Raw genomic sequence first — 144,179 nt, forward strand, 5'->3', positions numbered from 1 at the left:
ACACATACAACATATTATATGGTGCTAACTTTCAATGTTAGCTAGAGCAATGAGTTCATGTATTTATTCTGTATTCCTATTTTGAATTCAGAACAAAATTTCATTGTCACTGCCTTAAGCATGATCTATTTAATTCATTATGGGAATGGGAGGAACAGTTTTTCTAAAGAATTTGTGATGAGAATAAAGATGAGGTTTAGTGTCAAAGCAACAAATAATTGAGAAAGATGCAATGAGGTTTTTCCACAAGGACAGTTTCAATTTTTTAAATAGAATCAATGTGTTGGCAGAATTTACTGGAAGAGAAGTGTTTATTAGAATTGACTACACAATCACACTGAGATATACTTTCATAATAGATGTCACAGTGCACATGGAACCTGTATCCTAGATTATTTTATAGATAGATTCAGGAGCATGCCCCCAACAATTGACAGGACTTCAGCTGATGATGGAAACCTCTTCTTTACAGAAAAATGCTCTTTCCCAGTCAGATGCTTTTCATTCAGAGAATTAAATTTTAGGGAATAAGGGGTGAACTGTCAAAAGCAATAAGTGGGAAAAGAATGTCTTTTGGAAGCAAAATGTCAGCTTGAATCAAGGCCTACCTCTTATTGCACTAAACAGTTTGGGCAAGTAACTTGAAATCTGCAAACCTCAGTTTACCTACCAGTAAAATGGAAATAAAACTACCTATATGAGGCTACAGTAAAGATTAAACAATGTAAATTTCATGGCCTGAAATTGGCACCCTTAAAGGAAATTAAAAGTGTTGATTCTTCTTCATTGTTATTTATGTAGCATTTTGAAATATGTTATTGCTTTAATATTTGTACTTTTTAAAATCTGTTTTATAAATTTATCTTTTTAAGCCAGAAGTTTTCATTGCCTCAGAGAAATTTAGTATCTTTACAGCTGGGATGGAAACATAACCAAAATATTTTTATTCATTTCTAGACTGCCAAAACAGGCACTAGAATCCCATCTTTGAAACAACAGTCCTAAAATCCAGGCTTTTGATTATAACTTTTGGGCCTTTGTGATTTAAGACAAAAAAAAAGGCGTTTTACATCCCAAAGTCTTATCACTAAATATCAGGGAACAAACCTGACCCTCATAGCGTAATGTGCTGTAAGCCGCAGACCAGAAAGATGCAGCACAAGCGCCTACACTATAGCAAAAGGAGATATTAATAGCTGAACCACATGCATTTTGTATTCCAAGGACTTTAGACACTTTGATTCCCTCATCCTCGTGACAACCTCCTGTACAGATAAGGAAACTGATGCTCAGAGAGGTTAAGTAACTTATCCAAGCTGACACAGCTTGCAACGGATGGCTCTAGTATTTGATCCTGGGCAACCTGGCTGTTCTCTTTACTATGGCGCCATGGTGCTATAAAAGCAGATCCTGGGCTTGGGAGACGGTGCTTGGAGATGACTGGTAAAACAAATCTGAAATCCAAACACTTTGAGGAAGCAGATTTTAAAATCTCCAGTTATGTTTCAAAATTCAGAAACAAAGCAGGCTGTGTAAAGATAACCTCACAGAGGGTCCTCGTGCCCCATCTCCACCCCCACCCCTGCCACACACACCGATCCTGGAGCAGTAGGTACACTGACATGGAGCATTTGTTCAGAAACAGGACTTGCAGTAGTATGCCCTCTGCTTCACAAGGCCTACATGTCCCTGCATGCCAGTAGAGTATTCCAAATGTCAGGGGGGACCCCAAATGTCACTGGGGCATTAAATGCTCCTAGCACTCAGAAATGGGGTGAGGTGTGCTGAAATGCATGCGCTCAGGAAACACAGGCCTAGAAGACAGCTGCAATCTGGACAATGAGAACACAGAGTCACTGCATAGGGGCCGGAATCCAAGCCCCCACACACAGCAATGTTTACCGCGCAAAGGACAGAAGGAAAGCTGAATAGGGTTCATGGTGCATGAAGTTTGCCTACAAGCTTTGGGGATCCCTGTGAGGAAAAAATAATATAACATGATAAATATAATGTTAAGAATGAAAGTAAATGTTTCTTTAAATATTTGAGAAAAGAAAAAACAAATATGTAAAAGCTAACAGATATATCATAAAATCTAGATAATAAAAATGGTTTTATAAATTTATAATTATAATTTAATTATAATTAACAAATTATAAATTCTCCATAAAACATTTTTCATACATTTGTGGCTACATACTTTTTGACCACTTATTCATATGATAACTATTTTGTAATAGTTTCTACAGAAAGAATAAAAAGGTACATAATTGAGGCTTTCTCAAGGATCACTGACATTTTTATAACTGGTAGTTGGAAGGCATAAATCATGTGGCCTCACACGTGGATGCACCTGCTGTCTGTGCCCGTACCTCACAAACAGGAATTCTAAGTTCTACTTTGCATAATTTCTGTCCAAAAAAAATAGATGTAACATTTATAATTGCACATGCTGCATTATTGAATGTATTCCTAACCTAAAAAGAAAAATCTCTATGTCAAGCTGTCAATGAGAACTAAATTTTCTGCTTACGATGTTACCCCTCTGGTAACTGGAAGAATCTTCCATAGGCCTTTTCCCAAGTTTTTTCTCCTCCATTTTCCCACATACTTCTAATGCCAGGCATCGTAGGCGCTATATCCCCATATGACCCCAGCCTTCTATGGTTTTGAATTGGCACAGCAGGTGACAGGAGTATTTCTATTAGAGAAGCCATTTCTAGCCAAGATTGACCAGTCCATAACTTAACTATTCACGGAAGTGACTGTAAACCACATGAATCTATCACACTAAATACAAACTGAATATACCCCATCTCAACTTCCCCATAATCAGACCCCCAAAATTCTTACAGCTATCCCAAAGCTATTTTATAAAAGGTGAAATTTTGGTGGAGTGAAAATCAGGTGGCAAACAACACTTGTCTTAATCAGTTGCTGTAAAAGTTATAAAATCTAGGACTATATGAACCCATCACTGCTGCCCCTTCCAAGGGTTCAGAAAAAGCCCTGAAGTTTAAGCTTCATTAACAGTATAGTACATTCAGCTCCAGGTATGAGATACTTCAGGCAAGACCAAGGAGGACAGGATGATACAGCAAGGACCAATGGCCTCTCCCGGAGACCTAGGGCTTACCCTGGGGGTTTGACTTATTCTGGAAAATAAGATTTTTAAACTGAAAGTGACTAAGAAAACTTGAGTGAGCAATTTATAGTTCTTCCCCATTCCTGACCATAGTTGGGGTCTCACGGACCAGTTGAGTTCAGTTATAGAAAATAAATTACATCTCTGCACATCTAAAGGGTGACTTGAAATATAAACCCCACTACATATGAAAAGAAAATGACTGAAACACAAAAGTCAAGGAATTTAACCCTCTGTCCTCAAAAGATTGAGTTAATGTGAAATGCTAAAAAAAGGTACAGATAGCAGTTTGGATAGCTTTAAATAGCTTTCTGTGGTAACCTCTAAATCCCCATGGTTCTGGATGATTTTGACAGAGAATTGGACCCAGAATGGGTTTCTCTTGCTTTGGTTTGAATGTGACACTGGTCATTCAGCCACGTTTGGAAACACCAGGGGGTGACTGGCAATAAAGTTTACTGCTTTTTTAACCCTTCTCTCACCAAAAAGAGTAATGGATACAGTTGGAATAAACGACTCCATCAAAAGATGATGCAAAAAATAAATTTAGTTAGCCTTGTTATAAACTGAATTGTATCCCCCAAGTTCACAAGTTGAAGACCCACTGCCAGAACCTTATAATGTGACTGCATTTGAAGACAGGGCCTTTAAAGAGGTTGAAATGAAGGCATACGGGTGGGCCCTAATGTAATATGGCTGGTGTCCTTAGGCGAGAAGGGCACAGACAACGTAGACAGAGGGAAGAACGTGAAGACACAGTAAGAAGGCTTCTGTCTGTAAACCAAGGGAAAAGGCCTCAGGAGAAACCAACACTGCCAATACTTTGCTTTGGGACTTCCAGCCTCCAGAAATGTGAGGGAATGAAGTCCTGTTGATTCAGTCACCTTGTCTGTGTTACATTGTTATGGCAGCCTTTGCAAACTAATACAACTCAAATTGGAGTCTTGGTGGGGTGGAAGGTTCCTTTTATGCTCAAGAATGAACATGACAGTCAATAAAAAGTTTTAATAGCTTCACACCTATATCTACCACCTCTAAGAATTTTCTCCTATATATGCCAATTCCTTCCAGGCACTGAAGAGGCTTTTTAAAGGGGAAATATATTAAAATTAATGTTTTACCCCTTAAGACCTCTGTTGGGTGTCTTAAGCATACATTGTGGATCCTAGGGACCCACGGCAATTTCTGTGTAAAAATTATTCTTTCCCTGTGATTTCTCTCCCTTTATCTGGCAATTGAATATTTCTCTGGGAATTTAATATTTTTACCTTTGAACTAAATTGCTAAGCCTATATATGATATGGGTTTATCCTCTATTATTTTGTAAAAAATATCTCTGCGTGTGTGTATCTGTTTGCTATTTAAACTATCAACACTTCCTTTTAGTGCCAAAAAAGAGTTGTCAGTTTTTGAGGATATGCACATGTTTCATGCTTCCCTGGTGGCTCAAATAGTAAAAAATCTGCCTGCAATGCAGGAGACCCAAGTTTGATCCCTGGTTCAGGAAGATCCCCTGGAGAAGGGAATGGCAACCCACTCCAGTATTCTTGCCTGGAGAATCCCATAGACAGAGGAGCCTGGTGGGCTACAGTCCATGGATTTGCATAGAGTCAGACATGACTGAGCAACTAACACACACACATACACACACACGTGTGTTTTACACACCAAACACTGGGAAAAGAGTTTACTCGTTTTTTTAATATTTTGCAAGCTTTTGTGTAACATGAAGTAGCAAGTCCTTTTCCAGTAGCAACTCATCATCCAGACACAGAGAGAGATTCGGAAAGGCTACACTGCTGACTGTGAAGGTGGAGGAAAGGGCCAGTAGCCAGAGAACACAGCTGGAAAAGGCATGGAAGTGGATTTTCCCTAGAGCCTCCAGAAGGAACACAGTCCTGCTGACCATTTTAGATTTCTGACCTCCTGAACTTTCAGATGACAAATCTGTGTTGTTTGAAGCCACTAAACTTGTGGCAATCTGTTATAGCAGTTATGGGAAGCTAAGCTGCCGTCTATGCGGTCGCACAGAGTCGGACACGACTGAAGCAACTTAGCAGCAGCAGCAGCAGCAATACTCAGTGTATACTGCAGTGTACCCTAAAAGTCCAAGCCTTTCCTGGTCCTGAAAACCTCACGAGAAGGCCAGGAAAGGTATCAAACTCAAAGTTCCACTCTCCATTGGAGCATGAAATAAACAGTGCCCTCAATTTGACCCAACAAACAACTCACTCGGGAGCTAGGTGGTGATTTCATAGCCCTTGAATCCGCATCGCTTCCTGTCCACTCCTTCTTCCCCAATCTGTGTGGACTTCTTTTGGACACTGAGCTCCTATCTGGACCCTCACTGGTCCTATGTTGACTAAGGCCTCAGAGTTTCAGAACCACAGCTATTCATAATGGGTGTAAATCCAGCCGCACTGGGAATGAGGGACCCACACTGACACAGACCAGGGTCTCAGCAAAGCAGAACAGAGAAGCAAAACCTTTTTATGAAAGAAATCAACATCCTAAGCCACAAGTCTGAGAGCAACTTCTTAAGATGTAGACTAGCTGCTGCTGCTGCTGCTAAGTCACTTCAGCCATGTCCGACTCCTAGCGACCCCATGGACTGCAGCCTACCAGGCTCCTCCATCCATGGGATTTTCCAGGCAAGAGTACTGGAGTGGGGGTGCCATTGCCTTCTCCATTTAGACTAGCGGAAGGACATAAATAATAGCTAACATTTCCCCGGTTTGTGCCATGGACTTCACACGCATTATCTTATTTAATCCTGAGTGCCTACGAGGAGGTATTTTATTACCCTCATTTTACAAATGAGAAAACCAAGAATTCACAAACATCATTACTTTGACTAATGTTACGCAGCTGGGGCTTGAGCCCAGGCAATCTGACTCAGAACACCTACAAAGACTTCTGGCCAGCAATGCAGTGAGGTTTTGGGCAATGTGTTTTCAAGCTACAAGTAAAGCCTGTCAGCAGCACCACTTCCTAAGGGAAGGAAGCTTTAAGAAGCCAAGTGGGGAGGGGGCAAGAATTTTAGGGACCCAGGTAAAGAGAGTGGAATTCAGGACAGGGCTCCAATCTCAGAGATGCAAAGAACAAAAAGGCAGGAGAAACACCAGAAAGGCCAGCCCCACCCCCATATGGACCTGGAGCAGAGTGAAGCCACGGCCCCACCTGGCAATCAGATAACTAAGTTTCTCCAATGAGACTTGGGCGGGGAAGGAGGTTAGGCAAGCAGCAAACTTTTTCAGACTTCACTGACAAGAGAGAACAAGGTTCCCGTTCATCTTCAGTGCTGGTTTTCCTTGATTTGGGGCACAAGAGGAGCTGTGACTTTGGGTGTTTATCCTTTCTGGCTGACCACAGGAAAGGGCTGGACTAGGGCAAGGTGTTGAAGTAGGTCATATAGTGGTGATGAGGTGGGCAGTGGAGGCCCTCTTTCGGGGCTCACATCCACCCTGCTGTTCGCTAGCTATAGACCTCCAGCAAGTTACTAGACCACATACAAATGAATGCACACATACTCTGCATCTTGATTTCTTGTAAACAAGTATCAACCAAGAAATTCTTAGTGGGCATCTAGTTGTAGACCCAGTACAGGGTTATTGGACAGATAAAACAGTGAATAAGAAACATATCTTGCCATCATGGAGCTTGCAGAGACTCCTACTTATCAGTAGTAGTTAGCCCTCTATAAGAAAAAGGGGATTGAGAAGAGAAATATATAGGTTCAAAACCATATCCATTTGGGCTAATTAAACGAAACTTGATTTAATGATGAACAGCAAGGAAAGAACATCTTGGAAGGATGCAAATTTCATGTTGGCAGTGTTGCTAGTCTGACCTCAATTTGCCTTCGGTTTATGTTAAATTAAAGTTAACTTCAAACAGCATTGATATATTTAAAACTATCGGAGTTTTCCTTAGAGCTGAATCGATAAAGAGGCCTAATGGCTTTAGAACAAATTGATCAAAATTTCATTTCAAGCCTGACATTTAAAGTAGGACATTACAAGCAGCTTACTTGCCCTCAAGGAAAACTTAGATATAGAAGTGCTATAATTTATACTGTTCTTCAAACACTGAGAAAGCTCGCGTTTATTGAAATAATGATAAGGATGATAACAATAGCTGTCATCCATTAAGCATCACCCAACTACCAGACATGCTGGTAGATCCTCCACATTTATTATCTCTGTGCGTGTATGCCAAGTCGCTTCAGTCCTGTCCGACTCTTTGCAACCTTATGGACTGTAGCCCTCCAAGTTCCTCTGTCCATGGAATTCTACAGTCAAGAACACTGAAGTGGGTTACCATGCCCTTCTCCAGGGAATCTTCCCAACCCAGGGATTGAACCCGCATCTCTTACATCTTCTGCATTGGCAGGCGGGTTCTTACCACTAGCACCACCTGGGAAGCCTGGTATTATCTCTAGTGCCTGCAACAACTTGGCAAAGTAAGGACTATTACTTTTGAATATGAGAAAATTGAGATTAAGTAATGTGCTTAAAATTAAAAGTCATTTTGATTTACTCACATATTTTGTATCATGCATTATAGAAAGGCCACCTATTTCTGTTTTCTCTTACTCTTGCAACTTATATTTTTATTTAAATCTCTAGGTAGTATTTTCCTAAAATTCTGAGAAATAATGGTAGACATATGTTGCTTTTACTTAGTATTCACACCCCTTCAAATAATAGAACCTCTATCCACTTTCAATCCATGTGATTTCATGGGCCTGACCCCATCACCTGGCTCCAGAGCTAGGCATGTGAGTCATCTCTAGACAATCAAAGCACCAAATTATCCTAACTACAGGGTGTTTGCTTTTAAGGTGAATATGACAAAACAGGGTAAATGAGAATTTTCTGCCAAACATTTGTTGGAATTCTTGAAAAATAAAACCTTTCCTTTGACTGGTGTTGCTAGAACAATAAGGCAAAAACCTAGATACAAAGAAGCAACCTGCCTGAATTTGAAATGAGCACAGAGAAGTGGAGTGGCATGTGAGGAAGAAAGGCAAATTCCTGGATCAATCTGTGCCTGAAACTGCTTGAACTTCCCCATTTAATAATGTAATGAATAACTCCCACCCCCCATATTGATTTCTTACTTCTATCAAAGTCATCTAATGCAGAGCATGATTTCAGTTTGTGACTTTCCATTAAATGCTAGTCATGTATTTTGGAAATACTGACACACAAAGAATTAATGAGCAGGTTCTTTGGTATGCAAAATAATGATAGCCACCACCACCCCCAAGGATATGCACACCCTAATCCCCAGGATATTATCTTACAAGGAAAAATTTCTTTACAGATGTGATTAAGGATAAGGACCTTGAGATTAGATGGCCCAATCTAATCATGTAAATTCTTAAAAGCAGATCTGGGAAGCAGAATAAAAGGTCAAGAAATGAGGTGGAAGAAGAATAAGGAAAGAATCTAAAAAAAAGAGGGACTCCTCCTGCCATTATTAGCTCGGAAGTTGGAGGAGGCAGGCCAGGAGCAAAAGAATGTGGTGTACTCTAGAAGCTGGAAATGACCCTCTGGAGGCAGCAAGAAAACAAGAACCTCAGTCCTACAATTATAAGAAACTGAATTTTGCCAACAACCTAAATAAGTAGGAAACGTAATCTCCCCATAGCCTGCAGCCACCTTAATTTTAGTTTGATGGACACACACCAGGCTTCTGACCTACAAACTATAAGATAATAAATCTGTATCGCTTTAAGTCACCACATTTGCGGTCATTTGCTACAGCAGGAGTAGAAAACTCATACAGACTCTGTTCACTGTATTTGCCTTGGAGAGTCTGGGAAATCAGACCATAACACTAAAAGTTCTATTAGCAGAATTTCCTGGGTTTGAGGGGAAGAAACTTTGGGCCTAATCTTAGCACAGCCACACAAAGAAGACAAGTAGGAGGAGAGGCCTCAGAAACAACATTAGAGAAGGCAGAAATCTTAGGTTGATAAAATGTGTGCCTCAGTTTGCGTTACTCAGCAATCACTGAGGAGAAATATATTTGCTGTGCTAACCTAGGGCTTTGGTAATCATATCCAAAATTCCTAACAGGGTATTAGTAAGTAAAAAGCAGCCAGGTGGAGCCTTGGAAAACTAGAAAGCACCTACCAGTGATAAAGAAACTTTTCTCCATCATTGTTAGGACTGATGTCAGAAGTTTTGACAAGGGAAAGTAAAATTAGGAAAAGAAAGCAACAAGAGTATTGAATGGGAGCAGCAACAGCAGCAACACTGACACGGTTGGCATGATCTAGGCTGTGGCAGCAGCAAAGTTGCAGCAGCCACTGAGAAAGAATATGAAGTCCCCAGAACCCTGGAGGTGAGAGAGGAAAGGAAAGCAAGGGTGGGGGTTCCCATGAGAATTCTGGGGATGGGGGAGGGAAATCAAGGAAACACAACTGCAATTATTGTACAAAACCTCAGTGACCCCAGGGCCCCACAGTCTGGCATCACATGGGTTATCGTGCTCACAAGTTTATATTTCAAAACTTTCTCAGAATATTCTAAATGAGCTTATGACTGCTTTTTGAAGAATGGTGCTGCCTTTGGGATGATGCCCTGGAGGCTCTCTCAAGGTCGTCGTTCAAGGTTCACTAGTCTGTTTGTAGTGATTTTACACCACTGTGGCAGAGCACAGAGCTTCCAGACTTATGACTCTCTTGAGCTGATGGGACGCAATGAAGAGAAGGCCTGGGTACTTAAAGCAGGATGATTTTTCCACTTTCCAGTTTACCTGCCTCCTGATGTCTTCTGAAGGGAATTAATCAGAGAGCTCCTTGGTCATAAATCTCTGGAGATAGTACTCAAGAGGGAAAAAAAAGGAAAGAAAGCTTAGAAAGTGAAGATCTTAAGTAACATATTCTTTTCTCCAGTCAAGGAAAGTAGTATTTATAACTAAAGCATCAAAGCCAGGTTTTTCTCTTTCATAAATCACTATTTTATTTTCTCTCTTTTTTGTGGCACTAGAATTATACTCTTAAAAATACAGTGTTATGTCATATGAAAAAATTTGCCTATATTAAAAAAAAACTAAATATTTTAATTATTTAATTTTTCAAAAATGCCCAAGCATTATTTAAACACACCTTTAGCTCTTTGGGTATTTGATAGCACCTTGGTCAAGAAATAAAGAACCAAGGAAATAATAGTAATAGCAAGAATTCATTAGGGTCTATGCTTACTTTTTACTGAGGAATCAAGGAATAAATACTGTATTTTTTAAAGTTGCAGCTAGAACTTTCATCTATGTATTCTTTTACTTCCTCACTCATACATAGCTACAAAGCCTTATTCGTTAATGACAATTGTTTTTGTTAGGTAGTTAGAATAGGAAACAGAATGGCAGTGGCTAACAGACAAGGAAGGGAAAAGCCCTCAAAAATAGAACAAAGGAAGGTCAAAGGAAGGTCCGAGGACCTGAGTGAGGACCTCAGGTGGAACAAACAGCACTCCTGGCTGGCCCAGTTTACACAGGGCAGGCCCAGGGGGAGGAAAAACATATAAAAAGAGGAGCCAGAAGATGCTCTCTCTCTCTCCCCTGCACGCTGGTTAGCGTCTTTGGGTCAGCATGCCCTCACACCTAGAGGATAGATTCCCCTGCTATTTTCTAAATAAAATAGAGCTGGAACACTGATTTGTCTAAGAGCTATAACACGGTCTGTTTGAGACCTAAGAGCTATAACACAGTCTGTCCAAGACCCAAGAGCTGTGACGTGCTGAGGGCTTTAATGTCCGTCACCTCAAATCTTTGTTGTGACGAGACAGAACCGAGGAGCGTACACTGCCTGACATTTTGAGCCTAGCTGATCTGTAAAATGGGGGCCACTGACTTCTCAACATACACAACCTGGAAGAAAAGGTTCCAGTTCATACTTCTTATAGTCATCTGAGCTTGGGAAATTTTAAAGAAGACAACCAGAAAGAGTTTTCTCTGCAACACTATATTTAGTCTTATTTGTTTATCTTTCATGTTGCTTAATTGAAATGTAAACATAAAATAATCTGATTTCTGGCTTACCAATCTACAACTGCTGAGCAGTAAATAATGGCATGTCCTTTCTAACCTCCAGAAATCTCAGAGTTGGGAAGGGCAGTTAATTGCCATCTTAGAAGTTAACCAGTGGTGAAGAGCAATGCACTGCCTTTCTTTGATCATTAAGGTTAATTGTTCTTTGTAATTCTCAGAGATGGCAATCTGTAAGGTTAATAATATAGAATGGCACAATATAGATTTTTCTGCCCCTGTTTTTCTTAACAAATAAGGGCAAGAGTTTAACATTAAGTAATTATCACTCATTAACTCATGCTCTTAACACAAACAAAAAACAGTTTTGTGAAATTCTGTTTTTCTAAAAACTTTTTGTCCCTGGGTTTATGAGAAATACTTCTATGTATCAGGAGACTGGATTTTAAAATTATTTTTAAGAATTGCTTTCTTCTCCTTACTCATCAGTCTTTCCACCTGCCAAAAAAAGAAAACTAACATTAAAAAAAAACAGGAATTTAGATTTCATGAATCCTCTAATTTTAGCTTTACTTGAGTAATGGTGGACAAAGTGTCTAAGATGAATCTAAGAGGTGGAAAGACCCTTGACCTCACCTGCTCCATGTTCTCTTTCCCACACCCACAACTCTGGTCCCTGGGCAAAAAACATGCCTGGTTTGTTCTTCACTGAACCCCATTACAGAAGACGAAGTTGAGGTCCAGAGAGTAGAGACTGTTCTCACTCCACCAGTCATTAAGGGAGCAGGGCTCCTAATTTCCTGTCCAACTTTTATTTCCTGCATCCAGGGTCCCTGGAGAATGTGAAAATTCAGAACAGTAATCAAAATAATGATGTTGATACGATATTAGAACTAAAGGAATGTAGTCATCTAGTCCAATTCCCATGTTTTCTAGATGAAAAATACAAGACCCAGATAGATTATAATTTGTCTGAGGTCATATGGTTTGTCAGAGGAAAAGCAGAACCCAATGATTTTGCTGCATGGCCCCCATTACCATCAGAAATCAACACATTCCTTGTAGTGGGACCTGGAAAAGAGAGGCCAATTCCTGGAATTTGATAGCTCTTTCATGTCTTTGTTTCTCATAGATAAGTCCTGTATAGGTGACTTTCTCCAAATCGAGCACATAAAACTACTTCAGAGGCCAAAATGATGAAGATCTTCAAGACATTCTTAAATTTCTTGGGTTAATGATGTCATACAACTGGCCTTTGAAAGGAAACACGTTAACTTGCCTCCTCTCGTCTTGTTGTACATCAAGAACAGGGCCATCTTCTGCCCTAATTTGGGGCTGAACATCACAATTACATTCTAAACACTCCAATAGTAAGTGAAAGTTCCCAGGTGCCATTGGAGCATATATCCAATATGTCACTTTTTAGCTTAAAGAGAAAACATGTCTTAGGGGAGGGGTAGTGTTTAATGGATTGGAGGAAGACTATTGCTTTTAACTGTACTTTTTTACTTAACTTATCTCAATGCTCTGAATATGTGTTTCCCCTCATGATACATACACTGAAATCCTAACCCACAACGTCATGGTATTAAGAAATGGTGCCTTTATAAACTATTTGGTTGAAACATACACATTATGATATGTAAAATAGAAAGCCAGTGCAAATTTGCTGTATGATTCAGGGAGCTCAACCTAGTACTCTGTGACAATCTAGAGGGGGGGGATGGAGTTGGGGGAGGGGTGGTTCAAGAGGGAGGGGTCATAAGTATACCTGTGGCTGATTCATGTTGATGGTAGAAACCAACACAACACTGTAAAGCAATTATCCTCCAGTTAAAAATAAAAAACAATGGGAAAAAAAGGGAAAATATTTGGGTCATGGGGGTAGATCCTCACAAATGGGATATACAAAGAACCCCAGAGAGCTCTCTTGCTCCCTTTCCATCATGTGAAGATACGTCAAAGATGACTGTCTGTGAACCAGGAAGCAGGGTCTCACTAGACATCAAATCTGCTGTAGTCCTTAATCTTGGACTTCCCAGCCTCAGAACAATGAGAAAGAAATGCTTGTTGTCTATGGGAGTCTTAGATATGGTACAAAACTTTTCCTACTTATGATGGAGTTGGAAATATCACAATTCCAAAATGAAGTTAATACACCTAGAGCCTACCTAAAATGGGCTCAGAACACTTACATGAATGAGCCTACTCTGGAGCAAAATAATCTAATACAAAGCCTATTTTATAATAAGCTGTTGAACAGCTCATGCAACTTATTGCATTCTATACTGAAAAATGAAGAACAGAATGGTTATAAGTGTATTGGTTGTTCACCCCCATAATCTCGTGACTGGCCGAGAGCTGTGGTTTGCTGCCACTGCCGAGCATCATGCGAATATCATGCTGCATAATGCTACCCTGGGAAAGGTCAACATTCAACATTCAGAGAACAGTTTCTAATAAATTCATAGTGCTTTCACACCATCATTAAGTCAAAAAATTCTAATTTGAACTACTTTAAGTCAGGGACAGGCTGTATTTTTGTTACAACAGCCCAAATTAAGATACCTATAGCCTACACTTTCAATAGGAAGAACAGTGAAATCTACCTTACTAGACCCTCAGACCTGGCAAGTCATTGGGGATCTTGGTGAGGGAAGCACTGAGTGGGTTTATGAGGGATGGCTTCTAAATGAGTGAAGACAAATCCTGGTAACAGTCAAGTCTTTTTGATTCCCTCTCACATTTATCTGATATTCCAGGATAAGGACGTGTTTGCCACCATGGCTCTGAAAATCTCAACTCATTCTTAATTTATTTACAAATCCTATTCTCCATGAAGTAAAGACTAGTAACAAAAGCTCCCATTAAATGAGTTCCTCTTATGTGTAGGTACTGTGCTTTAGATACATGATGCTCATTCTCATGATAAACTACTAGACCTTAGGAAGCTCCTTTTAGAGATGATATGTCTGAGAAGTCCAGAATTTGCCCCACAGGTAAGTTAAGGATAGAGATTACTTCCGCTTGTGTCTCAGCTGATTCAGGTGTTCTTTACAAATTTGTCTTCTCCTCTAACATAATTCTAGTTTACAGTCCTCATGCTTCTAGCTAAACTGAAGGGTTGGAAATGATGCCCAGCCTTGGAGAAACTGCCCCTGCTCTGGCTGGCTTGCCTTCCATTCTTACGGTCCCAATAACAAAGAAGAACTGAGGAAGCTCAAAATAAGACTGTTGTTTTCAGTTGTGATTTTTATTTAACCTATAGTCTACATTTTCAATAGGAAGAACAGTGAAATCCACATTACTAGACTCTAACTCAGCAGGGCACTCAGGGACCCTGGTGAGGTAAGATTTGAGTGGGTTTAAGGAGGTGTTTGAGCAAAGGAAAATTTGGAGATTGAAGCTTGACACTTCTTAATCAGAATAATATTCAAATCCAAGAAGTGGAGCAAAAATAAGTACTAACTATGGTATAGAGTGGGAGAAGGAAACAATAAGATTAAAAACGTTTTAGAAATACTAAGTATGATAGAGGGAATGTAGGAGGTGATGAGGGTGATAGTGTGGTTGGCAGGGGTGGAGTTTTGGCATAATTTTCAGTGTATACCTAATAAGACTTAAACGTGAGCTGTCAGAAGAGTAGTTTCTAGGTTAGAACAAGGTATATACAAAGACATGAAGGATCAGAGGTTTATTACTGTCTTGAAACTTTTGTAAAATATTACATAATTATGTTGACTCCACCAGCAATAAAAATTGACCTACCCTTCACATAGAAGTTAAATCTCATCCACGGTTATTCAATAATCTTGTATCATCTAGATACAGCCTAAGCAGACAGGCTTTATGTTTTCAGTAAGACTAAGGATTGAGTTGGTTTGTATATTAAATGTGTGCAAAACTAATTTTCCTGAATCCAGAAGCTTTCTCCTATCCTAGTGATAAATGAGTCACTCATCTGGACCTTAGTGGAGGCTTAGTCGCTAAGTCGTGTCCAACTCTTGTGATCCCATGGACTGGAGCCCACCAGGCTCCTCTGCCCATGGGATTCTCCAGGCGAGAGTACTGGAGTGGGTTGCCATCTCCTTCTCCCTGTACCCTGGGAGTGGCATTTTTATTCTCAAAGGCAGTAGTGGACCACAAACGAGGAAAGGTAGAGAGTACATAACTGTAACCCATAAGTAAAAAATGTATTATCTCTGTTTCCTAGGACTCAGCTATTAAGCAACATAAAAAGAGGAAATCTTATTACTATTCACCCTAATTATACAGGTCTTATTGCTACTGTAGTTATATTGCCAACAACTTGTCCGAGCAACAGATATTGCTATGGAGCAATAGATAGAGGTAGGTAGGTAGGCAAAAAGATTGATAGATAGAGACATAGAAATGTATATGTCTGTGTCTCCATGTGATGTGTGTATACCTAATTATTTTGATCAAATTTGGTTAATTGAAATATTTCTAGAATTCAGAATTTTTAAATGCACATTACTAAACTCAAATATGCCTTTGTGGCCTTTGAGTTTCTTGTCATTAGAATATGTTATAAATTACAGAATTAGCCTATGGTGCCACAACCAGAGAAAAAGATACAAAAAGAAAGAAAACAAATACCCTTGCCCCGTAGCCTTCCTTTCCCAGAGACCATCCCTACGCTAGGGTAAACTTCATCGTCTTTTCACCTCTTTATGAGGTAGCGAGCTCAGGTTTGGGGTGAGTCCATTTATCTCAATGTACCTGAGAGGTTTTTTTATGCTATTTTGCAGCCACTAGGTGACAGAAAGGTGTGCCACATGTCCCCGGGTTTATGTTTCCGTGTGTGTGTGTGTGTGTGTGTGTGTGCTTTGTCCTTCAGTCATGTCCAGCTCTTTGCAACCCCATGGACTGTAGCCCGCCAGGTTCCTCTGTCCATGGGATTCTCTAGGCAAGAATACTGGAGTGGATTGCCACGCCCTCCTCCAGGGGATATTCCGAACCCAGGGATTGAACCGAGGTCTCCCGCATTGCAGGTGGATTCTTTACATCTGAGCCACCAGGGAAGCTCAAGAATACTAGAGTGGGTAGCCTATCCCTTCTCCAGAGGATCTTCCCGACCCAGGAATTGAACCCAGGTCTCCTGCATTGCAGGCAGATTCTTTACCAGCTGAGCTACCAGGGAAGCCCATGTGTATGCATAAAGTTCTGAAATTTAACATCGAAGAATTCCCTTTACACTTCAGGAAGGCCCATGAAAGCTCGGATTTCTCTGTCATGAGATGAGTGGAGTATCTAAGGAAATAGGTTAATCAATTTTAAGTATTCCTCCAACGACATTCTAGAGGTTGGGTGTCCAATCCTTCCCATGGCTAGAATCTGAGGAGAGTCCTAAAAAGAAACATTCTTAAATGTTTGATCTCATCCATCTCACATCTCAAACTCTATGAGTTAGGAATGTCACTCAGCCAGTCCAGAGTAAGACATGTCTTTCTCACCATTAGTAAGTACACTTCTGTACTAGTGGTTTATATATTTTTAATATTTTAGATAAAAAGATGGAACATAAAGTGCCACTTCATGCTATGTAGATCTTCCTTTTCTTATTATTGATTATTTTCTGGCTAGACAATATACTCTAAAATCATTAAAAGTTTGCTGTAGAAAGTCAGTGGGTATTTCATTCTTAATTCTTAATCTCTTTGCATACTTCTCTGTGTCTCCCATGATGCCATTTCTGGGCTTTTTGCCCACTCTGAAGATCCTCCTTTAATTAGCTCTGAAGCATCTACTTGTGCAGAAGCTGCAGTTAAGATACAGGTAAATATCTTTCAAAAAAAACCTTATGCTCTACATAAGACACCTACAACAAAGTCTAGAGATGATCATAAACAGTAAGACGTTTGCTCAGATATTTGGAGAACACACTCATATAAGCAATAGTTACTGAGTTCAATTAAGGATGCAGGAAAAATGTGCTGCAATTCCTGCCCTCCAGAGGTCACATCTATTATTCCCAGTTTACAAAGAGTTCAACAAGGTAGGCCTCGGTGTAGGTGGAGATTAAGAATGAGCTGTGGGAAAATCAGGGAGAAAAGTCCATATGTAAGAAAGCAATGTGAACAGAAATCTCTTCCATCGCAAGAGAGAACTTAGCTGGGGAATCTTCACCTAAGTCAGCAGCTGGCAAACACTGCAAAGGCCAAGATGGCAAACGTATCAAACTTCATGGTCTACACAGTCTTTTACAGCTACTTATCTCTGTCATGTTCCTGTTAAACTTTCAATTTACAAAAACAGGTGGCGGCCAGACTTGGCCTTAGGGCCATAGTTTGCTGACCCCTGATATAAATAATCACAGCTTCATATTGGTATCATTAATAGAGAAGGAAATAGAAGGGAAAGTAGATTACATGAGAAAAAAATATGAGATTGGTGTTAATAAACATTTTATTGAATATGACAAATATTCCCTGAGCACTTACTATATTCTAGATATGGTATTAGGTATTACAGTAGGAAATGGCTACCCACTGCAGTAATCTTTCCTAGAAAATCCCAGGGACAGAGTATACTGGAGGGCTACAGTCTACAGAGTTGCAGAGAGTTGGACACGACTGAGCATACATTAAGGTATTAGGTATAAGGGGTAAAGAATCATACAATGTGATTAGATCATATCATGGAGCCACAACTTGCATAAGCCAGCCATGCACATGGGCTCAATAAAGGCCCTCCATTCAAATTACTTTAGTCCCTAAAACATGCTTGTGGCTCAGTAAACTGGGCTAAAATGGGCAGACTGAAGAAGCTGCCAGTGAGTGTTGGCAAAGTGAAGACAGGACATTTGATGACTTTTGAATCAAGTGGATGGAAATGAAATTTAAAACTTCAGACAGACAAAGGCTAAATTGTTACTGGCAGCTGAAGTCATGCTTATTCCTTTAAGAGGAACAGTGGAAGTTGAAATGGAATGTGATAAAATATTGATATCATAAAGATACTGACTTGTGATAGATAAGCATATCAACTACTTTAAACTGGATGTGCTCTATGTACCAGAAACTACCACTATAAAAAGATAAAACATGCATCACTGATGTTACCATACACTGTGAGTATTCACTCAGAAGATTCGCCTATAGGTCAAGTTTGTGGTTATAATGGGGGAAAGGAATGAACCAATCCCACTCCTGGAGAAATTGAAATAAAAAAGGGAAATACCATTATGATTATCTAGTACAATGATTTTTAGCATTTGACAAGTTTATAGACCCTTAGAAAATGTAATGAAAAATAGATATAAGATTTCCCACACACAAAAAAAGTGTATTTATACATATAAACAAAATCTTGCATGTAAATCCAGAGGATCAAAAACTCACTGAATCCTATCTGTGGAGCCTCTGCAAGCCTGTGTACCAGAAGTTGAGAAACACTGCCTACAGTAAGCCAGACAATTTTCATGTTTATCTCAGGTAATCCACAGACAAAGAGAACAACAGTTGACAAAGGTCCTGTTAATATTATCACCATTTTACAGAGATAAAGGAATAAGGATCACAGCAGCTAAGGAATTTGCCCAAGATCACAAGCTAGAAAGTGGCAGAACTGAGTCTGTGAATACCCAGCTTACTAGTGAAATGGAATTCACATGTGCCTTGTTGTAGCATTCTACTTGCAAACTAGGAGAAAGTAAATGAAATCATTCTTTTATAAAAGCAACTTTCTTTTATAAAAACACACCAACGGAAGCATTCCCCAAAGAGAAATAAGTTCTTTGTTCTTAAATACTGAAAAAGTGTTTTAGGTGAAACTGACCCACTCCCACCCCTGAAGATATTCACACCCTAGCCCCAGAACCTGTGAATATGGTACCTTACATGCTAAAAGGAACTTTGCAGATATGATTACATAAATGATCTGGTGATGGTGAGATTATGATGGATAATGCTTGTAGGCCCAATAAAATCGTAAGTGTGCTAATAAAGAACATGGGCAGGTCAGACAAAGGAGAAGACTGTGATGATTGAAGCAGAGGGTGGACTGATTTGGCCACAAGCCAAGGAATGCCAGCAACCCCTATAAGCTGGAAGAGACAAGAAGACAGATTCTCCCCTAGAGCTTCCAGAGAGAACCAAGCCTGCCAACATCTTGCTCTTAGCCCTGTGCAGTCTTTTTGCAGACCTCTGACCTGCAGAACTTGAAGAGGATGAATTTCTGTGGTTTCAAGCCACTAAATTTGTGGAACTTTCTTAAAATGGAAACTGGAAACCAATACCAAAAGTAAAACCAATTTATTTATATTCAAATTTCATTTTTTTTCCTGAGCTCCATGAGAGCAGGGAGTTTTATATCCTAGCACCTAAAACAGTGCCAAAAACAGAGTATATGCCCAATAAAAAACACAAAGAAGCAGTGAATGTTCACTGTGGTACCATGACATTTTACAAATATAGGAGAAATAAAAGTGACAAGCACATTCCTACAGGGAGAAAAAAAATGTTTTAAAATGTTATATATATTAGTAGATCTAGAGTACAAAGACAAGTATATCTTTGTCATGTGTTTACACCCCAAAGATGCAAATACAAGAGAATTATTAAATAAATGTTAAGGTGAATTGATTGATTATTCAGTCAAATTCTCTAATGCACTAGTCCTTTCCTCATATAATCTTTTGTTATTTATGAATGAGGAGGTCCAAACTCAATTCTGCTTAGCAAATGACTATATTTTTCTTTTTCCTCACTTCTGATCACTCCTGCTATTCTTCTTGGAACTGGGCAGCGAAAGAATTAAGGAATAATGAATCATTTAGAGGTTGCTGTGGGGAGGAGGCTGAAGCTTATGACTCCTACAAACTGTGAAGTTCATGTCCATACCTCACAGCATCACTAAGACAAAAGATATGACTATCCCCCTTCTCTTTAAAACAAAAGGCTTCAAATTGATCTTCTATGGCCACTTTGCTTATATAAGGTTTTCCCTCCCAAGGGAAGCTGATGGGGTGATGTTTAGGGTAAAGGATTAAGAAAAGAAAAAGAACTCAAGTACCAAATTCAATAGATGCCTCTTTTCAAGTCTCACCTACTAAAAGCTTTATTAGTTAGGGTCAATGATTGCTGATGATACCTGGAATTACAGCCATCAGAGGCAGTACCATTAGACAGATATTATAAGCGTGAAAGATGTCCAAAGACAAGAGAGAAGAGGATGGAAGAGAAGAATTCTAAATCTTGTGGCTTAGCATAGTTGCTTGTATTTTGTTAAAGCAAATATTCCTAGTTAGTGAACAGGAATGTGCTTAGTTAGAGACCAGGACTGCCCAAGGTCTGAGTCCTCCATGAGATGGGAAATCAAAGAAATGAGAGAATTACACAGAACATTTACATGAATAAGACTGGGAGTAATATACAGCACTTATACCACATTCCAGGGGTCAGATCCCATTACTTCATGGCAAAGAGATGGGGAAACAATGGAAACAGTGAGAGACTTTATTTTGGGGGGCTCCAAGATCACTGAAGATGGTGACTGCAGGCCATGAAATTAAAAGATGCTTGCTCCTTGGAAGAAAAGCTATGACCAACCTAGAAAGCATATTAAAAAGCAGAGACATTACTTTGCCAACAAAGGTCCGTCTAGTCAAAGCTATGGTTTTTCCGGTAGTCACGTATGGATGTGAAGGTTGGACCATATAGAAAGCTGAGCGTCAAAGAATTGATGTTTTTGAACTGTGGTGTTGGAGAAGACTCTTGAGAGTCCCTTGGACTGCAAGGAGATCCAACCAGTCCATCCTAAAGGAGATCAGTCCTGAATATTCATTTAAAGGATTGATGCTGAAGCTGAAATTCCAACACTTTGGCCACCTGATGCGAAGAACTGACTCACTGAAAAGAACCTTGATGCTGGGAAAGATTAAAGGCAGGAGGAGGAGGGGACAATAAAGGATGAGATGGTTGGATGGCATCACTGACCTGATGGACATGAGTTTGAACAAACTCCGGGAGTTGGTGATAGACAGGGAAGCCTGGCATGCTGCAGTCCATGGGGTTGCAAATAGTCAGACACAACAGTGTGTCTGAACTGAACTGAGGGGTCAGAACTCTTTCATATGGCTACACACTCCCACCTGCAAAGAATTCCAGGCAATACAGTATGGCTTCAAAACTAGGAAGCAGAGAAAACAACTTCGGTAAAGATAAGTATTCCACATAAGCTGGCCTCTGGCCACCTCTATCAACTCATTTCCTATTGTTCTCCCCTCATTTACTGTGTTCCAGCCATTTTGGCCTCTTTGTTTATTTTTAAACCTATTAAACCAAAGTCCTATCTCAGAATCCTTGTACAGATTGTTCCTAACAACCTAAATGCAGTTCCCATTAGATACTCACACGACTTGCCCTCTAATTTCATTCTACTTAAACCACTTCTTCAGAGAGGAATTCCCTGACCCCCACCTCCATCTAAAAACAGAACGGTGTTGCTCTCTGGCCCCTCACTCTGATTTTTTGTTTTCCTTTCTGTAATTCATCACTACCTGGTATTATGCCTGCATGTGTGCTCAGTTGTGTGTGTGACCCCATGGACTGTAGTGCTCCAGGCTCCTCTGTCCATGGAATTTTCCATGAAAGAATACTGGCGTGGGTTGCCATTTCCTATTCCAAGAGATCTTCCCAATCCAGGGATCAAACCCATGTCTCTTGCATCTCCCACATTGCCAAGCAGATTCTTTACTACTGCACCATCTGGGAAGACCATCTGACGTTATAACATCTATTTATTTGTTCATTCCATTTTTATGTTTTTCTCACTAGAATGTAGACTCCTAAATGTCAGAAACTTTAGTATGTTTTCTTAATTGCTGTATTTACAGCACCTAGAACATTGCCCCATATATGATAAAACACTCAGGAAGCATTTTATTGACTGAAAGATGTTTCTTAATAAAGACTTCAAATATATAAATATGGCAGTGACTCTATTTTCTAGTGACCCATTTTGAGCACAACCCAGGTTACCTTCTTTCACAAATATCTCTTATTCATTCCACTTCTTCCCACTAACTCCTGTCCATCTTGAATTTAACTCGTCTCGAGGATCTTCTCTTTCCCCAAAGCCCCAGCTGCTCTGTGCTCCACAGCGCTTCACACGCAACTCCTTCCTGTATGGAAGTCAACTGATGATGTGTCTGTCTCCCCCACGGTACAACTAATTCTTCCTGGGCAGGGCCGTGTATTCTTTAACTTTGTGTCCTTATTGCTTAGTGTAATATCTGACATATGGTAGAATCTTAACAAATATCTGTTCATCAGAACTGTTCAGTAAGTTTGAAGACTTCTTGCTGCAGAAAAACTTATCAAGAGAAAAAAAATCAACCACTCAGACTTCCCTAAGCAGATTTAACAAGAATTTGGCAAAACATGATTCCTCCCAGCTCCTTCCAAACTGTTAGACTACAAACAAAATTGTTCCTTGAATCATATATAATTAATGCAATGGTTATTAGAGCTGGATTGTCTGTTTTAAATGTGTCATTATGATGCAGTAAAGTGGTAATAGTTTAGGGTTATAGATGTAATTTGTACATTGAGATCCATGAATAATTGATGCACACATCCTATTTATGTCATTTTATAAAATTTAGAACATAATCTTATTTTAAATGACTGTGAGATTTTAGTATTTGTTAGTTTTTAACTTTGGATCATTTTGCTGTTGAATTCATGATCAGAGAAGCCAGGCCTAATGGTAACATTATTGCTAGATGAAAAAAAGATCCATTTCACATTGATATGCTTTATGGTGTAACTTGCAGCAATGTCTTATAAAGAAATGCAGAGATTCCTTATAGGAAATGGATAATTGGAAAGACAAGTTAATCCTGGAACTAACAAGTAGAGAGCTTCCTTCCTGGGTGGCTAAGTGGGAAAGAACCCACTTGCCAATGCAGGAGATGCAGGAGACATGGGTTTGATCCCTGGGTCTGGAACCTCCCCTGGAGGAGGAAATTGCAAACCACTTCAGTATTCTTGCCAGGAGAATCCTATGGACAGAGGAGGCTGGTGGGCCCCAGTCCACGGGGTTGCAAAGAGTCAGACATGACTGAGCACACACACACAAGTAGATATAATAACCCACTAAGTGATTAGTAACATCAAGTGTTTTTTCTTAACTAGAGCAGTCTTTATTGCATTCATTTTCCATGTGTATAAAAGGTTTCTAGAAAATATGGTAACATTTGGACAAATGTAACTCTTGTCAGAGACACTTTCAATCTGTAAAAAACAAAACATATTATTTGTGTATCTAGACTCTGTGTATCCCCTACATACATATATATATTCTGTGATACAGACATATATTTATGTGTCTATATTTATGCATAAGGCATTTTCTTTCTCTCTCTATATATATACATATGTGTGTACATGAATATATACATATATATATACATATATATGTATATATTTAGTATGGTTAATAACCATGCCTCCCAGGGTAGAGAATCATGGCTTTTAGAAATCCTGTTCCACTGTGTTACTTACATTTCATGAACTGATTAGATGTTTGGTTCTGTCTTCACCCATGCCAAAAGAACAGGCTTAAGACACAGCAGCCAAACCAAATGTGAGTTTACAAAATGCATTTGCTCAATTTCTATTTGGATCTTTACTTAAAAATCAATAATGTCTCAGCCACCAACTCATGGTGAAGTTCACCAGAGAAAACTGAGTCAACTGGATATCATAATATTAACACAGATATCAATGCATATGAGTCTATAAGATCACTAAAACCAAATATAGCTTAAATTTCGCTGGGATCTTGGGTAGGTATCAATCCCATTGACTCATCAATAATGAGTACTGTAGTGACTTCAGGTTTCAGAAAGTAAAGTGAGATACCTGGTAAAATTCTGTTTGGGTGAAGGAAGAGGAAAGATAGGATATAAAGAAACAATTTTCCTTTGAGGTGCCAGGTTTTCCTACCATCCTATCAAATAAGTCAGATTTTCTATTTTGTTCAACTTTGGAAAACACCATGTATATAGAATACAAGTTGAGTTGTGCAATTTCATGATAATTAGATAAACTTAATCCATCTGGGGCAAATGAGATACATTCATCAGTCTACAAACAGTATACTTAGGATATAAGTTTATTCATTCATTAGCTCAGTTCTTATTGATTACTGATGTAGCAGTGATGCTGAAGGCCAAACCACTGTTCATTCTTGCCATGGTTTCACATCTATTACAGAAGACAAGATCAGTAACTATATATTATTTTCATTTATATTTGGTTTATTTTTCTTCTGTGATGTGATACTCTACATTTCCAACAGGAGTCTTTATAGTTTTGCATTGAAAAATAATATTCCATCTAATTTAATGTAGCTTAGACCTGTCAAGAAGAAAGAGCAAGAGGCCAACCTGCTGACTGACTAATAATTTTAGGCAGGGTCTCTTGGGGATTCAGTATCTGTATGTGGCTAATACAGGCCGGACATTTAGCTTTGCAGTTTGCTAAAATCAATTCCATCAGTTCATCTCAAGTGCGATCAAACTCTGGGGGAATTATTTGGACTGGAAAAATCACAAGAGATGGGCATGCAAACCAGAGTATCAATTTATTTGCATGGTTGATGTACTTGGCAGAGTAAGCATCATTGATCAGGGTAATGCACTAAAGAAACTGAATTAGAGATGAAAACCAGTTGCCTGCATGCTCAGCCTTAGAATGATGGGAGTTAAGGATTCTCAAAAAGTACTCCATCCAGCTAAATTAATTGTTAAGATAATATTTTTAAACAGCTTTACTGAGATATAGGTGTCCCTAATGCGAAGAGTTGACTCATTGGAAAAGACTTTGATGCTGGGAGGGATTGGGGGCAGAAGGAGAAGGGGACGACAGAGGATGAGATGGCTGGATGGCATCATGGACTCAATGGACGTGAGTCTGAGTGAACTCCGTGAGTCGGTGATGGACAGGGAAGCCTGGCGTGCTGCGATTCATGGGGTCGCAAAGAGTCAGACACGACTGAGCCACTGAACTTAACTGAACTGAATAGTTCAGTTGGTCAAGAATCCACCTTTAATGTAGGAGACCCTGGTTCAATTCCTGGGTTGAGACGAACCCCTGGAGAAGGGACAGGCTACCCACTCCAGTATTCTGGCCTGGAGAGTCCAGAATGTATAGTCCATGGGGTTGCAGAGAGTCGGACAAGACTGAGTGACTTTTACTTTCACTTCAGTTCAGTCACTCAGTCATGTCTGACTCTTTGCGATCCCATGAATTGCAGCACACCAGTCCTCCCTGTCCATCACTCAGACTCACGTCCATCGAGTCGGTGATGCCATCCAGCCATCTCATGCTCTGTCGTCCCCTTCTCTTCCTGCCCCCAGTCCCTTCCAGCATCAGAGTCTTTTCCAATGAGTCAACTCTTCACAAGAGGTGGCCAAAGTACTGGAGCTTCAGCTTTAGCATCATTCCTTCCAAAGAAATCCCAGGGCCGATCACTGAGATATAATTCACATGTCATACAATTCATCCTTTCAAAGTGTACAACTGAATATTTTTACTGTACTCACCTCTAATTTTAGAACATTTCCATCCCCTCAGAAAGAAATCCTATACCCGTTACCAGTTATTACCCATTCCCTCTTCCCCTCAACCCTACACCTCGAGGCAACAACTAACCTACTTTCTGTTTCTATTGATTTGTGTATCCTGGACATTTTATATTAGTGGCATCCTGCAATATCTGTTTCTTTGTGACTGGCTTCTTCACTCAGCATGTTCTATTGGTTTTCCTATGGTGTATCAAATATCAATACTTTGTTACTTTTTATTTCTTAATACAATCATATTTTATGAATATACTAAATTTTATTTATCTTTTCATGGCTGATGTATATTTGGGTTAATACTAATTTGGGGCCCCACGAACAATGCTGCCATGAACACTCACATACAAGTTTTTGGGTGAACATGTGTTTTAATTTCTCTTGGGTATATACTTAAGATGAAATTGCTGGTTCATGGGATAACTCTGGGCTTTCCTGGTAGCTCAGATGGTAAAGAATCTGCCTGCAATGCAGGAAATCCCAGTTTGATTCTTGGGTAGGGAAGTTCCTCTGAAGAAGTCATGGCAACCCAATCCAGTATTCTTACCTAGAGAGTCCCCATGGACAGAGGAGCCTGGCAGCTATAGTCCATGTGGTCACAAAGAGTCAGACATGACTGAGAGACTAAGCACAGCACAGCACAGCACAGGTTAACTTTATGTTTAAATTTGGGGGGGGGGCCTACCAAACTCTTTTTCAAAGAAATTGTACCGTATGTAATTCCTATCAGCAATTATAAGCATTCCAATTTCTCCCACATCCTCACCAGCACTTTTTATTTTCTATTGTTTGTTAGTAGACATCCTAATGGGTGTGTGGTAGTATCTCATTGTGGTTTTGATTTGCATTTCTCTAACTAAGATCATGGCATCCGATCCCATCACTTCATGGCAAACAGATGGGGAAACAGTGGAAACAGTGGCTGACTTTATTTTTCTGGGCTCCAAAATCACTGCAGATGGTGACTGCAGACATGAAATTAAAAGACGCTTACTCCTTGGAAGGAAAGCTATGACCAACCTACATAGCATATTCAAAAGCAGAGACATTACCTTGCCAACAAAGGTCCATCTAGTCAAGGCTATGATTTTTCCAGTAGTCATGCATGGATGTGAGAGTTGGACTATAAAGAAAGCTGAGTACCGAAGAATTGATGCTTTTGAACTGTGGTGTTGGAGAAGACTCTTGAGAGTCCCTTGGACTGCAAGGAGACACAACCAGTCCATTCTAAAAGAGATCAGCCCTGGGTGTTCATTGGAAGGACTGATGTTGAAGCTGAAACTCCAATACTTTGGCCACCTGATGTGAAGAGCTGACTTATTTGAAAAGACCCTGATGCTGGGAAAGATTGAGGGCAGGAGGAGAAGGGGACGACAGAGCATGAGATGGCTGGATGGCATCACCTACTCAATGGACATGGGTTTGGGTGGACTCCAGGAGTTGGTGATGGACAGGGAGGCCTGGTGTGCTGCGGTTCATGGGGTCGTGAACAGTGGGACATGACTGAGCGACTGAATTGAACTGAACTTTGGAGAAATAGCTCTTCAGATCTTTCATGCACTTTTTAATTGGAGCATGTATTAACATTTCATTTGTTTTATTGACAAACAATGTTATATTGTACAGATATACCACATTTTACGTATCCATTCATGAGTTGACAGATATTGTGGAATAATGTTTGTATTTCTATGGAGAATGTTGTGATGTCAGCAGGATGGAGAACCAGGGAAGTGTGTACTATAGAAATTAATTTGGTTTATGGGCCTAACTGCTGAAAGAAGTAATAGTCCCTGAAAGAAACCAGAAATTTTTATAATATACAGCTAACATATTTAATGTAGGGGGAAGGTGAAGCAGTCTTAGAAGCCTCTGCTCCCCTAAGAAGATGAAGCCATCTTAGGCAAGGCAGCCAGTCTCTAGATAGCAGTTATACTTGAAGCCATGTATTAGTTGCACTCTCTTTCTAGCTGTGTGCATGCTTAGTTGCTTCAGCCATGTCCAATTCTTTGTGAACCCATGGCCTACAGCCTGCCAGGCTCATCTGTCCATGGGGTTTTTCAACAAGAATACTGGAGTGGGTTGCCATGCCCTCCTCCAGGGGATCTTCCAGGAGGTGCATCTAATTTAAAGCCGAACTTCACCCAATTACTGGAGAAACAGCACCAAGGTACAATTAGCCTATTGCCCTTGGAGAAAAAGGATTGGCAAGGAAAAAGAACGGTCAGGGTCTTCAGCAAGCAAGCTGAAATGCCAGCAGATGGAGCATTACTGAGAAATCAGGCAGAAGTGGGACCATATGAACCAGGAAAAAATAGTAGATAACAGAGATGAAGGTGGATCATCATTGTAGGGACAGTAGCCCAGAGCCCACCTCAGTCATTTTATGTTCAATGCAGAAACTGAGTGATATTGTTTTCTATATTTTACCAGCTAGAGGGTGGAAGTCCACTACCTGTCTTGGTCAGACTTGGCTTTGGATCTGAAGTCTTGAGCATACATGGTAAAAAACCTATATTAATAGCAACATGGAACAAGAGAAAAGCAGTGACTTCCAAGCCTCTGTAACCAAAAGATACAATCAACACTAGTTCATCTATCTGTCTGTCAGTCTATCAATCATCCGTCAATTCTTTTCATTAGAAGAAAGTGGTAAATCCTCTTTTGGACCCTTTCTTTCAGCACTGGAACAGATTTCTGACCCTTTGGTCTAATACCAAAGCAAGTGGTTGCTAGTGTTTAGATGCCATATTTTATGAGGTCGGGGGAATGGACCTTTAAACATAAAAATCATCCCCAGTCTGTTAAGAAGATGCTACTATGAGAGTCTTACTGAGGGAACAGCAGGTTTTTGTCTCTTATCACATGCTAATCCCTGGTCACATACTAAATGGTAGAACGCCATGCCCAAATCCTGTATAAATTGCTATTGCTGTATTTCTTTTACCATCCCTCCCCAACACTATATATTTGTATTTACATAAGTTAAATGGGCATATAAACTTTCAACTCACTCTACAGTTTTCTTTACATAAGCTATATTTCAGTCCTTTTCCTGATGTTACACCTTGAATATATTGAGTGAACTAACTCTGGAGACCCCTTGCTGTTTTGGTCAATGGTATTTCTGATAGAGGCTTGGGATACACCCTAATCTCACTGTTGATTATTTTATTCAATAGTTAACCAAAATTATTTTTTATCTGTATTGTGCTTGATAGAAGTCAAGGAAAAAATCCTGTCCTCAAAGAAATTACTATCTAGGAGTGGTAGTGAAGAGGTGGACAAATAAATAGACAATGAAACGCCTAGTAATAAACAGGTAGATACTTTAGAAATACGGTTCAGTTCAGTTGCTCAGTCGTGTCCGACTCATTGCAACCCCATGAATCGCAGCACGCCAGTCCTCCCTGTCCACCACCAACTCCCAGAGTTCACTCAGACTCATGTCCATAGAGTCGGTGATGCCATCCAACCATCTCATCCTCTGTCGTCCCCTTTTCCTCCTGCCCCCAATCCCTCCCAGCATCAGGGTATTTTCCAATGAGTCAACTCTTCACATGAGGTGGCCAAAGTATTGGAGTTTCAGCTTTAGCATCAGTCCTTCCAAAGAACACCCAGGACTGATCTCCTTTAGAATGTCCTTGCAGTTCAAGGGACTCTCAAGAGTCTTCTCCAACACCACAGTTCAAAAGCATCAATTCTTTGGCACTCAGCTTTCTTTATAGTCCAACTCTCACATCCATACATGACCACTGGAAATACCATAGCCTTGACTAGATGGACTTTTGTTGGCAAAGTAATGTCTCTGCTTTTCAATATGCTATCTAGGTTGGTCATAGCTTTTCTTCCAAGGAGTAAGCGTCTTTTAATTTCATGGCTGCAATCACCATCTGCAGTGATTTGGGAGGCCCACTGTTTCAACTGTTTCCCCATCTATTTCCCATGAAGTGATCAGACCATATGCCATGATCTTCGTTTTCTGAATGTTGAGTTTTAAGCCAACTTTGTCACTCTCCTCTTTCACTTTCATCAAGAGGTTTTTAGTCTCTCTTCACTTTCTGCCGTAAGGGTGGTGTCATCTGCATAACTGAGGTTATTGATATTTCTCCCAGCAATCTTGATTCCAGCTTGTGCTTCTTCCAGCCCAGCGTTTCTCATGATGTACTCTGCATATAAATTAAATAAGCAGGGTGACAATATACAGCCTTGACGTACTCCTTTCCCTATTTGGAACCAATCTGTTGTTCCATGTCCAGTTCTAACTGTTGCTTCCTAACCTGTATATAGGTTTCTCAAGAGGCAGGTCAGGTGGTCTGGTATTCCCATCTCTTGAAGAATTTTCCACAATTTATTGCGATCCACACAGTCAAAGGCTTTGGCATAGTCAATAAAGCAGAAATAGATGTTTTTCTGGAACTCTCTTGCTTTTCCATGATCCAGCGGAGGTAATTTGATCTCTGGTTCCTCTGCCTTTTCTGAAACCAGCTTGAACATCTGGAAGTTCACGGTTCACGTATTGCTGAAGCCTGGCTTGGAGAATTTTGAGCATTACTTTACTAGTGTGTGAGATGAGTGCAATTATGCAGTAGTTTGAGCATTCTTTGGCATTGCCTTTCTTTGGGACTGGAATCAAAACAGACATTTTCTAGTCCTGTGGCCACTGCACAAAGAAATACTTAACCCAGTTCCAGAGTCTCAGATAGATTTTGTAGAGGAAATGTCTTTCCCTGAGACTTGAAAGATGCACAGGCATTAGCCAAAAAGAGGTTGGGGGGTGGGGGTGGGGAACCCTGGCACAAGAAAGCATGCCAAAGGGAACAACCTGTAAAAAAGCGCTTCATACATTTAAGGGACTGTATCAAACAGCCAATCAGATTCTCTTTCTTGGGAAGTTTGAATGCAGGTTGTGCAGAGAAAAAGAAGATTTCAAAGAACAGTGGTGTAAGCAGAGAAGCAGAAAGAAACACAGTTACAAGGTCATTTGCAGGCTTCAGAAAAAGAAGCAATAGCAGATGGCTGCTTCTAAAAGAATAGTGTGACCAAGTCACCAGAGACCTTCTTATTGGACCGCAAGCGTCACTGCCAAACACCAGGTGTGCTGCTCTATTCTGAGGGACATATGAAGTCTCTCTGTGCATCTGTTATGAGAGCCTACAAGAACTCTTTCCTTGCAGGAGACAAACCCACCTCGGAAATGACTGAGCAATGAAAATTTCAATAGTAGAACTTGAATCTGGGGATAGCTGAATGTAGTGGTTTAAATGATATCACCAGAAACAGAACTCATCTCTTTCTCTTCATCTGCCAGCCCTGCTTTCCTTCCTGTTGTCTTTATGTTTCCCTCATGCAAACTTCCTCCAAGCGGCCCCCACTAGTAGCCTCAGTTTTACATTTTACTAGCCAGGGGACCCCATTCTCCCAAGTTCCAGCAATAGTTTAGGTCTGTCTGTGAACAGACCACTGTGGCCTGGGACAGGTGAACCTTCTATTGCTCTATCCTAGGTCTTCTGTTCTCCTTAGAGCAAGGTCAGACCCACCTACTCACATGGACTGAAGTGTGGTTCCTCAGTGGAAAATTGATCAGCAAGGAGCAAATGGAAGCTCAGAAGACAGAAACAGCAGTTCCCTTCCATAAATTGTCCTTGTGTGTCTTTCCCTCCTTGTATCTTTCAAATAAGTTTGCAGTAGCTGTTGTCAACTCAGCACATTTTTGTGGGGTTATTTCTGTTTTTTTAATGTTTTATTAATTGTTTGCTCCTCATAGCCTGAAAACTCCTGGAAGAAAAATAATCATTTGAAACATGGTCCTGTATAAAATAGATTTTTACATGTACGACATACAATTTGTAAATAGAAGTGATGATTATTACCCTTAAGCACATATGGCTAAATTAGCCAAGTGTAAACCAAACACTGCCACACTGCATACCTATCAAGACAGCGTAGACACAACCAGTTTTCAGAGCCTAAAGTAATTTAGGACTCCTCGCTCATCTTAAAGTTAACTGTATACCTCTTGTTATAAAAGGATCATTCCATCATCTCTGACTTTAAATAGACTAATAAACTTTAAATTGTCTAGCACAACAACTAAAGCATAGTAAGACCCTTTAAAAATTAAGTTGGCCTGGAATTCAAAAATTGTTAACAATCAATAGGCAATGTGTCAAGTTTGATAACAGAAATAATATACCAAGATTTAATCCTTCTGGAATTCAGAGTCTATTAGAGGAGAAAAACAAATAAAAATACAAAATTATAGTACAATTTTTAACTACAACAAAGACTGGTACTAGGTGTGTCTACAGAGGAAGAAGTAATTAAATATGGGAATGGGTGGTCTGGGCAAGGATTCCGGGAGGTGATCGCTAAACTAGATAGATTCGGTAAGTGGCTCTGAAAAAAGGGCACTGAGGAGGTGGGTTGAGGGGGGCACAGATCAAAACAAAGTCATGGTGCTGTGTAAGAGTATACTTTCGTGTTTTGCAAACTACTAGGGCAGGAATGGAAAATATGAGTTTAGGGAGCCGCAAAACATCACACTGGTACGACTAGCAGTTACTTGAGTGTCTCTTAGCCAATCAGTTGAACAAGCCTATTGTGAGAATATTTCTGATGGTGAGAATCTAAACATTTGACAACAGGGCACTGACTAAATATACAGTAGAATACTAAATACGACCAAAAACGACACTGCAGAAAGCCGTTTAGTATTAGAGGCGGGGCGAGGGAAAGAGAGAGGGGGAAGGAAGGAAAGACTGAAGGAAGGAGGAACTGAAGGAAGGAAGGAGGGAAGGAAGGAGTGAAGGAGAAAAGGAAAGAGAAGAAAAGAAGAATGAGAAAGGGGAGAGGAAGGAAGCAGGCGAGAGAGAGAGGAGAAAGGGGGGAAACTAGGTAGGAGCCTGACTTAACATGACTTGCAGAAATCGAAAGACAGTCAGGTAACATCAAAATGGACCTTACAGTGAATCTTGAGTATTTCCATCCTGATTTCTCTGTGAAAGAACTGCTAAGGGCTGATCCTAGAGCTACCTTCTTTCTCTCTTAAAAAGAGAACCTCAGTTTCAATTGGGGCACCGGGACATCTAGCCTAGAAAAAACAAAGCAAGCCTGTACTTCCTGGCTACGTGCTCACTTTCACAAACTCCTTGAGTGATCTGGTGACTGGATTCTGGTCAATGACTTGGAAATAGGAGAGTAGGTTCTGGAAAATATTTTTTCCTCCATAAAAAGAATATGTTCCCTTTTCCAATGGAATCCTTTTCTTTCTATTACAGAGAAGAGAAAAGGCTTTTTTCCCTCTATCCTCCTAGGATTTCTAACTGGGGCCCTGCATATTAGACAGTGAAAATACATATTAATAAGAGAAAAAGAAATAGAGTTTATTAAAATGTATCAGGCATAGATGCAGAAAAAACTCAGTGATGAGTAACTCAAAGAGGCAGTTAGAACTTGGGCTTAGAGAGCATTTTCACAAAAACAATAAACTTGTATAGAAATGACAAGACAAAGGAAAAGGGGGTTTAAGGCTTTTAGGGGCAGCAAACTGTGGGAAGGCAAATATTAGGGGGAAACCTAATGAAAGGGAAGAATTACTTTAATAAGATTTGTTTGCAGACATCATGGTGCAAGGTTTCTGTCCTCTTCATGGCCTTACACTATCCCAGGAGAGAGGATTTAGGGTAATCCTCACTTCTCAGAAATTTCTGCTTTTAGTCATATAAGGGAAACTCTAAGAAGGCTTCTTTCTGGAACTGTTGGTTCTCATTTTCCTCTGGTTCAAAATAATTCTTATGCCTAAGCGGCATATTTTGCGGTGGCATATTTGAATCCCCTACACTGTCTTGAATGTGGTTTGTAAGGATATGGTTTTTAAGGCAATGGCAGCCATTTTGTAACCATGCAGTGATAAAATCTATTTAGAGTCCAGTACTGGGCAGAATAGGCTTCCCTAGTGGGTCAGTGGTAAAGAATCCACCTCCCAACACAGGAGACATGGGTTTGATCCTTGGATCGGGAAGATCCCCAGGAGGAGGATTTGGCAACCCACTCCAATATTCTTGCCCAGGAAATCCCATGGACAGAGGAGCCTGTTGAGCTACAATCCATGAAGTTGCAAAAGAATTGGACACAATTTAGCAACTAAAGAATAACAACTGGGCAGAATGCATGGATATAAAAAAAAGCTATAGTCCCTGAGCCAAAAAGTGTAATACAAAGTGTCAAGATATGTACATATGAATTAACTAGAGAACAATTACAAAACAACTTACAGTATGACTCAGCGCCACCTAATGCAGCACTGATGGGAGTCCTCCAGAACTGACCGTTGCTAACTTCCTCCTGTCAATACTTCTTGCCAATCCAGCTAAAATGATGAAGTTTTTAGGCAAGATGTGACAGTTAGAGAGATTCTCATCTCAAATTCTTTTCCTTTTAAAATACAGTACTGCCCCTGTTTAAATGCCCCTAAGATCTTTCAGTTAGAACTGGACATGGAACAACAGACTGGTTCCAAATAGGAAAAGGAGTATGTCAAGGCTGTATATTGTCACCCTGCTTATTTAACTTATATGCAGAGTACATCATGAGAAACACTGGGCTGGAAGAAGCACAAGCTGGAATCAAGATTGCCAGGAGAAATATCAATAACCTCAGATATGCAGATGACACCACCCTTATGGCAGAAAGTGAAGAGAAACTAAAAAGCCTCTTGATGAAAGTGGAAGAGGAGAGTGACAAACTTGGCTTAAAGCTCAACATTCAGAAAACTAAGATCATGGCATCTGGTCCCATCACTTCATGGCAAACAGGTGGGGAAACAGTGGAAACAGTGTCAGACTTTATTTTTGGGGGCTCCAAAATCACTGCAGATGGGGATTGTAGCCATGAAATGAAAAGATGCTTACTCCTTGGAAGGAAAGTTATGACCAACCCAGATAGCATATTAAAAAGCAGGGATATTACTTTGCCAACAAAGGTCAAGGCTTTGGTTTTTCCAGTGGTCATGTATGGATGTGAGAGTTGGACTGTGAAGGAAGCTGAGAGCTGAAGAATTGATGCTTTTGAACTGTGGTGTTGGAGAAGACTCTTGAGAGTCCCTTGGACTGCTAGGAGATCCAACCAGTCCATCCTAAAGGAGATCAGTTCTGGGTGTTCATTGGAAGGACTAATGCTGAAGCTGAAACTCCAATACTTTGGCCACCTCATGCGAAGAGTTGACTCATTGGAAAAGACTTTGATGCTGGGAGGGACTGGGGGCAAGAGGAGAAGGGGACGACAGAGGATGAGATGGCTGAATGGCATCACCAACTCGATGGTCATGAGTTTGGGTAACGCCAGGAGTTGGTGATGGACAGGGAGGCCTGGCGTGCTGCAATTCATGGGGTGGCAAAGAGTCAGACACAACTGAGCGACTGGACTGAACTGCACTGAACTGAAGACCTTTCACTCAGAAAGGAAACAGACTATCAAAAAAGCATTGGGCTGGACTCTGGGCTTTAGTCTTGGTAAAGGCTCTGAACAACTGTGGGACATCACAAAGTTTATTTAAATATTTGGCATTTTGATTCCTGATGTATAAATTAGAGTAATGATTCATTTAATTTACTGAGCCCTTAATAAATGAGTGTAGTTTTAGGTGACAGAGATTTAGCAGCAAAAAAAGAGATCAAGTCCCTGCCCTCAAAAACAATAGAGAGACAATAAACAAATATATACTCTATCAGAATGCAGTAGGAAGTCTGCTGGAAACACATAAAGTAGGCTAGGGAGGACAGGAAGAATGACAGGTAAAGGGGGAGGGAGCTGCTATTGCATACAGAGTGGATGAGAACACACCTTTGATAGGAAGGCTGTATTTCCTTCTCCTTGTGGCGTGAAGTGTATATGTGTTCATGTGTCTGTGAACGCATTGCCCTGCTTCTCCAGGGTCAGAGGAGAAGAAATCAAATAACTGAAAATATGTAAAAAGTACTTGGCAAATTACTGGGCATTATGTGGACATGCTGCTGCTGCTGCTGCAGCTAAGTCGCTTCAGTTGTGTCCGACTCTGTGCAACCCCATAGACGGCAGCCCACCAGGCTCCCCCGTCCCTGGGATTCTCCAGGCAAGAACGCTGGAGTGGGTTGCCATTTCCTTCTCCAATGCATGAAAGTGAAAAGTGAAAGTGAAGTTGCTCAGTCGTGTCCGACACTCAGCGACCCCATGGACTGCAGCCTACCGGGCTCCTCCATCCATGGGATTTTCCAGGCAAGAGTACTGGAGTCGGGTGCCATTGCCTTCTCCGTATGTGGACATAAGGTATCATTATTGTCATTATAATTTCAGGTTAAGTCTAAACTCCGTAACTTGACATTTAAGACGCTTTACAAAACAATTTTCTAATCTACCTTTCCAGCTTTATCTCCACTCCCCTGTATAAACCTAACTTCCAAATAAAATTTTCACTTTAATTCACTCGGCAATTAATCATGTACAGACTCACATTGCTTCTCCTATTGTTTCTTCTGTTCAAATCCTTGATTATTTTCATTTCCCACAAACCCTGTGTTCCTAATGATATTTTAAACTTGTGTATGTCAGTCTTTCCATAAATTCCTTGAGGTATTCAATAATATGATTTGGCTTTGCTTCATGTACTGGCATACTATTTATCATCACTCTGACAGTTATTATGCTTTGGAATTTGGTGTTATACTCAACTTTTTTATGGGTTTTGAATTGCTTTATTCATCATGGAACAACGTACCTTTGAGAAGCAGAATTTTTTTAAAAAAATTCTGTATTGCTAAAATGAGCCTGTAACTGTGCTTAGGACTTGCCTTAAGGATTACCTGAGTTCCACTCAGACCAACCAGAACCTCCTAATCCTCTGTGTCCACTTCATGACCACAGTCCTAGCCATCCTCTTGGCTTTTTCATGGCCTTGGGGTTTCTCTTGCTGGTATACATTTGCTATTGTCTCTTGAATGACTTTCAAGTGAATTTTTGCATTGAAAGAACTTCCCAGCAGTCTGAGAAATCAAGCAGAAGAGATGGATGAGTAAAATATAGTAGAAACTATAGGATAAGTACTAAGTGAAGCTTTGGTAGACATAATGATCCTACCAAAATAGCTAATCCCTGGAACCTCTGACTATCTTACCTTGCATCACAAAAGGGCCTTTGCAGATATGAATAAGTTAAGGATTTTGAGATGGGGATATTATTCTGGGTTATCTGGATTAACCCAAAGTAATCACAAGAGACTTTACAAAAGAGGGATGCAGGCGAGTCAGAGTCAGGGTAGAGGATAAAAGAGGTCTGAGTGATGTGGTCACAAGCCAAGAAAGGCAGGTGCCTCTAGAAACTGAGCAAAGAACAGGAAGGAACAGATTCTCCCCTTAGAGCTTTCAGAAGGAATCCATAGCCCTGATGAAACTTTTATTTTAGCCCCATAAAACCAATTTTCAGGCTTTGTACCTCAAAAACTATAAAATAATAAATTTATGTTGTATTAAGCCACTAAATTTGTGGCAATCTGTTATAGCAACAGGAGAAAACTACCCTGGGTTTGATCCTTGGATTGGGAAGACCCCTTGGAGAAGGGAACAGGAACCCACTCCAGTATTCTTGCCTGGAGAATCCATGGACAGAGGACCCTGGCAGGCTACAGTCCATGGGGTCACAAAGAGTCAGACATGACTAAGTGGCTAACAGGAAACTAATACAGTAGTTTAATAATTTAAAAAAAAAAAAAAAGCCTGAGCTAGGGATCTGTCACAATCTAGCCCCTATCACATGTTTTTAGTTGTGTAATATCGGGAAAATTGTTCTACCTCAGTTTCCTTTCCTGTAAAGTAAAATTATACCTGCCTTACAGAGTCATTATGAAGACAGATGAAATCATTCATATAAGCATTTTGTAAAGTACTTTGTGTTATGTAAATGTGAAGTGTAAAACCACAGAGTCGGACACGACTGAAGTGACTTAGCAGCAGCAGCAGCAGCAGCAACAACGGTTGGGTATGGAATGAAGACACCCATCCTTATATGTTGCATCATAATCATTCTCAATAACCAACAAGTTATTTTAAAAGTGGTAGAAGTAGCCTACTGCCAGGATGGCCACCCAGCACACTTTTCACAAACTTCCCTCTATTAACCAAACTGGATATGGCTAATGGGCTTCCCTGGTGGCTCAGATGGTAAAGAATCTGCCTGTAATGCAGGGGACCTGGATTCGATCCCTGGGTTGAGAAGATCCCCCGGAGAAAGGAATGGCCACCCACTCCAGTATTCTTGCCTGGAGAACTCCATGGAGGAGCCCAACAGGCTACAGTCCATGGGGTCACAAAGAGTCACATACAACTGAGCAACTAACACACACACACACAATGGACTGCAACATTCTTTGTGCAAGAGTCAAGACACAGCCTTAGAATCCTTCTTAACCTACCTTTAGGAAGTTACAACCAATCATCTAGGGCTGGCATAAAAGAAATTTATTAAAATCCCTCACTTAATGCTTTAGAAAGTTTGGTCCCTTGGCCAGGAGCACAAACACCCCCTGTGAACTTGTTAGTAACCACAGATCCACAGGTCCACCCCAGGCCTACTGAGTCAGAATCTACATTTTATCAAGATCCCCAGGTGATCCCCATGAGTGAGAGGATCTCTTTGGCAGTGTTTTGAATTCCAGTTATGCAGTTACTACTGTGTGACCTGAAGCAAAGTGTCTAAATCATTGAAGCTTTACTTTTCTCATCAGTCAAGCGGAGAGTATCACTCATTTCACTGGGTCCTTAAGAGAATTACAGAGGCTGTATATAACGCATTTTGCACAGTGCCTGCCAACAAATAGTCGGTGAACATTACTTCTTTTCAGTTTCATTTGCACCATCTGCAGCTGCTAACCATACTACACATCCATTCAGTGTTGCTGGAGCCACTTTGAGTGGACGCTTTCCAAAGCCATCTATGCCCAGGAGAGGGGAGTTGGGGCGGTAGGGGGCAGGGGGCAGGAACACTGTCCGCAATGCCATCTCCAAGTGCGCGGGGTATCGTACTTTTTGCAACACCGAGGAAACCTCGGGTGGTCTGCTCGGTTTCAGATCCCTGCACGTGGCTCTCCTGGAAACCGTGTGCTGGAGTCTGGCGGCCTGCGGGTGGGAGCGAGGGCCAGAATTCCTGCGGAGCTGCTCTGGGCCCCGGCCCTCTACCTTAACCTCCTGAACTTTCCGCCTGCCGCCGATCTCCTTGCAGCAGCACCGCAATCCGCCAGCGGGGGCCCGGTTGCCCCCTGGCCCGCAGCAGCCGCCGCCGCAACCCCTTCCCGCGGGACGGAAGGCTGGGCGGGGGCGCGGCGGGGGCGGAGCTCGGCGTCCTGCTGCTGCTGCTGCTGCTGCTGCTGCTGCCGCCGCCGCCGCCGCCGGTGCTGCCGGTGCTTCGGCCGCCGCTGTCTGCACTCCTGCCGCCCCTTCCTCGGATACTCCGGCAGGGCAGCACTGCCCGGCGAGGACAGATAGGTGCAGCCCGGGCCTGACGGACGAGCAGTCGGGGACGTGAACTCCCACCTCCAGTTTGGCTCAGTGCCGGGCGGCAGAGGCTGCAGTCCCGGAGTGTGGGGTGGCCCCCGCGGTCTCCGCCCGGTTCCTGCGCGCCGCCTCTGCTCTTTGCATAGTAATTTCAGTTCCTGCTAGCACCCGGCTCCCTCCCGGAACAGGTCTGTAAAGGACCGCTGCTCCCGAGCCCGCTGAGGCTTCGGTGTGGCTCCGGGAGCCGCTGCGTGTGATATGCGACGGGAAGCCCTCGCCAAAGCGCAGGCAGCGGCCCCGCCACGCCAGAGACAGCCAGGCAACAGCAGGTAGGTGACCGGCGGCCGCGGGAGGAGACGCCCCCCGCGCCACCTCTGCCCATCTGGCAACCCTGGGAGACCACAGCTTTGCGGTGTGGTCGGTACTGATGGGGGATGGATTCGGTCCCACATTTTGCCTGGTGATCCTTTTTGCCTGTTGCTCTGGTTCCCATCCCGTCCTGAGCTCCAAGAGGGGCAGCCTTTCTCGCAGGTGATGAATTTCTCGGCAAGGTCATTGCTCCCTTAGGCTCTGGCTTTGAAGGTAAACCGGCGAAGACGCCTGTTGTTCTTGTTCTTGGGAGAGGGGGATTTGCAATCAGGTCTGCATACTGTGAATATACAAATAGGGGTGTGTGTGTGTGTGTGTGTGTGTGTGTGTGTGTGTGTGTGTGTGTGTGTGTGTGTGTGTGTGTGTGTGTGTGTGTGTGTGTGTGTGTGTTGTGTGTTTGGCGATACTACACAGGCATTTTTCTCGTTTTCCTACACTTACTCCGTTTAAGGTCAGCATACTATCGTTCTATATAATATACATGCGTTTGTATGCGTGTGTATACACACATTACATATATAGTTTTTCTTGAGATAGGCAGAGAGAGAAGGGGAGTCAGAGGTTGATAAAGGGAAATCATTGTAGAGACCTGTTCAATATCTAGAGGTGAACTTTGGAATCACATTAAATCAGGGTAGACTAGAGGCTATAAAACAGTTCTTTGGAGATGGATTTTAGAAAAGAAATCACTGAAAAACACTGTCAACCAAAACACACAAAAGATCCCTACGCCATCCAGGCAGATAGAAAAATTTCAGACGCAACAATGGGCAGTGAAAGAGTAGGGGAAAAAAGAAGGGGGAAGAATTCAGACACTGGAAAGTGATTTTGGCTGGTAGGAAGGCAGCAAAGTCTGGTCAGGTTTAAAGTGCTTTTTAGAAAGGCCTAGGGAGAAATCTTGGCTTGGGGTGTAGGTAGTTCAAGGTTAAGATGAAGTAAATGTCTTGAGAGTAGCATAGGTAGTGGGGAAAAGGCAATGGTTTGGAGGGGGAGAGGAGAAAGGAGGCTCTGAAAGTCAAGAAGCAACCACCTTTATTAAGGTATACTCTTCTTCCTGTTAAGGCAATACCTTGGATATTCTCTATCTATTAATAAATATTTTTCACACCACATTTGTTAAAGATCCATTGGATCGTGTTTTCTTTTTGTTTTTGCAAAGAATCTGGGTCATGGTGGGACTGGAGGAAACTAAAGTGTTTACAACACCAGCAAGATTTGGAGAGAGAGTTGATTAAGGCTTTAGCTTCATGAAATATTTACACATCTCTTGCGTGGGCTTTTGTTTGCTCTTGTTGGTAATGCTGCATATTTTACTTTGATAATGATTTGAGTGTACTTCTTCTGAATGTGCTTATTTTCCAGTTATAAACTCTTCTTTCTTTTCCATTGTGTTCACCACTGGCCTGCCCTGAGTAGCAGCTGTGGGAATAAAGATACATGAGTCACAGCATAAAGAAGAAAATCTTCTCTGTTGCTATCTGGGAATGGCAGGAGTTTGTATTAGGGAATATTCTTTTCAAATAGGATCGCAAAGAACATTTTTCAAGAGCTTTGCTGCTTTTAGTTTGTTGGCAGGGTTGAGGGTAGGTTGTTGATTCATAAACAGAAAAAAAGCAGTAACTGCCATGGCAAGCCTAGAGGTTATATCATTGGAATTTATTCTGGAAATAGTGCAAATGAACTTATGAAGATCCATGCAGAATATGTGTGAGAGACTTCACCTAATACTAACTAGACTAATGAAAATGATGAGGACAAAACTGCAAGTGCATAGCTTCATGTGGGAAATGGAGATCTGAGGCATGGTCAGAACCCCCAACTGGAGGTCAGGGTGGGTTCCAACCAGCAGTTTTTTTTGTTGTTGTTGTTGTTGTTTAAGAGGCTAATTACTTTACAATATTGTATTGGTTTTGCCATACATTGACATGAATCCGCCATGGGTGTACATGTGTTCCCCATTCTGAACCCTCCTCCCAGCTCCCTCCCCATCCGATCCCTCTGGGTCATCCCAGTGCACCAGCCCGATCACCCTGTATCATGTATCGATCAGTTTTACATATGATAATATACATGTTTCAATGCCATTCTCCCAAACCATCCCACCCTCAACCTCTCCCACAGAGTTCAAAAGACTGTTCTGAACATCTGTGTCTCTTTTGCTGTCTCGCATACAGGGTTATCGTTACCATCTTTCTAAATTCCATATATATGTGTTAGTATACTGTATTGGTGGTTTTTGTTTTTGTTTTTGTTTTTGTTTTCCTGGCTTACTTCACTCTGTATAATAGGCTGCAGCAGTTTTAAAATCTGAAAAATTTTTTAAAATTGCCTTAGTACAAGTACCCAATATACTTAATTATTTGTCCCTTCAAAATGCCCTTGTTTGTGCCCTAAGTAAAGTTGAAAGAACGTATTAGACACAGCTATCCTTCACTGTATGAATTTCCAGTCACAAAATCTGCACCCTTCAGGGAAACACTAAAATCATGGTCATAGAATCATAAAGTCATGAATGATTGGCCTTGGAGGGTTAAGACACACAATTCCAGTCCCAGATCACACTCAAGCTTTTTCAGTGGCTGTTCTTTATGCGGTCACTTGTTGATTCATTTATGCCTTCTCCATATTTTTATCCTGAATTCAACATGGCCCTAGATTGTAGAATAGAAGTCTCAGCCTGTAAAACTCGGGAGGGAGGGAGGAAGAGCACAGGGTGCTATGACAGTCACATTGTGGGAGAGGAGAGGAGTAAGGACAGTTCCCAGGGATTTGAAGGATGAGGAACTAGCCTGGTAAAGAGGAAAAGAAGGGCATTCCTTGTATAGGGACCAAAATATACAGTGGCCAAAGAAGAACAAGTAGTTCTAGGTGGCTGAAAAACTGAGGAGATGAACATGGAAAGATGGGGATAGAGAAGGAAGTGGATCCATCTTCAAACTGAAGTCCAGAAGAGCTGTTAACTCATTTGATCCAGACGAGTTAGGTAAATACATTCATACCGAGGCTCTGTGTTGTTCACATTACCCAAGCTTATTTCTTTTAAATGTCTAGAAACCATATTTACCTGAATTTATAATAGCCTGATTAAAAGGGAGATGTGTCATTGAGAAAGTCAGAATTCTCTGTGCCTTAATTTCTTCATCCACGAAATGTCTACCACCTACTGTGCATATTGTGAAAATAAAAGAGAATAAGGGAATGGAGATTTGAGTTTTACAGAAATTCAAGGAATCTTATCTTTTGACCAGCAGTGCTCAGGGCAAAAGAATAGAAAATACTGTATAGGCCAAGCATTTAATTGTCCCAGATGACTCCAAAAGGCAAAAAAAATAAATAAACCAAAAATAAAAGTAATACAAGAAAAGTCAGAGGCCAATGGCCACAAATAATTATAATTTTTTTAAGTAAAGAAAATATATATAGCAGTCCCAGAGTAATCAACTCATCACAACCCACTGTGAGGTCATTTACTGGGTCTGACCTTGGCCTTGGAGGGTTAAGACACACAATTCCAGTCCCAGATCACACTCAAGCTTTTTCAGTGGCCATTCTTTATGCGGTCACTTGTTGATTCATTTATGCCTTCTCCGTATTTTTATCCTGAATTCAACATGGCCCTAGATTGTAGAATAGAAGTCTCAGCCTGTAAAACTCGGGAGGGAGGGAGGAAGAGCTGGGTCTGACCCAGCATTTTTATTTTCAAAGAACAAAACAGAATAAAACAACAGAAGGGTGAATAAATATTGTTCTTGTAACAATGTGTGTGTGTGTGTGTGTGTGTGTGTGTGTACACACACATTGGACTATGGTAAAATGGATATCATATCATGCATCATTTTAAAAAGTCTGAAAGCTACTGCTTTAAGTGATACAAAGAAGAGATGCTTCCAGTTTGGAAGTCACCTAGAGATCTACACAAGCATGTACACCATATTCTGAATAGCAATCCGAATATAGGGCTCCCCTTGTAGCTCAGTCAGTAATCTGCCTGCAATGCTGGAGCCCTGGGTTTGATCCCTAAGTTGGGTAGATCCTCTAGAGAAGAAAGTGGCAACCTACTTCGGTATTGTTGCCTGGGGAATCCCATGGACAGAGAAGCCTGGTGGACGACAGTCCATGGGATTGCAAGAGTCAGACCCAGCTTAGTGACTAAACCACTGAATAGCAAACTTATCTTGAGAAAGGCAGGTCATCATAATTTACCAGTAAACTCATGGCAGTAAAGTCAGAAGACAGGGAGATCCTTGGGAACTGAATTAATTTAGAAAAGTTCAAAGTGGAGGTAGATCTTAAGGTAGTTTATGAAAGATGGATGGATCCAGATGGGCAGTGAAGAAGATGGTGATATAGGAGAAGTAGAGAAGGAGGTGGGGATATGTGAGATTTATTTTAAAATCATTAAAAAAAAAAAGAAAAACAAATGAGTATCAAGGTGGGGGGAGAAAATAATAGCAGAATTTCTGTTTAGATTAAAATATGACTCGAAAATAGTTATTTATTTTCTAAGGTTTTTTTTCTCAGTCCTACTACTTTAAGAAAGCTAGACAGAAAGGCTATAACGTCGGTCACTTATCTGTTATTTTCTGCCATATTTTTTATTTCTTTTGCAATAATTTACTGGATAAGCCTTGCTTCAAATAAATTTAATAGTTGAACTACTGAAATTATATGAAAAACCACAATATTGCATGATTATTTCATTTCTCAGAACACAAAGTGTGATCAAGTGATTGTCTTACGTGGAGCAAACCTTGCTTGCACTATTCTCAACATCCTTCTTTCCTGAGCGCCTTATAGGTGCAGCCTCTCATGCTTGATGCTGGCAGCTCTGTGAGGATGAATCAGACCACCTGATACTCAGAATCCCAAAAGGAAGGGCAGAAACTGCCAGACTTTCTTTTACAGTTGCTCTGTGACTTGTCCATCATTTTAACTAAATCTGTAAATATATCTGTATGCATTTTGAGAAATTAACATCTACTGTAGCTAAACAGTTATTTTAAGTAGATAAAATCAGAGAAGAAAGTGCGTTATACGTGTTTCTGAAAACTTTTGGTGGGCTTCTCTCAGCTCTTGCTGTCTTTCCTAAGCAATAAAACAATCTTAGGAATTTGATATCCTCTTGAATAAACCTGTACCTTTAACCAAAAGAACCATTGCCAGTTAAAAATAGAGCCTCATGTGCTTCAATTAGTTGATTTGGAAGGCAATCAAATATGGAAATTCACTTTTTATAAATATGTCTCGGACTCCTTTTCATCTTTCTCCACTTCAGAATGTTTACATTAGTAATAATCTAACTTTTTTGCATGAGTCAAGTCTGGGATAATAAAAACATGTAGAGGCTGCATTTGAGTTGAAAAGGCATTTGTTAAATTTCATGGAGGAAGACATAAATACATACATATACATACATACTGTTACAATTCAAAGTACTCTCTTGAATGCCAGTGAGAAAAATTTTCACAGCTTTTGATCTGGGCATGTTACAGTTGGCAATACAATAGCAGCTTTCTAATTTTACATGCCTGTGATTAGACTGACAGCTTCATTTTGAAGCTAGCAGCATAACTGAGGGCCTGAATTATTATTTCCAGTCAGTAATAACTGACCCTTAGCTGGAGGCTTAGATGCTGTGACCTATGGAATCTGAATCTATAGGTAGGGCTTAGAAATCTATATTCTATAATAGTTAACAAAGGACTTTAACAGCCAGTTGTGGACACTCCTGTTTAGTGTCCAGCCTTTACTTATAAGGAAGAGGAAAGATTACAGATGAGTCCCAGAGAAGTTAATAAATTGTCCTAAACCACTGGGGCAAAACAACCTAGACCTCCGCTTTCTAGTTCACTGATTCTCTGCAAAGGGGAGGAGGAGCAGGACCTGAAGTAAGGGTCTGAAGGGCTCCTGAGTGTTAGGGGGAGGGAAACCCAATTACTCCTGCCTCCTTCTTCCTGGATTGTGAGTCAGTACAGTGATCTCTGTCTAAAGGGTCTAATGGGGCAGAAAAATTTTGTGGATCTACTCTGTGATCTGAGACCAGGCACTTTCTTGGCCTCACAAATCAGATTCCGTTTTAAAATGTTAATTCTTGGGTCCTAAACCTCATAGATCCCCAAGCCATCCCTAGGAAGATTGCTTTAGTCAGTAGTTGCAGCCGGTGATACTAGCAAAACCAAGAAAATCCTGAAAAAACTCAAGACTAGACAGTGAAAATCTATAAAGTCACAAGCACCTTGAGGGACCTCAGGACTGCTGCTAATTCAGTAATGGAAAGCTAGACAGAGACCTCCAGAGCTCCTTAAAAAATCACATTTGCATCTACTAATTTTCTGGAGGGAAAGGAGTTAGAATACCTTTTTTTGGTTTTAAGCCTGAATTGCGAATGGTCCAACAAAGTAAGAGATCTAGTTTAGGGGGTATTAATCAAGATGGTTTACGTGGATAGATTCTTGATTTTTTTTTTTTTTTTCAGAATATTGACTTCTAAATAGACTCAAATTAAGCTACCCATATTGTGTCTATGGGAGACTCTTTCTTTATAACATAAAACTTGGAGTAAATGAAATGCCTGAGGGAGTTAACTGTGTTCAGTATATTTTCTGAGTAATAAGAGCATCTTTTTGTTTGAATTCTTGTTGAAATTTTTTCTGAAATCTAATACCCTATGCTTGTGTGTCTGCCTTAATAAGGACAATATGGCAAATATTATCAGGATTCAGAATTTTGTATCGCCTCTGGGTTTTTATTCTGAATTATATCTGTGTAGGACAGGGCTGTGGAATAAAACAGGATTTTTGAACTGTTTTTTATTCATTCTGATGTAAATGTGTTTTCTCATCATGTACTTTAAAAATTTTTGTTGTTGTTCAAAAATGCAAAAAATATTTGATTCATTGTGGGTTTTACTTTGTTGGACTTTGATCTTTGCTTTTGTTGTTGCATCATTTTGGAATGTTTATTTCTTCATCTGAAATTAGTTTCTCAATCCCCTCAAAACATGGTTTAAAGCTCAATTAATTCAGCAAACTCTCCATGCTTCTTTAGACCTGTTTCTAACTACTGTTTTATACATGAATTGGTAATTTATCCTTACTTGTGTTATTGTCTAAGCCTCCCTTCCTTTGAATCCTATAAGTGATTTCTCCTCGAAATAGACAAGCAAAAAATGAAGTGACTAGAATTTTCATGCTAATGAGAATTTTAATCAGAGCTAAGGTTAATAAATCGATGTACATTTCCCCCTGCATCCTTGAAGGAGTAAAAATTGCTTATGACAGATGGGTGTGGAGGACTGGCCTTGTTTTCATGTTGAACAAGTTCTGAAAGCAGTCAGAGAACAGAGAGAAATCTGTCAGGGTCAGGGTCAGGGGCTAAGCTCTGACTGCGTGAAAACGCCTCTGCCTTTTCCTTTCGCCTGGGGGATGGTTTCTTGTCTGCACTTGTAGATTCTCAAAGCAGGAGAGTCCTTTGTCTTGAGCACCTGAGGGGCCGGGTGTGCCTCACTTAAACCTCTCCGACAGGGTTGAGGATGTGTGTGTGTGCTGTGAATGTGTGTGCTAAGTTGCTTCAATCAGATTCTTGAGTGCTGAGCCACCGGGAAGCCTGAGAATGTCAGTACTAGATCAGAAATTGAAAACTGGCCAGCAGGAAGATCATGTTCTATCTGATCTGCAGGTATTTCTTTTTAATTAAGCCAATATTTTAAAATAAGATCTATTATAAAAATGAGACACCAACCACATTCTCTAAGCCAGAGTTGAGTAACAGTATGTGCCTTTATTACACTTGTCTTTATTACACTTGAGACCCCACTTCTCCCTCTTGTCCCCCTGACACTGAAACTGTGTATAATCCCTTGTACTCAACAGCTTCCCTTAATTGTGCGAGCTATAGATACTGGGTTCTCAAAGCCTGAACTGGATGTTTTCTGAGTACCACTGAGCTCTCCAGTGCTCTGAGTGTGTTCATGAAATTGATGGGACTCTACAGAGTAGAGAGGTTATTGTGCAGTGTGTAGTTAATTACTATACACTCTCATGAGAATCTAAACAGTTCTCATCATCAAAATATATAAATTCTGTGAAAGGGTAATGAATGCAAACTGAGTTGACCTGCTCTGTTAAGAACAGACTAGTGGAAATTTTTATTTGCTCGCATGCTTTTTATGGTACCACATTGGAAAATATAAAACAAAGAAACAAAAAGTTTGATCAGTTATCAATTTTACATTGGATTGCTTTATGTATTGAAGTACAGTTGAATTATAATATTGTTATAGTGTTAGTTTAAGGTATACAGTAAAGTGATCCAGGTTTGTGTGTGTGTGTGTGTGTGTGTGTGTGTGTGTGTGTGTATTCCTTTTCAGATTCTTTTTCCTTCTGGGTTATTACAAAATATTCAGTATAATTCCCTGTACTATATAGTAGGTCCTTGTTGGTTAGCTTTATATATTTTTAATGTACCATATCTTTGTTTTATACACAACTCTTTCTGTAGACACTACACATGTGTAGCCTCCTGAAAGCCCAAAGCATATCTCAAGCTTTCAGTGGATGCTGTGTTCTGTTTCATAGACTGGGGAGTTGAGAATAAACTGTCAGGGGTGGTATTGACTTGTATCCCAGTTTGTGACTGTGTCTGTGCAACTGAGGAAGGGTCATCTAATGATGGTAGTTGGTAATGATTCCAACCCATGGCTATGGCAGCCCAAATCCCTGTGCAGTCTGACCACCACACTGTGTGGAACTGCTCTGTTAATATGGCTGAAAATGAAGTGACCCTGTCAGTGTTGATTTATTCAGGTTGCAAATAAAAGCAAATGCCCTTCGGAGACAACAGGCGGAAAACGCAGGCAGGTCCCTGAAGTCGAGAAAGCCCTTCCCAGCTCTCTGAAATCTCTCCTACTTTCTCAACTTCAGCTGCCACTCTCTTTCCTCGTGCACACTTCATGCCTGCCACCCCCTCATCGTGCCTCCCACTTTACTTCTAAAAACATCCTCGCACCTAATTATTAATCCCAAAGTGTCGGTGCTTCAGCAGCTTCACTCCAAGAAGACAATGCTGAGAATAGTATCAGTGGAAGCCAACAGAGGACACGGTGCCACATCAACTTTATGCCTCCTTGGGACAGAGTGTATTTCCTTCTTGAATATTATCTAAGTCTTAAGTAATAGGCATCATATCCCCTGAAGTATATTGATGATATATATAAAACCAGAGGTGTCCAGTGACTTAAATTGACTTACACTAAAACTTTTATATTCTCTTATGAAACTATCCTCCTTTTCCCCTGGTGGTTATTTTGACGTTTTAAATTGCAGCGATGGGCTTTTAAAGATCATCCCTCTGGGGGTTGTGGCTTTTGAGTGCTGGGTCCAGGTCTCAGGAGGGATGATAAAAGTTAGTAATCTGAATTGGACTGGGTTGAGGGTGTATCAGTACTTCCGTTTGGTAAATCAAATAAACATTCCTCAAACTGGAAATAGGAATTCAGTTAGGAGCTGAAGTACAGAATGTGAGAAGGGACTGGCAGAAGGCCCGGACTTAAGGAAGACGGACGTTTGGATCATTTAGTAAGTTGGATATTAAGTACTTTATAAGTAAGATCCTGTGCTATGTGCTAGGGATTCAGAGTCGAATACAACGTAGTCTGAATTCTCAAATAATTCCCAGACTACTGGATTGATAAATTTATTGATAAATGTGGCTCAGCAAAGTGACAGTGGGCTCTTTTTCTGGTCAGGATCTCCAGGAATTCCCCCAGTAGCCTAACAACCAGGCTCCTTTCTCAGTCCCAACCGCACACACCCGCATGCCTCCCTCTTCCTTACTTAGGCCGTAGTGATTCAGATCATTTTCCGTCCGTCTTCACAGCTTCACCACCTGTTCATCACACCTGGGTTCCTTTTTCCCCCAGCCAGGCCAGCATGAAAACTGGAAGTCTTTCCCCCACTGTACTTCCTTCATGAACTTGAAAATAAAAACGTAGACAAATGTATTGTCAACTTTATCCTGCTAAGAACAACTAAGAAACAGAGGATCACAAGAGTGACCAAGGTGGGTAAATAGAAGATCGAGAAATCTTCTGAGTTTCTGCTGGTGGCTGGTCTGAATACTGTAGGGAGTTTCCCCCCCATGAGTACATAAGAAATTCTGTGTAACTCCATCCCCTCTCTCTTTTCTCTATTCAGGAAAATATCTACAAATGCAAGTGAGGTGAATGAAAGTAACATTATTATAGAAGTGACTTTATTATCGAGATCAGCATAGTTGACATTAGAGAGAACTGCTTTAATTATTCTTTTAATAAATCATTTACTGTCATTGATACTTTATCTTTGCTCATAAACTATTTGTGATACACTAGTGAACTATTAGATGGTTTAAAGGTCATGGTTTTAGAGTATTGCTTAGATTCTCAGGGATCACGTCTACCCTGGGGGGATGACTTTGAGTTAGATCATTACTGGGTTGTGTACCCACTTCAGGGCACTGAAAATACCTGGCTGTTTTCATAGCTGTTTGGCAAAATGCCTCATACTCTCCTGCTGTCTTTTGTTTCTGAGGTGGTGCTCATCACTTTCCCCTGGTTTTCCTCTGTGGAGTTAGGGCCCTGGAGGTTCAGCTGGTGATCCATGTCTCTGCAGAGCCCTGGTGAATGAGCCCATCTCTGCGTGTTTGCCCCTACTTGCAGAACTTCCTAGCCTTGCTGCCTAGAAGGCAGTAGCTCAGGGAGAAGGGAGATGGTACCTGGATTACAGAACCAGTGATGGTGAGTGGAGAGAACAAAAGGCCAGCCAGACACGAGAGAGAAGAGGAGTTTAACTGGGATAAATAGGAGCAAGAGACCAAAGGACCCACTCAGGCCACTTTGCCATCTCGGTTCCGGCGCATGAGAGAATGGAATACGCTTCTTTTTATCTATTTGCTTTCCACTGTGAGGAAACTAAACAGGAGCAGATCATGCTATGCCTGGTCTCTCAGTTGTGTCCTACTCTTCATGTCCCCATGGACGGTATCCCACCAGACTCATCTAAAGGGATTCTCCAGGCAAGAATACTGGAGTAGGTTACCATGCCCTCCTCGAGGGGATCTTCCCAACCCAGGTTTCGAACCCAGGACTCCCACATGGCAGGTGGATTCTTTACCGTCTGAGCCACCAGGGAAGATTATAGGTTTGTATAATTAATGACCTCCAGCTCTTTCAAAACTTCATTCTTTAGGCCCGTCTGCCAATAGCATCTGCTAAACTCATTTCTCATTTAAACAAACCTATGAGGTTTGGGCTTCCCTGGTTGGGTCAGTGGTAAAGAACCCACCTGGCCTTGCAGGAGATGTGCGTTCAATCCTCGGGTCAGGAGTCCTCTGGAGAAGGAAATGGCAACCATTCCAGTATTCTTGCCTGGGAAAGCCCACAGACAAAGAGCCTGGCAGGTTACAGTTCATGGGTTTGCAGAGTTGGACAAGACTGGGCGACTACACAACAATAACATGAGGTTTGTATAATACTATTATCTCCCCCATTTTGGAGAGGAGGAAACAGGTTAAATAACATGGCCAGAGTCCCTCAGATACTAAGTGATGGAGCTTAGAATCCAGAGTTGTCTAACTTCACAGGCTACGCCCTTTACCACTATGTTATATACCTTGCAATATATTAATATGAACATTATTAATACTGTGGGTCAAAATATAAGGAATGGACAGGATCTTACAGACTGCTTTTTCCTATCTCAGATTTCATTTTGTGTTATTTAAAAAGAAAATGTGAAAGCTTCTAGATCAGTGATAAGTCATTCTTTGAGCAAACAGGGTGAGCTCACGGACAAACATTTTAAGTTAAAACTTCATGAGCCATAGTATGGGCAGAAAAAGTGCAGAACAAAATGTCTTATCAGAATATCCAGGTGACACATATGTCGTACACACAACGCCTTTGTTTCTTGAAAGAAAAACCAAATATATTTTATGCAGTCACATGTTTACACATGTGCACATACACACATATAAGAAGAAAGAAAACCGGGCAAGGCTGTGTTTAGCTTTACCTCTGGACTTTGGACCTAGAAACTATTTATAGAACTAGTGTTTCCGTGATTGAGGTTTTAATCACAGACAGTCATTTACTTATGAAAGTGAGCGATCCCTTCTTATAGCTTGCCGCTAACTGTTCTAGTTGCAGACTGAAGGATGAACAAAAGGTAGTCTGTGCACAAGAGGCCCGTTTAAACGAGTTTCTTCTTAAAACTCTATTTCTAATCAACTAATGGTACATGACAGGAGGATGAGTATACATAGATTGGTCTGTTTTGAACATGATAATTCACTCATTGGTTTAAAGTCATGATTTCTGCTTTCATTTTTTAAGTATTAATAATAAGCACTTGATTTTTTTCTACTTAAAAATAAAAACAAAACAGAAGTCCCCTACAGGCATTAGGCTTATTGCTGGACTCTTACCATCAATCTGGAATGTCTCTACTACTTGGTGTTATTTCAAAACCCAAACTCTTCGTTCCAGAGTGTGGCACAGTAGAATGCACTGCTTTCCAAAGTGCAAGAGATTTCTACCCTGACCTGTGAGATGATCTTAGGTAGTATACATATTTACTTTGTATTGAATAGTTACAAATTTATCTTAATAGAAAAATACTTAGAGTAAAATTTTAAATTATATATTTTTAAATATGCTATATGAAAAATATATCACTGACACAACAAACCTGTGACTTTACAGGTACCATTTCCTAAGGCTTGGCTAGTATTTTTAACTAGTGCACCAGTTACATTCAATTGAATGAAAAATATTAAGTAAAAAATCATTTAGAGAAGAGGGCTTCCCTGGTAGTTCAGTTGGTAAAGAATCCATCTGCAATGCAGGAGACCCTGGTTTGATTCCTGGGTTGGGAAGATGTGCTGGAGAAGAGATAGGCTACCTATTCCAGTTTTCCTGGGCTTCCCTTGTAGCTCAGCTGGTAAAGAATCTGCCTGCAATATGGGAGACTGGGGTTTGATCCCTGAGTTGGAAGATCCCCTGGAGAAGAGAAAGGCTACCCACTCAAGTATTCTGGCCTGAAGAATTCCATGGGGTCACAAAGAAAACTATTAAGTAAAATATTTTGTAAATGAAAATATTGTGAAAAATCATTTAGATAAGAAGTAGACAAGCCAGAAATCATGAGAGAGGTACACAAATGTCACAATCTGTGCAGGTGGTATATGAAACCATGTCATTGCCCTAGGCATCTCAGATTCTGTCTAGAAATGAGAAGACTGGTCCAGAAATCCCTAAGATCAACTCTAGCTCTAAAGTCCAATTATTTTTAACAGGCTTGCATTTTTTTTCTTTATCCTTGGGTCCATTTACTGAATTTTAAGTCTTTCAGCCTTTTGAAGATATCCTTCTTATCTGCCCCCTTCCTCTGTCAGCACCAAGCACTCATGCATTCATTCATTTATGCCAGGTACTCCTGGAACAAATATTCTATGGAGAACTTACGTACTAGGTAACATGGGCAAACAAGAAAGCCACACAATTTCTATACCCTTGACTTCATTCTTAAATGAGTATACATGTCTGTGGTTCCCACTAAAGTTAAAACCCTCAGAAACGCTGGACTTCCGTCATCAATCTATTCTTTGTACTTCCTGAATGACTAAGAGATCCTCAATGGAAAGTCCCTTCATTGATAAAAGCATATTATCAAGGCTCATATTACAAATTTAAAACATGTGCTGTGTAAATCCTGAGTAGGATTATACATGAGAATAGACAAAAAGGACTTTCTATATTTCATAGCTAGAATGGTCTAATGCTTGGGCCATTTTGAACATGAAGGGAAAAATACAGTACTTTTTCTGTAGAGGGTAATACAGTTCGTTGTCTAGACATTTTTACAGGTATGAGTGAAACAAGGAATTTTAACACATCAGGTGTTTTTTAATTCAGTGACACTGAGGGACGAATTGAGTGTCAGCAGTGTTTACTGTTTTTCTGTATAACTTACCTCCAAACACATGATGCTTAGTCACTTATTGTGTCAGACTCTGTGACCCCATGGACTATAACCCTCCATGCTGCTCTGTCCATGGAATTTTCCAGGCAAGAATACTGGAGTGGGTTGCCACATCCTACTCTAGGGGCTCTTATCAACCCAGGGATTGAACCTGCGTCTCCTGCATTGGTGGGCGGATTCTTCACCACTGAGCCACCTGGGAAGCCCAAATACATAGTTATGGTATAACTATTATTATCACTATTTTTCTTTGGGAATTTGTCCTTGAGAAACATTTAAGAAAGTATTGTAAAGCACCTTAGTGTGGTGAGTAGAAACTGTCACAAACATCTGTGTGATGTCAGTAGAGTTCTTTTATGCTTGCCAGCAATTCATAAGATTTTCCTGTACTGGTAAAAAGGATATAGCTGTGGTTTCCTGCTGGGGTTTCTATATAATAGTGAGAAAAGCATCAGAGGATCAGTTCGTTGTGGTCGTTCATGCACTGCTGCTCTTTTCTTTTTTGCAAAAAAACAGGAAGTTGAAGTTTACTCTTTACTCACTTCAATTATGTTTAATAAGGACTTATCCATGTCCTCCTCTATAGGAGGATATAAAGATGAAAAATGCCTTTGAAGACCATAAACTCTTAATATGAAGAAAAAGTAAAGAGGTTGATGCACATACATTGTGATTAAAAACTGTGAAATTGTTTTCAAAATTTTAATGTTTATGTTTTATCTTAGCATATGTAAGATTCCAAGTGTCACATTGAAACATATTTTGAAGAAACAGCTAGTTAAAAACAGGTGGTTTTTAATGCTAGTAATTATACCAATGTTCAAATTATAATAGTTTCTTAGTTCTGTATTCTCTAGTGATAGCCCAAAATCTTGATTTCCTAGCCCAGTAATTTTGAGGGGAATTGGGCAGAAGAGCATAGCCCAAGTCCTTTTCTCAAAAACAAAGTAAAATTATGTACTTAGATTTAATAAATCAGTATAATTACACTTAACACTACTATACATTTAAAAAGAAAGAAAGCCACGCACAAAAAGAACATTTGTAACCAAGTATGTATTCTGAATGGGGCTTCCCAGGTGGCTCAGTGGTAAAGAACCCGCCTTCCGATGCAGGAGAGGCAGGAAATGTGGGTTCGATCCCTGGGTTGGGGAGATCACCTGGAGGAGGGCACGGCAGCCCACTGCAGTGTTCCCGCCTGGAGAGTCCCCGGGACAGAGAAGCCTGGTGGCTACAGTCCATGGGGTCGCAAACAGTCAGACATGACTGAGCGACTGAGCGTGCATGCACATGTATTCTGAACAAAAATGATTTAATGGAAACTGTATCAGTTAGGAAAGCAGTACTATATGGTACTGAGCACACTGAAAAACTGATGCTTCTGAACTGTGGTGCTGGAGAAGACTCTTGAGAGTCCCTTGGACTGCAAGGAGATCCAACCAGTCCATCCCAAAGGAGATCAGTTCTGGGTGTTCATTGGCAGGACTGATGCTGAAGCTGAAACTCCAATACTTATGGCCATCTGATGCGAAGAGCTGACTCATTCGAAAAAGACCCTGATGCTGGGGAAAGATTGAAGGCGGGAGGAGAAGGGGATGACAGAGGATGAGATGGCTGGATGGCATCACCAAGTCAACGGACATGAGTTTGAGTGAACTCCAGCAGTTGGTGATAGACAAGGAGGCCTGGTGTGCTGCAGTCCCTGGGATCGCAGAGTCGGACATGAGTGAGCAACTGAACTGACTGACTACTATGGTGATATGGAATAATGGTTTTATTATAAATTTTAGACCTTGCACAATTGTGGGAGCTTATAGAAAAGTTATGAAAAGTAGTTCCTTTTGCATCTGGTATTGGGTCTGAAGTCATCATAGGTTAACAGAGCTGGTGTGTGTTGTGTGTGTGTTAGTCAGTCATGTCTGACTCTTTGTGACCCTGTGGATTGTAGCCCGCCAGGCTCCTCTGTCCACAAAATTCTCCAGGCAAGAATACTGGAGTGGGTAGCCATTTGCTTCTCCAGGGGATGTTCCTGATCCAGGGATGGAATCCGGGTCTCCTGAATTGCAGGCGGATGCTTTGGCATCTGAGCTACTAACAGAGCTGGCCACTAACAGAACCCCTAACAGCGCTGGTAGTGGGAAGAAAAGCTGGATGTTAAGTGAGGACGGGCAAAGGCAGACTGGAAGCTGTGTCGGACAACTGTCCCATCCAGCCCCAGTGATCTGGGAGAACTGTGGAAGGAGCTGGCACTCTGCATTGCAAAGCTGTTCATGCACCTGGCCCAGAAGGTGAAGATGGGGATCTGCGTGCCCAGTCATGTCCAGCTCTTTGCAACCCCATGGACTGTAGTCTGCCAGGCTCCTCTACCCATGGGATTTTCCAGGCAAGAATACTGAAGCAAGTTGCCATTTCCTTCTTCATGGGATGTGGATTTGGTGGGAGGCAAAGAACCACAACCTGGCTGCTTCTTGACTTCACCAAGGTGAACTGGAAGATCTGTGCCCAGCACCTGTTGCACCACATTGCCCTTCTGAGAGTAGTAATACTACTGCTTCACTTCTGTCTTCCAAAGCGCACCTAGATTTTCCTTGTAGCCAAGTGTAATGAAGAAACATTTAGAGAAGAGAATTCTGGAACTGGGTTTGCATCTAAGCTAAATTGCCAGCTGGTACAAAACCATCACGGAAACTAGTCAATAAATAGAAAGAGAAATGGCTAAGGTCAGACAGCCCCTTGTTTTTGAGTTCTGTGAGAATCCTTTAAACTGAAGGACTCAGGTTCCAGTCTGCTCATGGATTATGTTTAAGACATTTTCTTCTATTTATACAAATTTTATTCTGCATGCAACTATGAGTTGTTGGTTTACTTACACTCAAAGACTAAAGCTTCAAAAGTAGTATCTGTTAAAAAAAAAAAAAAGTTCCTGGATTCATGTCATTTAAGCCACTGAGCTCATCACTTCAAAATATATATCATCTTGCAATACAGAAGTTAATGAGATTAACTCAGCACATGGCTGAATGAGGTAATGATGAACATATTTTCTGCCACAATAGATTCCAAACTCCATTTTTAGATTTCCGTAGGTGCTACAGAAGGTTCATATAATATAATGTTACAGAAAAGAAAAGGCTCATTTAGAGATAAGCTGCCTTCTCCACCTCTTTGCGACCCCATGGACTATAGCCCACCTGGCTCTTCGGCCCATGGAATTCTCCAGGCAAGAATAATGGAGTGGATAGCCATTCCCTTCTCCAGGGTATCTTCCCCACCCAGCGATGAAACCTGGGTCTCCTGCACTGCAGGCAGATTACCATCTGAATCACCAGGGAAGCCCAACGCAGCATGTGTCATTTGCCTGTTGTTGCAAATCTCTGCACTTGGGTTAGGGTGACAGTGCACTCTATACACAAAGTGGTTACGATTTACTCCTTGTGCATGCTCAGTCCCTTCAGTCACGTCTGACTCTTTGAGACACTATGGACTGTAGCTCGCAGGCTCCCCTGTCCATGAGAGTCTCCAGGCAAGAATACTGGAGTGAGTTGCCATGCCCTCCTCCAGAGGATCTTCACAACCCAGAGGTCAAACCTACGTCTCCTGCATCTTCCGCACTGCAGGCAGATTCTTTACTGCTGAGCCACTGGGGAAGCCCAAGATTGACTTCTTACCAAGAATAAATCTGTAATCTAGTGAGAGAGATAATACAGAGATTCAAGTGAGGGAGAGGAGCAAGTATTTAATGTGGGCTTAATATGGAAGTGGAGATATTCTGGTTCTAAAAAGATGATGTTTTAAAATACTGTCCCACACTATGCATCTAGAATGACAAGGACAAAACAAAAACTTTACAATACCAAGTGTTGGCAAAGATGTGGTATAACTGGAACTCTCACATGTTCTGGAATACAAAAATAACTGGAATACATAACTGGAATACAAAATGGTACAGCGACTATGGAACGTATTTTGGCAGTTGCTTATAGAGTTAAACATTCAGTTACCCCATGATCTGGCACCTCTACTCCTATTAACTTAAGGGAAATTAAAACCTACAGTAACCCAAAGATCTATTTCTAGTGGCTTTATTCATAATTGCCAAAACAAGACATACTGAAAATATAGCTCAACTAGAGAATGTATAATCAAACAGTGGCACACTTGTGCAATGGAATACTATCCAGCAGTGAAAAGGAAGACATTATCGATACAACCAACAGCACAGATGAATTTCAAATATATTATGCCAAATAAAGAAGCCAGTCCGAAATAGCTCTGTACTTTTACTGTTATGTGACAGTCTGAAAAAAGCAAAGTCAGAAGTGGAAAACAAATGAGTGGTTAAGAGTGGGGGAGAATTTGACTACAGATGAATGGTCAATAGTCAAGGACTCTCTTTAGGGAATGACAGGATAGTTTTGTATCTTGACTGTAGTGGTGGTTATACAGCATTTATCAAAACTCATAGAATTGTACCCCCCAAAAGTAAATATTACTGTACATATTTTTTTTAATTCTTAAAAAAAATAAAGTCAGCTTTGAATCATGGTTGAGTTTAGCATCCTCTTTGTTCTAAGATCAGAAAATCAAGCCATATGGAGAAGATGCTAATCCTATTCTCTGTTTATTGACATAGAAAAATGTGCAGACTGAACAGATTTGTGCTCTGATGTCCAGAAATCTTGGGTTAGTTTCGATCTCAAAACTCTCTTTAGATGGATGGAGGCAGGGATCACGGGGCCCTGAATATCAGCTAAGGATTCTGTTGCCAAAAATGCTGTTACGTTAACCACATGGTGGATGTAGGTGAGGGTATTGTGCGCTTGCTGTGTCTTCTACTGGCCGTGTGTGAATGGGCTATGACCCCTTCTCTCAACAATCTCACGTTCACAGACCCTGAAGGTGACTGCTCACTCCAATCTTATTTATTAAGGTCTTATAATATGGGAAGTGCTAAACTACATGCTGTGAGCACTAATACCGAGCTACTTAGAGTCTGTATCAAAAATGGAGCTTACAACCTAGGGTGAGAGACAAGACATGATAAATCCTGTAATAAAGGTCTTCTCACTGGACTGTGGCTATTGAGAGACCGAAGTCACCACTTCCTGCCAGGAGCATCAGAAAGGTTTACTTTGAGGAGAGCATGGTGTTTGTCCTGAACTTTGAGATTCTTATTTTCTAAGGTCTTTGAGAAATGGGTCTTTTCTATCTTATTTACTAGTTTCCTCCATATTTCATCCAGTCCCTGATACACTATGTTTTATTGATACATCAATGTTTTATAATTAATAAATGAAATAAAAGACAGAGGTGGAGAACACACACCAGGGGGACATGGGCTGAGCACAGAAATTCAGGCAAATGCTTGAGAGATGCATGTTTGAGAAACAGACTTGTTCTGTCTGGCTGGAGTATAGGGGGCTTGTGGAAACCAATGTGGTGAAATCAAAATGGTGTTGAAATCAAACTAGAGGTATTCTTCAGTGCATGTTAAATAATATGAACATGTTTCAGTATAGGAAGCCTCTGAAGGATTCTGAGCTGAAAGTGAAGTGATCAGTCTTTTAAGATAATGTCATTTGACAGTGATTATAAGACAGTGACTATTACTGATTATATAAGCTATATTGAAGCAAAGGGAAAAAACCATACCTGAGGCACCTATACCAGCTCAAGCATGACTTGGAGAGCTCAAGGGTTGGAAGATCGAAACTGGAAAACAAGCATCAGAAGCCCTGGGTTCAAGTCCTAACTCTGCTTCTAAGCTATGGTATAAATCACAGAAGTTCCTGAAGCCTCAGTCTTTTTAATCTGTAAGGTTAATGTGGAAATTGTAAGAAAGAATATCTGTGGGAGCTTTGTATATTCAAAAGAGCTACATAAATGTGAGAAGTATTGTTATTTGAGTCTTGGTTATAGGAAGGAAAGTTGCAAATATTTCTGGCAGAGCTGTGACAGGAGCTGGGGACTGCATGATTATGGGGGATGAGGGATCTGAAGCTGTCAAAACCATTCCAGGATTTTAAGCCAGACCTGGCTGGGTGACCACTGGTGCTGTTAATAGGAACAGAGATGTCAAGAGGAAAAGTTCATTTTGGCAGAATGATGTCGAATATGGGATAGACAAATTCACCATTCAGTCGCTGTACCCTGCTGAATTTGGGATACTGGCATAACATGCAGGTCCACAGTTGTAAAATGTAGGAGGATGGGAGCGTGGGGGAAAGTGGTGCCTGTAAAGAAGTTACAGCTATTAGATCAGCACCATTAGATACCCTAAGTGTGAAAGAGATTTCCAAGGGCAGGAAAGAAGAGGACTAAAGAGAAGAATTCCTGATAAAACCCATGTTTAAGGGTCAGAAAAGGAAACAGTTTGATCTAAGGCTACAAAAGGACTGTCCAAAAGTGGAAATGAAAGTCACCTAGGAAGAGTGTCAGAGAGAAGGGTTCAGTGGTGAAAACCATGCCTGGAGTTCTCGGCAGATGAGGAATAAAATTCAGCTTCCTTATTTTAAAATTGATAAAGTAATACTTTCCTTGCTGGCTTGTTGTGGAAAATAAATAAGACAGAGCAATATCTTATACATAATAGTCTTCAAATAGGAGCTGTTACTACAGCATTTCTATTGCTATTAGAAATGAAGTCTCATTTTCAGTATCTTTCAGGAATTATAAAAAAAAAATTAATTACTCAGGCCTTGTGAATTTTGTGTGTGTCATGTTCATTTCTAAAACATAAATCATAGGCTAAATTTGCAGCATAATTAACATCTACCAACCTTTAAAGCATAAAACCTTGCTCCACTATCATTTAGGAAGAGCTCCATACTGTTCTGACAAAAGCATACTGTTTTTCAGTGACTCATGAAGGTGTCCTGCTTGAAAAAAATTTCTTCCATCCCTGCCAAAGTTAAATCAAAGCACAGATACACAGGTTAAGAACTTGCCTGTCTGCTTCCTGCTGCTGCCCTAATGTGAAATGTATTATTTATATGGAATTAATGCCATATTTCAATCCTGAAGGTGGACATGTAAACTTTGTTAACTCAGAAAATCACTAGTGAAGGGGAGAAAAATTAAAAGAATATCCGTTTGATATATACACTTTTACACTGTCTTATGTATAAGTGACCAGACAGCATAGAACAATCATAAAATCTATTTGTGCCATGCTGATTATTTTTTAGATTTTTATCTAAAAGACTGAGCATCTCTGCTTTGATTCAGGTAAAAACCAGTTTACTTTTAAAATAGGGTAAAAAATCTTCCAGGATCACATGTTGTGTCTCATCTCAAACCAGCCGCCTTGAAAATGTACGCTATTAAAGAAACAAGTGAGAAAGCACAAGAGGCTTGGGGACATCGGCAGTTACTCTGGGGAGCACTATCCAAGGCAAGGAGCAGGATACTGTATCTTTTAAGATCCTCAGGGCTCTGAAATTCACTGGCACGTTGAACATAAGTCCCTTGGTTTTCAAAGCCAGATGTTCTGGGGCTTGTTTTCCTGGTGTAGGACCCCAAGCTCAGCCCTTTGTAGGCTTGGACCCTTTGCTCCTTGGGGAGGACCTCTGTGATTGTGACATTCCTTCCATTTATGGCTCACCAGTCCAGGGGGATGCGTCCTGACTACACTGTGTGTCTGCTCCTCCTGCTCATATTGCTGATTTCTCCTCTGTGTCTTTAGTTGTGGAAATCTTTTCTGCACGTCTTCGGGTTGTTCTCATGGATAGTTGCTCTGTAAATAGCTGTAAGTTTGGTGTGTCTGCAGGAGGAGGTGAGCTCAGAGTCTTCCTACTCTGCCATCTTGGCCACTTTCCCTCTACAATTTTTGATTAATCGTTTAAACACATGGAGTAATGTGCCATTGAATTTCAGAGCCATGAGGATCTTGAAAGATCACAGCATAATAGCCCCTTATCAGCTTCTCTCTGAGTCCTGGCACAGGCAGCAGTTTGAAAGCAGCCAGGGTCAAACCTACTTGATGATCTTGGAGAGCCTCCTGGAAAAACAGGAGGCAACTGGGACTCCCCCTGGGAGCCTTCTTTGGGAACTCATTCTACCAAGATAACATCAGCGTTGGCAATCACTGTTTTGGAATTGTCTCTATAACCTATTTGTGCTAGGGACACAGCTTTGCCCACCAATAGCCAATGCCAACCCCCAAAAGACTGTGTAGCACTTTATTTATAATGAAAAAAATCTGTATATAGGTGGACCTGAGCAGCTCAAAACCACACTGTTCAAGAGTCAACTGAATACACAATGGAATATTAGTCAGCCATAAAAACGAAAGCTTGTTATTTTTGACCACGTTGATGGATCTAGAGATTACTGTGAAAGAAGTCAATAAAAAGGCAAATACTGTATGATCTTGCTTATATGTGGGAATCTAAAAAATGAAACAAACAAAATGAAATGAAACTAGACAAATAAACAGAAAACAAATGGGTGATTGCTAGAGGGAAGGGATGCAGGGGGCAGAATAGGTTAAGGAGATTAAGAGGTACAAATCTCCAGATATAAATAAGCCACTGGGATGTAATATACAGCATAACAAAGATGGTCAATAATATTGTAATGACTTTGTATAGTGCCAGATGGTTACTAACTTGTGGTAATCATTGCATGGTATATGCAAATGTTGAATCACTGTGTAGTATAATTCTAAAACTAATGTAATATTGTAGGTCAACTATATATCAGCTAAAAAAAACTATGGGACCTCCAAAAGAAATTGATAACAACTTTTTGTCATCATTTGATATGAGTTGCTGCCCCAACACTGAAACCAGGCACATTTTCTCCTAGATAGCAATTAGTAAAAATCAATCTTATCATGGAACCAGCTCATCAATATTCCTCTTCTTTTCTCTTTTTTGTTTTTTAAATTATGAAAGTATGATAACACATTTACAAGAGACTTGGAAAATACAGAATGAAGTTACATATAGTCCCACTATATATTACAATTATTTTTAAGTAGATAAATTAAGATCATCAATCTTTCTTAACTTTAGGATTTATTATGATTTGCTGAATTTTCAGAAACATCTCTAAATATACACATTTCTTTCTGTACTTTCATTCTACATTTTAGTTAGTGATTTATTTTTCACTTATTTCAAAGTATAGGGCTTTGAAATAATAAAATTAAATTTCTTAACCTGGCACTGAAGTCTATTCATAATAGACTTGGGCTGAGAGCCACATTTCCCAAAGAATATCCCAACCCAGACCCCATTTTCGCACAGCTCCCAGCTCTCCTCCTTTATAGACTCTTAAGTTCCAGGCATAATGGACCACAGTAAGTCTATAATTTCCCATCTCTGAATCTTTCCTTAGGCTGTCTCCTCACTCCCAAAGCTCAACTTTCAAACCTCAACTAACATCTTTACCATGTGCTATGAAATAGCACACCGTCCAGTTTAGTTAGTTCAAAAGTGTAAGCCACAGTAGACTAATTTCTAATTACACATAACCCCAAAATGTCAAAGCTTAAGGAAAAAACATTATATGTGTTTCTTAAAATCTTTACCAGCACTTGCAAAAAGCCTTTGAATTTTACTCTAGTGTCAACTGAACATTTGCCCTCCTGTATTCTCCTAGCACTTTCCTTTATAAGCCTAGTACAGTAGTTGTTCTTAGAGGTATATCTTCCTTAAAATGTTCACTTCTAGAGCCTATCAGCCAGCTTTTTGGCATAGCCCACCCTCCAAACTTAACATAATGCCTTAAACATAGGACTCCTCAAAAATGTTTACTTAGTTCAGTTTTCCATTGAGTTCAGTGTTGAAATTCTTCAGGAATTTGAGATTAGCATAGTAGACTAAAAAATAATAACAATTTGCTTTATAAGTATTTTTGTGGTACTTATAAATCCTTCTAAAATTAACAGTTTTTTTTTAAGTGGTTTTATTGTGTGTAAGATATTTATTATATTTAAAGCATCTTTAATGTAATGAAATAAAGCATATATTTCCCAGTCAGTACTTGGGGACTTTTCTTCCTTGAGGTTTTTGTTTTCTATTCATTCTGAAAGTCAAAAAACTCCTGGAACCAATGATAAGAGATAAAATAAAAATAGGAATGTATTTATAATGTATAAGAGGAAATGTACATAGAAAATGCAAATACATTGAAGCTGGAGTCACATTTTTAAAATGAAAAAAAGGGCAAAGGATCTATAGTATTTTTTTAAAGTAAGCTTTCCAATTATGAGGTAGATTCTCAGATGAAAAGAAAACTTTATCTGATGTGATAAAGACAGAATACAGGAAAGCATCAATGAAAGGTGAATTTTGCTGGAAGAGAAACATCAAAGCTTATCTGAAGTCAGTCCCAGCCAGAGTATGAGGAATCAGAAAGCTGAGGACAAGATTTCTGGGTCACCATGATAGAATGGTTATAATGAGCATCACCCACCTGATACTGTTATCTATATAACTTTAACAAGATGATCAGCAGAAACCCACAATTTTCTTGAAGCAGTTCAGCTTTTGAAATGAACATTTTTGTGTTTTACAAACCAGTATCCTTGACTTATATTGACAATTCCTTCTAAAACTTTTGTTAAAACATTCAGAGAACATGACAACTACTTAAGTATTGTGTCCTCTTAATTTTTATGTGTAATTACATGAGGAAAATATATTCCTTCTATTAAAAAAAAGGAGTATGATTGAGCAACCTCTATGAAAAGGAAAGTGTCTATCAGTTAAAGAAAAAGATATATAGATATTTTGTAAAAGAAAAAGGGAAAGAGCTGAAAAGATAAGCAACTGATGAAGTCAAGCTAGGAAACGATGTATCTAAGTGGAAAACTAGTGTATGACTTTCTTGTCCACTGAGGATAGATTAAGCAGCTGGAGTAGCAGAGTTAGAGATTTAGGCAGAGTGGATGTTCCAATGAGCTCCTTGCTCATAGAGATTCCCTACCAAACACCCAGTTTCTCTGCTAATTCTTGGACGCTGAATTACTTTCTGTGCCTTTTCCCCAATCCGTGTCAATTCCATTTTGTATAAAAGGTGAATCTTGATCATTTCTTTCGGGAATAATTATGCAGAAAGGACATGGTAAGATTTGAGAAAAGCAAAAAGAAGTGCGTTGTAGGACAGAGTTAAGAACTGAGATCTTTTCAGTGCAGCCTAAGGTTCCAAAATATTTTCAGAATTAAAATGTCAAGTTACGGACCATGATCTTTGGTTGTTCTGTGATTATGGAGAGGATGGAGTAAGGGAAGGGAGGTGGGGAAGGGGCAGTGGACTTGGAAGGTTTCCTGGCAGTAAGTTTATTAGTAAGAAACTACAAGTAGTTGTACTGTGACTAACATTACATATGTTGCTGCTGCTGCTAGCCAACACTGTGTGCAAAGCCTTCTTCCAAGAGCTCACAACAACCCCATGAGGTAGATGCTACTTCCGTCCCTGTGTTATAAGCTCTAGGCACCGAGGAGTTAAGTCATTTACCCAAGGCCACACAGTTCATAAGTGGCAAGCTGGGTGTGAATTCAAATCATCCGCTTCCAGAAAATTCTTAACAATCTTGCTAATGGAGCCTCTCCCACAGAGAAATGTTTCTCAAAGATAAGGTCCACAGTAACCCTAAACTGCTAGTAGTTCTCTAACACATCAAGTTCAGTCTCCTGCCTCTGCTCATGCTGTTTTCTTTGCCTTGAGTGACCTCCTCCCTTCCACCCGTTCCTTCACGTGGCTAACTCTTCACCCTTCAGGTCTCAGTTCAGGGGTCATCCTGCTCAGCAAAGCTTTCCAGAACCCTCCTGAAGGTGGTGGGGTCCGTTCCCTCACAGACTTATATGGTGTCTTATGAGCACTTTCATCACAGCACTTACCTGCTACTATACTGCCTCATCTTGACATCTTGGATAGCCCAGCTAACTCATCCTTCACATCCAGTCAGTCATGGTGCACAGGAGACTTCATAGCTTCAGTATTTCTAGATCCGTCCCTTCCTCTCTGTTCCTGTGACCATACCCTGGTTCTCTCAGTGCCTCGTGCAGTCACCTTCTGAAAGGTCCTTTTCCCTCCAGTCTCCACACACCTGCCCTGTCAAGCCCTCAGTGACTGCCTGTTAGCAAGGGGAAAAGCCCAGCGCAGTCTCACTTTGTTGCTCCCTTTAGTCTCATCTCTTGACAGATGGCTGCTTTGCACTATCACCCCTGATCTGGAGCTCCAGCAATGCTCAACAATACGTTGTTCCAACCTCACCCCACCCTCGACCACTCCTGCCAACAAGCTGTCTCTCTCTTCTAACATCTGTCCATGAGTTGTTCTCAATGTGCACGTGAAATGCTCTATACCCTTCACTGACAACTCCTGCTCAACTTTCTTTTTTTAAAATTGAGATATAGTTGATTTACAATATTATGGTAGTCTCAGATATACAGCATAGTGAGTCAGTATTTTTATAGATTATCTCCATTAGAGTTATTATAAGTTATTATAAGACAGTGGTGATAATTCCCTAAAATATAATCTATTTTTATACTTAGTAGTTTGTATCTGTTAATCTCATGCCCATGATTTGTACTCTCTCCCCTCTCCCCATTGGTAACCATTAGTTTGCTTTCTGTATCTAAGAGTCTTTTCTGTTTTGCTACTTACATTGGTTTTATTTTTTAGATTCTATATCTAAGTAATATCATATAGTATTTGTATTTCTCTGTCTGACTTATTTCACTAATCCTAATATTCTCTAGGTCCATCATATTGCTCTAAATGACATTATTTCATTCTTTTTTATGACTAATACTCCATTATCTATTTTTACCACATCTTCTTTATTTATCTGTTGATGGACATTTGAGTTGCTTCCATATCTTACCTATTGTGAATAGTATGCTCTGAACATTGAGGTGGATGTATCTTCTCTAATTAGTGTTTTTTTCTTTTTCTGGATATACCCAAAGTGGAATTGTAGGATCGTATGATAGTTCTATTTTTACTTTTTTGAGGAAACTGCATACCAGTTTCCATAGTGGCTGTACCAATCTGTATTCCCACCCAAGGTGTACACAAGTTCCCTTTTCTCTACATCCTCACCAGTATTTATTATTTGTAGTCTTTTTAATGATAGCCATTCTGACTGGTGTGGTCATGCTGACATATGTTCCCTCTATATTCACTTTGATGAGAGTCTTTATCCTGAATTTTGTCAGATGCCTTTTCTGTGTCTGTTGAGATGCTTGTGTGATTTTTATCCTTCCCTTTATTAATATGGTGTATCACACTGATTGATTTGCACATACTGAACCATCCTTGTGTCTCTGGCATAAGCCCACCTTAATCAGGATGTATGATCTCTATTATATATTGTTGGATTCGGTTTGTTACTATGCTATTGAGGATTCCTGCTTGACTTTCAAGGCAGCTTTGCTGTCACTTACACTCAGATTCCCTAGGTAGGCCCTCTCTCAGTTTCACCAACAGTGTGATTTCCTAATGCCCTGTATCTCATTCTTTCATGAAGCTCATTATATTCCAATCATCCCTTTTTGTTCTTCCTTCTTCCCTAGGGAGGAACTTCCTGAAGGTGAGAACTGGTATATTTATCATGATACTGTCAGTGCCTGGGATGTAGCAAAAGCTAGATAATGTTTGATGAATGAATTAATGAGTTAATATACATGTTTAAATGTCACATATATAAACACATATAAATAACATTATTTCCACCTTTGGTGCCTAATGACTTACCATCTCTCCTTCCGCCTTACTCCTCATTAAACCTGGAGCTGTTCTCGAAGTCCACTTTGTGTGTACCGTGATCTGTGTGGTTATTTCCACTGATTGCACAGATTGGAATGAGTCTTTTTCCTCTTGTGTTCCTGTTGAAATCTCTGGCACTTAAATTGCCTCTGTCCCCAGCAGATGCCAACCCCTATAGGCCGGAATGAAGTTTTGCTCATTTCTGTGTCTTTCTGGTACCTACCACAGGCCCAGCACTAGTGTATGTTAAAAAATTTTGAAATATCTAAAAAAAGTAGTATGCTTCATGTTTAGTACTTCAGGCCCTTTATTTAGCTGTATAAGAGTTGAATGGATATAAAAATAATTACTGCGGAGGCCTGCCTTCATCTCATATTATAGCCTTTAGTTAAGCAAGAGGTTTTACAAAGCTACATGCTGAGGCCCTTGGCAAGCTTTGTTAATCCTAATAGCATGTGGTCTTCTTAGGCCTGAGCAGATGTGGGTGATGTTCTTATCACTTTTAGGAAAAAATGGCCTCCATTTCCATCTGAGAGTAATATAATTGCATGTATGACAAATTATTGTATTAATGAATTCTTAAAAGCAAACAAGTCCAGCTCGTTATAACTTTATTAGGTGAATTTCCACAGATTTGTGAGATTTCTGACATAAATTCATAATCCTCATGATAATCAAGTAGGAATAGCCCACTAAGCCACTTCAGGCCACGAAGAGGTCATTTTTAATGAAAAGCACCAACACATCTGCAAAGTAAGTTCTCAGGCTAGCGCCTACACATTTTGGATTGATCCTTTCTTAATGAAATCTTCTAAACCTGTGGGTTTATCCCAATAAAGGATGTGCGCTGCTGAAGCAAGAGAGAGAACACAACTGCTCATGGTCAGGCTGACAAGGCATGATGTGAACTTTCCTGGATTCCATTTATTTTCTTGTTTAAAAAGGATATAGAACATTTATTTTTGTTTAAAACTGCTAGTCAAAGCAGTGAATAAAAATGCAGAGCAAACAGTTCATGAGTTGAGATGGCATGGACATGATTCTCATCATAGCTAGTGAATAAAACTAACTTCAATAATAGAAACAGCTCTTCCTTTATGTTAAAGTGATTTTGTTGGCAATACATTGCACATTATTGGTTTAATGTTAGATCTTATTTTCCCATTAACTTATGTCCACTCTACTTGATGATTTATAACTTTCTATTTGAAGGAAATAAAAGCACACTTCTTTTGAGGCATGTTAAACTTTTACCAGTGTTAACTGCACGCTTTTTTTTTCTTGCCAGTGCCAGGGAGGATATCAGGCCTGCCAGGTAGGAACTCTCTTTACCCTCCTAGACCTTACTGCTTAACAAATAAAAACAAAGGAACAAAAATCACTGTTTGACAGCAAAGCAATACCATATAAAGGGGCTATGCACCCGCACTGATGCAATGAGAACAGAGGGGAGGTGTCTAAATCAGGGGTTGGGAAACGCTTAGGGTGGGAGAGGTCTAAAACAGTTACCCAGAGGAGGAGATGCTGAGCTGAACTGAGGTTCACAAGGGGATAAAGAGCTAGGAAGAGTGTATTAGTTTCCTAGATCTGTCATAGCAAAATGCCACAAACTGGGTGGCTTGAAACAGCAGGGATTTGTTCTCTCACTGTTTTGCAGGCTAGAATCTGAGACCAAGGTGTCAGCAGAGTTGGTTCCTTCTGGTGGCTCTAAGAATCTTTTCCATGTCCCTCTCCTAGCTTTTGGTGGTTGCCCACAGTGCTCGGATTGTAAACATATCACTCCAGGCTCTGCTCCTGTCTCTTCACAGGAGCTTCTCCCCGGTATTTGTGTCTAGGTCCATTCTCCCCTCTTCTTAATGAACTAGTCATATTGGATTTAGGACTTAATCTAACCCAGCGTGACCTCTTCCTAACTTGATTATATCTACAAAGACGCTAGTTGTGGGTTAAGCTCACATTCACAGGTTATGGGTGGACCTGAATTTTAGCGACAGTATTGAGAGTACAGAGGACATTCAAGAAACAGGAAGCATCATGGATGCTTGTCTACAGTTGGATTAAAAGGTTCTGGAGATCCTAACAAGTTAGAGGCTCAGAGGCAACAGGAGCTTCCTTACAAAGAGTTTTGTGTGCCAAGCTTAGGAATTTGAATTTCCTCATGGAATGAGTGGGTGTCACAGAAGGATTTTAATTCTGGAAGTTACATGATTATATTTGCATTTTAGAAAAATCTTTCTGGCAGCAGTGCAGAGACTAGAAGAAGGTACAGATTGGAGATAGAGAGATTATATAGGAAGTCCTTGAAATAATTCTGGCAAGAAGTGATAAGTGCCTACATCACATCAGCAGTAGGGAGACTCGAGAGAAAGTGGTCCATAGAGGAGATATTTAAAAAGCAGGATCTCTAAGACATGGTGGCTAGTTGGGTGTGAGGGAGAAGAGCAGAGAGAAAAGAGTGGCTTTGAAGTTTCTGGCTGTATGTGAGGAGATGGAGGTGACATTCGCTTAGCTAGTTGAGAAGAAGGAACATGATTAGAGATCAAGGTGTGTGAGCATTTGAACCTACTTGAGAGGCAATGGCACCCCGCTCCAGTACTCTTGCCTGGAAAATCCCATGGACGGAGGAGCCTGGTAGGCTGTAGTCCATGGGGTCGCTAAGAGTCAGACATGACTGAGCGACTTCACTTTCTCTTTTCACCTTCATACATTGGAGGAAGAAATGGCAACCCACTCCAGTGTTCTTGCCTGGAGAATCCCAGGGATGAGGGAGCCTGGTGGGCTGCCTTCTATGGGGTCACACGGAGTTGGACACGACTGAAGCAACTTAGCGGCAGCAGCAGCAGAGGTAATAACACTTCTAAGTGGAGGACTGCTGTTTTGGAGATTGACTGACAATTCTGGCTTGAGATTTGAGATTCATGAACATATAAGTAATGGTGCCCCTCAAGTTGAAAGCAAAAAGTGAGATGAGCAAAAGTTCTGGGAAATGCCAACATTTAGGAAATTAACTGAGGAAAAAAAAAAAAAGCCAAAGACTGCATTATGAAGGAGACGTCTATAGAAAAGAGAGGAAAACCCAAGGAGAGCACATCACAGATAAGAGAGCTTCCAGAAGGACAAGGTGTTCAGACTGTCAATGCTGCTGAGAAGTCTGCGAAGATAAGGAGAGAAAAGTGTTTATTTTGGCAAAATACAATCATTGGTGGTTTTAGCAAGGGCAGTGTTGGTGGAATGACAGGAATGACAGAGGAAGAAAAAAGACCACAGTGATCTGGAAGTGACTCTACAGGAAGGGAGATATGTAGGGATCATGGACTATCATTTCAAGATGGTGGATTGTGAAGAATCAGAGCTCTGGTGGAATCAGTAGCTCCATGGGGTTAGGGAAGAGTTTTCCCCTGATGGAGATTTAAACATGCTGTGATTCAATTCAAGTGGGAGAATATGAGGTCTACAGAGTGGCCTTGGGGCAGAAGTGGAAGGTGGGAAATGAGTAGGGACATCTCTCCCAAATAAGGAAGTCTATGAGGACATGTTCTTAAGATAGTTTTGGGATCTCTCACAGAGCTGCTATGTGGTCATTGTGTTATATGAATAAATATCTTTCATTCTCCATGAAATGGGCATGTTTTGCTGGCTACCTTTCCCAAACCTTAGAACTATCACATGAGGGGACCTATCCTGCTCCAGGCAAGGTCAATTAGCCTCTCTCCTTGGGCTTTGCATCTGGAACATTTAGTTGATGCAGGCAGGGGTTTGGGAGGTGGCGGTGGGGGTGATTAGAAATAACTTATCCCAGTGACAGTTCTTTACCATACCCTGGTTTCTTCCCTCTTCTACCCTGCTTCTGTAGCCTTCTCTTCCATTCTACAACTACCCTGTGTCTTTTGATAGGCTATAGTGCTAAACTCTGGGAACCACATGGCTTGGGTTCAGATCCAGACTAGCCACACTCTAACTGAGTGATTTGGAGCAAGTTACCATTTAACTTCTCTGTGCCTTGGTTTCCACATCTGTGAGACTAGTGATGATGCCTATATATGAGGTTCTCTAGGAATTGATGATTTTAATGTGTAGAATGGTATCTACTCAAAGGAGGTGCTCTAGGTATTGTTATTACTTTTCTGATAAATTCCCCTTCTCTGTAAGCTAGTCAGGATCATTTGTTTGTGTGCCACCAAGGAATCTTTATGGATACCTCCTTCATTCCAAATGAGTAACATTATATGATATTATACTAAACTTGAATATCTCATGTAATTAATACTTTCATAGGGATTGACCACTACAATGGTTTAGAGAGAGATGAAAGTTCTCATTTAAGTATCAGATAAAGGAGGTTAGCAAGAGACATTAATGGCATATTTGTACAGAATTTTAGAGAACAAATATGGGTGAATTTTTACAAATTATTTTGAAATGTGATAACTCCACATTGTCAATTGATAGAAATGAGATGGATATGATAGTTCCTTTCTAAGTTCATAATACAGTAGAAAATGCAGTGACTGGAGCATCAGATTTGAAGGCTTATGTCACTTATGTCCCCTATAAGAAGGTAGTATTTCTCTCTAGGTCTCAATTTCCTCAGGCAGAAAATGCTCATGGCTATCTGACATTGAATTCTAGGGTAGTTTGTTAAACAGCAATATTGCAGCAAAGATAAGGAAGCTGATAAAGCGATGGGATTAAGACCTCCTTTAAAGGAAAATAGGGGATAGTGAAAAAAGCCAAGGAATAAATCTAACAAACTCTGGCAGATAGAACTAAGGAAAAAAAGCTACCCAAGGCTGTCTGGACCAAAATACAGAAGAAACCCAAATAAACTGTGGGTCATAGAAGCTAAAAGAGACACACATTTCAAAGAAGAAACGTTCATGTGTTGAACCTGGCTAAGAGGTCGACTAAGATGAAGCCAGAAAGTGTGTTGGATTCATATATGTCAAGGTCACCAGTGATGACAGTATGAGGCTGGGTGGAATGCAGGGATGAAGGCTTATGAGTCAAATCATGAGCAACTAGTGACAAGAAAATATTATATATCCAGGAGCCTCAGAACCCAAGGACAGAGGATGGAAAAAAGGAGTTTGAAATGATTAAGGCCCAGCAGATGGCCCAGCAGACAAACATGACAATTTTTTCTTGTCTGATTACTGCAGACAAGTTATCGGAAGGTCACCATTGTGGACTGACTCTCCAAGGTCCCATGACAAAAGGGGAAAAGCCAAGTTGAAGATCTGACCGGTGGAGCAGTGAAGGGCAGGCAGCCACATAGAACAATATCTACACAAGAAAGTACAGTGGTTCAGAAGCAGAAGAGTTCAGCCTGTGTTCCCTGGGGTTCCTCGCCTCTCTCCTGAAATGCACAGTGTGTACACTGCAGACTGTCCCTTGGGGACAGATGTTCTGCTTTTGCAGATCTCTCATGCCTTTCCCTGGGGTCATCTTGCCTCCCACCTAGACATAGACCCCACAAAGGCAGAATCTGCCACTTCTCCTGAGAGGTTAGCCCACAAAAAGAGGGAACAGTGGCCACTTTCTCCACCATTTGGGCTAGAATCGAAAATTCCTAAAACATTTTGAGAATTCAGCTGTGATCTCAAAAGCCACTGTGATGGAGAATGGACACTTCTGAGTCAAAACACTCCCCAACTTTAAAGGTTCTGGGAGAAAAATTCTTTGTTTGGGCTGAAGGCCCTTCCCAAAATGTGTGAGAAGCTTATGAAGCAGAATGAACTGTTGAAAAGGAAAAAAGATATTAAAAAAGTGTTATGTTTAGGTCTGCCCAAACAGGCACGTATGTATGTGTGTGTGCTTAGTCACTCAGTCGTGTCCAACTCTCTGCGACCCCATGGACAATAGCCCGCCAGGCTTCTCAGTCCATGGAGTGGGATGTCATGCCCTTCTCCAGGGGATCTTTCCAACCCAGGGATCCAGCTCAGGTCTCCAGCATTGCAGGTGGATTCTTTACCACCTGAGCCACCAGGGAAGCACTAGAATACTGGAGTGAGTAGCCTATCCCTTCTCCAGGGGATCTTCCCAACCCGGGAATTGAACCAGAGCCTCCTGCATTGCTGGAGAAAGAAATGGCAACCCACTCCAGTACGTCTGCCTGGAAAATCCCAGTTGTGAAGAGTCAGACACGACTGAGTGACTTCACTTTCACGTATTGGAGAAGGAAATGGCAACCCACTCCAGTATTCTTGCCTGGAGAATCCCAGGGACAGAAGAGCCTGGTGGGCTGCCGCCTATGGGATCGCACAGAGTCGGACACGACTGAAGCGACTTAGCGGCAGCAGCAGCTCCTTCATTGCAAGTGGATTCTTTACCAGCTGAGCTACCAGGGAAGCCCGCAGACAAGCATATTTGACACATACTTTTTTGTCTTTTTTAAAAAATAATTCAGTTATACATATACACATATATATGTATTCTTTTTTAGATTTCTTTCCATTATAGGCTATTACATGACATTGAATATATTTCCCTGTGCGATACAGTATCCTTCTTGTTTATCTACTTTATGTATAATAATGTGTATCTGTCAATCCCAAACTCCTAATTTATCCCTCCCTGCCCACCTTTTCTCTTTAGTAACTATAAGTTTGTTTTCTGTGTCTCTGAGTCTATTTCTATTCTGCAAATAAGTTTGTTTGGATCATCTTTTTAAATTTCACATATAAGTGAGATCATATGATATTTGTCTTTCTCTGTCTGATTTACTACACTTAGTATGATAACCTCTAGGTCCATCCATATTGTTGCAAGTGGCATATTTTGCACTTTGGCACATACTGCAAGTTGGCCAGAAGGTTTGTTTGGGTTTTTCTCAGGGAAAAAAAAAAAAAAAAAAGCAGTGTGATATATATGCCTATCACATCTCTATATATATGTATATACACCACATCTTCTTTGTCCCTTTATCTGTTGAGGAACACAGGTTGCTTCTATGTCTTGACTATTGTAAATAGTGCTGCTATGAACACTTGAGTACATGTATCTTTTTGAATTAGGTTTTTTTTTTTTTTTTTACTTGTTGGATTTGGTTTTATTCCAATGTTATCCAAGTATCACTGCTTTGGTAATCATTGTTTTTAGAGTTCATTTTGTTTTTCTTTTGATATATGCCCAGGATTGGGATTCCTGGATTATATGGCAACTCTTTTTAGCTTCTTAAGGAAGCTCCAGACTGTCCTCCATAGAGGCAGCACCAATTTACATTCCCACCAACAGTGTAGGATGGTTCCCTTTTCTCCACACCCTCTCCAGCATTTATTATTCGTAGATTTTTTGATAATGGCCGTTCTGAGTGTGTGAAGTGATATCTCATGTAGTTTTGATTTGCGTTGCTCTAATAATCAGCAATGTTGAGAACCTTTTCATGTGACTATTTGACATCTGTATGTCTTCTTTGGAGAAATAGCTGTTGAAATCTGCCCATTTTTTGATTGGGCTGTTTGTTTTTTTGATATAGAGCTATATGAGTTGTTTGTATATTTTGGAAATGAATCCCTTGTCAATCACATCAATTGCAAATATATTTTCCCATTCTGTAGGTTGTCCTGTTTTGTTTATGGTTTCCTTTGCTGTCCAAAAGCTTTTACATTTGATTAGGTCATATTTGTTTATTTTTGCTTTTATTTCTATTACTCTAGGAGATGAATCCAAAAAAATTACTGCCGCAGTTTATATCAAAAAATGTTCTGTCTGTGTTTTCTCTAGGAGTTTTATAGTATCTGGTCTTACATTATCATATCCAGCCTTACTTTTGACATGTATTCTTATATGCCGTCATTTTATGAGTATATCTTCCCTCTACCCATTATGGGAATATTAAGAATATGTTCAAACTGAAGTTGCAGGGGCACAACTCCTGCTGCTGGATTCTTGGCAGGCAGAGCATCTCCCAGCTAACATATCCACTCTACAAATGAAGGTGGGAGAAATGATCCACCTGCTTTGACTTCCTATCATAGGGATCTCAGAGAAGAGGCTAGAAAACAATGACAATTCGCCTGACAACAATAATAATAATAATCTGTGACTGGTCTTTCCCCATTTCTTTACAGATTATGAAGAATTCACATTATTTTCTAGTACATTTATGTTTCTTCTCTTTTACTTTAAGAGGCTTTGGGGTGAGTGAGGGGAGGATATACTTCTCATGTGTAGCAGATTACTTGTTATTTCTATAGAGAAACATAAGAGTGATATCTAGTTTATCAAAAGAAACTAACCACCATTTATATTAGCCTCCCCCAAATGAAACACTTCAGTATAAATTTAACAAAATATATAGAAACTCTATGAGGAAAGCTATAAGACTCTATCTCAAATGAAGAGATATTTCCATGTTCAAGGATAGGAAGATTCAAAAATGGCAAAATGCGAGTTCTTCCCAACTTGATTTATAAATTTAATGTAACACCAATTGAAATCTCAGCAAGTTATTTTATGATCTTGCCAAACTGATTCTAAAGTTTATGTGGAGAGGCAAAATACCTAGAATAGCCAACACAATATTAAAGAAGAACAAAACTGAAGGACTGATGCTACCAAACTTCATGGCTTCCTATAAAGGTACAATAATCAAGGCAGTCTGATCTTGGTTAAAGAACAGACAAATAAATCAATGGAGTAATGAAATGTCATCAGAGTTCAGATTTTGGCCCATATAAATATAGTCAACTGATCATCAAGAAAAGAGCAAAGGTAAGCAAAAAGTTAGTCCAGATACAGACCTTGCACCCTTCACAAAAACTAATTCAAAATGGTGGATCATAGACCTAAATGCAAAATGTGAAACTATTAAACTCCTAGAAAATCACAGAGGAGAAAACTCGGATGACCTTGGGTATGGTGATGACCTTTTAGATATGACACTGAAGGCACAATCCATGAAAGAAAGAATTGATAAACTGAACTTCATCTAAATTAAAAACTTATGCTCTATGAAAGATGATGCCAAGAGAATGAGAAGACCAACTACAGATTGGGAGAAAATATTTTTAAAAGACGTATCTGGAAAACGACTATTAACTCAAAATATACAAAGAACTCTTAAAATTCAATGAGGAAACAAAACAATCTGATTTTAAAATGGGCCACAAATCTTTAAGAGACACTTCACCAAAGAAAATATACAAAGAACAGATAAGCGTATGAGAAGCTGCTCCACATCATACTTCATTAGAGAAATGCAAATTACAACAACCATCAGATGCCATTACACATCATTTAGAATGACTAAAATCCAAAAAATCAAAGTAACACCAAAGGCTGGTGAGGATGTGGAATAAGAACTCTCACTCATTACTGCTGCTACTGCTGCCGCTAAGTCACTTCAGCCATGTGCGACTCTGTGCGACCCCATAGACGGCACCCCACCAGGCTCCCCCGTCCCTGGGATTCTCCAGGCAAGAACACTGGAGTGGGTTGCCATTTCCTTCTCCAACGCATGAAAGTGAAAAGTGAAAGGGAAGTCACTCAGTTGCTGGTGGAATGCAAAAAGGTACAACCACTTTGGAAGATTATCTGGCAATTTCTTACAAAGTTAAACATACTCCTAACATACAATCCAGCAGTTGCACTCTTTGGTACTTACTCAAATAAGTTGAAAACTCATAGCTACACAAAAACCTCCACATGGATGCTTATAGCAGCTTTAATCATAATTACCCAAACTTAGAAGCAACCAACACATCTGAAAAGTCTACATACTGTAAAATTCCAACTATACGACATTCTGGAAAAGGCAAAACTATGGAGATAATAAAAATATGAGTGTTTTCCAGGGGTTAGAAGGGCAGGGAGGGTGCTTGCTTCTGCAGCACATATACTAAAAAAGAAGGGCAGGGAAGGGAGGATGGAGCATGGAGTGAAACAGAACACCGAAACAACTCTGTGTGGTTCCCATTATGATAGAAACACGTCGTTGCACATTTGTACAAACGCACAGAATATACAACACCAAGAATGAGCCCTAATGTAAACTGTAGACACTGGATGATGTGTACATGAAGGTTCATTGATTATAACAAATATGCCACTCCACTCTGGTGGGGAATGTTGATGGTGGGGACTTTATGCATGCGTGGGGACAGAAGTATATTAAAAAAAAATTCTCTATATCTTCTTATCAATCTGCTGTAAACCTTGAAAGTGAAGGTGAAGTTGCTCAGTCGTGTCCGACTCTGCGATCCCATGGACTGTAGCCTACCAGGCTCCTCCATCCGTGGGATTCTCCAGGCAAGCGTACTGGAGTGGGTTGCCATTTCCTTCTCCAGGAGATCTTCCCAACCCAGGGATTGAACCCAGGTCTCCCACATTGCAGGCAGACGCTTTACCATCTGAGCCACCAGGGAAGACTCGCTGTAAACCTTAAACTACTCTAAAAAAAAAATCTGAATTTTAAAAATTTTAATAGTATTTCTGAAGATTAGAAAAATTTATCTTTTAAATATTATATATTCTAAAATTTAGTTACTGTTATTAGTGATGGTTGAATTAATCTTAGCTCTCAACTCATTTTAGTTTATGAGCATTGGTCTTTAAAGGACTCTGTCTTGTTAGTTAATCAAATAATTAATTTCTCTTTTTCCTTCTATCCCACTTCTGTCCTTTTCCTCATCATTCACCATAGCCCATCATGCCATTTTTACATGTTTTTATAAAAAAGATATATCAATATATCTATTTCTATTGCATAAAATTTCCTACTGAGGGTATCATTTTCAGCTAGTCTTTCTTCATGTATAAATAATAAAGAAAAGGAAAATCCAAATTCTAAGCAATAACAGAAGTGTAAGTGCAACAGTAATTAACAAAATGAATCTCTAATTAAGGCAGGTTGCATTAAAATGTGAATTAGAATATCATTAGCAAAACCACAATAATTTAATTAAAATAAATATTCTGAAAGGAACCTAAAGATCAGTGTATATTTTAATTTATATGTGGAATCTAAAAGATTAAACAAATGTAAGAAAACAGAAACAGACAAATAGAACAAACTGATGGTTTCTCCCTGAGGCTAAGGGGTTCAGAGGATGGGCAAAATAGGCAAAGAGAATTAAGAGGTACAAACTACCAGTTCTAAAATAAAAAAGTCACGGGGATGTAATGTACAGCACAGGAGATATAGTCAGTAATATCATAATAACTTTGTATGGTGTATAAGCTATAAAAATAATTGAATCACTATGTCATATACTTGAATCTAATAAAATGTTGTAAGTCAATTACACTTCAATAAAATGTTTTAAATCAATTTTTAAAAAATCAGTGCATAGATGGTAGAATAAATACAAGGAGTAAGAATTGTATAAAGTATAATTATACATGATTATACATAGTATATAGTAGGTGATCAATAGATATATGAGAATGGTTACTAAATTCATTGTTAGTATCAAAAATACTCTTATTTGCTGTATGGCAGAGGGACAAAATAGCTCTGAGTTCTGAGACAGGTAATTCTGTTTTTAAGCAAGAATTTCCTGGATTCAAGCCCCTTGAGACAGGTAAGGCTCAGAGAACCTTCCCTTAAAATTAAGTCTGCCTGGCCTAGGTTAATTGTAGACATTATGGAACTGAGAGCTCCACATGAAACTGACCCACTGTTAAGATCAGTTAAGCAGGTTGGGTTTTGATTTTCTCTTTTTTTTTATGAAATGTGTTGGCAAATATTAACTAGTCCGATTAGGACCCAGATTACATTACGGTGACAACATTACTGTTTGTCATTCCTGTTGACATGGACAAGGAGATAAACAAAGGTCTGTTTCATTAAGGAAGAAATAAACAGCCAAGTAAGGGGTTGCACAATTACTTTCCCTAGAGCTCTTTGCAGGGCTGGCGGGAAATGAGTGAGGAGGAAGGAGGGCTGCCTTCTGCTCCTCCTCCAAGGATGGACACAGTTCTCATCATGTCAGCAGGGGCACAGGACTTCCAGAGCAGATCTAGTCCAACCGTCGGGGAATCCAAATCTGTTCTCAAGAAGGAAGAAGAAAGCTATCCTATCGTCTTTTATCTCTGATTTGATTCCTTTTTTCCTACTGATACCAAAATTACTCAAATACAACCAGGATCAAGAATGTGCTGACTCAGTCTGGCATTGAGTGGCTGCTGGCTCTAGGCAGGATGCTACTATTTTATTACTGATTAGAATATCTTGAATAATAAGATGTAGACATCCTTGGTAAAGCTTTAAAATTAGAGATGCAGCATTTGTTCTATTATTCAAGTCACAGGGCCAAACCTGTCTTCTATTTGAGTTCTCTTCTCAGACAAAGGCACTGCTTTACTCTAAAGTTGCTTTCATCCCCCCATCCCCATACCCACGTGTGACTGTACACACTGAGCGTGCACACACACACACATACACATACATACACAGAGGTTGCCTGGCCCCATCCTGGAAAATGTAGAAGTCAGCATGACACAGTGCTTGCCATAGCAACTGAAGGTCCTCTGGCTACATCTATAGCTCCTATTGCCTGTCCATGAGCTTCAGAAGATTTTAAACTCCAATTTGTTGTGGCTGTTGGATTTAATGCTACAGTTGGGATTGTCTGGGACTTGGGGACAAATTTACTAAGTTTGCAGATGGCATAAACTGAGATAGTCATGCAGTGAATTTACCAAATCTTTTTTAAGAAAAATGGAGGATCTACCCAAAAGATGTGATTCCTTCCCTCTTTCCTATTTGCAACATTTCTAAAGCTTTACATGTTAGATTCTGTGCAGGCACCAGAGGCCCAAGATGACCACATGGTTACGTCTTATTTGAAGCTCTCAGTTAAGCTGTCTGTTTTTCAATCTTTGGGTCACTATAGATATAAATTTGATGGATTTTAGTCAACACTTTATGACACCCCACTCCAGTACTCTTGCCAGGAAAATCCCATGGATGGAGGAGCCTGGTAGGCTGCAGTCCATGGGGTCACAAAGAGTCGGACACAACTAAGAGACTTCACTTTTCACTTTTCACTTTCATGCATTGGAGAAGGAAATGGCAACCCACTCCAGTGTTCTTGCCTGGAGAATCCCAGGGATGGGGGAGCCTGCTGGGCTGCCGTCTATGGGGTCACACAGAGTCGGACACGACTGAAGTGACTCAGCAGCAGCAGTCAACACTTTTTAAAAATTTATTTTATTGACACATAGTTGCTTTACAACATTGTGTTTTTGGTGTATGATTTAGTTTTATATATATAATACTTCATATATATATATATATATAATGTATATATTGGCTTAAAATTCAACATTCAAAAAACTCAGATCATGGCATCCAGTCCTATCACTTCATGGAAAATAGATGGGGAAAATGTGGAAACAGTGTCAGATTTCATTATCTTGAGCTCCAAAATCAATGCAAATGGTGACTACAGCCAATTAAAAGATGCTTGCCCCTTGAAAGAATAGCTATGTCAAACCTAGACAGTGTTTTAAAAAGCAGAGACATCACTTTGCCAACAAAGATCCATATAGTAAAAGCTATATTTTTTTCAGTAGTCATGTATGGATATGAGAGTTGCACCATAAAGAAGGCTGAACACCAAAGAATTGACACTTCAAACTGTGGTGCTGGAGAAGACTCTTGAGAGTCCCTTGGACAGCAAGGAGATCAAACCAGTCAACCCTAAAGAAATCAACCCTGAATATTCATTGGAAGGATTGATGTGAAGTTGAAGCTCCAAAACTTTGGCCACCTGAAGCAAAGAGTTGACTCATTGGAAAAGACCCTGATGCTGGAAAAATTGAAGGCAAGAGGAGAAGGGGACAACAGAGGATGAGATGGTTGGATGGCATCACCCACTCAATGGACATGAGTTTGAGGAAACTCCGGGAGATAGTGATGGACAGAGAAGCCTGCCTGGTGTGCTGCAGTTCATGGAGTCACAGAGTTGGACACAACTTAGCAACTGAACAGCAACAACAATATAAGAATATATATATATATATACATACACACACACATACTTTTCATATTCTTTTCCATTATGGTTTATTATAGGATATTGAATATAGTTCCTGTGCTATACAGTATGCTCTTCTTGTTTATCCAATCTATATATAAGTCTGCATCTAGTCAGCATTTTTAAATGGGAAGGAGTTGAAATATCAGAAGTATTATTTTAGTACCATTTTATTTTAGTGGGCTAAACAATTGGATAAAAATGTGTGTACTGGATTGTGAGGTAATTTTTTAAAGGTACATTGTGTCAAAAAAAAAAAAAGCTCAAAATCCACTAGTATAGCTAATATATTGACAGAAAAATTTGTGAGAGCCTAAGTATTATATTGAAGCAAAAACCACATTAATTGCAGTTGTTTTCAAACAGTTAGAAACATGCCATCAGGAAATCAGTGGAAATGAAAGTTTGAATTGAATGGCCAAAGAGTGATTAAAAATATGAAAAGAAAATATTATTTTTATAAATCATAAAATAGTAAGTGCTAAGATAATCATGACTGCCATAGTGATACAACCGACCATAAACCTCTGAAAGGGCATTCCGTATGGGATCAGCAGAGTCCTGTGTGGTGTGGCACAATGTGACCTGTCTCAGTACTCAACATCAGCAGCTCCATTTTGTGACTCTATTGCCTACCTCTCTCCAGCCACTCCCTGCAGTCTTCTATTAAAAACCTAATTTTTACAGCCTTCTCACCAACATGTAGGCCCAGCTTCCAGTTTTTGCCCTTATTCACTCTAACCAGTTAGAATTCAAGTCCTGGTAACTCTTCCTTGAAAAGATGTATCACATCCATGTCCTTCCTCTTTCCACTCCCCTTCTCACTGTTAGTCCAGACTATTGTTTTAACTACCTGTCCATCGCCTTGCTTCCCAGGTGGCACAGTGGTCAATAATCCATCTGCCAATGCAGGAGACTCAAGAGTCAGGGGTTTAATAATCTCTGGATAGGGGAGATTCCCTGGAGTAGGAAATGGCAACCCACTCCAGTATTCTTGCCTGGAGAATCCCATGGACAGAGGAGCCTGATGGGCTACATGGGGTCACAAACAGTCAGACATAACTTAGCCACTAAATAACAACAAAAAGGGTTATTGTGGGTTTTAAATGAGATAAAGCTTATGAAGTCTTTAGGACACGAGAACACCTGGAGCATAGTATGTGCTCAATAATACGCTTCCATATCATAACACATTGCTAACCTATATGATGGAGTGTACATGCTTCCAAACAATACTCATCTTTCCTTAGTGTGACATGCTGAACTTGTATTGTCAAATCCTCCTGATTCACAGACTTGACACTGTAGCTGTCCTGGAGCATGACAGCCTCTGAGATGTTTGCCTTCTCCCTCAGTTGCTACTTTTCCCATGCACTCTAATCCTTCTCTGCTGTGCCACATTCCCACTTCTGCATCATTTCACACCTTGTTTTCTGCCTTCATTTGGCCTTTAGCAATATGTGTGATGAGGTATTGTTTCTTCTATGCGTATCTCTAAGCATGAGATTTATAGGAGAGGTGCCATAGCAAATGAAAAGGTAAAAATGCCAAATATGATGAATTACATATAAGAAAAAATATGTTTGAAACAAACAGATGAACCATTTGTATTTCCAAACACAGTGGGGTCTACATTTGTCTGGCAACTTTGATAAGCTAATTTGATTCTAGTTAACTGAACTGTGTTTTCTCCGCATCAAAGCAGATTGCAGGGAGACTGACTTAGTCACCAGATTTGATATAGGCCCCAGAGGTTATCAATGTGAAGCCACTTTCTTCACACCTGAGAAACTGTACTAAGACCAGCAGATAAAGCGAAGCCTTTTATCTCTCTTTTTCCCCCACTCCTTTTGTCCTTTTGTACATCAATTTACCACATCCCTTTCCTCACTTTCTTTATACTTTCTCATGTCACTATGTATTCTGCTTTGGTAATTTTAAAATAGTAATTAGTCAATAGGTCTCATAATATTTCCCCCCAGAAAAGTAAAAATACTCAAGCTAAGCATAAATACTCAAGCTTTACATGCTATTGGTTGGTTAAATTAAGCTGACAGTTATACAATAGAATTTTTAATGAAAGGGACATGTATTGCCTAAGTTCCTCAAATATTTGATTTAAAACTTAGTGCAATGAGAACTCTACTGCTACAGAAAAATATTCCTGTCACTCCACAAATATTTTTGAACACCAATTATGTATTAAACCACAGAACAAGAGATTGGATTCTTTGATAATGCCTAATCATTTTCTTGGGGCTTCCCACGTAGCTCAGCTGGTAAAGAATCCGCCTGCAATGCAGGAGCCCCCAGTTCAATTCCTAGGTCGGGAAGATCCCCTGGAGAAGGGACAGGCTACCCACTCCAGTATTCTTGGGCTTCCCTGGTGGCTCAGATGGTAAAGAATCCACCTGTAATGCAGGAGTCCTGGGTTTGATTCCTGGGTTGGGAAGATCCCCTGGGGGAGGGCATGGCAACCCACTCTAGCATTCTTGCCTGGAGAATCCCATGGACAGAAGAGCCTAGTGGGCTCCAGTCATTAGGGTCGTAAAGAGTCAAACATGGCTGAGTGACTAAGCACAGCACAGCACAGCCATCATTGTCTTGAAAATTACATAGGAATCTCTGTCGCTCAATCCATAGTTTTTTTCTAATACTTGCAGAGGCTTGAAGAACTGTATTTTGTCCTGTATGGGAGAATATGGTTCTAAATAACGGGTATCTTAACCATGGGCCATGGATCTTAGCCTTAATCCAACCAAAATGTCATTTAGGCATAATAACCTATTGTATCCTGCCCGCTCTGGTTAAGAATTTCTGTAATAAATTTCACAGTTGAGGGATTAAGCCTTAGAAATAACTGTGAAATGAGTGAATACAAACTACATTAGCTTTCTGTAGGAGGGAGGAGAAAGACCAGGCAGACGGGGGTGGTAGAGGGATGGGGTAGATGTTTTAACACAAACCGAGTTCCAGAAAGGTGCCCTAAAAGAGAAGTTTAGTAATATACCTTTGAGACGAATTACTATCTTTTTAAATAACTCTTTTACATATTGGGCTTCCCTGGTGGCTCAGACAGTAAAGAATCTGCCTGTAATGCAGGAGACTCAGGTTCGATCCCTGGGTTAGGAAGATCCCCTGGGGAAGGAAATGGCTACCCATTCTTGCCTGGAGAATTCTATGGACAGAGGAGCCCGGCAGGCTATATTCCATGGGGTCACAAAGAATCAGACATGACTGAGTGACTAACACTCACATATTAAGCATGCTAGCTGCTGAAGAAAAGTCATTATTGCACAGTTGAATAATTCACCAGACTTGCAGAGGAAATCCAGCAGGATAACTGCTACAGGAAGGATAAGAAGCAGGAATTGCCTACAGTGGTCATCTTTGAAAAATATATTTATGCCAGAGTATTAAATATTGTCTTAAAAATCAAAAGAAGTCTTTCCTTCAGGGAAACAATAGCTAACTTAGAAATATTTAGCAATTCCTTCTCAGTGGGAATAAATTCTGCCATCCCACCTTGCCTGAACCTTGATAGCAGGTATATCAAGCATACCTCAAAATTATATGCTCCCCCCTTTTCTCCTTCCAACTGATACTCTTAAATGTTGCCTTATAGTCATTCAAGAGCATATATAAAACTTCACTATTTTTCTTGCTTTCATAGCCAATTTCTCAAGAGAGATATAAATATTTAATAACTGGCTCTCTAGGAGAAAAACAGCCCTCCATTTATAGTTTGGCAGTTTCTGTGTTGCCAGTATTACAGTACTCTGTAAACACGCCCACCATGGCCAGTTTCAAGCTACTTGACGTTACTGATAGAGTTACTGACTATGGAGATCCAGCACAGCACTGCTTGTAGGCCTGCTATTCCCATCATTCATCACTTAGGTACCTTAGTAGCGGCTCCATAATTTCTATATAAAAAGGAATACACAGGACCAATGTAACTGGAAAGAGAAGCTGCATATTAAGTGCACTGTTTTTATTGGGTTATATGTTTACTTGGAGTTGAGAGGCACAGACAGAGAGAGCAGTGGAAGAGCAGCTCAGAGGAGTAACCCCGTTCATGCCATTTGCCAACTTTCACACAGACACCCATTAAAAGTCTTCCAGTCCAGCTTTGGTCCCTGTTCAGTTTTGGGTTGTTTTTTTTTTTTTCAGGTTAGAGCTTCTTTATATTTTAAAAAGTTTTTATTTTATACTGGAATGTAGTTGATTAGCAATGCTGTCATAGTTTCAGATGTACAGCAATGTGACTCAGTTATACATATACATGTATCTATTCTTTTTTAAATTCTTTTCTCATTTAGGTCGTTACATAATATTGAGCAGAGTTCCCTGTGTTATACAGTAGGTTCTTGCTGGTTATCCATTTTAAATATAGCTATGTGTACATGTGGTTCCCTATTCTTTAATCATCTTGTCAACCTTCCCAACATCCTCCCAGTCGCTCTGATTTGAAATCTTGGAATCATCTTTGATTCCTCCCTAGCCTTGCTTCCCTCCCACATGGCACCTCTGCCATAGTTTTCGTATCTCTTTTCTCTTTATATTCTTTATATTAACAACATTGATGGACTCTCCCTACCTTTTTAGGTGGCAGTCGCCTTGTAACTGATCTCCCTCACTGGATTCTTTTCTACTAGTCAGTGTAATTTGAAATCTGCTTCATTTGCAAACTTTCTAATTGTCTCACTGGCCTGTTGGAAAAGCTCTAGTAGCTTCCTACTGCCCACTGAAGAAACCCAAATTTGTTAACAAAGCCAATAAAGGCTTTCCAGTCTCACTGATGAATGGTATCAGCTTTTAGCTCCCCATAGCCATTTTTATGTAACTATATACCAGTATTGGTTGTTTCATACATAGCCTTGCATCCGATAAGTCAGGCACACGTAGGCATGTACTAACTGGTAAACGTTTTTAGGGATACTCCTGCTTATAAGTACACTATATTTGAATTTTCAGGACAACCTACTCTTCCTTGAACAACTAGTATATTTTCCCCATGTCTGTGTCTTCTTTTTGTGGATTCTTCTGAATTCCTCCCCACTACAGTTGAAGTCTTCTCTTATCATTCAAGGGCAGACTCAAATTCATGTAGAACTTAAAGATATTAACAAGCAAAAAGAGGACATAATATGTCTTAAAACAAGCAGTAAGAGAGAGAAACGACTGTGCCTTTTCAATGGCTTAAAGCAGAAGCCAGAGACTTACTGGAGCCCAGAAAGGAAAGAATGCCAAGGGCTGATGAGGAGCAGTAATAAGTAACTCCTAGAAAAGGCATGTTAATGCTGTTGAACCAGAAACATCAGGGTGACTGTAAACCTTCTAAGGCAGCAACTACCTCAATGAGGCAGGTTTAACCCCAGATTTCTTCTCAGGTATCCAGTGGAGTCTCATTGTATACTTAGGACTAGAGGGCAGAACTGATTTAGTTAGACAAAGTAAAGAGCTGGTGTAATATCTGAAAATCCAAAGTGAATCAAGAGAAAATTAGATCTGAAAGTGCAATGTTAGAGAAAAACATCCTTCTTACTGATACTCTTAGCAATGGGGAACCCAGAGTTTTAACCTGGGTTATAAAGTAGGAAACCTCAGGGTTCTGGAGTTTGATTTGGCAGTAATATTTTTCCATTCTTATTCTTCTTTACACTTTTTACTAAGTTTTATACAGTGGAAATAAGACTACAGGGTTTTAAAAGTACAAAAGAATAAAATTTTTTAAGTCACCCATAAAACTACCATATATCAACACACTAATATTTTCTATATTTCCTTCTAATATTTTTTCTGCATATGTGTTTTCTTTACATATTACATTAGATATAAATTTCTTACAGCCTATAGCATCACAACTTACTGATATAATTGATCAAAACTAGAGAAAATAAGAAATTATGAAATGATATGTATATTCTTATTATTTTCCTTCCAACATAAAACATTTTAAGTTTCATCATTCACTAGCCTTTTGACACAGGGCAAATGGAACCACTAGTTGGAGTTTGTATCTTTTTTCTTATATAAACTCATAATGGACTCTTTGATACTTTTCTACTTCAGTTTTATTAGAGTAAAGCAAAGAATTTCTAATTAAGAATAAGAATACTAAATGTTGTTATTTTCCCCTTTTATAGCCATCTTACCCATTCCTAATCTGATCGCTCCTTTTTTTTTAGTGACCTACCTTTGTCAAGTCTTACCAAAGCATTCACCTTGGCTTCCAAGAAGCAAAAACACTTTTGTCATCAAGTTTTATCCTTTTTTATGCAATACAGTAGTCAAATGATGTGGTGGTGAGAACACAAGCAATTGAAATGAGCAAGTTTAGGAAAAGCCACTGACTCTTGGTTTTAATACAGTATAAGTGATGGAAACAGAATTGGGCAGGACCACCAGAGAAGGGGCTACTTTCTGTGAAGGTTCCATGAGTCATGATTCTCACCAGTAAAGCCTACATTGAGAATGGAAAGCTCTTTAGCTGGATGGAGGTTAGAGAGCTCCTGCTGTATAACCCTCCAATGAATGTCACTGTTCACCAACACTTGCATGTTGTTTTGTTTACTTCTTTAGGCTCACTTCCCAGAAGTAGAATTATACATAAGCTTAGTGGAACTTCAGAAGTAACAGAGAGTGGAAATCGGAGATTGGTGATTTAATAATGCGCTGGTCTGGAGGACCTCACTGGGAAGACAATACCTGAGCAAAGGCATTTAGAAGCCCTGTGCTGTCTCTTCACCTGATTTCACTCCCTTGCCCTCCTACTCAGCTCCAGCTGCCACGCTGGGCTCTTCACCCTTACTTACTTTTGTACTAGTTGTGCCTTCTGCCTGGAGCACAAAGGATGAGGTAAAAACTGCCATTGGTACAACAATGAACAGTTAACTACAGGAGATGAGAGCTAGGACAACTGGTTTGGGTTGATGTAATCAGAAAAGGTCCTAGGGAGACATTATAATTCCAAAAAGCTATGCATATTTACCCCTCTTGCTGTCTTTAATATGCATACATCATGAATTCATTTTTACCTCATTTTGTGCCTTTGGAAGCAGTAGAGTGTGGGTTCAGACTCACCAGGATTTGAATTCCAACTATGCCACGTACTGAACTTGCAACTTTGGTGAGCTGGATTTCTCTGAGCCAGCTTTCTCATCTGTAAAATAAAGATAATAACCCTCTTTGAAGCTTGTTGAAAGAAGAGTAAGCAACATACAAGGTCTGACAGATGATGAGAGAGGATGTCACTATTAAAAGACAACCGGATCAGATAGTGAAGGACATTTATTAAACTCTGCTAAGGAGCATGTATCTTATTTTATAGGTAATGGAGAACCATTAAAATGGTTTTGCACAGAGAAGTGACATAGTGTATGTTTGTTTTAGGAAGATAACACGGGCAGCAAGTGGCAGGTGCGTTTTCAGAATTGGCTAAATGAGACCAAGTAGTATGGTACTGCACTGTTGTGAGACATGATAAATTCAGTTAAGCCTGGTAGACACAGAAGAGGTGGATTTGATAACTGGCAATTAAAATATGTTTTCTAAACTTTATATCTTAATATTTAGTCAAGTCTCAAAATAAAAACAAAATAACTTTTTAAAATCATTCTCATTGATGTTTTGACCCAGTTTCCCCAGAGTCTGGCTTTAGGCCATTCTTGGATTTATTGTTTGAAGTATATATGACTTGAGGACCAACTGCTCAAGCTACCAGGAATAGGAAAGGAGGGAGGGAAAAAAAGGAAATCAACTGATAAACAGGAGTCAGAGAGTCTGGGAAAAGAATCTTAAGTAAACTTTATTTTGTGGCCCAACAGACATCGCTTTAAAAAGCATTTCTCAGCTGTTGACTTTGAAAAATAATTATATCGCCTAGCTTGGAGCTTGTAGATAACCAAGATGGATAAGGAAATTATGGTTTCTTTTTAACTGGTTGCATTCCAGACTGATCTCCTTACCGAACAAAGAGTAGATGGCAAGAGTGTGAAAGGACAGATCAGCACAAATCCATCAGCACTGATAGAAAAGATTCAGGGTACAGATTTTCTCAGTTTTGCCTAGGAGGGGAGCACGAGCTTTTAAATTTTTAATTATTTTTAAATATGTATACACTCATATAACATAAAATTTAAAAAGTACCAAAGAATATGAATGCAGTCTTCCACCCATCCTATTCCCCTAGACACCCAGTTCCCCTCCTCTGAAAACAATTTCTTATTTATCCTTGCAGAGATATTTTATGTATACACAAGCAAAAGATACTCATTTTTCCCTTTCTAATATAGTTAGTAGCATTGGAAACATACTGCTCTGTATCTTAAGGATTTTTTTTTTAACTATCATTATGTTTTTGTCTTACTTGTTGTTTTACCTAACAATATGTTTTGGACTATTCCATATCGGAGTAGGCGATGGCACCCCACTGCAGTACTCTTGCCTGGAAAATCCCATGGACGGAGGAGCCTGGTAGGCTGCAGTCCATGGGGTCGCTAAAAGTCAGACACAATTGAGCGACTTCACTTTCATGCATTGGAGAAGGAAATGGCAACCCACTCCAGTGTTCTTGTCTGGAGAATCCCAGGGATGGCGGAGCCTGGTGGGCTGCCATCTATGGGATCACACAGAGTCAGACACAACTGAAGAGACTTAGCAGCAGCAGCATTCCATATCAATATATAAAAGTTTCCTCATTATTAAATCTGACTGCTTATATAGCAAAGAATCTGCCTGCAATACAGGAGACCCCAGTTCGATTCCTACGTTGGAAGATCCTCTGGAGAAGGGACAGGCTACCCACTCCAGTATTCTTGGGCTTCCCTTGTGGCTCAGCTGGTAAAGAATCCTCCCACAGTGTGGGAGACCTCAGTTCGATCCCTGGGTTGGGAAGATTCTCTGGAGAAGGGAAAGGCTGCCCACTCCAGTATTCTGGCCTGGAGAATTCCATGGGGTCACAAAGAGTCGGACACGACTGAGCACACGACTGAGCAACTTTCACCTCGTTGAACTTATATGGACGTGCCATAAATTGTGTAACTAATCTGCTCCCTATTAATGGATATTTAGATTGCTTCTAATCTTTTGTTATTTCATGCAGTGAATAACCTTGTACATGTATCAATTAGTACATGTATTTTACTCATAAGTACCTAAGGTGAAATTGTTGAGTCAAAGTGTATTTGACTTTGTATCTTTGATAAATAGTGCCAAAAAAATTGTATTAATTTGCATTCTCAAAAAAATTTGCATTCTCACAGGTAGAATATGAAGAACACTATGTTTGACCTGAAAGCAGAAAACTCTATCATTAATTCCTATGTACCTGGAGTAAATTCAAAGGCTGTCACATCCACTCATGGTATTCATTCTGAAGATGCTGCTTTCTATCCAAGTGGATACATTTGTCTCCTAGATGAGTGGTTCTCAACTGGGGACAGTTTTGCCTCCCAGGAGACATTTGGCAATGCCTGGAGACATTTTTTATTATCACCAGAAGGAGGTGGAGGTGCCACTAGGGTACAGGCACAGGACCATCATTCCTCTGTCCCTCCCCACAAAGGGTTATCTGGTCCAAAACATCAGTAGTGCAAAGTAAGAACACCTACCATAGATCATGTCTACATCCTCCTGATTGTATTAAATATATCTTACAAAACTGCAGCTCCTCGACTCTGTAACCAAATAAAATAATGAGACCTCTGTGCTTTCATAGTACATTTGCTTTTGTTTTTTTTCCCAACATTTATGTTGTATTGAAATTAATGATTTATAGGAACTGTGAGTGCCTCAAAAAAGATGAATATATCTTATTTATATCTGAATATCCAGCATCAAGAAGGTACTCAGCTTCTTAAATGAGTGAATGGATATAAAAGTACTTTCTAGTTGTCTCATTGTGACTTAAAGTGTGACTTATTTTATATATTTGTTTTTTTACTCTTACTTGCTCACTTTCTGTTACTTTCCATTTTCTTCAGACTTACACAAGTAATTTTTTCTAGCAGACAGAGGAATTGTACCAGAAAGTGTCAGCTGAATAAGTATGGGCCCCTCCCCTGACTTAAACTTCTATAAACTCTGGTTTATTACCATATCATTAATCACTTAATTATAGACTAGCTTGCTCATTTATACCTTTGGATTGAATTTGTCTTGTCTCCTCAAATGGACTGAAATCTTCTGAAGGGCAAAATCAAAAATTTTAAGGACCTCAGTGAGGCCTAACTTAGGACTTTACAGACTATAACGCAGGAGAGTGACAGGTTGGTTCATCTTTTTCGCTAATCACAACTCAGACCTCACCCAAAGCAGATTCTGACCTCAACAAGGAAACTGCTGCTGCTGATGCTGCTAAGTCGCTTCAGTCGTGTCCGACTCTGTGCGACCCCATAGATGGCAGCCCACCAGGCTCCTCCGTCCCTGGGATTCTCCAGGCAAGAACACTGGAGTGGGTTGCCATTTCCTTCTCAAATGCAGGAAAGTGAAAAGTGAAAGTGAAGTCTCTCAGTTGTGTCTGACTCTTAGCGACCCCATGGACTGCAGCCTACCAGGTTCCTCTGTCCATGGGATTTTCCAGGCAGGAGTACTGGAGTGGGGTGCCATTGCCTTCTCCCAACAAGAAAACTACTCAAAAGCGGAACACCCATGGGAATTCTCTTTAAGTCCTGTCCTTAGGGCTCTGTGCTTCCACTGAAGGGGGCACAGGTTTGGTCGCTGGTCAGGGAACTAAGACCTTGCAGTGCAGTGCAGCCAAAAATAAAGAAAGACTAACCATTTGAAGGAAAAAACAAAGAGCAGAGTATCCCAGACTCTCCCAGACATGCAGGTCAACAGCAGAAGGTCTGTGCCGCGAAGGATCCATCATCTTCCTCACTTGGCTTTCTCACTCCTCCCCACCTTGTTCTCTAGGAGAGGATGAAACAAGAGGAAAGGGAGCAGGGCATGACCTTTGAAAGAATGACATGGCCATAGGGACATGACAAAGACAGGTTAGAACCAACTAGGTCCAAGATTCGACTTGCAGTAAACGCTGAGTTTCATGACAGGCTCATTGTAATATATTAGCATGTAAATGACATACCCACCAGCGCCATGACAGTTTTGAGGCGGAAGAGAAAAGGCCAAGAAGTGGGCGGTGGCCCAGTTCCTAGAAATCCCTGCCCCTCCCCCAAAATAATTAGTACAGTCCTCCCACTTCTTAGCCTATGAAATTACTCAGCCCATGAAAACTAACCACGCTATATTTTGAATTTCTGTCTTTCTCTGTCTCTCTCTCTCTGTCCCTTTCTTTCTCTTGCACTCTCGCACACTCTCGCATTCTCTCCCCTTCTGAAGTGGCCCACACTCCGCCTGTGTGTGGGCGGATAAATAAATCCACTTCCTACCTGTAAATTCCTCTCGGAATTCTTTCCCAGGTAAGCAAGAACCTCAAATCCACTGGCTTTAAGAAGAGCCCTGACTGACGGTTGGGGAAGAGCTCTCTTTTCACATCTGTGTCCGGTCACCACAAATCCTGCCATCAGACACTTTTCATCGTCCGATTAAAGGCCCCAGTGTGACTTGAACTAAGTGGCCAAAATCACCAGTAAGCTTTCCTACCGCTGGCTGCTAGCTGCGGTCTCCGCTCAGCAGCCCCCTCTAGGGCTGCCACGCGTGTGGAGGCACGTGGCCAGAAGGGAAGTGGGTGGAGCCAGAGGCCAGGTTTTAAGGAGCCGCACCTGTGTGGGTGGGGGAAGGGTGGCAACACGCCTGCAAGGTCAAACGAAACAAACGAGAATTCTGGTTTGTAAGCTCCGTGGCGCTAATGGATCTTGGAGAAAATTGGGCTGCGGGGCAGCTTTGATCCTGTCTAACACAACAGTTTAAAATGCAAATACAAAAAAAAAAAGTTGCAAATACTGACTGCTGGGTTTATTTCAACAGCTTGTTGTTCATCTACCTTTTAGCTCTGAGATCCTGTTGCCTTCTCTTTCCAATTAAGACAAGCTTGCAACTGAAGACCTTCAAAGCTGTTTTGAGAGAAAACATTCAGATTCAAATATCTATAAAGGAAGCCTAGTAAATGATAAGAGACACCTTGATTAGGAAAAGGTTAAAAAAAAGGCAAAACAAATATTTAATCATTCTTCCCTAGAATAGTTCAAGTTTAAATATTTTAAGACGTTTTTGAAACAGCAACTTTGATATTTAGATACCTTAGATACTTAGGTATCTTGGATGTTTATAGAAATTATCTTAGGTAACTTTAGATAGTTATCTCCACAGGTAGGACAGTGGAGCTACTGAGGGGTTAATTTTTGAAGGTTACTAAAGCTTGAGTCTTGACTTTCATGAGAAAAAACCTGAAAAGGTCACATTTCCTACATGATCTAAAAAGAATAGAGCTCACTATTGTGTTTATTTTCAAGTTAGCTAAAACGTTCCTCTTCAAATGATGGTGTTTGGTCAGGGGTTTGGGAGAACATATTGTAAACTTAAATTTTAAGTATTGGGACGTTTAAGATGGCTTTCTAGAAATCGATTGCATGGTTTCTACCTTCTTAGGTAAATGACTCCAAAATAATATTTTTAAATGATAATAGTTCCTGATTGTGTATCTTTTTCCAAGAACCAGCAGAGTGTTTAACTTATTTAAGCTCTGTAACAACTCTGAGGCAGATAAATTCCATCTTGTGACGTTTTTCCAAGGCCTCAGACAAAAGGATATTAAGGTGCAGTCTTAGAAAGTTTTCTAGACATGAATTTCCTAAAATAATCTACATACGTGTATGTGTGTGCGCACATATGTGTTTCTAGAAAGAGTACATAGTTTTCATCAGCTTCTCAGAAAACTCCGTGACCCTTAATGCATTCAAGTTGGATAAATCATTATGAAGAGCAGGAATTTGGTCTACCTCTATTAGCCTGAGCTGGTAAATGGTTTCAAGGCTATGTTTTTTGAGTTTTCTCTTGTTTCTTTCATTGTCTGACTACGCTTCTTTCTTGCCCAGGTCATTGAGCTTGCCTCTAGAAGAAATGCCCATCTCTCTCCTGTGTAAAATTGGTTAACAACTTGGACTCTGGAGCCATATGGTCTGGATTTAAATCTGTTGTCTCTTACTGTTTGCTTGCATGACCTTGCCTCAGCTTCCAGTTCTGCAACATGGAACTCAGAGTAGGACCATCCACCTGGAGTTGTTCTGAGTCAAACAAATTCACATAAAGAACAATGTTTGGAATACAGAGAACAGTAAGGGAGTGCTTGCTGTACTGTGTGCTTCTAATCAGTTGTGAACTTAGAAGTCATCTTTTCAAATCATATTTGACAAAAAGGAAGGATATATTTGTGGTCTTCATGCTTTTCAAAGCTCATTTTTACATCTTTGTTTTTGTCCAGCCCTGCTTACCATGGGATTCAATGAGATCACAAACCATGCATTTGTTTTTCTGAAAAACTGTGGAACAAAAGAAAAGCCGAATGGGGAAGGGATGCAGCCTGTTTCTCATGTGCCTTTATTAAAATAACCATTATAACCAAAAGTCTGGGACACTGTTGTTGGCACAAAGCAGAGACTGCCTGTCTCTTGAGCCTTCTGATTGACTTTAGATGCAGTTCGAAGGGAAGAACCAGTTTTTCAGCTGATATCTTTGAAGAGTGCATTTGAGGCAGCTATTAGTGTGAGGGTATGATTTTTTAAAGAAAGAAGCAGCAACTGCTTTTCCTAGCCTGTGGGTGTTTTCCTGGGACTGAATCACCTCCCCTTAAAGCTGTGCACTGGCAGGATCTGCTGGGTTCAGAATGCAAATGATCTAGGCAAAGGTTCCAAGTAAAGGGAGCAAATAAAATCAGATTGAATAGGAAACCAGATGATATTTTTTTCTTTATCCTTTTTTTGAGGATTAGCAGTCTCTTATCTCTCACCCTACTGTTCTCCAAGGGTCTTTGTGATTACCCATCTGATGGCTGCTGTCAGATGAGTGTAAACAGGGACACCAGGGTCCCTGTAACACTTTCCTAATGTCACTAAAGAGTTCTGATGACATCCTGGAGCCCTTGTTCGAGCAGTACAGATGTCATTAAGTGGGCAAAGGTCATTGCTGCCACAGGATTGTCACCGTGATCTGCAGCATCTTGGCATCTTGCTGGCCCAGGACTGCCAAGCCTCTCCCCATTCTTGTTTGCCTCTAATGCTCTTCCCACCAGAGCAGCTTTGGAGCAAGTCACAAAGGGCTGCAATTTCCTGCTGCCCATCTTATTAAGCGTGGGTGTCTGTTATGAAAATAGGCAGCACGGCTGAGTAGTGGAACCCACTATTTTCAGAATGAGCAGTGGCAGTGTCGGCTTTCAACAAGTTGAGCTTTTCATAAAGTGACCACTGAGGAATGCCATTGTAGTCACTACCGTCCAAGCTGCTGCTAAGTTGCAAACCACTTACAGAAAGAAACTTCCCTCTCCTCTGAAGATACTTTTTTTTCCCTCTTTTTTTACATTTTCTTTCCAGAATTAGAGATAATAAGGAAGCAGCATAGATGGGGCCCAGGCATTACCGTTCATAAGAATTCAATTATAACAGGAATTAGATTGGCCTTGAGTCAGTCTCTGGGCCTCAGTTACCTTCCCTGTAAAAAAGTCAGTAGTGTTTACCCTGCAGGCTTGCTGCATTGCTGGAACAAGTTTAAGTCTTTGTTCACAATTTTAACGGCAAAAGCGCCGAAGGGACCTGCTGTCAAAAGTCCAGTTCTCCAACAGACTTAAAAACAAACTGATTTAATGATACCATCAGCTTCTGTGGAATTCATGCCCAATTCAGAAAGAAGTCATAATGCCCCAGAGAGTCTTGTAAGAAAATTCTTATTTGCTGCTGTTAATGAGATGAGATGATAAGGACTCCTTCCTTTACTAGCCTCAAGTTGGGCTCCTGTGAGCCCATTTCTTAATTAGATCTCAGTCTTGGTCGTTCTCAATTTGTTGTTGTTCAGTTGCAAAGTCATGTCCGACTCTTTGCGGACCCTATGAACTGCAGCAAGCCAGGCTTCCCTGTTCTTCACTGTCTCCTGGAAGTTCATTCAGACTCATGTCCATTGAGTCGGTGATGCCATCCAACCATCTCATCCTCTGTCACCTCCTTTACCTCCTACACTCAGTCTTTCCCAGCATCAGGGTCTTTTCCAGTGAGTCATCTCTGTGCATCAGGTGGCCAAAGTATTGGAGCTTCAGCTCCAGCATCAGTCCTTCCAATGAGTATTCAGAGTTGATTTCCTTTAGGATGGACTAGTTTTATTTCCTTGCTATCCAAGGGACACTCAAGAGTCTTTGCCAGCACTACAGTTCAAAAGTATCAATTCTTCAGCGCTCAGCTTTCTTTCAGTTCAGTTCAGTTGCTCAGTCGTGTCTGACTCTTTGAGACCCCATGGACTGCAGCACACCAGGCCTCCCTGTCCATCACCAACTCCTGGAGCTTACTCAAACTCATGTCCATTGAGTCAGTGATGCCATCCAACCATCTCATCCTCTGTCGTCCCCTTCTTCTCCTGCCTTCAATCTTTCCCAGCATCAGGGTCTTTTCAAATGAGTCAGCTCTTTGCATCAGGTGGCCAAAGTATTGGAGTTTCAGCTTCAACATCAGCCCTTCCAATGAACACTCAGGACTGATCAGCTTTTTTTATGATTCATCTTTCACATCCATACATGACTACTGGAAAAACCACAGCTTTGACTATATGGACCAAAGTGATGTCTCTGCTTTTTTATATGCTGTCTAGGTCTGTCATAGCTTCTCTTCCAAGGAGCAAGTGTCTTTTAATTTCATGGCTGCAGTTACTGTCCACATTGATTTTGGAGCCCAAGAAAATAAAGTCTGTCACTGTTTCCATTGTTTCCCCACCTATTTTCCATGAAGTAATGGAACCAGATTCCATGATCTTAGTTTTTTTAATGCTGAATTTTAAGATTGTTGCCTTTAGCAACAGTCCCCCTACCCTTGATGTCTCTTCTTAATAATTTTCCATCCACTGACCCACCCCCACCCCACCCCCATTCACACACAAACCTACTCGGTTATAAATCCCTACACATTTTTGTGTATTTGGAGTTGAACACAGTCTTTCTTTCCTCCTGCATGGGCTTTACCCCTATTGCAATAGCCTAAATGAAGTCTTCCTTATCATTTTAACAAGTGTCAGAATAAATTTCTCTTTAACATAGATCAAAGTCTGCATGCGTACTTAGTCGTGTCCATTGTGTCCAACTCTATGTGACCCAGTGGACTGTAGAACGCCAGGCTCCTCTTTCCATGGGATTCTCCAGGCAAGAATATTGGAGTGGGTTGCCATGCCCTCCTCCAGGGCATCTTCCCGAACCCGTGTCTCTTATGTCTCCTGCATTGGCAGATGGGTTCATAACCACTAGTGCCACCTGGGAATCCCCAGATCAAAGCATAAATATGAGGTTTTTTAAAGAGGCTAACACTTCTTTGGTGCTTAACATGAGCCAAGACATTACTTGTTTTAAGAGCTAAATCTATTCCTCACAACAGCTCAGTGAGGCTGTATTATTATTACTAGCCTCAATTTGTGGATTACACTGGGGCCCTGAGATGTTAAATTATTTGTCCAAGCACACAAAGCTAGAGCTATATGGTGGAACTGATATGTGGTGGAAGCCAGGGGGCCTGGCCCCAGGGTTCATGTTCTTAAACACAATGCCCGCCTGTCCTCAGAAGACTGAAAATTAGGTTGGGAAGTCTACTGTGTCAGTGCTCTTAACACAAAGCTCTCAAACTTACCCGTCCATAGGAGCCAGGGTAAATTATGCAAAGGAGTGAAGCAGTCTAGGTGAGAAAGGGTTGTGTGGAGTCTGGAATGCCCCTGCGCTCCAGAAAGACTGAGCTTCACATCACCATGTTGTGTTGGTATCTGGAAATGCATGTCTTCTGAGGTGGGAAGGTGGAGAAACAGAAGAGAGAAATATGGATTTTTATGAATGATCTCTTCAGTAGACAGAGGGAAGAGAAAAAGGGAAAGGAGAGAGGGGAAGAGAAAGGAAACGGAAGGGAAAGTTGCGCAAGAAACACACAGACAGACCTGCAGAAGGAATGTATTCAGTCTGTGGGCCACCTCATTCAATAGCCTCATTTTTAAAGGTTATTAAATCTTATCACAGTGGAATCCTACTGATTTTAAAGACTTACTCCTTACTCTAAACCACCAAGTAATTACATTTTTTTAAATAACCTATTTGTGTAACCTATTAGAGACTGTGGATTTCTGCTATTTAGTTGGAGAGGAAAGGAGCAAAGGGAGGAGAATTGTTTCTTGAGGTTAAGCAGTCTGTCCAGGGCTCATGGAGGTGCAGTGACAATTACAATAGCAAATGTGTTTCAAGTAGTGTTGGTTTCCTATCTACTCATGAATCAAGAGATTTCAGATTACATGTGTTAACCAAGCAATCTGGGGATAAGTTAACTGCTGCTAACAAAGCACACAAAAAGAAAATGTTCTTTTAAATATAAACTAGTATAATCAGCTCTCTGTGGGAAAGGGGGATCAACTTGGTGACTTCTGAGATTTCAGTGAAGTTCCTCATCTTTTCTAAGTCTTCCAGCCTTCAGTTGCTGGACGCTGAGGTGTTCATATTTTACAGTCCTCTCTGGCAAGCCAGGCTTCTTGGCTCCAGCCATGTAACAAGGGATATCCCCCAACCAGATGTTCTGACCTTCCAACTTTTTATAGGAGGTGGCCAATGGACTTGTTTTTAATTATGTGAAGTCTCATAAATAAGATACAACTATTTTATTTCCAAAAAATAGCACTCTTTTAAATACTGTTTTCATTACTATTTCATGTCATGGTTTAAATTTGCTGATTATTTTGAAGTTTGGCAGGGCTTAATAATGGCCATTTTGGAGAGAAATGGGATCAATTAACACCTTTTTGTGCACAAGGCTCTGTACCGTGTCCTGAGGAATAGACAGAAAAGAATCAGTAAGATCGTCCCCTTCCCTCCTGGGACTTGAAGGACTTCTGGAGAAATGAGACATTTATACAAGCAACAACAGCACCAAAACAGTACATGAAAAGCACAATACAAAGAACACAGATGGCCATAGCTGTAGAATTTTGAAAAGAGAGATTTTATGACTTAAAAAGCCTTAGGAGCCTTCAGAAAGGATGGGGTTTAAGTGGGGTTTTGAAGAACAAGTATGCTTTTTGAAGATGAGGTCAGAGAGTAGTACTAAAGGTATAATAAAGACAGATGCCAAAGAGGCAGAGGGAAAATAAGCTTGGGGCACAAAAAGTGACTGCAACAGAAAATTCTAGAAAGGAAGAAATGGAACATAAACCTGGGGAAGTGATTTGAATGAGCAGAAACCAGTCAAGACCAAGGATGGGAAAATATTTAACCCATCAATATGAATAATGAAATTAGAAGGAAGAGCTCTTTGGGAAAGAAGATAAATTGGATTTATTGTTAAATATCATATGATTGAGCAATCAAATACCATTGAACGAAAATACAAAAGTATTTATTTTCAAAATCTGGGCCCAACCAGATTGACCTTTGCCTTACTTTGACCCTAAAGCTGGAGTTATGATTGTGATGTTTGATTTATTATCTATATCACAGCAAAAAGTAGGATCTTTGAACTTTGGAGCTGGAAGAGCCCTTAGAAATCATATAATTCATTTTGCCAATGAGTTAATTTGGGGTGCAGAAAGATTAAGAGATTCCCATGAGGTCATAGAACCTCTGAGTGATGGAAGTAATATTAAAACAGTCATCTGCTAATTTCTGAACTATTGCTTTGTCTTCATCACATAGTCAGGTTATTCTTTCTAAAAAAATGTTTATGCATAAACACACATGCATGAATTTTCATATATACTTTTAAAGACTCAGATATACTTGTTAACATCCAAAATTTTCCCACTTTTGGATACCTGCATCTCTTTTTCCCTATTTCTAAGTCACAAAACTCCATTTGCCACCTAATATGTCTCATTATGTATATTTTCGGAATTTATATAATTATACACAAACCTACACATAACACATATGTATGTAGAGTTTTAGGTCACTGTTTTACAGAAATGAAAATATATATTCTTTTATGTACCTTGCTTTTCTCATTCAACCATACCTTGGTGAAATTTCTCCCAAGTGAAAAGTTATAGCCTCATTAGCTATTTTAATGGTTGTATAATGCCCTACTGTAGAGCTATATCATGATTTATTCTGCCTCTCCACCTATTTAAGGAGACCAGTTTGAGTTTTTTGCCTCTACAAATAGTTCTTCAATAAACATGTATGCATGTGTTAGTCACTGAGTGGTGTCCAACTCTGTGATCTCATGGGCTGTGGCCCACCAGTCTCCTCTATCCACAGAATTTTACAGGCAAGAATACTAGAGTGGGTTGCCATTTCCTTCTCCAGGGGATCTTCCCAACCCAGGGATTGAACCTGGGTCTCCTCCATTGCAGGTGGATTCTTTACCATCTGAGCTACCAGGGAAAGCTTTTTTAATAAACATACTTGTATATTTATCTACATATGCTGGTATTTTATTTCTATTGATAGGTTCACTGAGTGAAGGACATGTGTATTTTTAGTTTTACAAGCTAAACTACTTTCCTAAGAAAGCTGCAACAATACACATTTGCACGTACAACTAATAGAAATATTTCCTTTCACAAGGTCTTCCCAGGCCATGGTGTTACAACATTTTTTAAAAGTTTTTGCAAGTGCAGTTGGTACAGAGTAAAATCTCATTGTGTATTTGCATTTCTTTGATTACAAATGAATTTGATCCATCTTTTCATCAGGTTGTTGGCTACTGGATTTCCTACCTTATAAACTGTGCTTCCATATCCATTTTTCCAATGGATTATTTTGTCTCCTTATAAGTTTTTAAGAACTTCTACTATATTTCAGATATTTTTACCTGTCCTCTAGGGTTGTAAACGCTTTTTTAAACCTATTGTATCTGTTTGTATCATCTTTTGCCATGCAAAAGTTTTGTCATTTTTTTTAGCCATCTGTGCTGATGTTTTCTCTCATAATTCTGGGTATATTTTCTGCCTGGCCAAAGAAACCTATCTACCTTGCTCCTAGATATATTTATGAGCCTATATTTTCTGAACAGAATTTTTTATTTAAATATTTATATTTTAAGCTTTAATCTCTCTAAGTCTATCTAAGATTTAGTTTTGGAATTGGTATAAGAGGGAGCTTTCTTTTCTTTCAGATGACTAAAGAGTTTTCCAGCCCCTTATAGTAAATAATCCATCCTTTTGTCACTAGATTGAAATGCCTCTTTTGTCATATATTAAATCCTCATTTTATATCTGGATCTATTTCAAGATAATCTAGTCTACATATCTGTTTGGGCTTATTTCTTATTTTAATACTTATTCATTTGATTACAGTTGCTTTATAGGATTTTCTGATATCTGGTAAATCAGATTACACCAATGACTTGAAGTAGTTATCAAGTGCATATGTAAGTATTAATATGTTAAAAGCCTATTTTCTAGACAGCAATGGGATGAAGCAGAAACTAACATATCAAGATAATCCTTGTCTAATTAAAATAATTTTTCCATAATCTTTCTTCCCAAGATCTGCATTTATATCAACAGTTATGGAAAGAAAAGATTTCCTGTGCTTGTGAAACCCTATACAAGTGACAAATTGGTATAGTTTCAACCCCCAGGTACTGTACTGTATTAATGGTACTGTTTCCTTGATTCACAGATTGGTCCTTCAGAGGAATCACCCCTGATTGCATCTTCACTTTGAGCTTCGGCTGCTTCCGTATAGAAGCGCTGTCCAGGTGCGAGCTCCAAGGTTTTTCCTGGAGAGAGATTCCATGGGGACTGTACCTGACCCTCTGAGATCAGCCAAAACATCCCTGATTGCAGCTTCTGGAGAAGAAGAGGGCCTGGGAGAGGTGCAGGCTGCCTCACCCCAGCCTCGACCAGAAGTCCTGTGTGAGAACACCAATGGCCTTTCCAGCACTCCTGCAGAGCCAGATCTCAGCCCCAGAACAGCTGCCAAGGCCCTGATGCAGGCCGGTGAGCATGTGCCCTCGCAGCCAGCCATGCCCTCTCCTGACATTGTCAGTGAGGTGGGGAAAGCATCTCCCACAGTCAACTCTCCTGGCAATACTCAGCTGTCAGGGGGCAGAGAGCCCACAGCACCAGCCCTGTGTTCTGCAGCAGGCAAGGATCTAAAATGTGCAGCATTTACAATGCCAGCCAGTCAACACATCCACCCGGTTGTTCCAGGTAACCAGCCCAATGCCAGCCCCCAAGCAGGGCCTGAAGATGCCCTGGTGAAATCACAGAGAACTGCAGATGGAGGGCAACCTGAGAAGTCAAGTTGTCCAGTGGGGGTCATCTGTGGCAAAGATCAAGTGCCCTGTGATTTTCCTTCTCAAGAAACAGTGCAGGGAATGGTGCAAACTGAAGATACCGCAGCCAGGGCGTCCAGTCCTACTTGCGCTACTGTAGGTGGACCCGACGCAGAAAGGCAGCAAGCTGTCTGCACTTCCCAGACAAGGTCCTGTGGCTCTCCAACAGGAGAAGATGGATGTTCAGGGAACAAACCGCCCTCTGCCGCCACCTCAGACACCCAGGCCATGACTTCGGTGATTCCTCAACCATCCCACCTCCCTAGCAACGGATCGATGTTTCCTCCAGATCCAGAGAAGGTGCCGCTGGCAGCACAGCCTCAAGTGTCAAGATTTAAAGAAGCAAGTACAATGACCAGCCAAGCTGAAAATGAGATCAAGAAAACCCCGCCCAGGGCTCAGCAAGATGCCGAGGTGCAGGCAGTGGCGAGTGTCGAGAGCAGATCGGCATCCACCAGCCCCAGCATCCTCGCTGCATTCTTAAAGGAAACCCCTGCTCCAGAGCGGTTCGAACAAGAACAGCTGCGTGTCATTTGCCACGGCAGTGCGAACCACACATTGGAGCTCTCTGAGAACACCCTAGCCCCCCGGGAGGCTGGTCAGTGCCGTGACCTCATGCCAGCGGTACACATCCAGACAGCTACAGCTGTTTCTGCAGCTTTCCAAGGAGAAAGTAAATCAGGGAGCCTACCGGGGGAGGTCCTTAAAACCTCAGCCATGAACACGTCATCCCGTGATGCTCAGGAGACGTGTAAAGAAGACGGGAAATCAGCGGGAATGACCCTAGCGGGGCAAGAGCTTTCCTTTAGACAGCTTTCGGGTACTAGTTCTAACTCCCTGAAAGCTGGCCCCAGTGACCAGATTTCTCTTAGCGCACGACGTCAAGTTGAAACAGGTCATGGATTAGGGAAATGTGAAACGAAGCCATCTGAGTTTGCAGTGGCAACCACCAGTGGCCACAAACCAGACCCCGACTGCAAACTCTCCGACTCCTGTGGCCCTGCCAGCAAAGCCGACCAGTCCAGGAGCTTGGATCTCACAAATCAAAGGGATGCAAGAGAGAAAAAGCTTGCGTCTCCTCAGATAATGAAAGAACAAGAATCTCCTTGCATCGATATCCTGGAGGTGAGGGCAAGGGCAGAAGCCAAAAGCCTACTGCTCAATCCTAAATCTCAAGAAAGTGGAGGCGTGGCATCAGGTCCCAGCCCTACACCCTCCCCAGTTAGAAGGAGCCAGGAGGGCACCGGGGAAGAAACCAGACAGACCAAGACAGCTGCCAGCCTAAGCCTGCCGTCGGATGCCATTGGGGACTCTAGTCCTGGCTCTGGCAAAAGGACCCCTTCTCGCTCCGTCAAAGCCAGCCCCCGCCGAGCCAGCCGAGTCAGCGAGTTCCTCAAGGAGCAGAAGTTAAACGTGACGGCTGCCGCCGCCCAGGTGGGACTCACTCCAGGAGAGAAGAAGAAGCAGCTGAGTGCCGAGTCCAAGCTCCAGTTAAAACAGTCCAAGCGTGTCCGGGACGTGGTGTGGGACGAGCAGGGCATGACCTGGGAGGTGTATGGCGCTTCCCTGGACCCGGAGTCCCTGGGCATTGCCATACAGAACCATTTACAAAGACAAATCAGAGAACACGAGAAGTTAATCAAAGCTCAAAGCGGCCAGAGCCGGAGGTCCATCTCCTCAGATACTTCTTCTAATAAAAAGCTCAAAGGCAGGCAGCACGGCGTTTTCCAGTCCATGCTGCAGAACTTTCGACGCCCCAGCTGCTGCATTCGTCCTGCTCCTTCTTCTGTGCTGGACTGAAAAGGAACGTGTCCAGAAGCCCTTGGATACTGCTACGGGCTTCAGAGGTGTCCATCGGTCTATGTCAGAGCTTACTTCATTTTTCTTCTGAGGGGCCAGGAAGAGAAAGCATTAACTCACAGAAATTGCTACTAACAATGGCGGGGTCCTTTGCTTGGGGCTCCATAAATAAAAAATATTGTTTCAATTTGAAAGGAAGTGAAGAAGTAAGCTTCACTGAAGGTTTACAACCTTAATTAAGAGGAAATAACACTGTTTTTTTTAATATGATGTTTTTAGAATAACATGCTCATTACACATGTGTCATTTTATATTACTGCCTCGATTTATCACACTATGGTATTTCCATTAAAACCCCTGCTTTATATTAAAAGTAGCAAAGACACTGTTAGCAAAAACCAGTTATACTTTGTAGCCCATTGCAATAAGAATGCTGATACCACACAAAATTTAAGTAGGTGATGAGAAATATCATGGAAAAACAATGGAAACAAATTTGACTCATTCCTCGGCTAGAGGATATAAATAAAAGTACTTACATGCATAAAATGCCAAATATGAAATAATATTTGTAAACATCTGCATATAACCCTTTTTATAAACCTTGTTATACCTGTTAATAAATGTAAGAAAGTTATATTAGGAAAAAAGTTAGCAAACCATTTGAATACTGCCCACATAAAACATGAATTTATGTATATACATTTTCCTGCACTAAGGGCAAGAGTCATCTCTGTGCTTAGATTAAATTCATATTTCCTTGCCCAAGAAGAAATACATGTGACTGAATTCTTGAAGAGAATTATCATATTATTGATAATACTGAATTTTATGTTGTTCAGCTGTCTCCAATAACATTCTGCTGAGAATGTTAAGGTTCTGGTAAGGAATTATAAATAGCCAATTACCAAACACTCCTTTTCTTGTGTTGAAAAAAAGAAAGTCTCCTGAGTAACAAAACAGCAGGTTTAACTGTGGCTCCTGTAAACAGGATGCAGTTTGTATTTTTGCTTTGATTTGGTTTGGTAGCTTCTAATAGAAAATGTAGTCAAATAGAAATGAGCTCCCTTGCTGCTTTTGTATGCAGACTGATATCTAATTGCGTAAGACTAATCTTTGGTAAAAAGGTAATCTCTTCAAGCCTATTAATTTTAAGAGAAATACCATCATATCTCATCCTTCCAACCCATTAAAAGAAACTGCCTTTACTAAAACATCATTTGAACTTTGGGTGAGCTTAGTCCACTTTCCCTTTTCACTTTCGTGCATTGGAAAAGGAAGTGGCAACCCACTCCAGTGTTCTTGCCTGGAGAAACCCAGGGACGGGGAAGCCTGGTGGGCTGCCGTCTATGGGGTCGCACAGAGTCGGACACGACTGAAGCCACTTAGCAGCAGCAGCAGCAGTCCTTGAGAACATAGGCACCTGTTTGAGCTGAGCCCTCACCCGTCTCCATAATGGAAGCGTGTCCTCGGGGCCCATGGGTGTTGTGCAGGGCACTGGCTGGGGTGACCACAGTGGCTTGAGTGGGGCTAGAGGGGAAGAGGGGAGTGAGCCCTGGAGGTTGTTGGTTTCTGCCTTGCATTTAGAGAATCACTGTTAGTGATGAAGGGGCATTGGCTCTTTCCTCTAAACTCACTGCCTTGATGAGCCAGGAAAGAATTGTCCAGCTGTGTGCTATCTCTCCAGAGATTTATAAATGCCATTTATGTAGTAAATGCAAAGTTTCTATTTTTTTTTTTAATTTGGATTCTCTTTTGCAGATTCTGAACATATTGCAGGAGGATATTATACCTCAACTTTAACACCACAAGCTACATCAGACATAAATTAGTCAATAGTCATCCATTTCTTTCAAAGTAATTGGACTGTCTATGAAGCGTACATAAGCAGACCACAGAGCCATTCTCAGAGTCAGAGCCAGAGAATGGCAATTACAGTTGTTAGGATTGAAACTTACAGTGAATTTTTTAAATAAAGCACATGTTTGTTTCTTACCAGTTGGTCTCTACTAAGAAGGCTATCTAAGTAGAAAAAATTAGCAGCCAAAATTATTATTAATGAATTGAGTCTAAAACTCTTTGGGCCTTAAATACCCATTGGCTTCGGTGTTCATGTCACTTCTGTAGGAGATGCCTTTGCCAGAGTTTAACCTCCCTCCTGTCTCACTCACTGGCTGTCTCCCTCACACGTGCTGTGTACACATAGAGAACACCCTCTGTACACAGTGGCAGCTGTCAACAGCACCCACTCCAGATGGGTGGGCCCAGGTCACCCTCTGCTCTGAACTGGCTAGAACAGGCTGTCCCTGCATTAAAATGGGAAAAAAGGAAGAATTTAGCATCTGGTAATAACATTAGTTTTCATGAGATTGGAGTAACCATGTGATTTATAAATAGTGAAAGGAAACAGAGGCCAAAGAGAGTTATAGACATTGTTGTTGCCACACATTAGAAGCAAATTAATAAAATTCAATAAATTAAAACTTAATGTGTGCTAGAGTCACTTTGGTTTTTCTGGGGACTAAAACTAACCTTTACTTCTTAATCTTCAGTTTTTTACTTTCGATCTTTACCACACTGTAAAGATTGTCACAAAATGTTACAAAAGCTTTCTTCTCACTTACTGAATCTTATGGAAGGAAAAGTCCTGGAAAAAACTGTCACAGAAATAGCTCATCAAATAGATTTTAGATAAGACAGGAGCCAATTCAAAACAGTGTTTCTGCATTATGATCCCCCAAAGAGTCTCAGGATAAAGCCGTGTTTTGAAAACACTCTTTCAGTTGGATCTATGACGCATACACATTCAAGACATCGTTTGTGATTCCTTCGGTTCACTCAACAGATGAAGTTGCAAAACAATTTACATGGCAGACTCTTCGAACTTGCTCTGCGATTCGTTACCTGCATGACACACACAGTGTTCAAAGCTGTTTTTGTCCTTATTTCTTTTAGTTATCTTTTGGTCCTTTTAAATGTATTTTAGTTGTTGAAATAAATGGAGGAAATACTTTATTAAGTAAATCAGTATAAGATATTTTTTAAACCAGCAGCGAAAAAGAGATGACTTAGGCCATCCGTATGTTTAACATGTGAAGATGTGTACCCAGTGAAAACTTTTAATTTAAATACCAATTTTTCTATTTTATGACTACAAGAAAAAAATGTGACCACTTCAACTGTTATGTATCTATTTGCCTTCAGTGTTTTTCTAATTATGTCTTTCTGGAGTATTACCCTGGATGCCACAGACCAGCTACTTTACATACACTGAAATCCTAATTAAGCTTTGTGTTTTGGGTCAGTAGCACATGTTAAACCTTTTGTTAGGTCACAGTGGACCAGAAGCCTTTTTTGTTTGCATCCAAAATTAAATATTTATAAAAAAAAGATTACTGTGTTTTCCTACCTTGACAAGTCAGCTATATTGAATATAATTTGATTTCTGATGATCTTTAATCTTTAGAATGGTCTAATATTTATTATTTTGGATATCAGTGTTCTCCGTGTTATAGGTTAAATATCATAACTGGAATAAACTGGACTGAATATGCATGTGTACCATATACCCTAGAGGTTGAATTTTGGAACCAAATTCTTAATAAGAGCTTGTCATCTTAAGAAAGAAGAAGAGGGAAACTGCTTTGGGTTGTATCTAAGAGTATTAAGGTTTTTATTGTTCTAGCTTATTCTGATAGTCTTCCTCTCATCTCTGGGATTTCCTATCATTTGGGAAATATCTGTATATACCACATGAAGACTAGACTATGATGTGACTTTAAGATTTGTTTACAGAGGACCTATATGAGTAGGCTGTTAATGTAAATTGTTTGGCCTCTGTTTTATCCTGTTTGTTACTGTTTTGCTTCCAAAATGTGAGAAACTGTCTTTTCTTCCTCCTACATATTGTGCAAGTGTTTAACAATTTGTCCATTTCTAGTGCCACATAATTTACCACAGCCCTTGTCTACTTTTTAAGAATCAGTATAAAGGAAAACAATACGTTAGGATAAGGTTTGCATATATATATATATATATGTATGTATGTGTGTGTGTTTTTACTGAATATCACAAATGTCACTTGTAGCCTTGTGTAGGCCTCTGCGTGTCTGATTTACTAATCATCTACAATGCTGCCATGGAGATGACGCTGTTTACTCTCTCCAGCTTTGTCCTAAGCGGTATTTGAGAAACGGAGCCTATGAACTTCCCTTTGTGATAAGAATGCAGTGAACTCAGCAGTATCTTGGATAAATAAACTGGCCATCTTGTCTGTATCCCTGTTCTGTCTACACAGTGAATCAGAAGTCTTGCCCTCCTCTGCCTCAGTGCTTGCTATTTTATATGCCCATCTGAGCATTTTCTTTTCTGTTAGCAATGTTCTTGGTTCTATGTGTGGCCCTTTGGGTTGAATCGCCAAAGGTGGGTCAGCTGCTGCCACCTGGCAAATACCAGGTGACGTGCCAGATCTCCTGTCCAACTTTGTGACTTTATCCTTCTTAATGAAATTCTGAAGCCAGCTGAGTAATTTATGAATGTCATTGTATAGCTACATGGGCTGAAGCATATCTACAGAATTTTAGACATTATTTTTGGCAAAAGGGGAAAAATTAGTCTTGTAAAGACTGAAACAGATTTCCATGAACTTTACCCTACTGTTGGAAAAAAATGAATTCTCCTTGGCTACAGAAATAAACTCGATTTGCAATGACCAAGGACATAAATGAAGATGGTCTGAAGTGGAAAAATTCTGTCTCACAAATCAGTGACATCTACCAGAGTTCATTACAGCTACTTTTAACTGTGAACATTCACCAGCTAAACTACTCACTTGCCACAACCAAATAACCTCTCTCAAAGTAAATCCAGTACATTGGTATATATGTGTAGATAGAAATAAACAAAACAAAACAAAAAAACCCTGAAAAATTACTGTTGGCTGTTAGGTAAATCAAGGTGATAATCAAAAGGACATTTAAATAATGGCAAGCCTTGGTGAAATGACCGTGAAGGCCAGAATGGTGCAACAAGGTGTTATTCCCAAGTTTGGTGTGTTTTTCTAAGACCCAGATATCTCAGCTATTCATCCTGAGAATAAAGACTGTTGATAACGAAATTAAAGTCAAGCAATAAAGTGCCAAAAAGAGGCAGTTATACCACCAAGTGCATCTATTATGGGCACACCATTATATATTTATGGTTTGCTCTATGAAGACTGAGCATAACCCACGGGATAAAATAAGCAAAGGCATAATTTCTGCTTTCTTGCTGGAAAAACTTCTGTAGGAGCTCCATAAAGAGGTACAGCACTAGTGAACACTAGATCATATGGTTAACAGCTGTGTTTTAACATGAGTCAAGACCAAAGGAATCACCAAGAGTCTTGCTAGCTTAAAATTCAAGACGGCTTCAACCAGAAACGTGGTTGAAATGGAAGGTTAAATGTATAGTAATTACTCTCCCTGGACACTAGCCTATAAGAAATCAATTCAGTTAATTTTGCCTGGAAGATGACCAGATTTAGCTATGAAAAAAATGGGTTCTCAAATGAGGAAGCTAAAACGTGAATACTCATATCAAAAGCGGCCGGACATAATGCCTTACAGAATATGATGTTGTAGATGGGCGTTTCTAAATACTAATTCTTCACCAAGTATTCTTTTGGGTTCAAGCTCGAAATCAACTGGCTGGAATAAAGATCACATATTTCCGACTCAAGTGACTTAGCAGCAGCAGCAGCATTTTACACTTTAGAAAAAGGTACTGATGATCAACCAGCATGATGATAGTTGTGATAACAAATACCCTAAAGATTTAAGTGTGTTAGAGAAAACTGAGTGGGGAAGAAACACTAACTTCTTTCTCGATCTTTTAAGATATGGGAGGCCATCCGCTTATTTTGGAGTGAAAAAGATAGCTTGCTTTTTGACCTTGCTGCTAGCATTACTCTTTGTTCCTTTAAAAATTAAATTATTTTTAAGCAAAACTTTAGAGAAGTTAAACATTTTTTTATGGTTCCTATTGTTTTTGTGTTATGTATAGAGCAAACTATGAAATGAGCAGAAGGGGCTTACCCATTTAGACTTCTTAGCATTTATTTAACCACATCTTTGAGTAAATTATTTTGTAAAATGTTTTCCATCATTTCTGATGTTGGTAACTTGGGAGATTACAGTATTATTCTCACACTCCCCATTCCCTAGAGGGTTGGAGAGACTAAGTCTTGTTTTCAAGGGCATCTGGAAATACCTTTCCCAGGTATTTGAGAAAGGTCATCAGGGCCTGAAAACCCAAGAAGGAAATATACTAACAATTACTAAACTTCTAAATGTATTTATCTCTGCTTTACTAACATGTAAACACTATATTGTGCATTACCCTGTAGCTGGTTGTGGTACATCAGTATATTTTGTAAGTATGTACAGTCTGTGAGCAGTTGGTTTTCTATTTTTATGTGTAGGAAAAAAAAAAAAAAACACGCTGCATCCCATTTCAAGGCCAAGTTCTGTCATCAGGTAGGCACATGGCCGAAAGTGAATAAAACCAACAAAAGTGTGCATGTGTGTTAGGTGACAGAATTTGTCCTTTCGCTTTTGAAGGTCAGAAAGGGCTGTTGTTTTCTTCTTTTAATCATCTCCCAGAGTAGATAACATAATTATCACAAAGGCTGAATGCAGTCATCAGTAGATTGGCCTATTACCAAATATGCCAGGGCTAATTCCCCATGCCATTAGTCACAGGTAAGGTCAATTCTTTGACCACTGGGTTGATTTACATTCCTCACACATCTTCTCTGTGTTGTGTGATTAGGATGTACATACTATGGGTGTGATTGTGTACATACCTTGTATGAATTATCTAAATTCTCAAAGCAGTGGAAAGCAGGAAGAAGCAACAGTCGTTCAAAAGCCTCAAAAGGGCTCATCAATGTGTATTTTCATTTTCTACACATAAAAATGTATACATAACTGTAAATAGCTTACCCACCTATATATGCACACATAAATGCATTTTATTCATCCTGGTACATTTAAATCAATCACAAATTAAAACAACTAATTGAAAGTTGCATCTTTTCGTGACTGTTCAGTTTCACACGGATTGATAGCAGATTAGATGCTCCTTATTTAATGGTGTCACTCCCTCGCAGCACATTTGGCGCTTAGGAAAGCCCAGCCCCACTGAGTCCCGAAAATCTAGGTGATCTTTTACTTGAGACACAGACAGGTACGTGAGCAGCTTCAAAGGTTTAGTGCTGTTCTTTAAGTACCTAATTTCATGTCTGGAAATGGCAAACACTGGGGAAAACCTATTATGCTCCATAGACTCGTTTTGTGTGTTTAGTGGCGTGTTTATTTGCACAGGCTCAGAAAAGCTCTACATTGTAGAGCTGTATCCCGAGATTTCAAAAGAGATATGATCACTCTACATGAAACATGCTTGCAGGCATTCTTCTCTTGAGATCGGCAAAACAATGTTTAGCAACACCAAAGAAAAGTCAAAGAGTAAAGATCTTATTTTTAAAAGTTACAAATGATACTGGTAGAATAACAGGATGTTAGCAATTGGGATTTCCTTAAAATGGACTCAAATAAATGACTGTTATTGACAATTGGTGACACTGTGTGGACTAGATAACAAGATTAGAGTCATTAGCCAGCAAATGTCAATACTGGACAAGAGTAGTCAATTTATCACAATGCCAGTCAGTGAATCGATGTTGTTTTAGTTTCTCTCATTTCTTCAAAAAGGAGGTACTCTATTAGACATTGAAAAGTCTGATCTGGTCCTTAAACCTAATACGATTTGATCCTGATATTTTGACACTAATAATTATGTTGGCTGGATATTAGGTTGAAGTTATGAAAAGAAATGCAAGAATTGCCATCAACAGAAACTTCTGTGTGGCAAAGTACAAATATAACCACTTCTCAGTAGAAAGTCAATTATACCATTTCATAGGTACTCATATTTTAAAGACTGAATGTGCCATCTTTATATCTTAGATTAAAAAAGGATAAACACCATAAAAACACAATTACAACTACACCTAGCTGTGTTTTTTAACTACCAAAAATAGATGTTATAAAAGCATACATGAAATCTTGATGTCAATATTTACTGTTGCTTAAAAGATAAATTTATGTAATTATTCTGGAAGTCATGTATTAAGTGCCAACCAGAAAAATTATAGATGTCAATATAAGAATCATTTATGTGTGTACTCAGTGGAGAAAGACCAAAAGTGTAGTATGATGTTAAATCACTGGAGAAACAGTAATAAAGTGAAATTCCATTTATGAATCTAAAGTTATGTCTTTTCATGGTGCCTATAGACAAAGGTCATTAAATTGCTTAAAGAAAGTCCCCATCCTCTGTAAATTGACCTATCAGTAAAATTTCATTACCTAGGAAAAAAGATGGAGTGTTATGATTTACATGAGGATAGATCAAGATTTTGAAATTACCTGCACATCCACCCTCATTTTGGATTTGAGTTTTGAATGGATGAATGAATGAAATTCAACTGATGACTTAGTTTTATCCTTAAAAAAATGTCAAATATGATTTTGTTGCTTTTTTTCACTTTCCATAATAAACGTAATATAGATTAAGAGATACAGTCTTTGTTTTTTGTTATTATTGCTTCTGCCATTGCTGGCAAAGTTGTTCCTTAGCCCTAGGATGTTTAGGATCAACTGATTTTCAGTGTGACACGCTTCTGCAGTAAAGCTGAAAGTATTTACACGGAAAGTATCAATTCCATTAATTAAAATAGAATTCCCATGCCTGCAGCTTATCCGAGACAGTGGTTTTTCCTGCTCAGCATGGCACAGTGGTATGTGTATACATGGCCATGTGGCTGTCCATGTGTGAACTTTTTCTCAGTGAGAGGTGATGAGAGGTTGATGTTCATGGAAATATAGGAGGAGGTAGAGTGCAGGGTACATCTGCTCTTATGGAAGCATAGAAACCTATATTCAAGCTTATACTGTCTCATGCCTCTGCCCATGCCCACCCTGGTGTGTTGCTGTGGGGTTTCAGTTTTTCTGCCCGCTCCTTGGTAAATAAATCAGCATCCTGCAGTTTATGCTCCCAAAAGGAGACAGAAAACCCAGCCATGGACTTAAATCCAGTTTAACCATTAATAAAACTAACACTATAGTTAGATCCCTTTTTGCCTCCTTGAATCTGTGTTCAATTCATTGAAGAACTGGTGAGTTGGATAGATAAAACATTTATGAACTCCAAGGCTCAGATGGGAAAGAACCTGCCTGCAATGTGGGAGAGACCCAGGTTTGATCCCTGAGTTAGGAAGATCCCCTGGAGAAGGGAATGACAATCACTCCACTATTCTTGCCTGGAGAATCCCATGGACAGAGGAGCCTGGCAGGCCACAGTCCGTGGAGTCACAAAGTGTCAGACACGACTAGCACTTTCACTTTCTTTCAATCTTGCAAAATGATTTAGTGAACTTTCCATGAACCTTAAACAGTGATTGTTTCAAAACTTCCAACGGCCTTGCTCTCTGTCCAATGACTGTATGTATAAATACACACTATTCCAGCCTAAAATGATGTCCTGGGGCTGCCATTATCTGACTCTTGAACACTGAGACATTCATTTTGGCAAATGAAACTTCATACATTTCCAAAGATATAAACGCTATTTGTGGAGAAGTTAGATGATGCAAGGATCCTCAGGAGGGCTGAGATGTTTTATCTTATGCCTGTAGCTGTTTATGTGCCACCAGCAGGCATTCCTATCATTAGGTGCCATTTACAGCCAACTGTTCTCACACACCCACATCTTTAATGTTAAGTAGTAAACACAAAACAGCCTTAGCATAATCTGGCTTCACTGGACTGACTGTGAATTCAAAATACTTATTTCTTGTAAAGAGTACACCTTTTGTAAACCATTCAGGAACTCTTTAAGTCTAAGATATATTCTTATGAACTCATGAATACCGATATTGTTAAATTTCCCTTAAAACCATTCTAGACTATCAGTAAGCTAAGTTAGAGTTCTAAATTCTTTAGACTCTTTGAATCATCTTAATGTCCTATTTTCTAAAAATATCATACAGGACTAACATAGTAGAAATTCATATTATCAGGATGGAATCTGCAAGTGCTCAAAGAAATTTCTGGTGGGAGTACTGGCTTCCCAGGGATGATATTTTCCTATGCCTTTTTTTTTTTTTATTCCCACTTGACACCTCTCAATCAAACTACACAAGAAACTTGGCCTGTCATTCAAAACAAGAAAAAAAAACCTAAGCAGAATATCACTGTCAAAGATATTCTAAGTGTTTAGAAGCAAGACAAGACTTCTTAAAAGGCTGAAAGTATTTGGTTATTATCTGTGTTCTTTTTTCCTAAAGTCAATACAAACAGTAATGATCAAGGGCTAAATATTCTGCTGAGCACTTCTACATATATCTCCACCTTGGGAAGTATTGTATAACATTGCACATTTTTTCAGGGTTGGATACTTGAAATGGATGTTCAAACAATGGATGTTCAAAAAGATATCATGGTAATTACCCAGGCTTAGAACCAAAGAATCCTGGGCTCAAATTTCACCTTTAAAACTAAATTTCTTGGCCCAGTCACTTAATCATTTTGAGCTTCAGTGAGTTCACCTGTGAAATGGAGATAACGATACTTACTTTGCAAAATTATGAGGATTAAATGACCCAGGGAGAATAAAAGTTAGTTCTTTCCACTGCTCCTTTGAGTTTTGTATTCTTTGCTTGAGCTTTACCATTAGATTATAAAAAGGCTGGCATTTTGCCACTTTCTTCTAGTTAGTAAACTTTTTAATAAATCTAGAAAAGCACTAAGACTGGTTTAAATATGACTATGACATACCTAAATTGTCACTTTAAGCATATTTCCCTTTTTGTTCAAAACATAAGAGTAACACTATTCCAACGTTTAGAGTTATCAGATCCTTAAGAATTAGTAAAAGATTTTGATTAGTTTAACTCTGTCACACCAAATATGATTTTTAAAATATAAAGTTAAATGCTAATTAAAATATTACCAATTCAAAAAAGGAGCAAAGGGGAGAAACAAATGGTAACTTTACATGAATATTTGAAACTTAGATATGATAAAAAAGATTCCATACGCAAATTAAGAGAGGTGATATAACTGACAAAATATTGGAATCTAGAAAAATAGGAAGAACACCTACAAACCAGTTACAAAAAGATGAATACAACAGAGAGATTCATCAAACTACACAAGCAAGCATCATGAACGTATGAAAATATGCTCGATTCCACTAACAAATCTCTATCCCTCACAGCTGAATGCTGTTCGAGGAGACCTTCCAGATTTACAAAGGCTGAGTTAGGAGCTTTGCATGCAAGAGTAGGAAGAGAGTGCTTCACCGGTACTAAAAAAAAAAAAATCTGCAAGTTGGAGAACCCTGGAGATGTGTGCATGGGAGGGAGGGAGAGAGAATCAGTGTGTGTGCGTGCATGCACCCAGAAACAGCGCATTTGCATGTAAGGGAGGCGGGGGCACGGGGAGAACTCTTGAAAGAATCCGCAGAATGCCCACCAGCGTAGGTTCAAATAAGCCCTTGCCAGAGAGTGCAACCCTCAGCAAAGTATGAACTTTCCAGATCCCCTTTGTTCCTACTTCTCCCTGGTCTTCATCCAGATTATCTGGCAGAAATAGAATCTTTACGGGGTGCAGAAACAAAAAGCCAAATCACAACCCCCTCTTTCGTGTGGGTCTGTGAGGCTGATAAGGAGGGAACTTCCAGTTGTAAACAGAATAACGATTATTCCATGAGACTGGGCATTTAAAATTTGCATTGAGACTGCATTTGCAATTTGAATGAACTATGACTGCTGAATCGGGGAGGGTCCCCAAAGCTGAAACAGATGATGTCACTAATGATGACCTTGCCACCTGATGGAAAGCTTTGTGTGGACAGAAAATACTGGAAGTTCATGTGACTGAGCCCTGCTACCTGCTTGGCCCCTGAAAACAATTGCATTTGCAACTGCCACTAGTCCGGAGGCTCCAAATCTACCCCAGATTTTAGAAATCGGTGACATCGGACTTTGCATGGGTCGTGGAGGCAGGGTCCCAGGTGATTCTTCTTCCACTTATCCAGACTCACTGCTGCTGCTGCTGCTGCTAAGTCGCTTCAGTCATGTCCGACTCTGTGACCCCATAACGGCAGCCCATCAGGCTCCCCAGTCCCTGGGATTCTCCAGGCAAGAACACTGGAGTGGGTTGCCATTTCCTTCTCCAATGCATGAAAGTGAAAAGTGAAAGTGAAGCTGCTCAGTCGTGTCTGACTCTTTGAAAGTGAAGCTGCTCAGTCGTGTCTGACTCTTCGAGACCCCACGGACTGCAGCTTACCAGGCTCCTCCGCCCATGGGATTTTCCAGGCAAGAGTACTGGAGTGGGTTGCCATTGCCTTCTCTCCGCCAGATGCACTGAGGTAGGCAGAATTCTAAAAGGGCCCTGGAGATTCCCTGCCTCTGATAAGCACATACCTTCCCTCAGTTATTCAGTCAAGCACAGCTGTGGGGGTGATTTTGTAATTAAAGTCGCAGGTCAGCTGACCTTAAAATAGAAAGATTATCTGCGTGGGCCAGACCTAATCACGTGAGTCCTTTAAAAGATAGCGTTTTTTCCGGCTGGTACCAGAAGTCAAGGAGAAACATTCTGTCTGGTCTGGGGGAAAGCAAGCATCCCATTTGGCTAGCAGAGAGGAGGCCAAGTGGCAAGGAATTGGGACATCTTCAAGGGGCTGGGAGTCTCCTTGCCAGCTGCCTAGGAGAAGTAAAAACAGCAACTCAGCCCTACAACCACAAGGAAATGAATTCTGCCAACAGCCAATGAGCTTGGCAGAGGACTCCTTAACTCAGGTGAGAATTGCAGCCCGGACCAACACGTTGATTTCCGGCAGGCAAGACCTGGAAGAGAGGCCAGACATGCTGGACCTGTACTTCTGACAGTGGTAAAGAATCCACCTGCCAATGGAAGAGAGGCAAGATATGCTGGTTCGATCCCTGGGTCAGGAAGATTCCCTGGAGGAAGAAATGGCACCCCACTCCAGAATTCTTCCCTGAAAAATTCCACAGGGGGAAGAGCCTGGTGGGCTACAGTCCTGTAGGGTTGCAAAGAATCTGACAGGAATCAATGACCAAGCACCGGCACAATAACAGAAATTGTTAAGATAACAAGTGTATACTGTCTTAAGTTGCTAAGTCTCTGGTAACTTGTTACATAGCACTGGAAAACTGATACAACTCTCAATTATGGATTTGAAATTGCCAAAGACCAGTTGGGAAGTCAAGAACTTGTTTCTATCTTTGCCACCCAAATCAAGACACAGGAAGCCTTCCATTCTGGAGTATCCATTTTCCGGAAACATCTGATGGGAGTTTTAATGGGTAAGTAGCTGAGTCACTTTAACAATGAAGTGATCCTGGATGTTTTTAGCTGTGCTGGTTATCTCCCCTGTGCTCTTCACCCTGACTCATCCTGCTCTGTGCACTTGGAGGCTGACCTGGGCAGACGTGTACCGTAGTCCCTGTGCCATGCTGCCCCCCATGGCACCCATGTGCTGACTGCAGATGGGTAGCAGGGAGAAGAGAAACGAAGGCTGGGACATTTATTTCCCAGATTGGCCCCATGCATTGTGTCATGCTTGATCAAGCCAGAACCCCTGCCGACAGACCTCTCCATTAGGTGACTCCTGGTTACTTCTCCTGCCCTTGACTTCTCAAGCCTAGGATTCTTGTGCTGGGGACCCCCACCCGGTCACTAGACCCCTGGTCCTCCACTACTATTGAGTGAGTGCCCTAAAACCTACCTATATTTGCGTAAATCTCTTCATAGAATTCTCTTCAGTTATGCTATTTTAAAATGCCAGCAGTTTCTTAACAGACTGTTAGAGTAGTCAAAGTGTCCATTTTTTTTTTTAATTTATTTTTTTTTAAATTTTAAAATCTTTAATTCTTACATGCATTCCCAAACATGAACCCCCCTCCCACCTCCCTCCCCATAACATCTTTCTGGGTCATCCCCATGTACCAGCCCCAAGCATGCTGCAAAGTGTCCATTTTTAAATGATAAAATGTGGAGCTTAAGATACATTTCTGTATCTGTTGGATGGCTATGTCCAGCTGTGCCCTTTGACCTTCAAGTATTATTAGCTTCTTATTCCCACCTCCCTGTTAGAGAGAATACTGCATGAAATTGGAAGACCATTTGTTGGTGTAACTACTGTAGATCCTATGAATACAAGATTGTCTTTACTGTATGGTGTGTATGCTTTGCCGCTCAGTTTGTGTCTGACTCTTTGTGACCCCAGCGTATAGCCCCCCAGACTCCTCTGTCCGTGGGGATTCTCCAGGCAAGAATACTGGAGTGGGTTGCCATGCCCTCCTCTAGGGGATCTTCCCAACCCTGGTCTTCCATATTACAGGTAGAGTCTTCACAGCCTGAGCCACCAGGGAATGTCATTTTCAGTAAAGGAGAAGCCTCCTGGTGTGAAATAGGTACCAGGGTGTTACAAGATACCTCAGATACCAGTGCGTGGCAGAGCTTTTAAGATAAACAGTTAATGAAATGATATGCCTCATCTTCCCCATTTGCAAAACAGGACAATTAGTATATTTGTCCCCTACTCACAAATTAAATTAAATTTCATATATAAAAGATTATACTTTAGTAATTTTTCATATTATTGCTATTAATAATAATAACTAAGGTGTATTGATAGTTGATTACACACTAGTCGTAATTCCAAGTTTCTTAGATACATTTCCTATTCAAGTTAGTTCAGTCGCTCAGTTGTGTCCGACCCTGCAGCCCCATGGACTGCAGCACACCAGGCCTCCCTGTCTATCACCAACTCCCAGAGTTTAATCAAATTCATGTCCATTAAGTTGTTGATGCCATCCAACCATCTCATCCTCTGTCATCCCCTTCTCCTCCTGCCCTCTATCTTTCCCAGCATTAGGGTTTTTTCAAATGAGTCAGCTCTTCGCATCAGATGGCCAAAGCATTGGAGTTTCAGCTTCAGCATCAGTGCTTCCAATGAATATTCAGGACTGATTTCCTTTAGGATGGACTGGTTGGATCTCCTTGCAGTCCAAGGGACTCTCAAGAGTCTTGTCCAGCACCACAGTTCAAAAGGATCAATTCTTTAGCACTCAGCTTTCTTTATAGTCCAACACTCACACCCATACTTGACTACTGGAAAAACCATAGCTTTGACAAGACTGACCTTTGTTGGCAAAGTAATGTCTCTGCATTTTAATATGCTGTCTAGATTGGCCATAACTTTTCTTCCAAGGAGCAAGCATCTTTTAATTTTATGCTGCAATCCCCATCTACAGTGATTTTGGAGCCCCCCAAAATAAAGTCTGACACTGTTTCCACTGTTTCCCCATCTATTTGCCATGAAATGATGGGACCAGATTGCATGATCTTCGTTTTCTGAATGTTGAGTTTTAAGCCAACTTTTTCACTCTCCTGTTTCTCTTTCATCAAGAGGCTCTTTAGTTCTTCTTCACTTTCTGCCTTAAGGGTGGTGTCATCTGCCTATCTGAGGTTATTGATATTTCTCCCAGCAATCTTGATTGCAGCTTGTGCTTCATCCAGCCCAGCATTTCTCATGATGTACTCTGCATATAAGTCAAATAAGCAGGGTGACAATATACAGCCTTGACGTACTCCTCTCCTTATTTGGAATCAGTCTGTTGTTCCATGTCCAGTTCTAACTGTTGCTTCCTGATGTGCATACAGATTTCTCAAGAGGCAGGTCAGGTGGTCTAGTATTCCCATCTCTTGAAGAATTTCCCAGAGTTTATTGTGATCCACACAGTCAAAGTCTTTGGCATAGTCAATAAAGCAGAAGTAGAGATTTCCTACTACTCTTCACAATAACACTGTGATGGAAATATTATTATAGTCCTGCCCATTGTACATATGAATGATAAAATGCAATTTGTAGATGAAATGGAAAGCAAAGAGATTCAGTGCATATAGCTAGTGGGTGGTGACACCAAGATTCAAACCTACTCAAGCCTGGTGTTATTCACTTACATCTCACGAGTTTACTAAGGCTGCCTTCAGTTCAGTTCAGTTCAGTCGCTCAGTTGTGTCCGACTCTTTGCGACCCCATGAATCGCAGCACGCCAGGCCTCCCTGTCCATCACCATCTCCCGGAGTTCACTCAGACTCATGTCCATCGAGTCTGTGATGCCATCCAGCCATCTCATCCTCTGTTGTCCCCTTCTCCTCCTGCCCCCAATCCCTCTCAGCATCAGAGTCTTTTCCAGTGAGTCAACTCTTCGCATGAGGTGGCCAAAGTACTGGAGTTTCAGCTTCAGCATCATTCCTTCCAAAGAAATCCCAGGGCTGGTCTCCTTCAGAATGGACTGGTTGGATCTCCTTGCAGTCCAAGGGACTCTCAAGAGTCTTCTCCAACACCACAGTTCAAAAGCATCAATTCTTCGATGCTCAGCCTTCTTCACAGTCCAACTCTGACATCCATACATGACCACAGGAAAAACCATAACCTTGACTAGACGGACCTTAGTCGGCAAAGTAATGTCTTTGCTTTGAATATGCTATCTAGGTTGGTCATAACTTTTCTTCCAAGGAGTAAGCGTCTTTTAATTTCATGGCTGCCGTCACCATCTGCAGTGATTTTGGAGCCCAAAAAAATAAAGTCTGACACTGTATCTACTGTCTTCCCATCTATTTCCCATGAAGAGATGGGACCAGATGCCATGATCTTCGTTTTCTGAATGTTGAGCTTTAAGCCAACTTTTTCACTCTCCTCTTTCACTTTCATCAAGAGGCTTTTAGCTCCTCTTCACTTTCTGCCATAAGGGTGGTGTCATCTGCATATCTGAGGTTATTTCTCCAAGCAATCTTGATTCCAGCTTGTGTTTCTTCCAGTCCAGCATTTCTCATGATGTACTCTGCATATAAGTCAAATAAGCAGGGTGACAATATACAGCCTTGACGTACTCCTTTTCCTATTTGGCACCTGTCTGTTGTTCCATGTCCAGTTCTAACTGTTGCTTCCTGACCTGCATACAGATTTCTCAAGAGGCAGTCAGGTGGTCTGGTATTCCCATCTCTTTCAGAATTTTCCGCAGTTTATTGTGATCCACACAGTCAAAGGCTTTAGCATAGTCAATAAAGCAGAAATAGATGTTTTTCTGGAATTCTCTTGCTTTTTCCATGATCCAGCGGCTGATGACCAAAAAAATTAGGGGGCAATATCAGGATGTTAGATACTACTTCAATAAAATCTAGGGGTTTTCTCATGATCTATTGGCCCTTACAAAGTTGTATTAACTTCCAAAGTGTTATGTGATGCCTCTCTCAAAGGAACAAATCTTCTCTAACCAGGGGAGGAGTATTAAGAAAAGAGAACAATTACTTCTAGGAGAAAATGAAGTTTTCTCAAATGTATTTCCTCTAAATAGTGTGGAAATGGGAGGGAATTTAAAAAAAAAAAAACATGTTTAGGTATCAAAAATATCCATTCATACTCTATCACAATCACAAGTAACTTTATGCTAAGACTGCAAAAAAAAAACAGGAGAATGCTTACTGAAACTGTTATACAATTACATGCCCTTTTCGGGGGAAAAAAAAAAGGATCTAGGTGTATGAAGGCATTATTTTATGTGCGATCTGAAGTACAGTTAACACAAATTGATTGAAAGTTATTTCTTGTCTCATAGCAAATGAGATTGCTTTCTACCCTCACAAGTGTTTTAAATATTAATTATTAAGTTAAATTTTTATGAACTTTAGAAATGTAACTTAAAATATATGAACAACCCTTGAGCATATTTTAAAATAATTAATACAGTTATTGGAAGGTATAAGTTTTTAATTATAGCTGCCTTTGTGAAAAAACCAAGGCCCAGGACAACCTTATTTTTCCCTTAAAGGTGAAATGCTCATTTAAAGATACTAATTCTAAGAACATTGGGCAAATGTATGGACTGAGACATTTAAAGTAATTATGAATTTGTAAGTGATGTAATAATTTCATTTTGAGAAGGTTTTTGACTTAATCTTCTAAGGCCTTTGAACTTCCCTGGTGGCTCAGATGGTAAAGCGTCTGCCTACAATACAGAAAACCCGGGTTCAGTCCCTGGGTTGGGAAGATCCTCTGGAGAAGGAAATGGCAACCCACTCCAGTACTCTTGCCTGGAGAATCCTATGGGTGGAGGAACCTGGTAGGCTACAGTCTATGGGGTCACAGAGTCGGACATGACTAAGCGACTTCACTTTCTTTTTTTCCAAGGCGATGGATGACTTGGAAGAAATATTCTCAGTTTTAAAAAGGTGAAAACAGATTATTTCTTCTTCTGAGAACTTTCCAGGTCATTATAACCGGTTTTGACTTTAACTGGGGGAATTTTTCTACACTAGGTCAAATGTCAACCAGAATCTTAATCCGAGAACCTATTACAGACTTAAACAAAACGACGTCAAAAGAGCCATTGTTTCATTCAGTAAACATAAATTAGATACCTCCACCAAGCATGTGTGTGATATTGACAAACAGGTGTGTTGAAAATGTGAATTACCCACACTCTAATAGCTTCCCAGATATGTAGACCACAAAGCACAGTAATATCAAAAAGGCCACAGTGGATCTCTCATCAGTGACTACAGGAGCCCAGAAGATGAAGCTCTGACTCCCTCTCTGGGGTTCAAGCCAGCAGTTGGAGGGTGGAACCAGGAGAACACGGTGCATGGAATGTCACACTGTGCATTTGCGCTCCTGTGTGGTTATAGTAACTCGTATTGAAAATGAAAGTGAAGCCGCTCAGTTGTGTCTGACTCTTTGTGATCCCATGTCCATGGGATTCTCCAGGCCAGAATACTGGAGTGGGTTGCCATTTTCCTTCTCCAGAGGATCTTCCCGACAGAGGGATCAAACCCAGGTCTCCCACACTTCAGGCAGACTCTTTACTGTCTTAGCCACCATGGGCTTCCCTGGTGGTTCAGCTGGTAAAGAATCCACCTGCAATGCAGGAGACCTGGGTTCAATCCCTGGATTGGGAAGATCCCCTGGAGAAGGGAAAGGCTACTCACTCCAGTATTGTGGCCTGGAAAATTCCATGGACTGTATAGTCTATGGGGTTGCAAAGAATTGGACACGACTGAACTTGTATTATAATGTCACAAATTATTTGTCAGTGAACGTATTATATCATAATATTGGTAAGGCTGAATGTATGTTCTCACGTATTCACACATTTATTGGTGAGCTGTGATCATTTTAAGTGGGTAGTACCATGAAAAATAATTGAGTGATATAACACTTAAAAATAATATATTTACTATATAAAACATGTATTAGTAAGATATGAGGTAATATATGGTGAGGTATGATATGTAGAAATGAGCCCTCTTTATCCAAAACCCCTAAATCATGTTTGGAACCAGCAGTTGAGGGCAGTACATCATAACCTAATATAATGTTTTAGAGTATGCTTTGTTATAGAAAAAAAATGTGAGGCCATTGTTTCCTTTCACTTTGACACTATTGAGTTCATGATCTCTGAAACATGAGCGTGACAAAGAATACCATATGCCAGGGTAGGATTTAAAAAGGTCTATGGCGTTCAGTGTGTGTTAACAGAAAACAGTAAGTCACATGACCTTCTTGAGTGGAGATGACATGTGGGTCAAAACAGGTGTGAACCTAGAAGGTCAGTTGCTCATTGTATTCACCTTGGGCCTCTGATAAAGCCCACCCTGAGGTGCTCAGACTGCCCCCTAGGACTTGCAGTGTGAGGGGGCTGCCTCACACAGCCATCAGGGTCCGGTATGTAAGGGTTTGAGGTGGGAGCAGTGTAATGGCCGCGCACCTGTGGTTAGACCACACTGGTGCCTCTAAGAAGTCGGGTCGGACCACCGGCCCCCTCACTGTCCACATCTTGCCTGTTGTGACAGACCTCAAAATGAAATGCCAAGAAGCAACAGAAGTCAATCAGAAATTATGCCATTAATCAAAAACTCGCTCTCATGTCCTTCCATGTTAAAAGAAACGGTAATTTTCCCAGTCTGGAACTAAAGGGTTGGAGGTTGCCCAGTTCCACCTCATGATGCTAACCTCATGTGTGAAGCATGTCTTCATCACAGACAAAGGCAGGTTAGTGTGGCCTGGGTTTTCTTTCCGTCTCTACTTCCACTCTTGGGGTATTGGAGAGTCTTCAAAACGAAAATTCTCTCAGTTTAATGTAAAAGGGTCAGAGAGAAGCAAACCTCCTCTTTTCACTACTGACTATTCAGTCTGCATACTTCAGTTTCTCCTTCCATAGTATGAATAGCATTCAAATCTGAGTCCTCTGAGTCCACACCATTGCCTATAGTAGAAGATGGTATCTCAAAAATGTTGAGAGTTTGTAGCTTTCAGCCCCACTCCTCCTTCAACTCCCCTCCATCTGGGCACACGAGCCTATATTCCTTTACGATGAGAGGGAGAGGCAGAAACTCCGTCCTTTTTATGATTTAGCATTGGATATCTCATACCATTGCTACTGAGGTATCCATTAGTCAAGGACCAGATTCTAGCGAGAGAGGGAGCAAAAGAACATAAATCCCACTGAGAGGAGTGTCAATCACCTTGTGAGAAAAGCATGTGAGACTGGATAAACACTGATGTAACCATCTCTAGAGCATATAATCTTCAATCTGTCACACCCTCTCTCCAAGTAAGAAGGGCCCAGTCCTTAGAGATATAATGGCTGTTCTCTTCTTCTCAGGGTAGGGAAAATAATTTTATTTATTCTCTTACAAGGATGGATAAAATGTTTCCTCTTGAATTAAAATTGCATTGAATATATTCATATCCAATTGGAAGTATATAAACTTGCTTCTGCCAAATGAATCCGTCAGTGGGAATAATTAAACCAAGGTTCGTGTAGGAATTGACAGAATTAGGAGGGAGATTGTGGACTCAAATTTCTGATTAGGTTGCTGTAGTCTGTAAGAAGTAAATATTTTATCTTCATCCTGTTTCTGGCACAGAGCTAACCCTGTTGGAATTTCCTAAGTGATGAGAGCTTTAAAGGTGTCTTTTGTTCTGTAACTTAAGGTGGGTTTTGGACCAAAGCCTCAGGATGGGGGCTAGTTGCCAGGGGAACTAATCACGTGATTAGAGGTTCACTCAGAGAAGGATTCTTGCCTGGAGAATCCCATGGACAGAGAAGACTGCCAGGCTACAGTCCATGGGGTAGCCAAGAGTCAGACACAACTGAAGTGACAACTTAGCATGCACACGCAGAGAAGGAAAGGCTTCCCATGAGAGTCTCTTGGACAGCGAGGAATTCAAACCAATCAATCCTAAAGGAAATCAACCCTGAATATTCATTGGAAGGACTTGTGCGGAAGCCGAAGCTCCAATACTTTGACCACCTGATGCAAAGAGCCAACTCGTTGGAAAAGACCCTGATGCTGGGAAAGATTGAGGCAGGAGAAGAAGGGGGTGACAGAAGATAAAGGTGGTGGATAGCAAAACCAACTCAATGGATATGAGTTTGAGCAAACAGATAGTGAAGGACAGGGAAGCCTAGCAAGCTGCAGTCCATGGGGTTGCAAAGAGTCAGACACGACTTAGTAAATGAACAACAGAGCAGGAAGAGGGGCTGGAAGCTGGTTCAATCACCAACGACCAGTGATTTAATCATGTCTATGTAACGAAGCCTCCAGAAAACCCAGAAAGGATGGGAATCAGAGAGCTTCCATGTTGGTAACTTAAGAAGTTTCAAGGAGACTGGTGAAATGGAATTCACATGGAAGCTTTGTGCCCTTCCCCATTGCCTTGCCTTATGTATCTCTTCCATTTGGCTATTCCTGAGTCGTATCTTTTTATGATAAACCAGTAATCTAGTAAGTAAAATGTTTCTCTGAGTTCTGTGAGCTGCTCTAGCAAGTTAATCAAACTCAAGGAGGGGGTCATTGGAACCTCTGACCTATAGCTTGTTGGTCAGAAAGACAGGTGGCAGCCTGGACTTGGATTGTCTCCAGGTAGAGAGTGTCAGAATTGAGTTGAATTGTAGGTCACCAGAATTGTTTGATAATTTGAGGAAACATCCCCCACCCACGATACACATACACACTAAAATTGGATGGTGAATCTGAGAACAATTTAGAACCAAAGAGTACTTTAATTGTTATAGTATCAGGAACTAGTAACCTTATATCCATCATGAAAATATGTCCAAAAAGTACATAATAATGCTTTATAAAGCATTTTAAAAATAATTTTTATATTATTTTTAATAATAAAGATAACACAATATTGTAAATCAACTATACTTCAATTTACAAAAAGAATGCAGTACGTAAAAGTTTATTAGAAAAAATACTCAGCAGTTTATTGGGAGGTTAAGTCTCTTGAAACAACTTCCCTGTAGGGACAGAAAAACAATGTGGATAATTTGGCTAAAACACCCTTTGAATCCCAAATTCAAAAAAAGAGAAACAAACAACAATTAATTTAAAACATTTATACCACAGAATGACCTAAGACTTGGTTATTAGTAAGAATGGAATAGCATTTCATTTTCCTATTAATAAATATAGAGTACAGAGTAAATTAACAAAAGAGTCGTAGACTGTGGACTTGAGTAAATTATTCTAAGGGGGGAAAAAGAATTTTTCCAGTATCTGTCTGAGTTCTCACCTGAGACCTCCTTAGTAAAACATAGATTAATAAGAAAAAAGCAAGCAGGTTATTAGCATGTATACTTCATGAATATATGGGAGAAACCCAGGGAAAAAAAAGTGCATCTCTCTGAGGTAGGTTAGAATTCAGGCTTACATATCATCATAGGAAAAAGGGAAAGGGAAGATTGACTTTTTTGGGCAGGGTAAATGATTTTTAGGAAAAGTGAGTGGTCCCTTAGAAGAATCGTTTGAAGTTACGATAGTTAGTGACAAAGTTTATCTGGGTGTCTCCTGTAATGAAACTCCTCAGAAGAGGATTTATGACAATTTAGTTTCTTTTGGAGGATCTGTCTTTAGGCTTATAAGAGTAGTTCAGAGAGATGTGTCTGAACAGTTGCCATTTCTCAAGTATCCACAGTTCAAAATAATCAGTATACTAAAAGGCACATTCTGAGGTGGTGCATTACTCTTTATTATCAAGAATTTCTAGCAAAATAATTGATACAAAAAGTACCTGCCTTCTAGGTGTTTTGAAGTCCCTTAAGTAGGTGTTTTGGTTTTTTTTTTCCCCCTTATACATTTCTGAAATCTGTTAAATACTTTTAGGTTTTCTACATTTAATCATCTATATTTCCTCTCTTGCAAGAAATTTTTGGTTAAGCAATGATAATTTCAGTCCAACCTTTGTCTAACATACTGCATTTTGAACAGACATGGTCTAAAGAGAGAACTGGTCAAACTTGAGAGCAGGGAAGCGAAAAGAAAACCTTTGTGGATGGTTCCTCAGTTCTGTGCCCTGAAAGAGAAAATGTAGCTAAGTTTCCAAGGTCCTCTCTGGAATCTGAGACCTTGATAAAAGCCTTTTCCCTCTCTACGGATTGGGGGAGACTCCTCCTGCAGAAAAGAGAGAGCCGCCCTACCCCATGCTTGAGACCCCAGAGTTAGCTCAGACCAAGCTGTGAAAGCTTGGAGTGCCTGAGAAAAACAAAGCTGTGACTGCCCTCTGCTGGACAGGCCTAGATGACCAACCTCTCTGAGACCCCATAGGACAAGATGCCAGTTCCCCTTCCCTCTCCCTCCTGCCTACTAAGCTCATCAATACTCTCGCTAGGCTACTTGCTACAGCCTCTATGCCACCATTCTGGCTCTTTCTTCTCCTGAGATGTGTACTGTGGCTTCTTAGGTAGTGCTAAGTATGCACTGTATTTTCACTTTCCCCAGTTTTTAAGCAAGCTGACATTCTGCCGCAAGTCTGAGATACCATTCTCTCCTCAGCTCCACCCAAAACTCCAACGTACTTTATCTCTAGGATGTAATGGACTACCAGCAAACGTGACTGCTTTGCAATTCACTAATTGCTCTTTACATTTGCTGAGTTCCCTTCTATGTAACAGATGGCTATGGGCTAGTGATCTTTAAATTGACTGAGAGAAACAGAGAATGAGAATAGAAAACCATTGAGTTAGAAAAAGAGAGCTGAGTTCCAATACTAACTTTATCACTCCAGGCCTCATTTATCTCTGTCTGTATGGAAAAAGATGAACTATATCACTATTCCCAATTTAAGGTCCTTAAGAGTTTAAAATGTAGTCACAAATATCTAGGAAATATAAACAGCTTATGCATATGTTAGCCAAAACATCATATTTCTAAAGTCATAATTATATAAGTAATTAGTAAAAATTATTAGTAAAAATTATTAGTAAATAATAATTATATAATAATATAATATAATATATATAATTATATAATTATATATAATAATATAATAATAATAATTAGTAATTATTAGTAAAAATATATGTTAATAATTATTACTTTCAGTTCAGTCGCTCAGTCATGTCTGACTCTGCGACCCCATGGACTACAGCACTCCAGGCTTCCATGTCCATCACCAACTCCCGGAGTTTGCTCAAATTCATGTCCATCAAGTCGGTGATGTCATTCAACCATCTCATCCTTTGTCGTCCCCTTCTCCTCCTGCCTTCAATCTTTCTCAGCATCAGGGTCTTTTCAAATGAGTCAGTTCTTTGCATCAGGTTGCCAAAGTATTGGTTTCAGCTTCACCATCAGTCCTTCCAATGAATATTCAGGACTGATTTCCTTAGGATTGACTGGTTTGATCTCCTTGCAGTCCAAGGGACTCTCAAGAGTCTTCTCCAACACCACAGTTTAGAAGCATCAGTTCTTCGGCACTCAGCTTTCTTTATAGTGCAACTCTCACATCCATACATGGCTACTGGAAAAGTCATAGCTTTGACTTCATGGACCTTTGTCAGCAAAGTAATGTCTCTGCTTTTTAATATGCTGTCTATGTTTGTCATAACTTTTCTTCCAAGGAGTAAGCATCTTTTAATTTCATGGCTGCAGTCACCATCTGCAGTGATCTTGGAGCGCCCAAAATAAAGTCTGTCACTGTGTCTGTCACTGTTTCCATTGTTTCCCCATCTATTTGCCATGAAGTGCTGGGACCAGATGCCATGATCTTAGCTTTCTGAATGTTGAATTTTAAGCCAGATTTTTCAGTCTCCTGTTTCCCTTTCATCGAGTCTCTTTAGTTCTTCGCTTTCTGCCATAAGGGTGGTGTCATTTGTGTATCTGAGGTTATTGATGTTTCTCCCAGCAATCTTGATTCCAGTTGTGCTTCATCCAGACCAGCATTTCACATAATGTACTCTGCATATAAGTTAAATAAGCAGGGTGACAATATACAGCCTTGACATACTCCTTTCCCAATTTGGAACCAGTCTGTTTTTCCATGTCCAGTTCTAACTGTTGCTTATTGACCTGAGAAATTGCAGATTTCTCAGGAGGCAGGTAAGGTGGTCTGGTTTTTTGTTGTTGTTGTTGTTGTTATTACTTTGGCACTAGACTAATGCATTTGGTTATTTTTGCTTTAATTTGTGAATTATCTACATAATACAAAAATCTTGGGACCACATCCTTCTGTGTATTTAAATGACTTTATCATTTAATCCAAAATTTATCTATCACCCTCATCCGTATAACTGTCAGGTACCTCCTTAATCATTTCTCCCATAGTTACTTCTGAGAATACCTGGAGAGTTATACAAATACCAACAAACCAGTGAACTCCTGTTTGCCCTCCTATCAACTTGATGATAACTCCCCTCTGCAAATCCAAAATCGTAAGCACCACCACCTTGGTTACAGACACTGTCTAGGGAGGTCCAGAGGTTGTCTGCTTGACTTTCAGTGCTACAGGACCCTTGAGTTGCTGATAAGCTTGTATACCCTGTAGTTTTTGTTACACTGAGGTGAAGCCAGATTCAGCACAGAATGAAGGGGAATGGCTTCTCCCCATAAAGCCCAGATAAAGCCATGGACCCTAGCCAAGTTGAAAGCTAGAGAACACATGCTGTCAACCACTGTCTTACAATCTCTGAAGCCCCACCCAACCCTTCTTCATTCTCCTAGACAGGAAAAAGAGGGGAAAGCATTCTCCTCTCCAGACTCTGTTCCCCCACACATGAGTTAATCCACGGGACATCAAAGCTCTTGGTGAAACAGATTAATTCAAGGGAGTCAGTGGAGGAAAAAGTAATAAAAGAGAATCTTAGTGGTGATAAAATTTGAGAACTCTGAGCTGGGTGACGCTTAAGCCCCCATTCAGTACTCTCTTGATGGTATAGCCCTCCTGGCATCACCTTGTCTCACCAGGAATGTGGGAGTTTTCTTTATTGGCTTTCTTGGAATACTTCATCCCTGTTGTTGCTCAGTCACTAGGTCGTGTCCAACTCTTTGTGACCCAAGGACTGCAGCATGCCAGGCTTCCCTGTCCTTCACTCTCTCTTGGAGTTTGCTCAGACTTACGTCCATTGAGGCAGTGATGCCGTTTCTACTGCTCTGACCTGCCACCAATTCCACACTTGTTCTTCATTCTCTTTTTTCCTAACACGCATTACGCATCTTGTCTAAGCAGTACAATTTCTATTGTTTGTAGTGATTTTATTTTTCCTACTTAGATGTCATCAGAAAATAATTTGATATTAATGAGCTTCTTTATATATTATAAAAAGACAATATCCTCAAATTTGAGTGCTTAGAGATAGATGCTTTAGAGATATCACCTTATTTTGTGATATCGTGTAATATATGTGATAGATCATTCTAATACCATTTAGAGAACAAAGAATATGGACTATTTTATTTGTTGCCAATAAAACGGCAAAACAAAGATTTAAAACCAGTTCAGTCTTCAAATCCATTCTCTTAAATCTCTGCTCAGAAAAGCTAAGAAAAAAGGAAGCAAAAAAGCCTTTTGCAATCAAAATAAATTTCACATAATCCATGCACTAAAGCTTATTAACTCTTCTCTAAGGGAATCTCTCAGACTCTGAATCAGAGCCTAAAATATTCACTCTAATCCCAATCCCATTTCTAAATTATCTGTTTTCTAAATCTGTATCAGATAGAAAACAGCCTGTTGACAGCTGTGAGAGGAATAAATGATGTAATTATCAGATTCAGAGAAAAGAAGAGACAGTAAAGTTATAAAAATTAGGCTCACAAACTGAAACATTCCCAGAAGGGTAGGACTGCTTAGAGGCACACAGCGGTACATTCTAATATCAGATGAGTGCAATCGTTGGTGTTCATAAATTCTGAGGGCATTTTGTCACCCTTATACCCTACTCACAATAACTCCATTAAATTTTCCAAAAGACATGAATCAGCAACTGCAAGTTCTCATTTATACACCTTTTTTCAAAACTTAACTTTCTGCATTGAGTATTCTAGCACCACTGTTGGAAAACAATTGATTTTATCCAACATGAAAGTTGAATTTTTAAGAGTATATAAATCTGTTTTGGTAAAGCTCAGAGGAAGCAAAGTAAAACACTGGTTTTTTTTTAAAGTGAAAAGTGAAAGTGAAATCGCTCAGTTGTGTCCGACTCTTTGCGACCCCATGGACTGGGGTCTACGAGGCTCCTCCATCCATGGGATTCTCCAGGCAAGAATACTGGAGTGGGTTGCCATTTCCTTCTCCAGGGGATCTTCCCGACCCAGGGATCAAACCCAGGTCTCCTGCATTGGAAGTAGACGCTTTTAACCTCTGAGCCACCAGTTTTGTTTAAAAATATGTGATAATTTTTTAAGCCATACATTATAAAAACAAAACTTTTATACACAAAGAAATAATGGTCCTAAAATTTGAGATAGTGCTTTCCTCCAGGAGGAGACAGGGAGATGAAATAAGCAAGTAACCCAATTCAAAAATGGACAAAGGATTTAAATGCACATTTATCCAAAGAAGCTATCAATAAACCAATAAGGACATGAAAAGCTTCTCAACGTCATTCTTTACTCATTAGGAAAATGTGTATGAAAACCATAGACACCATTTCTCACCCACTAAGGTGGGTATATAAAAAAGACAAACAGTAGCAAAGATTGCCAAAGATGTACAGAAACTGGCACTCATGCACGGCTGGTGAGAATGTAAAATGACAATTATATTGGAAAACAGATTAGCGTTTCCTAAAAAACATTAAACAAATTTACCATGTGACCTTGCAATTCCAGTGTTTCATAGCTACCTAAGAGCAATGGATGGGTAAATTCTATGATACATAAAATATCTCAATAAAACTTTTTTTAAAGCATAACAGATTTCAACTTTTTCCTCTAACGTTTTAGTAGACTACCCACATTATTCAAAGCCCCTGTGAAACTGTTCTTAATTGAAGCAACACATGACTGTGCTGCTCATCTCCTTCTAGTTTGCATAACTGACAGGTGGAAAGGAGAGGCTTAATTACCCGCAAATTACTCTCATTATCATTCCTTCCAATTTAAACAGCCAAAGTGCGGTTGTGAGTAATGTCACTAAAAATGTGCCAGTTTGCAGTCCTAAAAACAACAGGAAAAATACTGATGGCTGGTGACCTTTGAGTCATTGGCCCTGGTAACATGGGCACAGTCAGCTTGCAGCTTTGCCTCTGCCTTGGATCAGCCAGAATATGTCACATGTTTTCCCTTAAAGTCAAAGAAGAGGAGTTGATAGCAACTCTTATTTAAAAGAAAATGATCAACTTTTAAAAATATGTATGTAGATGATTATCTACAGGGCAAAATGGAAAAGTAGATGAACATGAACATGGCTGAAATGCATCAAATCCAAACAGAGAAAACAAGATTCGCTTGGAGACATACCTGCTGTTCCTCTGACAAAGTATTCCTTTGGTTCTTCATATAGAACTTGATAAGGTTCAACATGTCCCCTCATTCGTATTTCCCTGGAGACTCAGGTGACTGTTTCTGTGATGGTTGTTTTGAATGGAGACATACTCTAAATTTATGTCTAGTGTATTATTGCTCTGTGGAGCTTATGGTGGTTGTTTTTTTAATATGACTGTGTTGAAAGCCTTTTAGAAGAAGATCTAGGGTGAACTTAATGGCTTTGTTTATGCTGTTTTGGAGAGCAGGTTCTTTCTGCCTTGCAAAATGAAAAAGTTATTTGGGGAAACACAACATTAGACTGGCATATTTTTTCTCAGATCTGTGGTAATGTTACCATGAGGCTAGAACTGTCAGACCAAGACAGCAAAAGCCATTGAGAGCGCCATTAGCACTGAAACGCACACAGCCTAGTTTTCTGTTAATAGTGATGCAAAAGGAAAACACCGCAGAGCAACGAGAGAACAACATGAATTATTTCCCTTTTTATTTATTATTTATTATATTCAACCAGACAGAAAGGTAAAGAGCAATGGAGAGTTCTCCATTTGCTAACAAAGCAACTTAGATTCGTGAAACATCATTGGCCACCTTAGAAGAAGTATCCTGGACTTAGAATTAGACATTGTTCAAGGACTTCCCTTTTTTGTGGAATATCTTCCTCTTGAATCTTCTCCTGATAAAATTCATTACTTGAGTTTGGAACCGAGAAAGGACATTAGTGGGGAAAATGGGGGAAATCTGAATAAAATCTGTCATTTAGTAAATAGTATTGTATCTGTGTTAATTTACTAATTTTGCTTCTTGTGCCAAGAGTGTGTAAGATGTTCACCTGAGGAACAACTGGGTGAAGGGTACAAAGGAATACTCCTTTGCAACTGTTCTGTAAACCCAAATATATTTCATAACAAAACCACTCGAGAATACAACCTAAAGAGACTTACTAAACGTAGAACAACAAAACTCTACTCTTCCTGTGAGAACTGGATCAGATATCTTCCCCATAATGTCTGTTTTTATCCACTACCAGAGACTATGTTACATGCTCTGATGGCCTTTTGTTTGTTTACAGCACATAGCACATTCTAACATTTATAATTGATGTCCATGTTTAATCTCCCCTGTTAAGAAAGCAGAAAGCGTTAGGACCAAAAAAAAAGGTGAGTTTAAATCCTAGTTTATCAACCTTGGATGAATGACTTAGCCTCCACAAATCTCAGTTTCTTCATCTAAAGAAGTGAGATTAACCAGGTTAATTATAGATTAACCTTCATAGATTCGATGATCTTACCTGCATAAAGATCTTTGGGAAAAGCCGAGCACCTCATAGAAGCTCAAAATATGTATTTATGTATTGATCCCATTACCCTTATTATTAGACTATGTTTCTTGGTATCAGGGACATTTTCATCATAGTTCGCAGTGGCTTTAAATACAGATGCTCAGAAATGGGTTAGTGAATCAAAGCGATTCCAGAATATGTTTTTTCAGGTTGATATGTATGTCAAACATTCTCATTTAACTCTCTATTCCAGTACTTTATTTCTCTAAATTATTATTTCACTTTTTACAGCATTCTCAATTCTCAGAAGTATACATGAATACTCAGTTATATCTAGCCCAAACCATTGAAATTTCTCATGAAACTACTATGGGAGAAAAGGGTTTTTTTTCTATATAAAGTTATTGAGTAAACCTTAAATGTTCCCCTTTTCTATTTCTCTCTCTGGAGCAAGAATTTGCCTCTCACTACAACTCAGTAACCCGTGTCACATTCTTGGGCTTGTCAGTGCCTGTTTCAGGGGACCCTGCTCAAAATTGGCAGTACTTGCCTTGGTTTGTTAATAACTTCATTTCCAGTCACCAAGCAGACTCTGTATATTCTAACCCTACTCATACCTATGGGTTTTGGGACTTATCAAAACTGAAGAGAGCTGGAGTAAAATAACATGACATTTTCACTTACTTTTTATATGAATATTCTGAAAACATATATTAGCATAAATCTAATTGTTTTCTCATTCATTCATCCATTCTCTTTGAGAAAGGGTGATTGATTACTTAGTACCTACCAGCCACTAAACAAAATACTGAAAATATGGAAAAAAAAAACAGTTCCTAACCTAAATAAGTTCGTGTCCTCTAGACAGACAAACTTGTAAACAGCTCATTAAAATGCAATGTGGACTGTGCAATAAAAGGACGTTACGGAACATCATGGGATCATAAAAGAACATTTCAGTCTGGGGAGAAGAGGCGCATCATGACTCCAAAGCATAGTTCTCAGCCAGAGCTGCCATGAAAATTATCTGGGCAGCTTTAAAAAATACTGATTCCTGGAGCCACTTACATACCTTCGATTATGATTGGCCTGGGGTGTTTTCTTAGGGAATAGGATCTTTTCACACTCTATGATCCTAAAGAATGAGAAGAAACTAGCCAGGCTGAGGACTGGGAAAGTAAGGAAGGGCATGGAGAAAGGGTATGTCAAACAGACAGCAGCATGAGCAAAGCCATTGAGGCAAGGAAGAGGAAACTGACAAGCATTCCAGTTTTGTGAAAGAGCAGCGTTGTAAGTAGGCTTTCGATCTCCTGAGAGCAGAGGTAGGAAGTGAGATGAGAGGTGAGCAAGGAAGCCACGTGCTGCTTCAGGATAACGGATTTGGGGCAGAGAAATGCCATGATCAGGTTTACATTGTAGATAGCTTCCTCTGCTAGCTGAGTAGAGGGGGGCGGGATTTCATTGGGTTGGCCAAAATAATCGCTCAGGCTTTTTTGTATGATGTTATGGAAAAACTGGAACAAACTTCTTGGCCAGCCCAATAGATAGCCACGACTGGAGGCAGGGAGAATGAATCAGGATGTCCAAATGAGACACAAAGGCCAGAGTCTTGCAACGGTATTAGGAAGAGATTCCTAAAAACTGTTTGGAAAGTCATATTCGCTGGGCTTAGATACTGTTGGGGTGTGGTGAAAGAGGTGAAAGGAGAAATCTGGGGAATGGGTGAATAAAGGTTACTTCCTACTGAGACAAGTTGGTGATGGCAGTAGGTTTAAGAGGAAATATGATCTGCTCAGCTTGGAATACAGTGCATTTGAGATGCCTGTGGAGCTTTGAGATGGAAATATTGTACTAGGCCACCTGGTCCAGGTTTCAGGATGGATGAGAGCATGGATTTGGACTCATTCAAGGTTGCTTTTGCTTTGCCTGGATCCTGAAGCAGCATATAAGCAATGCAAAGATAGGGGTGTGACAGGCTGACATAGTTCCTCATTGTCTCTTTTATCTTAAGGAGACACATTGCAAATGCAGTGTCTTGGCAGTGTGTGTGAACAATTTTTCCACTGAGAGAAAAGAATTACAGATCTATGGGCTTTCCTGACTTTTATACCCTCGACCATGTCAGCACCCAGCAATGTATGGTAACATTTGAAGCTCCAATTCTGCTGTTCCATAGACCGTATTACACAAGCCTACTGTCTGGGTTCTGAGGCTTGAAGTTCTTGCCTTATTAGTACCAGAGAAGATGCCTTATCTACCCAAGTCAGTCTGGTCACATATATCTCGTAGGTTCTTTTAGTTATATCTCAATAGGCAATGATATTTGGAGGAGTATGAATAAGGGCTAAGCCTCCCTGTGACTTTAATACCAAGTTATAAAGAAAGCAAGTTGCAGACCAAAGTCTGCCATAAACACAGATATTTATTAGTGTTCCGCTCTCTACTCTCGTAACAAACCACCCTAAAACTTAATAGACTATGTTAATAAAAAATTGATCAGTCCATCTAAGAAATGGAACATTTTCTTCAGGCCAAATTTGAGGATTATAACTCAGGATGAGCACCTCAGAAAGCTCCGAGAACTCTTCCGCCCTTTAGAAGTCAAGGCACAGTTATATAACTTTTTTGAGACAGAGAGCTGTACATTAGATGACGTATGATTGACAGTTTACATAATCCAGGTCACCATGTGACCCCTCGAGATGAAGAAGGAATGGCATCTTTAAAGAATTGCCTTGTTGATGCTAGGGGAATGTTGCTTCTTATGGTTGAGCAGGTATTTCTGCTCTTGGGAAAGGATACACAATGCAGAATGTGGGGAGAGGGAAGGCCAAAGGGGAGAGAAAATTTTTGTTTTAATTTTTTTTGTCTTGCCATAAAATAAAAATTTTGTTTCAAAGCTGAAATAACAATCTTACTATTACTATCTCACAGTTCTGAGGTATAACTGATCTCAGCTGGGTGAGTTTTTTTCCTTGAGATCTCTCAGTTGTCGTGTCTGCTCGGGTTCTGGAGCACAGACAGATTGAATATCCATGATGGTTACTCACGTGGCTGGTTTGGAAGCTGGCTTTGGTTGGGAGCTCAGTTGCGGCCACAACACCTGTGCGTGTCCTCTTTTTTTGTGGCCTGGCTTCTTCCCACCACACGGCATCCGGAAGCAGGGCAGTTAAGGGCCGTACCCAGAACTGGCAAAGTCATTTCTGCTGTACTCTCTCACCAACCATCCCAGCAGCCACAGGAGTAGTCCATGTTCAGTGGAATGAAGAAACAGGTGCCTATAGCTTGACGGGAGAGTGACAGTGTCATACTGTAGAAGATCAGTCTGTGAAAATACAATCTGCCAGTTAGCAAATTGGCACAATGCAGTCATACAACCCATTCTTTAAGAAAGATGAAGCCTCAGCTTTTCATCCTTTTTGTTGCTCCAAAAATCTTTTTCATAAAAAGATTCACCTGAGGCAAGTGTAATACCATTCCAGAAATAGGGTTTGGCTGACTGGGTTTTCTGGTGGTGGTGGTGGTGGTGGTATGTACATGGCATCAGAGAATATGGACTCCTTGAGGCCCATGGAGCACCTCAGGGATTAAGCTCAGGACACGATCCCAAAGTTAACAGGGCTTATTAAACCCATGTACTCTGTGTATTCAAGGTTGGTGAACGTCTAAAATATTCAGCACACGTATTCCCAGGTGGGTCAGTGGTAAAGAACCCACCTGCCAGTGCAGGAGATGCAGGAGACATGGGTTCGATCCTTGAGTCAGGAAGATCCCCTAGAGCAGGAACTGCCAACCCATGCCCATATTCTTGCCTGGAAAATTCCATGGACAAGAAGAGCCTGGCAGGCTACAGTCCATGGGGTTGCATAGAGTCGGACACAACTGAGTGAGCTTGCACACATATACTTCCCCACTGTCAGTGATACTGTGGGATCAATGAGTATTTTTAGGCAATATGTGAAAAATCATCAGCAGGCACGGGGGAACTGCTGCATTTGTCTGCACAGGAGTTTCTGGGAATAGGTTTGTACCTCACCCAGCACAGATGCCCAGAGACTGTTGGATATGAAATTCTGAGCCTTTGCAGAGACCTCAGGGTTGGATATTTTAATTTAGAAAGCATCAGATATAAAATTTTAAGCCATTTTTAAACTATTAAAAAAATATGAAGCTGGATGAAATCCCCCAGGAAGGGTGAGTACAACGAGAAAAGCAGTGATTCTTGGTCAGTGTCTGTGTCTTCTTAAATTTCTTTCCTTGATGTCTTATAGTTTTCAGTGTAGAAGACTTTCATCTCCCTGGTTACATTTATTCCTGTTTTATTCTTTTTGTTGCAGTTGTAAATGGGACTGTTTCCTTAATTTTCTTCCTGATGCTCTGTTATTAGCATATCAAATCACAACATATTTTGTGTATTGATTCTGAAATTTTACTGAATTTATTAGTTCTAACATTTTGAGTGGGACTTTTTTAGATTTTCATTATATACTTTCATGTCCTCTCTAAATAGTATAACACTTCTTCCTTTCAAATTTGGATGCCTTTTTTATTTCTTTTTCCCCTGATTGCTCTGACTGGGACTTCCATACTATGTTGAATAAACGTGCAAGGGTAGACATCCTTGTTTTGTCCCTAATCTTAGAGGGAATGGTTTCAGCTTTTCACCATTGAGTATGAAGTTAGCTGTGAACTTGTCTTCTATGGGGGCTTCCCTTGTAGCTCAGTCGTTAAAGAATCTGCCTGCAGTGCAGAAGACCCGGGTTCGATCCCTGGGTTGGGATGATCCCCTGGAGAAGGAAATGGCAACCCACTCCAGTGTCCTTGCCTGGAAAATCTCATGGACAGAGGAGCCTGGTGGACTGCAGTCCAAGGCACCCTTGTTTTGTCCCTAATCTTAAAGGGAATGGTTTCAGCTTTTCACCACTGAGTACGAAGTTGGCTGTGGACTTCTCTTTTATGGTCTTTATTATGTTAAGATATGCTCCCTATTTACCACTTTGTTGAGAGTTTCATCATCATTGAATGCTGAATCTTGTAAAATGATTCTTCTGCATCTATTAATATGATTAAATGATTTTTGTCCTTCATTTTGTTAATGTGATGTGTCATCATTGTTGATTTGCATATGCTAAACCATATTTGCATCCCTGAAATAAATTCCATTTGTACATGGTATGTAATCATTTTAATGTATTGTTGAATTTGGTTTGCTAATGTTTTGTTGAGGATTTTTGCATTTATGTTCATCAGGAATATTGGCCTGTAGTTTTCTGTTCTTGCGGTGTCCTTGTCTGGTCTTGGTATTGGAGTAATACTGGCCTCATAAATGAGTTTGGAGGTGTTTCTTCCTCTTCTTTTTTTTGGAAGCATTTGAGAAGGATTGCTATTAAATCTTTTTAAAATGTTTAGTAAAATTCACCAGTGAAGTCATCTGGTCCTAGACTTTAGTTTGTTGGGAGGTTGTTTGATTACTGATTCAAGCTCCTTATTAGTAATCAATCTATTCAGATTTTCTGTTTCCTCATGATCCAATCTTGGTTGATAATAATGTTGTTAGGAATTTTTGTACTTCTTATGGATTGTTTTGAGGATAGACAACCCTCACGCTTTTATATTTAAAAGCTGAAAGTCTCTGAGGGAATTGTGCTTGGTCATCCTTTTGGGGAATGGGATGAGACTTGAATAACTTTAAGAGAAGAAACCAAAATAGTCATAGAAGAAAGGATGTGGAAATCTTCAAGTAGGAAGGCATAGCCCTGGAGGAGGGCATGGCAACCCACTCCAATATTCTTGCCTGGTGAATCCCCATGGACAGAGGGGCCTGGTGGGCTACAGTCCATGGGGTCGCAAAGAGTCGGACATGACTGAGCAACTAAGCACAGCACAGTGCAGGAAGGCACAGAAATTTCAACACGTCCTGGGAGAAACAGAGAGTGGTGTCTCCTATCTCTGAAATCATCTTAAGGCATAGCTAAACTCAAAGAGGAATTAGATATGGGCCATACAGGAATGCTGGATACCAGGCAGAGGGGCACCCCACCTCAGAGAGAACTAGCAGAAAATAAGCACAAAATAGTAGAGCTGCCAGTCTTTGGCTGGGCCCACGGGTTTGGACACTGAAATATCAATGTTATATAACAGTAGATAGTCTCATGGTCAAGGCTTTGGGGGAGTGGCATTATAATACTGGTATCCATTTGGAAAACAGACACGATGGAGCCTAACAAAATTAACCATGCATTAGCCAGCTATCTTCTGAGATAAGGCCTATACATGTTTAAAAATTGCATGTTATCATAGCACTCTTTTCTCTCATTGCCTTGACTGGAGTGTGGTTCTCCACAGAGGATGCTGCTCTTTCTGCAGGAACTTGCTCTCCCAGCTCTCATGTAGTGAAGGTCACATGGAGGGCTGTCGCGGCATTCTCTGGCAGTTCATTGCTTCCAGACCTTGGGAATCCTACCTTTGTAAAGCTTAGGTCTCTAGCTAGAGCCTTCAAAATGCCTTTTCTGTCAATGACCTGATCTTCTTACCTCTTCCCCTTGTTTATTCAATGTCTTGGGTGCTTGCTGACCCATCTACCCCCCACTCATACCACTGGAAGTTTCAAGGAATATGTAGATTGTTGAATAACCAGCTTGTGAACATGTGACCTATGCTTTCACACAGAGCTCCACACTGAAAAGGGCTCAACACTTGGTTGAATGTTCTACTTCTGCCATCTTAAAGTTCTCAGCATTTGTTTTTCTTTTGTCCATGCCAAACCACTCGTGTCCAAAAGACCCATCGTTAATTTTTCTTAATAAAAAGGGACTTCATCTTAATTACAAGGTTGTATTTAAGATGGCAGGTTTTTCAGCGTAGGGGAGATTGTGAAGCTAAGTGTTCTATCAGCTCCTGCCGATATACTTGTCCCTGTCTCATTTGTTGTTTACTCCTTAAGAAATGTACAGTATATTGAAATTGCAGCTTCCAAGGACTGCTGTTAAGCTAATCATGAAATACTATGTATTTCATGTATAATACTAGAGTGTTGCCTCTCTGTGTGTCTTTCATTTAAATTACAAAGTTGGTACTTCCTTGAATACCTTTGTGTGGCCTGGACCGCCAGTGTCTTTGTGAGGAAGATGAGGTGAGCAGTAAGCATGATTTTCCATCATCTTGGAGATGAAACAAGGTGAACAGCAACTAAATGACTTGCCCAAGGACAATAATGACAAAATTTGCTGTGGTGTTCAGAATCTCAAATTTATAATTCTTTAAACCACTGTTCACAGTGTCTGCTTGGCAAGCTTTTCCATTTCTTCTCCACCAGAGGGGAAGGCAAACAATTGACCTTATTTTTTCAAAAAGTGAAGGTCTATTTGCTAAATATGCTATCTAAAATTCATGCAGTTTTTTTCATTTGATGATATGGACAACATTTGTAAAATTTGTACATAGCAGCATATGAGTGCCTATAGACTGAGCCCTTTCTAAGCCTGGGGTTAATTTAATTTTTACATTTGGGACAAACTGACTTATGCACCCTTCAGAGGATGCTCTAAGGTTGCAATGCCAGTTAGGTAATATTTTTGCAAAAATGATTGCAATGGACTGAATGTGATCCCCAAAATTCATATGTTGAAATCCTAACCTCAGTGTGATGATATTTGGAGGTGGGGCCTTTGAGTGGCGATTAGCTTGTGAGCAGGGCTCCCCAGCCTCCAGGATCTAATGCCTGATGATCTGAGGTGGAGCTGATGTGTTAATAAGAGAAATAATAATAGACGTAAAGTGCAAAATAAATGTAATGTACTTGAATCATCTCGAAACCATTACCCCGCCCCAGACCGTGGAAAAATTGTCATCCACGAAAACTGTCCCTGGTGCAAAAAGGTTGGGGACCACTGGTGATGAGGACTGAGTCCTCACAAAGGGAAACAGGCCCCAAGGGGTCCCTTGTCCCTTTCTATTCTGCCTTGTGAGGACACAGCAAGAGAACAGTTACGAAGGAACCAGGAAGTAGGTCCTCATCAGAGTCAAATCTGCTGGCATCTTGTTCTTGGGCTTCCAGCCTCCAGAACTATGAGAAATAAATTTCTGTCACTTAAAAGCCACCCAGTCTGTGGTATTCTTTTATAGCTGCCCTTACCCAATGGTATTATGCAACCCTAAAAACAAAAGAAATTCTATCACATGTAACAACATGGATACCCCTCGAAGACTTTATGCTAAGCATAATAATCCAATCACAAAGGACAAATACTGTATAATTCCACTCATATGAAGTATTTAAGAAGTCAAAATCATGGAATGAAAGTAGAAAGGTACTGAGGATAGAGTTTGTTTTGTAAGAAGATGAAGTTCTAGACAGCTTTTCTGCTTTTTTCTGTATCTGTTGTTACAACAGTGAGAATATACTTTACACTGCTGAATTGTATACTTTAAAATGGTTACAGTGGTAACCAAAAACCATGAGAGGGACAAAAAAAAAAAAAGAATATCAGAAGGTAATAAGTGCTGCAGAGGAAAATAATACAAGTAGGAAGAGCCAAGAAGCACCTGTTGGGAGGTGGAGAGAAGTCCAGAGGATGGGGTGCCGAGGAAAAGACTTGCTAGATTCAAGGCGTCATGGAAGTCCTTGCTGACATTTGAGGACATGTCACCCATGTGGATAAATGAGGGAAGAGCGGTGCAAACAGAGGGAACTGCAAATGGAAGGCCCTGAGGCATATGATGTCTGATATATTCTAGAAACATCAAGAAAGTCACTGTGGCTGGAACCAAACAAAGGCTAGGGTGAGGGGTCAGTGATGAGGTAGAAGAGGGTTGAAGTGAGAGAAAGTCACAGATAAGGTAAGACCTGGAAGCCGTTTTGAGAAGTTGACTTTATCAGAGTGCCACGGGAAACCATGAGTAAAGGCAGACACAGGCAGAACAGTCCAGAGCTATTAAAATAATCCAGGAGGGAAAATGGATTTAAGATGTGTTTTGAAAGAAGGACCACAGAATCATCCTGAGAGACTAAACAGAAAGGGAAAGGGGGAATGAAGGACGATGCCATGATCTACCCTCACATGTTACTCCTGTCTGGTCTTAAGTGGCCTGTGCTCTACTCACTATCTCATTTTGGGGGTGATTTGCTCAGATCTGTTCTCAAAAATTTACTACATCTCATCTCATTTATTACCCTGCTTGAGAAAAAAAACCCCTTCCACATAAGTCATAACTACAACCCCAAGCCTTACTCACAAGTATAATCCAAAAGCAACAGTGATAAAATCTAAGGAGTCATATCAGTCAACTCACCAGATAACTATATTTGGGTGAGCTGCCACTGCTAGAAGGAGGAGGCCCCAGACCCCTGGAAATGACTCATTCACATAAAACGCATGAAAGGAAATAGGAAGTTTATTCTGAGATCAACCCCCGAGATGTATACAGT

At 40.3% G+C, this 144,179-nt stretch overlaps 1 protein-coding gene across 1 annotated transcript; it reads left to right on the forward strand.

Moving 5' to 3' along the window:
• Positions 1-39,416: 39,416 nt before the first annotated feature.
• Positions 39,417-113,185, forward strand: GPRIN3 (GPRIN family member 3). The gene is made up of 2 exons (XM_012179685.5): positions 39,417-39,603; positions 102,109-113,185. The coding sequence occupies exon 2, from the start codon at positions 102,224-102,226 to the stop codon at positions 104,564-104,566; it is 2,343 nt and encodes a 780-aa protein (XP_012035075.2). The 5' UTR covers positions 39,417-39,603; positions 102,109-102,223; the 3' UTR covers positions 104,567-113,185.
• Positions 113,186-144,179: the final 30,994 nt, after the last annotated feature.

Source organism: Ovis aries, chromosome 6, assembly GCF_016772045.2.
Source record: "Ovis aries strain OAR_USU_Benz2616 breed Rambouillet chromosome 6, ARS-UI_Ramb_v3.0, whole genome shotgun sequence".
Taxonomy (NCBI): domain Eukaryota; kingdom Metazoa; phylum Chordata; class Mammalia; order Artiodactyla; family Bovidae; genus Ovis; species Ovis aries.

Excerpts from the sequence above, each read along its gene's own strand:
- GPRIN3 (XM_012179685.5), top strand. The coding sequence starts at position 102,224 with ATGGGGACTGTACCTGACCCTCTGAGATCAGCCAAAACATCCCTGATT.